We start from the raw sequence: 144,179 nt of genomic DNA, 5'->3' as shown, positions 1-144,179 counted from the left end.
CCCACCTCACTGGCATCAGCCACACAAGGCTGCCCTGCAGTGGCTGGCACTTTACCTCTCAGAGGGTTGGGCCTTTTAGGAACATTTTGAAGAAGGAAAGTTGCAGGCAATTAAAGGAAGCCACCAGCACTGGCAGAGTTGGTGACAGGAGGGCTCATAGAAGCTTCTATGAATGCTAAAAATTTTAGAGGTTTCTATTCAGTTAATAGTTTCTACATATTTAACTGAGGTAGGGATAGAGATAATAGAGCCTTTTTCATTAAGCACTCTGGAAGAGCTCAAGTTCCTCTTGATGGAATGCCCTTGAAATTTGGTCTCTTAAAAATCATCCCTCCAGTCTTGGGTGTGTTGCCCCAGAGCATTAAAAGCCAGTCAGAGACCTGGAATAACACAGGACCAGCTACTTTTCAAAATTTCTTAATTTCCATGTCAGCCTCAGTTATGCTACCAAGAAAATCGTGTAAAATATGTAAAATAATCCTTTGTTTCTGAGGCAAAGGCAGAGGAAATGGAAAAAGATTATTATTAAGACTTTCTTTCAAAGGGGTGTCCCCTGCTAGCTCTCTCAAACCCAGAGAAAATCAAAATGACTGGGGATGAAATGAATATGCATGGTGGTTCTGTGTTGCACTGATAAGAGCCTCTCCAGCTCTGCTGGCAGCACCATCCAGCCTCACTCCCGGCTCCCTGCATCCCTCCTCTTCCCGGAGGCAGCCCCCAGCCAGTGGGAGCTGCCTGCACGGTGAGGAGGAGTGTGAGGAGGAAGAAGCAGAGCAAGCATCACCCTCGCCGGGATTTTGGGTTTTTGGAAGCCCCCAGGCACTGCTCTTGTAGCTGGATGAGAGCAAGCAGCCGTGCTTATCCCTCCGTGGAGACTTTCCCCTCTCAGCCCCACTGTTCGAAGGGAGGGAGGCACAGAGGGACCTGAAGAACAAGGTGATGGTCTCAGCTGCCAACACAATGGCTCTGCAGGCTCGACAGTGTCCCCATACCTAGGGATGGAATTGAGGTGTCTGCACGAGGCACTCGCTCTACCCCTTCAGCTGCAGCAATCTCATTGTCCTAGAAAGTTAATCAACCAAGTATTGCTCTTTTGTACTTAATGTACAACTGCTGATTTTTGCCAGTTATCCTAATTTCTCATTTAACCGTGTCCCTGAGGGCTTGCAAACTGCCAGGGACCTCCCCGTTGGACACACAGTCCTGTGACCAGCAAAGCCTTCAGGTCTCAGCATCACTCAGAGCTGTGCTCGGTGGGGCTGAGGGAGGTGACATGCCATGCTGTGCCCCTCTGTGCCACACTGCTTGTCACCAGCCACATCACCTGCTGAGGTAGAGAGCTGTGCTCTGAGCTAAGCAGGTCCCACAGGCACTGTGCCACTTACAGCTGGGGCTTCTGGGCAAGATCCTTCCCTAAAACACTGTACCCAGCCTCTGTTTTGCATGGCAAAAGCAGCTGAGTTTTCATTGACCTTTCTCTTTTACCCCCAGCATCACAATATCCCCACTCAGGACATCTCTATTTGAGATCAGGGCTCACCAGTGTCCCATTAGATCCATGTTAAGATTACAAGACACTCTGCTGCTACATCATTGGTTCCCATTTCTGTCATACATACTTTATGTCCCTCAGCCTGTTAGCAACAGATAGATGGAGAACAATCAGTTCCAAATAATATGCCCTTGACTTACAGCAGAACTGCTCATTAAAACATTACCTGGTGTTTTGATTCTACTTATTTATGTCCCATATATATTCCCCAGTGGTCAGATTTTCTTTGTAGTGAAAATGCCTCAAGCTTTCTTTCTTTGCTGAACTTCATAATCTTACACTGTTTTCAAAGGCTGTGAATACATGTAACAGGCTCAAGCCTGCACTGCTCTTTGAGGAGCAGTACCTTTACTGTCTCTTTAGCCTGCTGTTGTGCTAAGATGTTGGTTGCTCACATTTAGCTAACTTTTAGAAATCATCATCCAGTTCTCACATAATCATGTCTTAGCTATCACAGCAAATAATAATATCTCCTGGGGACACCATCACAAAGCAACTTGTGGATGTACAAATATGTTAAACATGTCACATTTCACTCATATTACAAATCAAGCTTGTATTTGCGTTGAAGAGATATAAAGTCTGAGAATCACATTATCATGGAATTGCTTGGGTTAGAAGGAACCTTAAGGATATTTTTGTTACAACCCCTCTAACATGGGTAGGGACGTCTTCCACTAGACCAAGTTGCTTCAAGCCCTGTCCAACCTGGCCTTGAACAATTCAGGGTAGGGGGGATATCCTCAGCTTCTCTGGGCAGCCTATGCTAGAGCCTCATCATATTTACTGTAAAGAATTTCCTTGTAACATCTAATCTAAATCTCTCTTGATGTAGTTTACAACTGTTCCCCCTTTTTCTATCACTATCTGCCCATGAAAAGGTCAAAATTCACTGTTGGGTAACTCAAAGTAATAAACTTTGGTGAAAGCTATTAGAAGCACTTGTCTGCAAGTAGATGTAATCAAATAGGTTTAGGAAAAAGCCTTTGATTAACTCTTCCCTCACAAGCTGGTGTCTCTTGGCCCAGCAGGGACATCCTGCCTTGTTCCTCCTATGGACTGTTAATGAGCTGCAATCTCTGAGTTTCCTCATGGAGATGCTTCTGGTGTTATAAAAAGAGCTCTATGTTTAAACTCAGAGTTGATGCAATTTAGCACTACTGCTTTACCTGCCAGCATACAGCATGTTTGTGCAATATCAGGAAGTTTCTTTACCAACAGCAGAGTATGGAGACAACGACGCTGGCCCCGTTGGGCGTTGTGCTCCAAAAGCAATGCCAAGTCATGAATGGCAAGTTTGAAGACCTCACCTTCAGACAGACCATGAATGCTGCACAGCCAGGTAACTCTGGAGCATGGAACTGCTGCAATAGCCTGCAAGCCTACACCTCCCACCTGTGCAGAGACACGGCTTTACTTTCTTTTTTCCTTCATGTCCTCAGATGCTTATTCTTCATGAACATATATGATCTTCACATATTTACCAGCTCAGCCAAGGAAATTCCAGGTTAGAGTACATGTAATTAAATACTGGGGGTTTTTTGGTTTTTTTTTTTGGTTTTTTTTTAATATATCTGAGCCTCAGACTCAGCCACCAGCTCAGACAGAGGTAATTCCAAGTGCCGTGGTACCATTTCTGCAGCCCCATTCCCTGAATGTGTGGCTTTCCTGGGCCACCCAGGTATACCTGTACAAGGCTTTGGTTTGGATTCTCTTATTTACCTTCACAAACACTTTTCTTTGTATTAGTTCTAGAATATGCAAGGCCTGAGGTCAGCCCAGCTGGTATCCTGCAACTCCACCACTGTTGGCTCCAGCAAGAAGACAGCAGGAGACAACAGCTCCTTTTAGCAGCAACCCTAGCACAGACACCTACAATATAATGGTGTTCCAGTACATTGCCCCTTAGCACGTACCACAAGCCCTTGGCATCTTACCAGCTCTCCAAGAGTCCCTCTTTTATTTGTCCACATTCGTTTTCAACTACAAGAACCCAAACAGGATGTTTTACATCAGCTGCATTGAGGGGAGAAGGAAGATTATTTCCCTTCTGCTGGGAAGGATTTCATGAAAGGTTTTAGACACACTCAGCAAGAAAAGTTAGGAAAACTATTTCCCTTGTCTTCTTTGGGGAAGTCAGATCCATGCACGTGCATTTTGTGAGGCCACTTGACCTGTCCAAAAGATGCTGCAGAACAGCCCCCTGCCATTAGCTGCAGGACAGGTACCGCATTTTCCTTAGGCAAAGCCGAGGGGTTCAGAGAGCAATTTTATGCGCAACCACGAATTAGCACAGGAGGACGTAGCGGAAGCAGGGTGAGATTTGCGAAGGCGTGGCAGACTCCCAGCCTGGCGATGGTTTCAAAAGACAGAGACTGAACATCACCACCACCATCCACCGTCCTGGCCGCTGCCCCGCGCTCCCTGCGCATCCCCGGCCGGCGGGGGAAGCGAGCGGCTCCTGTCGCAAAAGGAGACGTTCGGCCCCATCAAGTGGCAGCTGAGCAAATTGCAGGAAAACGCAGCTCAATTGCGTGTACTTTAGCGCTAAATACATATGTGTTTTCCTTCTGCCCTGTCACAGCCAGAGTTATGCGCTTTGGCGAACGAAAAGGCTGCTGGTCACCGGTGACACTCCCGATTTAAATAGTTACACTTGCCCAATGGCAAACATAAGAAATGCTCACTTGCTTTGTAATAATAAGTTTAGTCCATATAAGTATTATTTGGTTTTTTTTTTCCAAGTACCGACTTTTGTAACAGCTGTTCTTCCCTGAAAGTGTCTCCAGGTTTGTGAGGCTGTAGTGTAATATACATGCAATTATGTAGTGTAATTCTTAGGGATGTAGCTATGATTACAGTGTGTGTCTCTGTTCACACAAGTGAGCGCACAACTACCCTATGTCCTGCATAAGTGGGCTACAAATTAAACTGTTTTGGGAAAGGTTGGTTTTAGCACCAATAAAGGCTGCAAATCACCTCATTCCCTGACCCTCACCCCAGCGCAGCCCAAGCAGGGACAGAAGTGCAACACTGCAAAAACAGTTTTCCCACTATTAGATGCTCAGTACAAAATGAATTTTGGATTGTTGGATGTATTTCCCATGACATGAACTATAGGCTTAGAAACCTCCAGTGTGTATTTCAGCACTTGAACATTGTCACAGCAGAAAATGGGTATGAAATGATGCTGTTACTGGCACTGAAGAGTTGTCCTGCGGTTTGTCATCAAGAAATAGTTGAGATACTTGACATCCTGGTTTCTAATGCTGCCTGTACAGGTGGGGAAGAGTAGAGAACAGGCTCTGCTGTGGGCAAGTCTCTGCAGCACCACTCAGCTCAGTTTCAAGTACACTCAAGAAATCTTCATGGGACAGAAGGTCATAAGAAACTCTATGAGACTTGCAGAGGAGGAAGTTTCCAGCAGTTCTTGCTGGAAGGGCTCACAAGCCACAGCTCAAAGTCCTTCTCTTCCCTTCTCTACATGCTGACCCATCAACAATATAATGGCTTCTTGGCATGGTTAGAAGGGGTCTGTCTGGCTGGGAAAGCAGCTCTCTCTCCAGCTAGAGGTCCGTCTTTTAAAGTCAGCCAACCTGGCACCATTTGCTATTACCATCAGCACACTCAAATCTTCCCATTGCTTAGGTATTTTCTTCCTCTAGTACATCTGAAGAGCCTTGAAAACAATTCTGTGATTGAATCTGTTAATTATTTTCTCTCCTCCTCACCTTCTGTTATGTTCATGTAAAGGAATATCAATCTAAACCCTCCTTTCTGTGCAAATGAATGCAGACCCCCTGAAGAAAAGATCAGCTCCTTTGCATCCACCTCAGCATGAGGTATCCCGCAAGAAAACCCTGCACCTCTGCTGCTGAAAACCAAAACCTCACTTTTGATGAGTATTGATCATGACAGTCTTGCTGCTTTTGGATTCAGAGCACAACTTTTCTGATGGATCACACACATGGAAAGCCATCACACAAGCCACCCAGCTAGAACTGTTCCCATTGCCTTGGACCCAGTAGCTTGTGCTGGCAGCTCAGAGATTTAATAGAGGGCAGAGAAATGTCCTGAAAGCAAGGAGGCTCCAGCACCCTGCATTGAAATTCAAAATAATTCCAATAATCTGCTGAAAGGTCACTGAATAGTGAGTAATTCAGCAGGCTGCCCATAGCGTTCCTGGCAGGAGGCCTAGTCATTCTCATAGATAACTTGATAAGTGGGGCCATTTTCCCTGAAAGACAAAGCTTGGGCTAGAAACACAGCCCTCTCATTGGGAGCTGGAATTTTTTGGTTTAATTTCCTGTTAGAGGATTTCTAACACCCCCAAGGCACCCAGATGGATCCCAAAAAGAGAAAATGAGCGGATGCCTGCTCCTAACTGCTGCACCAGTGAATTACCACGCATCTGAAATAGCAGCCAAAAAACAATAGCATTGCTGGGGGAAGCACTTGTCTGGAGGGAGGAAGCAGGGCTCTATTTCTGGGTGCGTTTGGGCAAAGAGGGAAGGGGCTCAGAGAGTGCTGGGGTTCAGAGACTCCCTCCTGCACTGCCACAATGCCTGCCTGCAGCCAGCAGCTCTGCCAAGTGCCCACTGGCTTCTCCTGTGCTGGGATGTGGCTCCAGCAGGTGCCTGATGCTCATGGCATGCCCAGCCAGCCAGGGGGTTTCCAGTGATCCAGGGTCTCACTGTCCTCACTGCTGGAGAGGCTGGCACTGGCGCCAGCACCATTCGAACACCAAATAATTCCTCTTGCAGCACCTGGGGTGACACATCCTCCCTCCAGTGTGGGAAAGTGTCTGCTCTCCAGGGCAGCCAGAGCTGACTGGGTTTGTGTGGGGCATTTGGGGTCAGACTCCCAGCCAGCAACAAGGTCAGTTTTTGGATTCCCAGCCATCCATGAGGTCAGTTTTTGGATGAGGACCAAGTTCAGGTTGAGAAAACAGCTGAGTTTTGTGTTGAGGCAGGAGAAATATGCAACTGCTGCTTTGGTCTAACAAACTCACTGTTCTTCACATTCCCAAGGATCTCATACAAAACCTCTGATCTGCTGTAATAAATAGAGCATGAAAATCAGGTTTGGGCTGCAATTTTATCCATGACATTAGCTCTGCCTTCATTTTTTTCTCCTGCAGGGAGAAGTCCTAATGAAAAAGGCAAAAGTCAATGCTAATAATCTGGGTAGTATTTTCCTTCCTTTCAACAAGCCTGAGTCAGGTGGTTTTCAGCAAGAGGATTAACAGTTCAGAGCTCTCCCATAAGCCCTCACTGCATGCTGGCTAAGCCACCACAGCATTGGCATCCCCTAGTGCAGCACCTTCCAGTCCCCAGCACCAGAAAGGATCCACCTAACTCCTGATCTCACCTCTTCTTGCAGTACAGTGGCTGATAAAAATCATAATAGAATCCATTGATCAGCTTCTTTCCTACCAAAAAGCTCAATTTTCTCAGAAAGGGCACATGTGAGTTATCTACTTTTGATTGTTTTACAAGGTTTCTGGGGCCTGGGAGATCACTGGTGTTACAGGACCAGGTTTGGGTCACTTACCCAGGATTTATGTCTTGCCCCTTTCACATCCTCACCAGTCAAGGCTTTTTATAGCCTTTTATGCACAGGCTGATATTCACCCTGGGCAGCCAGGGTGGGAGGCATTTTGCCAGTGAACTCCTGGTTTTGGTGTGGCAGCCTGGGATCCGAGTCCAGGCTGCCACTGATGTACCCGGTTAGGGAATTCCACAAGGAACAGTCTCTCCTGGAGCCTCAGGCAGGCTTCAGCCACGAGGTACCAATATGCAAGCAGTGCCTGGAGTTCAGGCCATCAGCCCTTACAGTGATTTCAGCTCAAAGTGGTTTCAGCTTGGCTTGCAAGGTACCTTTGGCCGGTGCAAAAAAAATGAGAGTAGAGGTTCCGCAGGGTTCTTTATTGTCTTCTGAGAAGTAGGGTCCAGGGACAGCAGCAATCTGCTGAACTGGATAAAAGTAGGGGTTTTTATAGGGAAAGTATGGCTTTCCTTTCCCTTTTATAGGGAAAGTATGACAGAATGACCAATGGTTTGGGGCTAAGGAAATACGGCCAATTTTGTTACAAGGAGATGAAGCGGGGTCCAAAGCGGGGAGAAGAGTCTCAGCCCAGTCACCGTGACTAAGTAATTCTTATCTAGGGGATAGTTCTGCAAGGAGGCTTTGTGAGGGGCCTTGCTCCCTCCACATTTCGGGGTGCACTGGGAGCATCCCTGACCATAGTCAGCTGCTCAGAAGCAAAGTCGTGATATAGTTTTATCCAGGCCTGTCCAAAGCTGTAAAATCCTGATGGACTCATCCCGCTGAGTGTTTTGCTGTACTCGCTCATCAAAGCAGAGCATGGCAGCGTGGTGTCTCTCTCTTGAAAGGGACTGGCAGCAGCGTGGGTGGAAACACAGTCGTGGCTCCGATCAGATCATCAATCATCCCTTCACGACGTGGCCGTGGTGCCCCTCATTGAGTGAACAACCTGCAGTTGCCAGAAAACCACATGGCCCAAGCAGCTGCTGAGCAGTCAGCCCAGCAAATACTGGGGATAGCGAAGGGAGAAGCAAAGCCTTCAGCCACTATTCCAAATTTAGATAAGAACTACATATAACTTTTTTTTAACATCTCACTTTTTGGTGACTGGCTTGGCTATTATCCCCAGTGTAACTGAACAGGGGGTTTCATCCACCTGCCAAATTCAGCCCCAGTGGGAAGCTGCTCCAAGCTCTGCTGAAGCAGAGGATGGCTTCCTGAAGTGCAAAATGCTGTGGGAATGTTTGTGCAAATCCAGGCAAGTTCATGGCTTTACAGAGATATTTGTTGTAGAGATCAAAGTAATTTTCTAATTCAAGAGAGAATTGTTTCACTAATATTGTAGTGTGTTGAATGAATAGCGCTTGGATAGTAAAACACTCCCTGGCTTGGCAGAAGTTCCCCTGTGGTGCTTATCTAGAGAAAGTCAGATTACTTTCCAGAAATTCATAAGCAGCAGTTCCTTTGCATCATAAAAGTCTCCTGTTGGTCCACTAACATCTTCCAGAGGATTATTTTGGAAGAACTTGCAGGATCAAGGCCTTTGTGTCACTGCACGGTCCATTTGCTAGCTACAGTCCTATTAGTGCTCCTTTCAGCTCCACTTGCTGTGGGAAATCTTGCCTGTTGCTAATGCTACTGACCTCCCAAAAGACTTTGAGGTCCAACAGTGGCAAACAGTTTATAAAAGCAAGATGTTATTGCAATTAGCCAGAGTTGTTACGTGCATCCTGGCAGGTAATGAGTACGTGACGTATGCCTGTACAATAATTCAGCAGTGTAAGAGTGCTGAGAAAGAGCTTGTGTTTTCTAAATGATGTGGGATTTATAGAAGGGAATGAGGCCACAGCTGCTTTTTCAGAGAAGAGCCACGTGAGAGTGAAGCTGAGAGCTGCTAAGGCTGTGGGAAAGGATAGCCCCAGCCAGACATCTCTCCCCACCCCTGTCACCCAAGTGAGGAAGTGGGGGCTGTCCTATTGCCAGCGTTTGGCATGGAGATGACCTTTAGGTGATAAATCCGGCCACCCTGGGGGGGGGCTGGGGTGTCACTGTGGGACGGTGACAGGGGACCCACACCCCAAACACCCTCATGTGTCTGTGCCCAGCCACCACAAAAAGCCAGGTCGTGACGTTGGCTTCTAAAAGCTGCAGGACTGAACCACGGTTGTGAAGTGTCATCAGCTCCTGCTGCCAGCACAGAAGTCCCTGCTGGCTCCTCCTGCACATCTCCTGTCAGCAGCAGGAAACCCTCCTCTCTGGAGCTGTTGTGTCCGGGTTAATCCAAACAGTAAATGTACAGCTTGAGTGTGAATCAACATCATGATTCATCCTTCCTGCAATGGATCCTTTCACTATGATTAAAGAGCTATTCTGTAAGACATGAACTTCACTTAAGACTACATGGTTTATTTGGGTTTGGGAATACAGATGCGGTCCTGTTCAAACTGCCATGCCCGGGAGCCAGTGACAGAATATAAAAATAGCTTATGCTGTCAGCATGGCTTTTTCTTATTTGTATTCTGAGTATCATCACTTTGGCAGGCACAGGAAGCTCTTCTTGTTTGCATTTTATTTTGCCTGCAGAAAATTTACAGTTCAAATGACTTCTCTATGCTTCATCAGACTAATCGGATGACAAATTGGTTGAGCTACAGAGAAGAGACCTCAGACAACAGAAAATTGTAATGGAAGAAAAAATTAAATGCCTGCTTTTGGTAGGAGCAAAGATTTTGCTTTGTACCAATCTCAGTTTTCATTTTTTCCTTCTGTGTTAGCGCAAAGCTTTGTGAAATGGAAATCAGATTATTTAATCTCATTACAAGGATCTACAGGCTTGACCTCATCATTTTCTTCAGTGACACAGACCCTCAGAAATACTGTCCTTCCTTAACCAACAGAAACAGCTACAGCCTCTATTTAATGCTGCACTTCCTGCTGCCACTGAAGCCTTGTGAAGCATTCAGAGCAAGGCTTATTTTGTCCTCGTCTTATTTATCATTTTTGATGCCTTGCTGCTACCCAGAACAAGCAGTTTAACAAATACCCAAGATCTGTCCCTTTTTCAGAAGGGAATGGGGAGATGAGAAGGGTTTTCTCTTCCTTGCTGTGCTGGCTGACCTTGCCTGGAGTGACATAGAGCAAAAGCAATGAAGATACATTGCCCTAGTTTTCAACAAGAGCCTTAACACAGACTTAACGTCAGGTTTGGAGCTCTGAACTGCCCCTGAAAATAAGTTTGCTCTTAAATTTCTATGAAATATTTTTTCCTGTGCAAGGACTCTCTTCTGGGCTGGCGCTCATTTCACAGGCAGAACTGTGGCACCATCTTCTGGATGACTCTTTGGACAATAAATAATAACCCACCTAAAGAGAAGATGTTTCTTTATCATCCTTTACAATGAGAACAGCTTGAATATTCATTGACTATGCACTCCTGATTACAGCAGGCTTTAAATCATTTAATTATGCCATCCATTTTGGCAGCACTAAGAGCTAGTCAAACTCTTGATTGCTGAATTTGGTTTTGAGGGAATTCAGATTTTGCCTCTGAGAGGATATTTCTACCCACAGAGCGATAACAAGAAGTGCCCCACTTACTAATCACAGGGGTATAACTCTTCCTGCTGTGAGGTTATGAGCTCAGGCTCATAACCTGTGGTGAACCAGGAGTGAGTTATTCCACCTCAGATTATCATTCATGAAAACTTTTTAATTTTTGTATCAGGCAAATGGAAGAAAGAGGTGCAAAAGGACTTTTGAAGAGCAGTCTGAGAATGCCTATAAATGTAATGCACAGCCCAAGGCACCTGCCACTGCCTAAGACAGGACTAAGGGAACTTTACAGACTTCTTAGAATCACAGCTTCCCTGAACACGTATTGTAGATCAGTAATTACAGTGAAACCCCTAAGGCATCCAACCACCTAAGGGTGGCCAGCGGCACCTTGGCACTTGGGAGGTTTAGGAAAAAATGCTGAAGCACAGCAGCTCTGCTGCCCCTCAGCATCTAGATATGTGCACCCTCCCAGGGCAACTGTTTTCAGAAACCATTTTTTATTCATGTACGTGTGTCATTTTATTTGGTGGTGACCACCATAAATGTAACAGGTGAGATTACCTGTTGGATGCCAATTATTGACTGTGGGTATCCATATACTTCTTTTTTCCTTTGTTTCTTACAACACTCTGATACTGGTTTTGATTCTTTTTTACTGTAATAAAAATGTCTTTGGATTGTGTTTTGATTGAAGATAAGGAACTGAAGGCTGCAGAAGCTTTTTACCTCCTCTGGTGGTTACACCCTCAGAAACATGAAGAGAGTGGGCTGTAATTTTCCTCCTTTCTGCCTTTCCTCCACATCTCAGAGCCCTCACTGCACCTCCTTGGGTACTCGTTTCACCAGTTATCACCCAGCTTTTGCCTGAAAGGCAAATCCAAATACCCAAACCATATCTGGGGCTCCACAGCTTCAGACGTGGTGAGGTGGCAGTCAGATATTTCTGTCCCTCCTACCTCAGGTGAGCTGCTTTTCCTTGTGATGCTCCAGGGTATATTCACCTGTACTATCATTCCTCGTTCTTAAACCTGGAGTATTAAAGCATCAGCCATTGTTTTTTCTCTGTGCTTGAAACCATGCCCTGTAAAGAGGAAGCACAAACCACACTCCCATCCTGAGGAAGTCAAAGAGCCTGGACTGTGTGAGCTGCTTGGTGCTCTGCCTTTTGATACCTCAGGTGTGTTATCTGTGGTCATTAGAATCACACCGTTTATTTTGAATGAAGGGTAATTGGGTTGTTGTTCCTAGTTCAATACCACGGCATGCAGGATCATTCCAAAGGAATGCCATGACTGCTGCAGCCTGACATTTACGGATGTCAGGCTCACTCATGGATGGAGACCTGCTGCAGCTCCCAGAACCAGCAGCATATTATCACATCAGATGAGATCTTATGTCGCTGCATCTATAAGCAAAAGAGACAACATAGGTTGTCTCCTTCAGTGGCAGCTTGAAGAAGAATATCTGGCTTGAAATATGCAGGGAATCAGAGACCCAGCCCTGCCTCCAGGAAATTCATGGGACTCCTATTGCCACCAGCAATAGTTTCTGGAACTGCTCTCAACACTCTTGCAGCATCCAGTACTCCATGTGTGTTGCAGACAGCAGCCACAGCTGCCCAGCTCACTCTGGTATGATCAGGAGGCCTCTGGCCACCCCTCACTCACTGTGCAGCCCTGCTCCTGTGCAGAAACCAGCTCCTGGAACAGCTCCAAGGTCCTCACTGGTCACTGTGTGCCACTTATCCTGCGCCACTGCTAATCCTATCTGTAGCAGTTTCCCCACTCAGGTGTCCAGTAATTGAAAGTACTGGGAATTTTGACTTGCATGCTGTGTTATAGAAAAATATTATGGCAAGGCATTAAACTCCTGCTGTGAAATACAACACAGAGAGGAGAATGTCAGATATTCCTGCTCCTTCCCTTATGAGGTTATACACAATCAGGATACAGCAAGGCTTGGAAAAACATGGGCAAAGAGTTGCCCCTCTCAAGTGGCAAAATGGGTTTGAACTGTCAGGGAAAATCCTCTGTCTCTCTCTTCCTAGATGTAAACTCAAGCTATAGAGAAGAGCACACTCCTCTGCTCCATTTCTCTCTGTTCAAAATTAAACTCGAGCTATGTAATGGAGCACAGATGTCTTTGCCATTTCTCTCTCCCCAAATTACTCCACCTGCACAAAATAGCTCCAATGAGCTTTTCATGTCATAGCTATAATATGTATTCTAGAAAACATATGCATAGTTTCATTAAAGAACCCATACAATGAAAAATTATAAATATTTTAGCCATTTGCTATCCTTGGTGTTATTTAGATGTATTTCTATGCCTGAATCCAAAGCAAAAGGAGTTCATAGGAATATACAGATGCTTTGCTCTTCTAAGTCTACAAAAACCAGAGGTCCAGATGCTCTGCTGCAGATTGGAGTGGGACCAATGATGTACAAATGATTTGCAATCTCCAAATCTAGTCATGTTTGGATCACCTTCTCTCTTTCAGTGTCTTTACCATGTGTGTGACAGAGTCTGACTGCACAGACATTTAGGAAGAAGCTTTTATCTGTGCAAATTCAAGGGCTCCTGCACAAGTAAATGTATTCTGGTCTGCACAGAAGTCCTTACAGAATCATTTCTTCTCCCTCAGCAACAACACAATTACATATGAAGAAAATCAAATGTCAAATCTGCTAAATATCCAATATGAACCTGGTTTTCTTACCAAAGCTTTCAAATAAAGCATTTTTTTTCCACCATCCCACAGCCTCCAATAAATGGCCAAGAGGGCAAATTACTCTCCAATACAAGTAATAAACCCTGTCTCTACTTCACTCTGAGTTAAATGCAACCAGCTTTGGAAATCATATGCTCATCAGAACCTGGAAAGGTTTGTCTTCATTCTGGAAGAAAAGATGAATTGCCCAGATAGAAGCTTTGGACAGTATGAAGTTGTTTACTCACATCCTCTGAGAGAAGCAGAGACATGCCAAGAAAGAACCTGGGACTTCAAGGTGGTTTGGTGCTGTTGAAAAGCCTGTTCAGTAGAAGGAAATAGTGTATGCGTGGCTAGCACCAGAGCAAGGAATGGAAGATGAAAAACAATGACTGTATTTAGATGAGAGATTAAAAGGGGCTGCTCTGCATGCTCTGGTGCTGACAGATCTCATTATTTAATCATGAGCCTTGAAACACTTAGGGATATTTTAGAGTTGTGGTCACTTGAGGAACAGTTCCAGGGGGTTTTTTGACAAAAGATTTCACCCCAAATATTGTATAAACTATTGATCCCTGTGTATCCTAAATTTGACTGTGACAATTCTAAGATTTATTTTAGCAAAACATTTTTAAGGTACCAGGCCTGTGTTTAGGAAGAACGAAACGGAGCTCCTGAAAAAAAGAAGGCAGACAATCAATAAAAGCTAGTTGCCTCTCCCGGATCATCATTCTGAAGCCGAGGTGAAGGCAAGAACCCAAGAACAGCTTGGAAGGTGCAGACAGTGAAACGCGCTCCGTGCCGGCGCCGCAGCGGCTGCAGAAAGTGACATCTGGCCTGGGATAATCTGCCTTTCCTACAGTGGCTTTATGCGAGGGAAGCACCACTGATCTCGGAGGACTTGTTCCAGATTTAGCTCCGTGTGGGATCAGGAGAGAGGCTGCAGCTGCTCCAGGCTGCCAGCCCAGCAGGACGGAGCAGCCCGGGTGGGTGCTGGAGCATCCCTGGGATGTCCCAGGACAGGGACACACCCGGGCACGGCTTCAGTGCCCCACTGCACTGCCAGGGCTGTGCAGCGAAGGAATTCCTGATCCCCAGGCAGACATGGGGCTTGCCCCAACCTCCAGACACACATCACAACCCCGCAGCAAATCCCACAGGGAATGGGCTGCGAGAAGGGGGCAGGTTGCCTCCCACACCTCCAGCTCTGTTCCAAAATTGTCGTTCCAACATCCACCTCTCCGGAGCTTGCATCACCAATTTAATGCCTTCAGGTGACAGCTTTCTCACCCCAATCCTTTTTTCAGTCTTTAGGGTTGTTTTTTTTTTTTTTTGTTTTTTTTTTGTTTGCTCTTTGCTCTCCCAAACCCATTAAGAATTTCAAAACCAGAGGTGGAGGAAAAGTCCCCTTGTGCCCTCTGGCACAAGGAATGGAGATGGTAACTGCTATGTGTAGCCAGGCATGCCAAAGCATTATGATGGCAACATAGAGTCAGTTTGACTATATAATACCCTCCGTGACAAATTACCCAACAAAACAAACAAAAATTATTAATATTTTTAAAATTTTTAAAATTTTTTCACCTTGAACTTCTTTCTTGAGAACTTAGATTAACATGTAAATATGCATATAATTAGGCCATTACAGGCAAAAATTATCCTGTCACCATGGAAAACAGGCAGATTTCCTTTTTGATATATTTTAGGTGAGGAACTCATACTGGATTCTTTGTGTTGTGCCAGCTAAATAATCTTAGTTTTAGGCCCTTCTTGCTTTGCTCAAAAGGTGCAAAAAGTCTTTGAGAATGAACTGTTGTTTTGTGAATTAGAATTCTATTTCACCTGAATTACAAAAGATGGGAAAAAATAGCTGAAATACAATAGAAGTACAATGTTAAAAAACAAAATTCACCAATTTTAACATGTATTACTGAAATGTTTGTTGCTTATCAATAGTTGTACATTTCTGCTTTTCCCCCATGACCTAAATGTTTTGCTTTTACAAGACAAACATGGACTTCCTCATAACAAAGTGAATTGGTATAAAAGACTTAGATGAACACTACCAGCACCATCAGATCCAGCCTCGGAGAGAAACCATAAGACAGCCTACATTTCAGCAGAGGATCTTAACACTCTCCCAAGAGCCCCTATCTATCAGGAGCCCATTCAGCCAGATTTGGTTTCAGGTTTAAACCAAAACCCCAGCACTAAACTCTCACTGCACAACCACCATTTTACAAGGGTCTCTCTCATATCAGTGGCAGCTGCAGGGGAGTCAGGAGTAAAAGAGCAGAGCAGAAGCACATGGCAAGCTTCCTGTCTGAAAGTACCTACATTTGCCCATTGAAGCCTGGATTTGCCCAGATTTTTTCTGTACTGACAGCTCCCACACTTACATTCCAATCCAGGGAAGTGTAGGGATGCTTACACAGCCTCTTGGACCAGGGACCAAGAGCAGACACGTGGGAATTGCTGTTCCTGGCCAGAGATACTGAGCTTGAGACTTGTACCTTTTCATGGCCATATCACACCACTGAATCAAAGTTGTTATCCAACACATGAACAGCCAGACCCTGCCCTTCCAGTCACACTTGCTGAGCTCCCTGCTTAAGACCAGAACAGCTGGATTTGGTCATTTGTGCACACATGACCCTTTTATGGCTTCCAGTGCTGTGGTGAAACACTGCCAGTGAACTCACTGGTCCTTTTAACTGCTAGGACTCACTCACTAAAGTATGGGGTACAAAAATACATCTGTGTGTGTGTGTGTATACATATATATATGTACACTTCCCCATGCCTGGAAGTGTCCAAGGCCCCTTTGAGCAGCCTGGTCCAGTGGAATGTGTCCCTGCCCATGACAGGGGTGTCAGAACTGGATGTTCTTTAAGGTCACTTGCAAACCAAACCATTCTGCGATTCTCTGTGCATACATGGAGATTCTCTACAGATCTCCAGCCTCTCCAGGAAGTTCTGGTATATAGAGGTCATTGAAATAAACTCTATGGCCTTCATAAAGATCAGACTGCTCTAAAAGTTGCTCCTGCCATGGCAGATTTGGAGAAAAGCAGTGCAGTATCACTACACCACCTTTTGTTGACAACAGCCTGGGGGTAAAAGAACTTTTTTATTTCCTTCTCCAGCCTCCCATTCTTCTATATATGCCTAGCAAATGCTCTCAGACAGCTTGAGCTTGTAATTTCTCCCAGATAAGTTTTTCTCACAGGCTCAAGCCTTTGTTTTCCAGCTCCCAGGATGACTCTGTGAGAGCTGCCATTGCCCCCAGCTCCTTCTGCACCTGAAGACATGTCCTTGAAGGACTTCAAATGCTTATGAAAACTGAATCAGGAAATGTAGTCAAAAGCTAGAATTTGAGGAAGAGAGACAAAATGTGATAACATACAAGCAGGAGAACAGAAAGAAAAGAAAGTCTGCATAATTCCCTTCTGCTACTACATTTTTAAGGTCTCAACACTCAAGATTTTTGCTATTTCTAAGAAAAATTACCTTCAGCAAGAAAAGAAAAAATTATGTCTTCTGGGAGGCACATAGCTATAAAGGTGACCAAACTAGGAAACACTCAGCAGCTCTACCCAGACTTAGGAACAGCTCTGTGCATAACCCACTGCTGCCTTACACAAAGCTCTATCTGCCACTCTTATCTCCCCTCCAAAAACAGGCAATAGTCCTGCTGGGGGACTATCCAGAGCTTTGTCATAACAAGACTTTAGGAGGAGCAAACTCAATATTATCTCCCTCTTCAACACAGCCCTCTCTAGCTCTGCTCAACTGCTGCTATTTGGGATTTTTGTGATGGGCTGCGTCTGCTTTCTTTTTAATTACTGTTTTGCTTATATCTCTGAGTTTTAAATTCCTTTCTGTTATTTTTCCATCCATATTTTTCACTTCATATTTCATGCTGCTTCTTCTGTTTGGTAACACCCTCTCACTGGGGGTTTTGTGTTAGTAGTCCCTGACTCCTCTCTGTCCTGCAGGGTCTCCTGGTGTTTCTCTTTCCAACAAAGTAGTGGGGTCAGAGCTCTTCAAAACAAACCCAACAGTCAGGGACTGATGGGTGGTTGGACAACTCTAAAAGGGTATTTCTAACCAGATGGGAAGGCTAATTTATCCTCATGAAAAATGAGTGTTGTTTGGTAAGTAGGAATAATATACTGGGTGGCTCTCTGTGTTTTACAGCCCTTACAATAATTTTAGAAGTACTGACTAGACTCCCTCAGAAACAAATTGAGAGCAGGATCTTTGCCCTTTTGCACTGTCTCTGGGGCAGGGGAGAGCCTGACCAGAGTTTGACTAATGGTGAGGATCCAGTCTCTGCTCCATTTCTGTGGGCAGCTGTGAAGATTTTGTGAAGTCCTTGGTGGGGATTCAGATTCAGAGCAGCACACCTTGGGCTAGGAAGAGCTGGTTCTGTGCTGGGTGAGCTGCACCCCTCCCTGTGAGTGCCTTTCAAGGCAAAGTGAACCCAAAAGGCTGTTGAAATTACCAGAAAAAAGTGCACTTTTTTTTTTTACTTTTTTTTTTTTTTTGTATTTTAATCTTTCCACCAAGCCTAAAAAAAGCCCTTGGTTTTTAAATTTATTTTGTTTATTAGTTCCAATTTGGTGAAACTCAATTTTAAAAACACACTATCCCGGGAGCAGAGAATGGATTTCAGTGCTCTCAACATTGCTATAAATAGTACGTCAGCAACCAGCATGACTTGTACAACAGCTTTAGCCAGATTGCAAATCTGAAGGAAATTCAGATAATATTTAGCATGAGAAAGGGTTGTTATATTAATTGTTATTGAAAGGAAGGTCCCCACATAGTTTTTAAAATTCTCTATAGTTATAAAAAGTTTATTCTATTACATTAGTTATCTACTGTTTTGAGGTGTTACCAATAACAACTTCAGCACATGCTGACAAATGGTTAGCAAAATTTCCAATTAGATGCAGAGACCGCTTTATTAAAACCTGAAAATTTACAGCACTGCTTATTGCTCAGCCCCAGAGCCTGGGAAAGCACTTGTGAAAACTGTAGTCAGTGTGAAGAAAGCAAAGATAATGTGTGAATTGCCTGCAAGGAGGGCAAGAGTGGGGGCTGATGTTCAGGGATGTTATAAGCACTTTTTTGAGGGCTGTAGATTCTTGCTTTCCCATAATTTACACTCGTGTAGTTCATTTCATGTTTCTGATCCCCAAAAGCAGGATGCAGAGAGCTGCTCATTTCCTAAAACTTTATTGAAATTCTATTGCAGATGACAGGAGCTGATGCTGTGCTTGAAACTCCTCTATCCACCCATCAAGTACTAAATAGGTGCCTTTTAGAAGAACATCCAAGCAGGTCACTGTCTTTAATGCCTTGCACACCCAGGCTTTCACCAGTGGAACTTGCTGAGTGTTTTGATCTGGTCTGGAGCATCCCCCCTTGCTGCTGTGACTTTGCCTGGCCTGCATACCAGATGATGCTTTGCCTCTCAGCCTGGCCTCATCTGCAGCCCTGTGCTTGGGGCACCCACTGGGAAGGATGACGTGCACTTGAATTTTCCCTGGCTGGAGAAGAGCTGAATTTTCCTCTCATGGTTTGTGTGAGAGCTCAGACCAGCAAGTAGCAGTTTTAAGGAGAAGGAGCTGCTGTTCTCTGAAGTGATGGGGCACCAGCTCCTGACTCCAGGCTATGGGTGCATGGGGAGTTGGACGGGTATTTCCTGGAGAGTAATGGTATTTGGGATGTTTCCCTTTGCATTTTTATTAGCTGTCCTACACAGCCAGCTGTGAAAAACACTTTCCAAGTTGCAGGGCTGTGCTGGTGTGAATTTGGGGATTTTGGTGAATTCGTATTTTCCACGTTGTGTTATGGATTTGCACCTACCATGCTGTCAAAGCTGTAATCCAGACCGAAGGAGCTAAGTAAAGGCTCCCCTAGCAAGGAAAGGACAGGTGAGATACTTCTTGGGATAGAGACATGTGTATGCAATATGCTTACCTCATCCCTCCTTAAGGATGTAAGTGGTGTGGATGTGCTTTATCCCAGTTAAGGAGCAAAGTTTGGGTGTGTGGTATTTCCCCTTCAATCCTGGAGCTGACAAGGCGAGCCCTCCCCACCACCTGGCTAGCCATGACCCTCTCATTCCTTACCCCAAAAAGAGAATTTTCTCATGCAAAACAGCAGCAAGGTGGGTTTTGTTGTTGCTCTTGTGCCCTAAATGGGCACTGGGTCAGAGCACAGCATGGGGATATCTCCTTCATGGGGCTGGGACATCTGAGGGTATCATCTCCATGCAGGATGTGGTAAAAGCCCCTTCCTCTCTGCTTAACCCAAAACAGCTCTGATTTCTGCAGCTCTTCCTTGGAGCCAGTGCACTGAGATTTCCCCCTCTTCCTTTAAGGAAAAAAAAAATACCTAGCATTTAAACATTTGCTTTGGTAAAGGATGAAATGGAAAAGTAGGTCAGATTTGAAGGATGCCAGCCCTGACAGTGTCCCTTCTAGAGCTCCAGACCCAGGTTTTTGGGGAGAGACTGAATATAACTGCAGCAGTGCTTCTCACGCTGATTTATGCCCTTCATATTCCTGTGTATAAAATCAGCCTCCAAATGCCCAGGACAAATTATATCCCCATGATTTTAAGGCATTAATTTAGTTGCTAGTGATACACTTATGAAATGAAGTTGCCCCTGTTCAGCTCCTTTGAAACTTAGCTGGGCTTTACCATGAAGCAAGGTAGGGTTTTTTGCTTTTAAATAGTCTAAACTAAATTAGCTGGAACCTAATTACAGAATGCTTTTGATTAAAGCCAGACAATGTGCTGTGGAAGCTAGGATAAAAAATGACAAGACAGGATGGCAGTGAAAGATTAGGAAGGAAAAGAAAAATGACTGATTAGGTTTTAAAATCAAATCAGGATCGCTTTTTATACATGGAACAAAGGTTGCAGCCAAGTCAGGCAAACCTTTTAGACTAAGGAAAACCTGACTTTCAATAATATAAATTTTAATTTTATTTCACAGGCATATAACTGAAATCCAAAAAGAAAAAATTCTGCATCTATTCTTAGAGATCAGGAGAGAAATAGTTGTGTGTGATCTAGAAATCTTACTAAGATAGTTTGACTTACAGATATGATACTTTTGGTCAACATCAGCTGTGCAGCCAAGCAGCTGGCTGCTCTTGCCTTAATCACTGAACCTTTAGAAAGTACTCCATAATTATTTTCATGCCATACTCTGAAAATAACCCTGTTTAAAGAAATTATGCATGTTGCTAGAAAAACAAATGCTGATTCAACGAAGCTCCTTTCAGAAATACTTTTGTACCTTTAGCTTAATAATGAGCAATAGCCTCATTGCTCTGCTGATTTGAATCCTGAAAACTTTTTATTGTCTGGCAACACATTGAGATGTGCAGTTTCTTTCCAAGCTATTTTGCTTTAAAACAAGCACATGTGGGTTTCTGTTTGCAGACTGTTTGCAAACTATTCAGTTTCTGAGGATGGAATATTCTGCAGTCCTGTGGCATTACAAGTTATTTACCTTAGCATACAGTGAGGGGGGATTAAAATCCATGCTTGGCCCTGTCATCTGCATGGAGGAAAAACTGAGAAATGAGATTCCCTGAGAAATTAGGTTTAATAAGGATTATTTATAGCCAGTGATGTACACCTAGGATTAGAAAGTGCAGTGGGGGAGGGAGCTTATGGGTGTTGGAACCTGGCTGGGACCTAAGTCTGGTCTGTTCCATGGATCATCGTATGTGATTCCTGGCCACATGCAAGGCAGTTATTGGCTATCCCAAGGCCTCATATTTTGTTGATATTGTGTTATTAAATTTTAGAGTGAACAAACCAAAAAAAAGTGAAGCCAAGCCATGAAATGACTGGCAAATGACTTTGGGATGGGTGAGTGAACTCTGTGCCAGGAAAAGGTGAAAAGCTCCCTGGTGCCGAATACAGCCCCCGGGGAAAATATTGAAACCAAATCAAAATGACTGGGAGTTTTAAAAACAGTGTAAAGATCCAAGAGATGGCACCAAGCTCTCCTTTCTAGGAGATAATGTATGGCAAACAAATTTGATGGAGACCCCGAGAGGATGAAGTGACCCTCGACAGTGTGGATCTCGAGAAGAGTGACAGGTAGAGTGTGAGACTGAGGCCTGGCTGGAGCTGGGAAATCTGGTGTGCTAAGTGCCATATGGTCCTCCCAGCGTGTGTGCGAGACCTCATTTCCACACCCAACTGCTCACAGAAAAAATTGCACTGGTACTATCACCAGTTGCCTTAAATTTTCTTCAAACTGGGTGACTCCACCATCTGGCCCTTGCTGCTGCAGCTTGGATGACCCATGGGTCATAGGCTTTGTGCTCTGTCACATGCAAGGAAAGATATTTTTCTCCTATTCATCCTTTGTGCACACACCTGTGTGCAGATACACCTGGCTTACATTTAATGTCCAGCCTAGGAGTACAAGAGATTACCCTTACCCTTTCCACATCAGCAGGTGGAAGTAAGATTTAAATCAAAGACATCCCAAGGAAAACCAAAGCCTCACTGCCCTTTTCAGCCCCTCAAGGCCGGCATGGCTCTCACTGCTGCAGTCCTAGACAGGGGCAGGAGCATTACCATCCCTTAAGTTAGTGTCCCTGCCCTACAGTGGCTATGTTTCCATTCCCACAGGGAAAACTAGATCCAGAGCCATATGCTGAGGAGAGGTGCTGGCACAGTTATGCTTCCATGGATCTGCTTCTTTCCAATCCCGTGTGGTCTGCAGTCCACATGTGTGCAGCAAAAAGCCTGAATTCACTTGGTCTGGGGCTTAGACTACACTGTAGGAAATTATTTATGACAACACAGGTTCAGGCAACCTGAGAGAAGTCTAGCACACATCTCTTGGCAAAGCTCTTTGAGAAAAGCTTTCCAAGGTAGAAATGAGAGGTAGTCACAAATTGATGCTTTTCCTACTGACACATAACATCTAACAGATGCAGTTCTAACACTTGCCATTAATCAGGGAAGCTTCCCACCTTCTAGCCAAATGAAAACTCAAGGTATGCACATCCTAAAATAGGAAAGAAATCACTGCCTGTAGCTGGACAAAATGCTAATCCTGAAATTAGGATTCTAGCTTTTAAACTTGCCCTATTAGGACTCGATCCAATTAATTTATTTTTTTTTTATGAGCACTAAAGCTCCACTAGTGTCCTGTGGAAAACCTTGGCCCCCAGCAGTGAAGTAGGACTGGCATGGCTGCTTCCCCCTACAGCACTTCTGGACCCTTTCCAAGGAAAGGAAAGGGCAGGAGCCTCCTGTGTGTGAGATTCTGTGTCTATGAAATACTCTGAGTCTTTCCAGTCTATTTTTCATTCAGCATGGAGATTTGTAGCTGCACCTCTGTTTTTTATTGATTCATGCATGTCAAGCCCAGCCATCCAGGTGTGAGAAGAGTGAATATAATGTAGTGTCCTGGGGTGCAACTTCTTGCTGTGTCACCAGTAATTGCAGACATATCATGTCTGATAACCTGAACACACATTTCAGAGTGTGTATTATTACATAGGATCAAAAAAATGTGGAGCTTTAATGTAATTTTCAGAGCAAGGTTTGTACTAGGACACTCAAGACCTGGGATGGAGGTGCTTTTACTTCTGAGCTGACTGGGATAGTTTTAGAGAAAGCAGCTGTGAAAGCCAGAGACACTCTGCCATATCTAAGAACAAATGCTAATAGCTGTCTGGAAGAGTTAATAATGGCAAGAAGAGGCACTGAGCACAGGCTAAAAACCCAGGTTCCTGCCATGGTTCTGCAAGGATTTCCAGCCAGTGGAGGAGCTGAGGTGGGGATGGCCAAACACTGAGGAGCACCAAGATGAAACATAGCTAGGATGGTGGAGAGGGAATGAAGGAAAAACCCCCAAAACAGCATGAGGGAGCTCCTGCATCTGCTGAAAACCCAAGTATGCTGGCCTAGACAGCATTGGGGGCAAACATCCCAGTTGCAATCAACAAGTAGTAAAGGTTTTAGGAGCATTTGCTTTTGTTTTCCTTTCTTTGACAATTTTTGAAAACTGAAGTTCAAGTCCTACTAAAATCTCAGGCTTATAGTTGGAGGTAAGTTTAATAAAGAGTTAGTGAATTAGGCTTCCAGTTGTCTGTGGTAGTCAATGGAGATGGGAAAGATGTTTTTTTTCCAGAATACACTACTGATAAAATTAAGGAAAAAATATTCTCCATATCTTCCCCAGTCTACTGCTAAGTTATGGCTTTACTAAATGTTTCAGCATTTTTTTGAATCTCTGGGAGGTTTTTGAACTGCTTCAATACATCCACAGCTGTAAGTCTCTTCATGAAAGAAACCTATTAAAGGAAACAGCACATGAGAGTCACAGTAAACAGCAAGTGATGAAACTTCCCACAGCCGAGGGCTTTGTTGGTGGGAATACCAGATACCAGAACTGGAAATCTCTGCAGGAGGGAGAATGGTTACCCTGCTGCTCTTGGGGACTGGACTAATTCACACTCAATGATCCTTGTGGGTCGTTTCCAGCATGGGATATTCAATGATAATTTCTTCTTCAGGCATGAGAACTGAAGGCAGGTGGCTTGCAGTGACCTGGCTCTGCATCTCTGTACCAGTGGGAGAAGTTCTGGCTGAAAGTCAGATGGATGATTGTGCATCCCTGCCTGCTTGTGCATCTTGAGATTGATGAATACTCTGTCCTTCTGTCTCTGTGAGGAGACTCCGCCTCCCACGGCACTGGGCCACCAGCAGGCAGTTCTTAGAATTGCTGAGAAGTGTTTTGTATTTCCTAGAGAACGTCATATAAATAAATAAAAGCACACTCGATACTATTTTGTAAGGAAAATTACCCATTTTCCTTTCCCGTTTTTTTCTCCAAGGTGGAAAGAGAGGGGCACAGAAAAGACAAGAATTTTTAAATGAAAAAAATTAAATGTAATTCTGACCTCAAAGCTGTTTTGGATACTGTTAAAAATATATATATATATTTTTAACATATGGACCCAGTCCCACTGCTACCAGACTTCAGCTGAGTTTGTTCCAGATCCGTGATTTTGACACAAAATCGCCTGCCACAAGTTCCAGTGAAAACTCCATAAATTATCTTCTTCTGACTGTCCCTCCCCCTCTCCCCCATCTTATTAACTCCAAGAGTGCATTTAGATTATAGTTTGGGGTTTTCATAACAGACAGTTTGAACAAAGCTAATTGACTCATTTACCTTTTGCAGATGGCTGATTCCTTACAGGGAATAAAAGCTTCAGGTATTTTTTAGGCACATCTCTGACCTACTTATGGACGAAATCCTATTTGAGCACTGGTGTCCTTCAGGTGGCACAAGCGGTTATCAGGGTGGCAGGGAAGTTGAATATGCAAATATTTGCAGTCTCGGGCTCTCAATCTAGAGGTTGTTGTGCTCTTAAATGGGGTGATGATGGATTTGTGTCCTGAGCCTTTACTGGGGCAGGGATTTGCTCCACGGCAAAATCCTCACGGCGCTGTTTTACTGTGACAAGGAGCTGGAAATGCTGTCAGCGAACTTGGATGGACACAGGGAACCTCCGCTCCTGCCGGACTGTGCCACCCGGGATGGATTAGAATCGTTAAGGCTCTGCTGGGAAACGAGGCCAGGACAACAGCAAGGCAGAAAACGCTGTTCTGCTGTCAAGGAAATGCTCGAAAAGCAGGAGGGAGCGAGGGCTGAGAGCACAGAGCTGCAGCCCTGCGGCCGCGGGGGAGGCGAGCGAGTTCGTCCCGGGAGGGGGAGAAGGGACGGAAGAGCACGGGACAGCGGGAGCCATCCCCTAAAACATGAATAGTGTCTGTGCGCGCGGGGAGGAGGCAGCTTGCTTTCTTGTTTCTTTCTAATTTTATTTTCCCCGATGCCTTCCTTCTCCTTTTCACCAGAAATAAAATTTAAAGAAATAAAAATAAAAATAAAATCAGCAACCAAACCCCACTAATTCCAAGAATGCTAACAGCGCTGTAAGGAGCGCGGGGCGGCTCCGCGGGGCGGTGCGGGGGGAGCGGGCCCCGCCCGGCTGCTCCGCCCGGCCTGCGCGGGGGCAGCGCCGCGCATCCCGGCTGCCGGGCGGGTGGGACAGACGGACGGACGGACGGACGGACGGACGGAGGGAGGCTCCGCCGGGCTCCGCCGCTCGGCTCCGCTCCGCGGGGCTGCGGCGCCATGGAGGCGGTGGACCAGGTACGCGGAGCCCCGGGGGCTGGCTGCGCTGGGCTGCGCCGGGCTTTGCTGGGCTGGGCTGCGCTGCGGGGCGCGCGGAGCGGGCGCGGTGCTGACCCCTCTGTCTCTGCCCGCAGCTCGCCTCCGCGGGCACTTTCCGCGTGGTGAAGGAGCCGCTGGCCTTCCTCAGGGTGCTCGAGTGGGTGAGTCCCGGGCTCTAAGGGGGTTGCGAGGGGGCTGTCGCCAAAGTGCGCGCCCGGCGGAACAGGTGGGAGCTGGGCCGGGCTCAGGGACAGGGACATGGGGCGAGGAGCCGGGGACTCGCGTCCTACAGCGCTGTGGCCGGCGGGGCGGGCTGGGTTTGTGGGTGACCCCCCCCATCCTTGTACTGGCTGTAAACGAATAAAAAAAAAAAAAAAAAAAAACAAAAAACAACAAAAAACCCAAAACAACACCGAGGAAAACAAAATCCTCGTTATGCATTTAGCAAACTTGTCTCTGGGCCGAGCGGGGAAGGAGGCGGATAATTGGTGTGCGGAGCAATGTCACTGTGTGTTGCTCTGATGCTCATTCGTAGTGAAGTCTGCAGGTCAAATGACATCCATCGCCAGTAGGTCTGCGGGAGCAGAGAGCCTCTCTGAACGGAAAGTTCAGAACATGTCATGGAGGATTAATCACATTCCCCTAACGCCGACTGGCTGGGGAATTATGTAAGGCGTGTATTTTGGGGGTCGCATCCCCGTGCGGGTGCGTTTATCCACATGTTGGCACCTGCAACATGCAGGGCGCCTCTGAGGGGATGTTCTGGTGTGCTGAGGGTAGCTGCTTGTCCCAGACTGTCCCTGCTCATCAGAAGCAGCTCCTCTTCCCCACTGGGCACCTTGAAGCATCAGGTCCTGTGGAGCTGGGTGATGGGGATGTGGTGGTGCCATGGCCTGGGACAGGGTGGCCCCACAGTGGGGTCACCTGCATGCGGCAGTGGAAGGACAATGTCTCTTGTGTTCTTTGCCCAGAGCTCTACAAGCCCACCCAGCGCTGCTTCTCCCTCCTCAAGGAGAAGTCAGGACATCCAGGGGATGAGCCCCAGGCCCTGGTCTGGGGGTGCTTCAGCCACTCTGCAGCACTCACTGTGGGCCAGAAGAACAGGGAGCAAAGCTGTTCCCATGGCAAATAACCACTGGGAGCATGGTCTCTTGGCCCTCTGCCTGATGAGACTATGTCTGACAGAGCTTGGGAAGAGAGCCCTTCTGGGAAGGACTCTGGGCTGATGGACATGGGCTGTGCCATTGAGAAAATTGTTCCCGCCCCAGTCAGTGTGTTTGCATCCTTGGGACAGCAAGTGGGAACTCTTCTCTTGGCACTTTCCTGGGTCTGTAACTTCTTCCAACAGCCAGATATAAAAGCTGCCTTTGTCCTGGTTGGAAGCCACAAGTAGAACTCTTCTGGCTGCTGCAAGTGCACGTTGCCTGTGTGTGTACACATACATGCACACACTGGTGTGTGTAAACAGAACTCTTCTGACATGGCCAAAGTGAGCCAGTCCTTGGCAATAAGGCAGAGTAGGAGAAGGGTGCAGAGTGTATTAACATTTAAAATGATGAGAAATTACTTTCTATCCATTTGACATGTATGTGTAAGTAGAATTAAGCACAGTTTATGATATTTCAGAGTGTGGAAGGCCTTATTTTTTAAATATACTTGACAAGCTTTTTTGGATTGATGAAATTTCATCTCTATTCAATTAATCTCATTACTCCTGTGTTCCTTCTCTTCTCACCTCTCTTATAATTTCCAGTCTCAACTAATTGTCCATCTCTCCCTCAGACTCCTTTTATAAGCCTAATCATAATTTTAAACTTTCAGAGAAGACCAAATGCTCCAGTCAATTCTGTGTCCACTTCCATGTCCCCCAGCAGCCTCACAGACCTTGTTGCACGTGATCAGAACAGTCAAATTACACCCCTTAACACCTCCCACTTGAGTCCTAGATTGCATCTGCAAGGAAATAAAGTTCATAGCCCAGCTGGTGATGCAGGATTCTGGGCGTTGGGTGGCTCCCGTGCCTGGGGGGAGGCTCTGTGGTGTTGCAGCACAGATGGCAGAGCTGTGGGAGTTCCTCGGAAAGGCTCGTAGGGTGGAGGTGGTGTAGGCTGAGAATGTCCTCAACTTGCCCATGCAGTCCAGCCTTGAATTTTCACTCTCATTGTTTGGGCAGTTTGGGGTGGCTTATGGTGACTCTGGGGTGAGCTGCTGAAATTCGTGTGTTTGTGGGTGAACACGTTTGCAGTTCTGGAGGTAACTGAAGTGGCTGTGGGTTTCTCAGATGTGAAATTGTAACTGTTGCAGAATTAATCTTTAGGTGTGCAGATTCCAGTTTACTTATACTCTGGCTCAGACATGGACCTCTGTCTTGAGGAGCAGGGACCTTATCTGACCTTCTCAATTTCCTACTTTGATGGTCACCTAATACCCAGAGGGAAGCTGCTGAGATAAGGCTGATTTTTCTGAATATTCATAGCACTGTTATATATTTTCATTTGTATTTCCCATGTTCATTGTAATCTTATTTACAGACAAGAAATAGTGTTTAGAAACCATTAAGAGACAACATTGGCTCAGGCCTGGGAAAGGTTAAGAGAAAGAAAAGAAACCAAGAAATTGACTTGTAGCAATTGTGCAAGAGTTGCATTTTTTGAACTCTACTTTGGCAGTAAAGCACACTGATCACAAATCTGAGCTTGGAAAAATGCACACAGCTGTACTGGGTGAGGCCTGGGTGTTTCCAGCTTTGAGTCAACTCATGGCATATGCTGGGGGCAGGGAAGAGCTGTTTAAAAGCTGTATTTGTTCTTGTTCCTCTTTAGTCCCTTGGCTGTGACTCCACAGATCTTTGCATGAGAAGAATGTTCTTGTGAAGCTTGTTTCTCAGATAATCTACTGTGGCACTGCAACCAGTAGCAATGTCACAAGCACTCTTACAACTTCTTTGGAAAAGTAGCTCTCTTATACATGCACCTGACAATAATGAACAAGGAAAGATGAAAGGGAAGAAATATGTTCATTCGTCTCCCTGGATTAATTTCAGTCCTGTGACTCTCTTGCATGAAGCATGTGTTTAGGCTGCTTTTATTTGGGTCTACAAAAAGTGAGCAAGACAAGCAAGTTTGTCCCTTTTGGTCTCTTTGTTTGCACTTGCTGCCTCTCTGGAGCCATAGAAGATGAAATTAAGAGGAAAAAAAGCAAGGCTCTCCCCATGCAGTGTGATGGGTATAGGAACTACCTGCTGTATTCAGGCTGTTACTGGCAAAAATATTTTTGTAAAAATGAGAACTTTGTATCCCTAGGCTGCAGGGGGTGGGCGTGGGTGGTGGGGTGTGTGGGTGTGTGTGTTTAATTACATTGTGAATTGCCACAAACGACTTTCCTTCTGCTAACCCAAAGCAACCTGATACTTGTCCAGTTTCCTGTAAGGTAACAGGAGTTGCAGTGCAGTCTATAATGCCTTTCCTCCATAAATATTGTCTAATAATGTCTATTCCTCCATAAATAGCAGGGATGCAGAAACTCCACTGTTGTGCCAGTCAGGAGATGCTGTGATTGCCTTGATGGTTATCTATAGGTTGGTGTTTTAAAATACCTTGCAGTGAGCTCCCATCTCTACCAATTTACAGCTCTGTCTGGGCTGCTATGGGCAGGGAGTATTTTTGACACAAAGGCCACACTGTAACTTTGTGTAAGCCAGTGCAGCTTTTATCAGGGCACTTGTGAATCATTTATGTTGCACGTCAAATCTTGTGGACACTATGTTTTTTCTTAATAGGATGACTTGGAAGTGAATGTTAGGATAATCAGTGAACTCAAATGTCTCTGAGTTGTTTTATATATAAGCAAAAAAACCCCCAAACATTGCAGGCCTTACATGACCGGCTTTCATCACTGCTCATGGGCATCTTCATGGGATGTACCAAAGAGTTCCAAAGAATTGCAGGGCATTTGGTCAACAAATCTCTGGGAAAAATTGGATTAAGATGGTTTGAAAGATCTGTGTGTGGTGCATGTGGACCAAGCTAACTTTATTTTGCTTCCTTGCCTTCACACTGTGATCACTTGACTGGTGAGCCTGGAAAAAAGCCAGGCTGTTTCCTGCCTGGCAAGAGTCAAGCTTGCTTTGATGGTGTAGATTCTGAAAGGGCTAGCACCTCTTGCCTTGCACAGAGATGTGTGTTCAGAAGGCAAAGGGAATCTGAATCTTGAAAGACTGATAATAAGTCTCGTCTTTTGTCCTGGTGCTGATTGCTCATCTGGCCATGGATTGTATTTGTTGGATTATATTTGCATGCATATGAATGGACATAAGTAGCTGCGTGCTTTCAAGTGTGCCCTAGAAAAGCCTAGATATCTTGAGATGCTGAAAATAAATGGGAAAGAAATAAGAAGGTAATGCTTGCATGAAGCATGTGTGATTAGTAGTTTGCTCTGTCTAGTGTATTGTCGGCCTGAGATGTTTATAGTTGCTTGAGACTCTTCATCACATTTGCATGTGTTTATTTGGTTTTTGCTTAACCAGAAGGCTGCTGGCTGCTCTGGTATGGGCAGAGACTTAGCTGATGGAGCAGGGTTAGCTTGCTGAAGCTTAATGGCCCTCATGGATGCAAGGTGGAAAAGCTGGGTGTTTGATCTTCTCTACCTACATATTGAAAGAAAAGCCTTAAAAAAGTAATATTTCTTTATTGTCTAGTGATTTTACTTAATGCCAGGATCAGATGCTGCTTTTAATGCTGGACCCATTCATCTTGATGTGTAAGAAGCACATACACATGTTAAAAATGTATTGTCAAGTCTTTTGGTGTCTGCCTGGGCATGTAGGTACTTAGATGTTCATGTAAACTGAGTCCTAGTTGCTACCTCAATGGTCTTGTATGTGTAGTGTCGGGTCAGTAAAACATGTGCCACTAAATAAAAAAATGTAAATCCATTTCTATGGTATTTTAATATTAAAAAGGTAATTACTGTGTAACTAACCCTTCTCTGTAAGCTGTCATTAATTGGATGATTTCTTATAGGCAGCTTAGCATAATGCATGCAAAATACACTGCAGCTCTGGGCAGGCAAAAATTACCACGATGAACCAACAAGATGTGAGCATCCAAGAGACCTGAGCTGTGGGAACAGGCTTCATTTGTCCTTAGCTTTGGGCCTGGAACTTCTGAGCACTTATTGGGGCAATCTGCAGGCAGGGAACTCTGTCAGACAAGTTATTTTTATTAGGAAGAACCCAGGAATTGGATTTTGCCATTAGAATCAGGCTCTGTGGTGTGCAGTAGGAAGGATCTGAAAAGTTTTTGTATCTCACTGAAGCCATATGTCACTCTACCAGTGGGACTGGCATAAAGGCAGCAGAATCACTAGCAGTGCCTACATGGTGTTTTACCCTGTGGTCTTGAACTCTCAACTTCTGTAAATCTCATGATTCCAAAACCTCTGGCTTTGATAAGATACAGTTTTAGATCAAGGTAGCCGAAGAAAGATGGGAGCTGTAAACCCAGAACACAAGTGGAAGAACAGGAAGTCTGTCTTGTGGTCCCATGTTTTATGCAGTCTGCAGAGAGCTGGCTGCTTTGCTGTTCACATCCATGATTATCTGCATGTGTATCTGGTTGGAAACTGAGAACTGTGCTTATCAGCAAGTTGCTGTTAAAATGATACAAATGCTGATACAGGGAGAGAGAAAAGGTCAACAGTGCCTGACCACATTGCAAATAAATGACATCTTTCATCTGGAAAATGCCTACCACTTTCCATTTTAGGACCATGTTGTGATGATGGAAGAGCTGATTTTAAAAGATCGTCTAATAATTCATTTGAATCCTGATGTTTCTCAAGCAGCCCAGAGTGCAACCTGATATAAAATAGTTGTGTAGGGTTAGCACATATAGCTGAGAGGCAGGGCTCCAGGAGCAGGACTTTTTGGAGTTACATGCTGCTGCTGTGGAAGTACCTGGGTGAAACTGGTAAAATCTCATGGTAAGCCATTTCAATGACTGCTCTTATCTGAATGTGGCTGTTTGAAGCATTAAGAATAGAAGATGAGCAAAGAGACTCATTAATGCTAAATTTGATTATATATGCAAACCAGGTTTCTATGAAAAGAAGAACAAAAATGATCTGACTTTCAAACTAGCAATAAGATGTGTGGAGATAGAGGGTTCTGCTATTAGACAAACACAGTTAAAGTCTCCTTGACAATTTTTATGAGGGCGATGTTTCAGTCATCACTCCTGTAAATCAGCATCTGCATAATTGGAGCTCTGGGTAAAAGCCCTGCATGTTGACATCTCTGGATTCAGATGTTGCAGTTGGGAGAGGGCAGGCTTGGAGATGCTTCTGATAAAACCCTTTTTATTATTTGGATGCTTGCGTCCCTGGCTTAACCTGCATTTATGGCAGGTGTAATCCCAAGGGGCAGGAGATGTTTCTTGGTGAAATTCTCCACTCTGCTCCAGGGGAGAGGACCTTGTCCTGAGCAGGGAAAGAGGAGAGGCAGGAAGCAGGTAACACTGGGCTCTGCACAGGGCTGGTGGTGGAAGACAAAGCTGCATCTCTGCAAGCCCAGCTTTTCCCTTGGGCATTGAATAAAAATGCTTCTAAGTATGGGCCTGGGGTGCAGTGTGGAAAACAGCACTTGGCTGTCTGTCTGTCCAGCCCAGTAGCTGCTGGAGGGGTCTTCATGGAATTTACTACTGGTGGGGGGGATCTACAGAGTGCTGTTAGAAACATTATAGAAAGGACCATACAGTGTAGAGATGCTGTGTTGAAGGTGTTTGTTCAAAGTGGCATATGTGCTGCAAAGTGTGACATTGTTGCTAAGGTGACAGCTTGCTTGCTTTTTGGCAAAAGCAAAAGAATACTGAATATAGGCAAACTGAAAGCTTTTGCTTTAATTTGCACACTTATCTTCTGGCCATTGTAGAGATTTTTCAGGTGTGTGTTTGGAAGCAGTGTTTTCCCATTCTGAATACTTCACTCAGTAAAAAAAGCTAATAGTGCTTCCCATTCTGATGGAAAACTTTAAATCGCATGAAATGATGGGGATTCCAATTATTATAATTGTAGCTGTTATTTATGTAATTGGAAAGCTTAGATATATAACATTTGTTTAAGTAAGGAAGTATTCTCTAAGAATATTTTATACAAAAATATTAGGTGTTGTGTCATTAGCAGCCTATGGATGCAGGCACATCCATAACTGCATGTTCCAGATTTTTGGATGGGATATTTGCACACTTTTTCAAGTGCTCAAACCTAAGCTGGAACGGATGGTGTGGGGAGAACTGTGGGTCAGGCTCAGAGGTTGGTTGTGGTGGGAGGAAGCAGAGTCTTGTGTTGGAGAGCTTGGTGTGGTGAAGTATTTTCATCATGCTGCCAGGGGAGAAGGATCAGCAGAGGATTAGACTGGTGTGGCCCCTAAGGAGAGAGGGTTTTCCAGATGAGCAGCCATCTGTGGCATGAAGCAAATGTTATGGACCTCAGTGTTGAGAGCAAAGCAGAAAGGTCTCAAAAGATGAATGTCAGCTTTGGCCCTTAAAGCAGCAGGGTAGGTGCATGACCCAGGATAAAGGCTCAGGAAGGGCTGAAAGTAATGTGCTCATTGCCCTTTATTGTTTTGCCTTTCCTTTTTTCTGATGTTCTAATAGACAGATAAATGTGTTTCTCTGAGCAAGCTGTTCTCTCTGTGCCTTTTCCAGAATGCCTTAACATCTGGGAGAAGGCTGTTTTAGAGGCAGAGCCTGGGGGAGTTGTGAGCTAATACTGTGGGGAGCAGAAAGTGCTGTAGCCTGAGGCTTGGGATAAACATTGTGGGGGGCTGTGAGGGCTCTAGGTCCTGGGGAACTGCTGGTACAGATGTTCCAGCCCAGCTTGGCAGGGCTATTGCAAGGCAGAAGTTAGTGAGGATGTTTTTAGTGATCAGACCATGACACAGGGGGCTTTTGGAGAAGCCTCTTTAATAAGAAGACCCCATCCTAGTCACTGAAATGTGCAGGAGGGAGGTAGTGATAAGGAAGCAGAAGAAAAACTGAAGCAGGAAGATTTCAATGGAAGGTTATCCATTTTCAGAGGAGAGGTGTACAGTCCCAGACCTGCTGTCAGAAATAAATCTGATTTGACACTCTTGCAAAAGTCCCAACCTGTCAGCTTGATCTTTATTCTATAAGAAATACCAAAGCCTGCTGCGAAGAGCCTGACTGAATATTCACTAAAAGTACTCAAAAATCTGAAGTATTGAGGGTGAAATTCTGCCCAGAAGATTTCAACATTAAATGCTACCCAACATCAGCAAGATCATTGATACATCGTGAAGTAATTTGTAGTAACAGCTCTACAGTAGGTCTTTGAATTTCAAAAAGAAATTTATTGTGTTTGTCCTCAGTCTTCTCTTTTCCTGATGGTAATGCTCTGCTTTCCTGTGTAATTTCTCAGTTGATACAAATCCATCTTTAGCTTGAAGTGGTAAGCCCCAGCTCAAATCCTTTGTCACATGCATGTTGGGCGCTTGTATTGGGGCCCTACATTTGACACTGCATTTGACAATCTTTGTATTAGGTGAAAAGTCTCTGTGGCATCCAAAACAGTATTAAAGAAGTAGCAAAATCTTCCTTTCTAGGTTCCCAAAAACCAAGGAGACATCTGGCTTCTTGGTTCAGCCTCCCTGAGGTTGTATGGTCTATGTCTGCCTTCAGCATTCAGCCCAAAATACCCCAGGAAGCCACTGAACAAGCAAACTTGAGCATTACTTGAACTGTTTTCAGAACAATATTCCTGGCTATGTGGAGGTATGCTCAAAGCAAAAGCAAACAGGACAGGGTTTTTTTTGGTTTTGCATCTGTATGCAACTCTAAAACCACATAATTGGGTACCTCTGCTCCTCCCCACACAGAGACCATGTTGCACACAGAACACCACTCCTTTGCATCAGTTTTTTACCCCATTTCAAACAGCCTTTGTATGGAGGGAAGGGGGTCCTGAAGTGTTTGAACATGGCAAGGTCACACCTCCCTGTTGGAACTGTAAGGGGAAATTATGCTCTTGGCTATATCTCATGCCCAAGGGGGTATCAAACCAAGGGGCTTAGGTTTGATACTGGAAATTGGCTTATTACTGCACAATATGTATATAGCAATAATTAATCCTTTGAAGCTGAGCAGTTTCTCTTAGTGGTTTTTAGGGACTGTACTTGAAAGTCAAAGCAAGCGTGGGATTCCCCCACCGCTAAATCCATTAGCTGATAAATCCAGCAGCGCTCTCCTGATTGCCATCTCCAAGGGCAGTCAGTGTGCTGGAATGGAATAAGGACCCGGTTGGAAAGATGTCTGCCAAAAAATTGAACAATGGATGCCTTCCTGTTCAATTTTAACATTTTAATTAAATTCTTTGCTGCTATGCGCCTTTGATCTTGGTGAGCTGATACACATGGTGTGTGCTGTTGTGCTGTAGCTGCGTTTTGTTCTAATCTTTCACGGAGATGCAAGGATGCATTTGAGGATGGATAAAAGTGCAAAAGCTGCTCACTGCCAAGTACTGACTGCATTGCAAGCTGCCTTTTCCAACTGGTGACCTATGGGCATGTGGACAGAGGGATTACTCACAAGTATGGCTCAGTAGAGCTTCTCTCTAAACATATTCACTCCCATTTTTTAATCTTCTGTGAACAGTACTGCAAGAAGAGTTTCCTTGGTGGAATTACTCATTGAGAGGGTTGAGGCCAAGAGTGGAGATTTTATTGCGAAAAGGTTTTAATTTCAAGTGGAATAATTAATAAAATTTGATTCTTCAGTCAGAGAGCAGGAGCAATGCTGTATGTTGTTGGATGGGCACATCCATCGATTAATCCCAGCCAAGTGCCCAGTTTGGGAGCATTTGGCAGGCAGCTGGCTTTCCTTGCAGCCAGACACAGAGCAGCAGGAAAGATATTGGAAAAAGTTTCCTCATGGATTTTAGGCTGGGGCAGGTGATTGAGGATCATGTGGAATGTTTGTCCTTTGTGATTTGGGTTGTACCTAAGATGTCAAGGAAGAAACTGTCATTGCTACATCAAAAGGAGTCATTAGTAGAGTTGCTTTGGGAAAAGAAATTTAATTCTTAATCTCAATTTCCTTTGAAAACTGGCACTTGGGTGAGATCATGAATGGAGGGATATTTGTGACAGAAATTACTATATTTCAACACAAAATATTTCTGTAAAGAGCTATTCTCTACAGAAATGGTTGTATTTTCCTCCTCTGCACACCCCACTGAAATACTCCAGGCTCACTCCTTCTGGAGAAGCCAGTGATAGGACCCTTCTGCCCATTGGAATGGTTGTGGCACCTAATTTCCAGAGCAGGGGCAGAGTGGGGGGCCAACCCAAACTTGCTGAAGGCACAGCAGTGGTGCTCCCAGGGTAGATGTTGCAAGCCCTTAGCACTGGCTCTGAGAAAGAAAAGTCAAGGTTTTTTTGGAGAGATAGCAATTCTTTTGGAAAAAGGCAAGTCTAAAATGCAGAAAATTGTTTTGGTTGGAAATTGTCATCTGACACTTCAGTCCATGAGTGCATGCTGGTGTTGTAATCTATGCATACATTGTGTGCCTAGCCCTTTTTTTGGCCGACTGTGGAGTTTTTCAGAGCTGTGCAGGGCAGCACAGTCCATTCAGCAGACAATCAGCATTCCTAAGCCTCCGTGTTTGCTGTGTTGGCTCCATGGGCTGTGCACGGTCCCTGTCGCTCGTGGCAGGCAGCTCTGCAGAGAGGGCGCCTGTTCCAGCACAAAATCTGTGCCTGTCCAGATTGCCAGGCCCTGGCAGGCAGCAGGAGCTGGCTCCACGGTGGGCTGACATATGCAGGGGATGCTGGCTGTGCCACGGGGTATGAGCCTCCTGCCACTGCTGCTTCCCAGGCAGGGATGATGCCATGGAAATCATGGAAATGAGCTCCTTGCCCATGGCTCTCTGCAGCCCAGCAGTGGTCCCCACTGCAGGGACCTAGTGCTGTCACTGCTTTTTTTCCCCCTTTCTCTTTTTTTTTTCATCCTCTCCACCATGGCTTTCATGGCAGAATGACAGCAACAGGAGAGGGAGAGATGGGGTTCAGGTCTTGTGGCAGAACTGATCCAGCACAGCTTCTGTTGCTGAGAAATCAAATAGAAAAGCTCTTTCTGCTGTAAATCTCACCATGACATAGTTCACTCATTTCTAAAATTGGCTTTCCCTCTTCAAATTTATGTGCTCATTAGTGCTGGCCACCCATGGGTGCAGCATTGTTTGTTCATGCAGCTGGAGGGGCTCTGGTAGAGCTCATAAATGTTCATTGTGCAGCTTAATCCCCCAAAAGTAGTGACTCAGCAGTGATCAGGCATCTCTCATGGGACAAATAGTTCCCAGCTATTCCCAAATTGCACTGAAACCCATGTGTCACTGGGCTGCCAAGAGGCAGGGCTTGAGTACCCCACATCTGTATTGCTTCTGCACAGAGAGATTGCTAAGCATCTCCTGGGAGTTAGGACAAGACTACTTGTTTAAAAGAGAATTTTTTTTTTCCTGGGGATTTTTATGCTCCACCCCATGATGTGCTTTGGGATGCATTCAGCTTTCCCTTCTGAATAGAGCTCCAGATGATGGAAATAAATTATCATAAATTAGAATAGATTGCACTCTTCAGCATCTCTACATCTGTCATTATGTTTCTTTAACAGTTCAGTTTAACATTTATACACACTCTGACAGCAGCTACTGGTGTGTATGCTATAAATATTGGCTTGCAGGAGACATTAATGGAGTTTAGGTAAACGTTTGATGCTGCTGAGATTCTGTTCCATATGGTGGTATGCAGAAAAATGAGATTCAACATGCCACATATAGCGGTCACGTATTCCCTATGGACTGGCCTCCTGGCATTGCAGCAGCTCACCGCCCCACCAAGAAAGTGCAGGTGCCTTCAAAGAGGAAGGTGAGATTCTAACAGTCTACTCTGACTTTTACCACCTCTATCTGTCTGTGATGATTTCAAGATGTAGCACGTAGACATGGGAAGTGCTTTTGAAAAAGAGACATCTCACAGAAGCAGCAGTCAGTCAACAAGGTGTGGGAATGTTCTGCTTTGAACATGTTTAAAGAAAACCCATGGGCCCAGGTGCCATTTTGTTAGACATTAACTCAGTGGTAGGGTGAGAATTTTGTGCATTGGTTGGTCACAGTTCCTGAACCTGTAATTTTTGACTGTACCCCAATGTAGCTATCACCAAAACTACATGGAGGGAGCGTGGCACGAGGATTTGAGGAGTCTGGCTTGCATCCCTCTGACTTACAAGAGGACAATCATGACAAGAGGCAGGAAGAAATATATACTGGTTCCTCTAGTGTTCCTTCTGCAGCTCAATAGAATTTGGGTGTCTTCCATAGGTTTGGGGGTTTTGCTTTGTTGGCTTGGTGGGTTTTTTGTTTGTTTGTTTGGTGGGTTTTTTTTGTTTGTTTTGTTTTGGGGTTTTTTTGTTTTGTTTTGTTTTTTTGGGTATTGTTAGTTTGTTGCTGTTGTTGGTTTTTTTTGGTGTTTTTGGGTTTTTTTGCTAATTGCAACACTGATTAATGCAGCCTGCTGATGTACCTGTGTCCTCTGCAGTTTCTCTGACCTATCCCACTTTCAGACTAGAAGGAAGGTAAGAGGTCTGTGCCAGGCTCAGCACTGCAGAGGGGCAGTTGGGGTGAAGCAGCCCAGCCCCTGTTCCTGATATGGGGCCCTGGGAAACATCTGGCTTGTGCTGGCCCTGGGGCACATCTGCTGCAGAGAGCAGTGCCTGCTGCATTTGCATTTGCCCTGTGTAATGCAATGTAAGTAATGAAGTAACCACAATGTACAAACTGACTCAAAGCAGGGCAATCTGAGGAGAAAGTACTCTTCACACTGTAAATTGCTAAAGGTCTTTATGATGCCAGTGAATTAAAAATCAGAGAAGAAAAACCCTCCAGTGCTGTAAGTTCAAGATGAATCTTTTAAAAGCTGCTGGTGGGGAGGGGAAGAGATAACTTATCTGAATGGAAATGTATTTAAACTCTGTATCTTGTACAGTTCTGGGTTGCTGCAAAGCTGGAGACATTTTTGTATAGACTGAATAGGTTTCTGTGTTGATGTTTCCCCTTTCAATCTTAATTGTTAGTCAGATTTTCAGTCTTTTGCAGGTTATTTCTTTTAAAAGGAGTTGCTTCAGATGTTTTGGTGTTTCAGTCTTATTTATTCACACTGGCAATACAGAGGAGCCTGGTGCACTTCTGCAGCCACCTTCCCCCTGAGTGAGCAGAAACCTCTCTTGCCTTAGAGTTTCCAGGTTTTTTATTGTTCTGACTGCTTGTGTGGTTCTTCTGCCTCAACTTTCCTCTGCTTTTTTGCTCCTATGGAGGAAAAAAAAAAAAAGGTTTGTAAAACCATTAACAAAATCTTCTTGCCCAGAGGAAAACCTTGCCCATGAATTTCCTTTGAACACTTACTTGTGTCTGAGCTTGAGGCTGGCATTTAGGTCTCTTGAATGGTGCTTTAAAGGAACTAAACTGTACTTAAAGAAAGTCAGCATTTACATTGGCCTGATGCTAAAGACATTTTAGCCCAACCAATGAGATTTTATGGTGAGCCTTGGTCCAGCAAGGAGCCCTTCAGCCTTCTCCAATCTGAGAGAGAAGTTGGGCTCTGAGGAGCAATTTCAAAGCATTGAAACTCTTTTATCATTGTTTGTTGTATTTGTTTTTGCATCTTTTGATTGTTTGAGGAGTGGACAATTTAGATCTGCACAGCCTGGGTGCTACTAGTACAGGCGTGGGTTTCTCCATGGTGCCCAAATATAATCGTGTAGAATTTGGGAAGGAATGTGCAGTGAGAGGAAATTCATGTAAACAATCTGCATTGGAACACTTGTCATGAGGATGTCTCTTTGAATTTTGTATTTAATTAACCACACTTTAAAAAATTTATTTCTCATCTACACTGTAAAGATGCTTTTGGCTGGAGAGGAGAGAAAGGAACCCTTATTCTAGATGGATTTTCTGTTTGTTTTCAAATACACATTATGTTCTCATAGGAAAGAAGTTTATGTGCTTCTTTTTCATCAAACCTTTTACTTTTCACATATGGCTGACATTCATAAATTCTAAAGCTGTTTATTTTAAGCTTTCTACCCCCATTGCAAACCTGGAGATGACCCATTCTGTCACCTGTCCCTGGCTGAAAGGCCCTTTGGGGTAGGACGGGAGAAAAGTCACACATTCTGCATTCCAATCAGTGCTGGATCTCAGAGTTTAAAAATATCACAAGTGAAAAACATGGGTGTGAGTCATACAGAAAGCACCCTTCGTTTCTCAGGAAGTAAAAATATCAGAAAAACACATTCTTCAGATGTTTCCTCCTGTTGAGAGGTAGCCACATGTAAGATTTTTGTTTGAAGTGTTGAATCATAAACATTGGTTCCCTGCTGTCCCACTGACCAGTGGGTACAGGAGACGCCTATTAAACATTAACAGCTCATACTGTGCCAGAGCTACATCAGTCACGAGGGTCTGGGTGAGCTTTAACATGAAGAGCAAAATGTGGAGAAGGCTGCTATGTCTTTTCTTGAGTCACTATACTCCAGTGCTCAATCCCAGTCTGCAGTAAATACCCCACTTCTACAAAGCTCTGTGCTCACTTTGCACCTAAACACTCATCCACATCTATCACATGTGGTGTCATATTCCAGGGCAGCATATCTGCATGCTTTTGGGGGAGTGACTTCTTTCTTTTTATTCATTACCTTTGCCCCTCAGGAGCAGCAAGACCATGGTTAAGTATCAGCTTGCTTTAGTGGTATGTGTGAAGCAAGCGTGTTTTAAAATGCATATGCATTTCCCTCTGTTTTTACAAGATTAATATTTGAAAGGTTATTTAATATAAAACTGCCTAAAGTTGTTTAAATCTGAGGCATGCTGGAGAGATCAGAGAACTCTTATCAGCTGTTGATGAATTAGAAATGAGAAAATCCTTTTCAATTTAAGTGGCTTTTCTTGGAACTTTTTGCATGTTTAATATCTTCATTCATCCTTCTCATAATTGTTCCAATTTCAGCACTTTCTGAGTATCGATGCAGATGTGCACAATGCACACTGTTCAGTCCCTCATCCCTTTCAGCCAAGCTTTACATCCCTGAGGACCATCAGGAAACTCCTCCAAACCATTTGTCTAACATTTTCCTCCTATGGATGCAAAGATTGAGTCCTTAATGGATAATGTCCTTCTTGTGTTTGAAAAACCTTCTTGTGCTGCTGTCTGAGCGATTGGAGAGATCATGAGTGCTCTTCAGTGTAGACACTTTACCATTATCTTCCAAGAATCTTAAAAAAGCTTGAACTGGAAATAACATTTGCATAATTATTTTGTAAGAATGCTACCATGAGTCTCTTCAAGGGGAATGATGAGTATTGCTTTTTTTTTCTTCATAACTCGTGGAGGAGGTCAGCCTCTCTCCAGTCCCCCTTGATAACAAGTTGCTGTGGGTGCTTGGCAGGGCAATGTGTGTCCTGGTCACACCAGATGGATCTAATTTATGTTGCCATTCATAGTCGTGATAGGCAGCAAATGGAGTGGAGCCTGAGGCAGCATTTTGCTGCCTGAAGTTGATGCCTGATGAATTACGGAGATAAATAAGGCGAGAGTCTACCTTTGCTTTTCCCTTTGAGTGTGCAGCAAGTGCTATGTGGCCCACGTTTGAGAAGACAAAGTGAAATGAGCTTTCAAATATTTCCTTGAAGTTGTCTTAATTATTTCATTATAATGGTAAGGAACAAAGCAGAAAAATCAATATGCCTAATTATTACATCTAAATGCAAGAGAAATTAGTCAGTGAACTCTCCCTTCTCTGGGGAGGATTAATCTTCTGATGCTCTATTTCAAATGTCTTTCAGAAAAATGAAAGGCTTATCACCTAGGAAACACACGGTCCTAATCGCCCAGGTCTGGCTCTTGGATTTATAGATGGTGAGAGGACTCTTGGTTGATCTTCGGAAGCACAAAATTAGATTGTTTTGCTTTGATTTAACTGTTGTAGTTGAGGTTTGCAGCTAGGTGATTTGAACGACAAGCGCAATTGGGGCATGTCCCTCATGTCACCCTTGGCTGGCTCTGGGTAAGCCCCAGGGACCCACTCAGCACCAGGCAGTGCCATGTGGAGGGGATGGGTTGGATCCCAATGTGATGCTGTCGGTGGGACACTGCTAATTAGCTCAGGTTCTCAGTAATGGGTGTTGTACTGATGAATCTATGACACTCACAAAGCTGTCTCGTTGCCTTTTTAATCATTATGTGAGGCTCCAAAAGAACCAGCAGTTGGCTGTGGCCTGGTGGTGCCCTGCCACAAGATGATTACAGGTGATTCTGGCAGGACCCGATTCTTCACCCTTGAATTAGTCACTGGATTGAAATGTCAGTGTTTCCTGTGTGCTAGGTTTGGTATGGCAATAAATTCTGGTCTCCTTGCTGTTATCTTGCACCAAACCAATAGCATCTTATGATACTTTCTGCTAGGTTGATTTTAAGAATCAAGCTGTGACACATGTGATTTCAGATGAAGTGTTACATTAATAAATGAATCCTCAGCCTCTGCCCTCCGTAAGTTCTGACTTTCTTTAGATTTTGTCATTTGTAGTCATGTGTTGTGGTGGTGGAAATGCAAGTCTGGAAGTACTAAGATGTGCTTCCTTAAAATAATTTCAGATTTTGCATAGGCAGATCATGCCCAGGAATAGAAGGCTTGAGTTTATTCCTTGCCTGTAAACCCAGCTTAGTGTAAAGAAGACTCAGTAGCTGAGATATAAAGTCTAAATAAAAGAAAAAAGGGCCGTTTCTTTGCATAACGCTGGGGAAATCAGCCTGACAGTTCACAAACTGAGATGACAACTTGCTGTAGGGAAAACTTCAGTCCATCATTATTTTGCATTTTTGGGTTGCTTTACTCATGGCAGTTTATTAATTAGTTTTTATTTTGCACTCTTTCTTAAAAGAAAATTATTCCAACTCATTATATACGACCCTTGTACCTTTCTTTCTTCCCAAATGACTCTGCATCATGGTCAGTTCCCATCTTCCCTGGCTGTTGATTAACTGGGTGATGCTGACTGGAGGGCATGGGATGGGCCACTGATGCACCACCTGATTATGTGGTCATGGAAACCCCCGGAGGTAAGACCTCTGTTATCAAAATAAATTGGGATTTTCTGCCAACTAATGGTTGGCGAAGCTTGCACTAATGCTAGATTCTGATGGATGATGTGCTATGGAAGCCAATTAGCCTTTGCTGATAAGCTAGACTTTGATTAAGCTCTTCCAAGCTTTCTCATCACAAGAAACATGTACTACTCATTGAACATGCAAATGTATTTGCAGTGTGTAATTGCAAAATTTTCTAAAGGAGCGACCTATTTTAAATAGGGCTTTTGTTTCACTCTTATTCCTTCGTTGCCCTCACCAACTCAGTCACACAGGCTAATTCAGCAAACATAATTTACTGGTTTTAGGAGTTAAAATATCCTGTTGTTGAATGTTTTATGCTTCAAATATCGATTATAATGAAGACCTCTGTGGTGGGTAGCCCTCTGCAGCCTCTCCAAAAGACTTCCCCTTTGCAGTGAGCCTTTGGGATGCAGAGGGCTGGCAATGCTGGGACCTGCAGCCCCAGCCAATTTAAAAGTGATCTTGTCCCAGTAATGCTGAGAACTCTTTCTGTAGCCATAGGCAGGCATAACTTAGGCTGGTGAATGTGCAGCTCATTGCACTTGATGGGAATTCAGTTATTGATCCAATTAGCTCCTGACCTGTTTACAGGGTGATTGTTATAATTAAAATTGATTATGGCTGTGTATTGTGACTTTAATCTTTGATGCTGGGTATTTGGATATTATGGCCTGCCTCTTGTAGCTGGTAATGGATTGTGAAGAGCATCAAGGAGTTAATGTATTTTCACACTCCTCAGGGATACATTTTCTGTGTTGGATTCTCATTTGTGGTGCTGTTAACTGAATGACAGTATCATGTTCCTTACCCATGCATACATATTTTGAAAGCTTTAGTCACTTTGTCTAAGAGATTGTGTGAGCTCCTGTACCTGCCTCTATCCATACCATGGTGCTTTAGGAAAAACCTAGGAAATGGACATTTTGTTTCCAGGTGTAATTCCTAGTTGTAGTCCTCAGCTACAAAGGCATTCCTTACAGCTACCTGCATATACCTCCTAGTTGTGGTGCCTTTAGTTTATTGCATGCCTTAGAGCATGGAAATCAGAGTTGTATTCTGTTGTACACTGGTGGGATCAAAGTTTGGCATAGTTACTATTTTCTGATAGAAATGCCTTCACAAATTCTTCAATCAGAGCAGTAGAAACACAGAGAAATGGGCAGTGCAATGCCCTGTCTGCACTTTCCCTGTTTACATCTCATCTCCTGTGGTGTGGCTGTCGGGTCAGAGGGGAGGAGTGGAAGGAACAGAGCAGGTTGCAGGTGCACCATCTGCTATGATTTCCCCTCCAAACCCTCAATGCTGCACTGACAGCTGAGGTAGGGGTAATGGTCTGTCAGGGCATGTCCCTCCCATCACAGACTCTCTGAGATGTATGGTTTTTAGGGTGGAGAAAACAAAGGATTTGGCTGCTGCAGAAACCTGTGGTTGAGACTCTGATCCTGCAGGAATAATCTGTATGACACAGGTTTTGCCCCTTTTGCAGATTATGATTGATGACTTCACCTTATGATGCCTTAGCACTGGGGCTGGTGGGTTCAAAAAATGCTGGATACAAGGAGCATGGTCACTCTTCCCTTCGTTCCCCCAGTCTCTGTCCTCTTGCTAAACCAGCTTTCTCTGCTCCTCTCATGGATATTCCCAGGATTTCAGCTAACAACCACAGAGCACAATTCCCACTCTAAAATAGTGTGTCTATGCTCTTCCAAATCAGCAGTTTTTAGATATCCCACTGGACATTTGGCCTAAAATAGTCTGAACACTTCTACTGCTCTATGTTCATCACCAGCTTTCGTGACAGCTCTGGTGAAGCCACAGTCTGAACACATACCATTGCAGCCTTTACTAAAATTAAATTCCGCCTTTGGTAGGAGTGTTGCAAGGGAAGATTTCAGGACTGATATATGAGTGTAAATATCTGAATTATAAACTAAATTCTGCAGCATTTTGGCTTAAGGAGAACTTTTATGAAATCTTGAGAATTGTCATTCTTTCCCATTCTATCAATAGTAACTGCAAGCTTGAGCATATGCTGCAAAAGGCATTGAGGTAAAGTATTCACTTAGAGAGAGAACACAAGTGCCTTTTTCATCTGAGGCAAATTAGCAGAAAAGGAGACAACTTCCAGCAAACTGTGGCTTCCGATCTACAAGCTGATAAAATCTGCATATTAGTCATAAGTTATTTTTCCAGATTTCTGGTTCGTTCTGTTTTCTGAATTAAAGATGCTGAAATTACCTTTCAGTCCTTTCAGTCTCTGTTTCATAACTAGTATACTTGGTGGGGAGGGGAGAAAACAAAATTATCACCATCACCACCATTATTATAGCTCATATCTGGTAGGTTGTGAGTTGGCTGGGGTTTCTGGGAAGAAAAGGAAGAATGCAATCTTTGTTGTGAGCATGTTCTGCAAAAATTGGATTTTTCTCAAAGAGGTGTTATTTTATGATGAACCCCCCCCATCTGTTGGATTATTAAATCCAAACCCTTCCAGTTATTAAAACTAAACCCTTCATTGCATGGGTTTGGGGTTCAGCATCCCAGCACATCCTGTATTAACACACTGGACGTGTTGAATCTGAGGTAGGTGTGCATATTGTGTGCAAGTGTGAAAGCACAGAGCCATTCTGAATCTTTGCAGTAGTGGATGTGTGTCTGTCCAGGGCTTGCTGCATACTGAATTAATTGCAGTGAGAATTCATAGTACTTCACTGATTTCACTTGCCTATCAAGGGGTTTAAGTGCCATGAGCTTTTCCCAATTGCAGGAGACATCCCTAGCTGGGAGAAGGGGTGACATCCCTTGCCTCATTATGTGGCAGTGAAATCAAGGGCCTGGGGGAGGAAATGCTTCCACATCAGAAAAGATGTCTCTTTTTTGTGTAGCAGTCATCAGAGAATCAGCTTTTCTGCCAGAAGTAGCAGAAGGACCTTGGCTACGGCATGGGCATTGCTGCTTAGATTAATTCATAAGAGTATTTTGGCTGCAAAGCTTGGCTTTTTACAACTTTGTAGCATTACAGTGACTGAGGACATCTCTTGAGCTTCACTTCAGTCACAGAAGGTGCTTTGTGCACTGTTTTGTCATGTGCTAGTTTGTGTAAGAGTTGCTGATCCTGAGTTTCTGCCACATCATGACCTCTGGACAAGTATTGCTGTTCTCAGTGTTGCCCATTGAGCAGCTGGCACAATCAGAGCAAGTGCCATAAAATGAGTTGTCTCTCATGGTTTTTGATACTCCTCTAGTTTGGTGCTGCTTTTGGTTAGTGTATGCAGTTTTGTGATTGGCTTTTACTATGTTTTGTATCCTAACTTTAAATTGTATTCACTTCCCTAGCGTGAAGGGATGCACAAGGGGGAGGGTGCACCAGAGGTTATCAGAGAACATGCACAGGATTTGCTGACTGGAAATATTGATCTACAAGCAGAAGACAGCAAAGGCCAGTTTGATATGTACAGCCCATGATTCCACTTTATTTGGGTTGGTTTGTGGCAGAATTCTGTTCCACTCTTTTATGCATTATTTTTCCAGTCAAGAAATCATCTGCACTTGTGCTTTCCCCCATCTTTCTTTTTCCACACCTCTCTTGTCCCATTTTCACTGCCTTCAGCCTGATCGTTGCCTAGAGATGTATGTGCCTTGGTCCATCACTCGTGCAGAGGACTTTTTTCATTGAAATAAGTCTTCCCAGAAGGGCTAACATAGCATTCATATTTTATTCTTCCAATTCGCTCTGATGGATGTAAGAGTGGAAGTGAATCTGCACATTTAGATACAGAAAAGACTGTTTTTATCTCTAATGAAAAACTAAAATGCCATTAAAGCAGAATGTTTTCAGTAATTTTCTGTATATGTGTGCTTAAAGGCCATGAGAGAAGTGGACCTTATCGATTTGATGGCACTCATTATCCTAGAGCTATTTTTTCACAGGGTCCTCCTACTATAGTTCTAGACTATTTTTCTCTTAAAATTTGCTCTGACATGTTTGTGTTTTGGAGGAATTTCCTTCCACAAGATGAAACACCATCCTGTCATCTAACTTATTTCTTTATCTTTTTACTTGTGGCAAATTCATAGAAGTTAAATGCTGAATTCATGGTGGGCTTGGAGGAATGCATGATTACATTAACCTTTATGCACTGTTGTATACAGAAAATGTCCTGTGTTTATTTTTTGTTCAGGCAAACTAATTGATTAAGTCATGCAAAATTTTACATCCCCAGTGACACGTCATTAATAAAGACAAGGTTTTCTAACATCTATATCATTGTGGGTTTTCTTAATTATTGTAATTATTATTTTCAGTATGACCCTGTCAGACCCTCATGTTGGTTTTGTCTGTTGGTAGGTGGAGGAAGTAACGATGTTCTGCAGGGTTAAAACATTCTCTAACACAGTTGGGGTATAAATCGTGACTTGTTGCACAGAGTAGAGAGGAAATGGGTGATTTCCATGCTCCCAAGATTCTGCTCTTCTGAAAGACCAGTATATGTAAAACATCTTGCTGCTGAAGGAAGATTTCAGGAAAAAAAACAGATGTAAAAACATGTTCTCTAAAAGCACCTATGCTGGAGGAGTTGGCCTAAGCAAGCAGGCTTAGCCAGCACCTCAGTGTCTGCACCCACAAAATCTGGGTGGAAATCTTGCTGGGCCAGGCACCAATTCTCTCGGAGTCATTCCTGCGAGGTGGCATCACCATGGGTTGTCATCACCCATCTCCCTGACTCTGCTGCAAATCTGCCATTGGCAGTGGATAGAAGCTGATTTTTCTCATGTTACTGTGGTAAGAGATTTACAGTCATGGTTCTGGATGCATCCAAGGCAGAGAATGAGGGATGAGTGTGTGTGCCCAGCATGGAGCAGGGCTGGCACCCATCACCTGAGCAGGATACAAGCTGCTTTTTGGAGCAGTTGCAGCTGAGATACTGCTGTAATGTGCTGGAATATTTTGATCTCTGGAAGAGATTTGGTTGCCATTCAGTTGGATTTCCTACAAAAATAACCCCAAAGCATTTTGGATGACGGCAGAAATTTAAGGCATGGTTCACAGGGAAGGATCTCCTCTGGAACTGACCAAAGGAGGTGAGACACCCTGATTTGGTGGTAATTTTGGCATGTGTCCTCCTGGCATCTCCTGGAGGCAGGGAGGCTTCTGCTTGGGTGCTGGGATACAGGAAAGCCTGCAGGAAACCTTTCCTGTAGGATAGGGAATTACTGTGCCCATTTAAAAAAATAATCCATATAGTCTTCATTTCAATTTATCTTACCTCTCACATGCTTACAACTTCTCTACCTGAAATGTGCAATGGATAACCATTCTGCAGGGACCCGTAGGTTAAATAAAGCCCAAACAAGGTATTTCCATGGACACAATAATTCTTATTTTCTAAAATCAGAGACTGTGATTGGACTCTGTGTCCCCCAGGAACTTGTTTAGAGCAGATATACTCTCTAAAGATATAATGACCAGAAGCATTTTGTTCTTGTTTCACAATTACTTTTTTTTTTTTTTTAAAGTGAATACTTGTAAAACATGGGCAAAATGTAAAGCTGAAAGGAAGAGAAGCCAGGAATACTAAAAAGAGAGAGAGAGAGAGAGCGCTTGCTTGAAAGTGTTGGCCAAGCAGCTGTTCGTGCCTCCTATTTAGCATGAATGGAAGACATAGCCCTGATTAAAAATGGTAGGTAGCAGCTGCACAGGCTGGGCTAAGGATTACCAGATGGTTAACTCTGATTGACTTGTCTCCATGGAGCTCAGTGGGGAGGGAGGAATGGAATATCTGAAATGTGATGAACATGCTAGGTACACAATTTTTTTATAATGAATGTGCCAGATTTGTTTACATGCTGCTTGAATAAAATATGGCTGCTAGTTTGACTTAAGACAGACATCTTTAGTACATGCTATGTTGCAAAACCTTGCTCTTTTGATTGTAGGTGTGATGATTCTCCCTCATCTCTCCCCCCCCCACACCCCGGTGCTGTGATACAGCATAAAATAATTGGTTGACAGAATGTTGATTCTGCAGCACGGAGAGGATTTGCACAGATGGGAGTCAAAATATGTCTCCCTGCCTTATGCTAATGCCACCACAAAGGTTAGGGAGAAGTTCAGAACTGAATGTGGAATCCTTGTGCTGCTTTAGCTGTTGCAAAGTGTTTAAAGTCGGTACCTGGAGGAAGAAGATCTGGATCCAAATGCTCTGTGTGTCTGTTCCCTCTGTTTTACAGCAAAAGGGTACCAGCACTTGCTACATATTCATCATATTATGGTGCTGTGTGGCTGCTTTTCCTTGACATATGCCCATGGTGGCCAAAGTGGGATTTTCTTCCTACCCTGGAAAGGGCTAGAAATCACAGATATCTCAAAAAACACTGTGGCAAGAGGATGATGCATCAACCTGATTCCCAGCAGCATATTCTTAAGGGGCTTGGCTACATTTCTCACAAATGCCAAATGTCCCTTGTTTAAACAACATGTTCTGCAGAGGCTGTAGCTATGTGCAGGGTGGTGAATTCCTCACAAAACCTGCTTTTGGGGTGGTGGGAATTGGTCAGTCGAGGGCCAGAATGGCTCACCCATGTCTTCTGGACAGTCCCTGGGAAGTAGCAGCCCCATGACTTGGTTTCCCTTCCCCTCCATTTGATCTCAATTCCTTTTGTTTGGGCAGCAGCTCTCACAGTGTGTTTTTGGAGAAGTCCTGGGGCTGTGGCACCCTCAATGCCATGGGTTTCATGGGCAAACAGTCCCTCACACTTCAGACTTTACTTTCATGTGACTGCCCTGAATTACATGGGAGATGAAAAATTGCAGTCAACTAACAATAGAGGCGAGGAATTTGGAAAGTAATACTTTGGCATGTATTCAGGAAAAAGAAATAGTAATAACAGTGAATAATTTAGAAATGCCAAAATAAATACCATGTTTGAGGGAATGTGTCACCTCCAGCTGTGGGGAGTGGGAGACACTAATCGTGTGTTTCTTTATCCTCTGTGTTGAACATTTTTACTTTGTGTTTGCATTACTTTTTAAAAGCAAAGTACAAATATGTCAAAAAGACAGAGCTGTCAATTGTGCCAGCTCATTTCCTCACATTTGAGTATGAATGGAATTGTGATGCCGATTTTTTCCTCGTAAATGCTTTTTACCTAGAAAACATAACTTCTGAACCTGTGACACTTAGTACTCTATTACTGGTCTCACCTGAATGCTGTCACTGTATACAAACACAAATAAAATGCTAGTTCAAGCTACTGATATTGATAAGCAAATGTGAGGGTTTTTATGTGGTTTATTTTTTTTTTTATTATGGAAACATCAGAGCCTCCTTCCTTCCCAAAATACAAAACCAAACCAAGATGCCATCTGATTTTTTTGAAAGTGGCAGAGTCTTAAAAGCAATAATTTAAAGTCTCATTATACTCAAACAATAGTGCCAAAGCAGGGAGGTTGGGTTGGGGATGGTGGCTGCAGACTCTCCCTCGTTGTGGGATAAAATGTTTGGCTATGGGATTCATGAGTATAAGGAACATCCATTCATTCCTAGTGTAAGGAACATCCTGGCTCCAGAGGCACTACAGCATTTCCTACATGTTTCAAGTGCAGGAGGAAAAGCCTATAAGGAAAACAAACCCATTTTTTCCAGGCTGTGAGCATGAAGACTGTCAAATTTGTGATGGGTTTTGTAAGGGCCTTTGTTCTCCCTTTGGGAATTGAGCCATTTGGATGCTGGAATGTGGTGGACACCCACACCTGGCTCTCTCGAGATAGCAGGATGGTTGTCAGGTGTCCTTGTATTTCCTTTCTCCTGCATGCTACTAGAAGTCTGATTTCTGGGGAAGACTGATCTTCAGCATGGTCTACTTCTCAGTGCACAACAAACTGAACTAATCTTAAGTGTCATGGGACAGGTAATAGATGAAGGTGATAAATCTGTTAGCAGCCATACTGAAAAGGCTGATATATTCTACATTTGTGGAGCTTAAGCACTATTTGTGAAAATACATATTTATGGCTGGCCCACACCTTGTAAAAACAGCAAAAGAGTTGGCCAAGGAGAACTGTCTTGCCTGGTGTTGGATTTTAAATTTCCTGGTAGCAGGGAAAGGTACCAAAAAGTGCTGGTGTGATGAGAAACTGTTGTACAAGAGGGAGACAAAAGGTTTTTCAGGTGCAATGGGCACACTTAAAAATAACTCTGCTATTTAGATGCATGAAGGAGAGAACAGCTGTTTGAGCTAATGAGCCAGCTTGGTGTGGCTGCAGGCACCCTGCAGAGAACTGCAGCCTTTGGGAGCACAAAGCTCCTCTGCCAGCATGGAGGGGAGAAGAGAAGCAAAGGCAGTTTTGTGAGAAAATAAAGGAATTGATGAGAGGTGCTGGTGCTGTGCTTTCTCAGCAGCATGAGTCTTCAGTGACCCTTGTATTGCTTCCAGCCCTCTGAGAGCCAGGAGGACACAGGGGATGGGATGGGATGGGATGGGATGGGATGGGATGGGATGGGATGGGATGGGATGGGATGGGATGGGATGGGATGGGATGGGATGGGATGGGATGGGTTGTGGCCCTGGTTGCCACAGCTGGACATTTCCTTGTTTGGCCACCACCATGATCTCAGGGGGCTGTCTCAGAGTGTGGAGCATGGGAGGAGAAAAATCTGCCCTCGCACATGAGGGTAATTTCTGCCTCAGTGATGCTTGGCAAAGCCACGTGTGAAACAGTCTTCACATCTCACTGAAAAAAGGCAAGACTGCCAAAATTTTGTCTGTTTTGAGTCAGGAAGGAATGTTTAAATCTTGAAAGTCTGTTTGCCTTGGAAAAGATACCAACACCCTAAAACTCAGATCTGGTCAACTGAAGTACTTTGATTTTGATGTGTTACACTGTCTTTTTCATGTGTGTATAAATTTTGTAACACAGTATTTTTCAAGCAAAACTGTTCATTTTGAAAACTCAGAGCAAGGATTTTGACAATGTAATAAATTTCGGTAGAGAACATGTCATCCTTCCTGTCTACAATTATGTGGGACAAATCAAAGCTTTAAGGGAAAAACACACATGCGCAATAATAGCTCTTTGGGATTTTACTTTCCAGCTGCATCATTTAATATGTTTTTTCCATTTTAATAGAAAATGAAAGGGCTAGTATAGACCTGTGTATTTTGAGAATCAATGGCAATTCCTCTTGGGGCTCAGCCAGCTGGTCTCTTATTGGTGGGAGGGGAAAGATGGACCTTCTGCTGTCCCAACAGCATTTGGAGGAATTCTCAGGATCATCTCCCACCACTAACCCTGCTGACAGGAGCCTTCAGAATGATGTGGCTGATGGCACCACTGTCACAGTCCCAGTGGGACACGCGGCTTTATCTGCTGAATAGTGAAGAAATGTAGAGGCATTTGAATGCTCCGCAGCCTTGGCTCTGTGCAGGCTCCTCATTGCAGTAGGAAAGGTAATGAAGGGGCACAAATCAGACTGGCAGCTTGCGGGAGGATTCACAAGGTGATCTTGGAAGAAATGGCAGGTCTTGGAGAATACAGGTTTGCACAGAGCCTCCTCATGGGTGCTGCTGTTTTCCTCCAGAAGCAGCAGGCACCTGTGTATCAGCTGTAGGGCAGAGGGACAGGAGGGAATGCACCCTACCAGAGGTGTGTTCCAAAATCTCCCTTGAGGGGGAGTCATGCCCATGTGCAGCACTGTGTTCAGTACTAGTGTTGTAGCTACTATTAATGAGAGAACATTCCTGGCCATCAGAAGGTGGTCAAAGTGTGTGGGGAGGAGGGCCAGAGTTGCAAATGTTTCTGAAGATGCCCTTGAAGATAAGTGTTGGTGGCCATGGGTTTTTGTGTTATTTACTGCTGCATGTTGTAAATATCAATAAATGTAAAGAGAAGTGTTAAACTATATAGCTGGCACAGTGCTGTGTTATGGTGGTACAAGGATGCTTGATGAAGTCTCTGCAACAAAATATCTTCTTTTTATTGAGCTACACATCAATAACTGCTTGGTGGCAAACAAAAAGTATATGACTGATGCTTACAACTCCATGGAACAGAGTAAATGGAACAGATGCAAGTGGGTTTTCATTCTAGTGTTGTGTGCTGAGCTTCAGACTTCAGAAGAAACAGTGCTGTACAAACCTTTTTGCATTCTGTATTTTGTATTTTGCCATTTTACTCTCAGTAAAAACCTGTCGTCTCCATGCCATTCTATCACAGATAACTCATTGCTTGACGTTTTCCCTGCAATATTTCTAAGGAAACATTTTGTCCCCAGTAGCATAAACACAGTGAACTAGGATTTATGTGTTGTAAATCAAGGTCTGGTACTGTCTATTGACAATAACATTTTGCCTTGAATAACAGCTCGATGTCCACATATCAGGTGACTACAGCACCCTGCCCTCTGCACCACGGGTTTTGTGTTGGAATGAGTGTGATGAATTAACTGTTCAGAAGTCAGCCTCTATGTGTGTAGTTGTTTTATGGGTGCTTGTGTGACTCCTAATACTCATGCAATGTAAATCAAATTTCTTTTGCTGGCTGAGTGGTACCTTGAATGTAGACAGTAACAGAATTTGTCTTCTTTCAAACTGCCTTGTTTATTAGCATAAATTGACTGTTAAAATGAATTGTTTGCATGGATATAGAAAAATGTGACAATTTATCAATTTAAGACAAATAGACATTGATTTTGTGTAAATCTAATCCCTGTTTTGTGATTATAAAGCAATACAGAGTTGGCTGAAAAGAAATTGCATCTTTGATGTGTGTGTTTGCCATGGCCATATTAAGTAAAATCTTGACATTGCCCTGCTGCGATATAGGATACATCTATATATAGACTGAGTGGCTGACATCCCTGCCCATGGAAAGGGGGTGGGGGGTGGTTGGAACCAGAAGATCTTTAAAGTGCCTTTCAACTCAAGCCATTCTGTCATACATTATGTATTTTTTACATATATGTAGGGAGAAAATGGATATATTTACTCATACATGTGCATGCACACATAGAGAAATCAAGTCGAGAGAACCTGTATAGGAATGACTTTGAAGTATCTGGCTTTGAAGTGTCACCTCTGAGTTTGACATCTGAATCAAGCCTTAATGTCACAAGATTTCACTCTGTTGCTGGTGTGTGGATGTGCCAATAGTAGGCTGCATTAGATGAGTCTGGATTAAATCTCATCAGTGCTGTACAGGTCATGAGCAATATGGGTTGGCCTTGTTTGCCCTCCATACCCCTCTATTCACATTTCTTTTTGCCTGGATGCTTTCTTGCATCCTTAAGATTAAGCTATGAATGGGAATCAACAAGACCTTTCCTGACCTGGCTATAGAGTGAACCCTGTATTTGAGATCATGCATCATGGATACATGCAGACATGCCAGCATTGCTGTCATGATGTGTGTGATCCCTGAAGTTCTTTATTTAAAGTTTGGGCAGAAGGTTTTACATGCATCTGTGCCTTGCATCCCTGCATTCTGTGTGCAAAAGTAGCATTACCTCTAGGACTGTTTCTGCAACATGAAGTGGTGCTGGACTCTAATACTGCTCCTGGGGCTGTGTGCAGCCACAGGTACTCAGGGCTTTTGCAAATGTGGAGAGATGCCTCAGCAGCTTGCTCAGGGTCCAGGTACATTGTCTCTTCATGTGGTACAAAAATCTCATCACAGGAGATTAGAATGTTTAGTTCTTCATTGTGTGGTTGAACCAGTTAAGCTGCACTTGGTTTATCCACGTGCCCAGATACCTTGATGTATTCATCCCACCCTACAGCATGCACACATTCTGCTGAGAATTAGATTTATGATGTTAAATTTCTGGGAAAAAAAATCCAAGTAAACAAAGTTGAGCAATTGATCTGGATTAATGGGGACCAACTCTATTAGCCTAATACAACACTAATCTGATTCCAAACTGTTAACATATTAAAGCTGCTTAATTATATGTTTGTTTGACACGATGTGGTAATCCTGTATGATTTAGGGTATATTGTCATAGCCCTTGACTTGCAGTGCCTTGTCATTGATAAAAACACAATTAAATCCCTTCAGTGTGAGTTAGGCACTAACTTCACTTTACCCTTTGCTGTATTGAAATGTGGCTTGTTGTAAGGGCTGCCAAGCATCCTCCCTTGCTTTATAGAAACCACCTCTGTTTCATGCATGAAAGCAAGGGGCAGGAAAGGCTGGTGTTTGATATGCAAGGAATGGGTGTCTCAGATGGGAATTTAACCCAGGGCTCCTGAGGAGGAGGTCTGGAATTACTTCTAGATTAAACCAGTAGGTTAAGGGATAAGAGCATATAGCACTTTGATGTATTTGGACAGTTTTCTGGTGTTGTGCAGTATTTTCTGTCTGGTCTGGATGCAGCAATGTTCCAAAAAGTGAAAGGTTTCCTCACATCTGCTCACTGTGAAGAGTGGGATAACGAGATACAAAATCAAGGCAGAGCACAAGCCCTCTTTGCTTGTTTGAGCCAGGCACTGTCAAAGGAGATGCCTTCCTGGGAAAAATGGCTCAGCCCTTTTTGAGGCTCCCTGTGCAGAGGACCTGATCCTGAGCTTGTGCAGAAGCTGCTTCCCTGGTCCATGGTGGGAGCAGGATCAAACCTGGGACATTTTTGCCTCACTCACTGTGCATTTCTGTGGTGTTTTACATTTTTCACAGCAGAATCCTTGTGTAGAATACAGCATCTGTGTGACTCTGCTGAGAACCAGAGAGAGGGGAGAGATTTGTGACTCCTGGTGATAAATCAACTGAACACATCAAGGTCACTTACTATCAGAGATCTCACTGGAACAGTTCAGCTCATATGCCTGTCCTAAAACCACAAGTAGCACCTCTGCTTTTCAGGCTGTGAAAATCTCCACTGTCCCAGATTACAAGGGTTTTTTTGACCTCTTGTACAATACTCGTGAGATTTTTCATTGCTATTAGGCAATACTGGTCTGCAGATTTTGCATAACATCATTGAAATTAATACAGATTGGAAGCATTTTTACTTACAGCTTTATTTGAATTGAAAGTTTTCAGATTTTTAAATGCAGTTTAAAATCTTGAAGCATTTCTTGCAGCTTTGGTATGAAGATTTTAACTAAAACTTGATATGGACTTTGCTGGCTATACAAAGTGAAAATATTACTGATATGGATGCCATGTAAAGTGATGTCTTGAAAGCAGAGTAAAACATTTCTGGTTTTGTGTCTGTCTCTTGAGTTCAGCATCTACAAGGCCTAACCTAAAAAAACCAAAAACCAAATCAAAACAAAACAAAACCAAAAGAAAACAAAACAAAAAAACAAACCAAACCAAACAAACAAAAAAACCCACACCAAAACTAAATCACCAAAACATAAAAAACCCCCCAGTAAACAGATTCCAGGGATTACTTTATATGAAGATAAGGCCAACATCCTCTTTGACCCTGATGGCTAGTGTGTGCTGTGACGGTGCCTTCCGTTGACATTATAGTGACAATCTGAAAGAACATGATGACATGAGGACCTGCCAGATGGATGCTATGAGTACTGAGGTGTTTGACAAGGCTCTGACATTTGGGATGGATAATCAGAGGAGTAGAGAAGAAGAACAGAAAGTCCTGATTTTCAGATTATTCTGAATGTATCAAAGCCACTAAATCTTTTCACTCAGCAGGGCTTTGCTTGCTTCAACCGAAGGACCTGGGGCTTATCAACCAGTACGGAAGGTCTCTTCCCAGTTCGAGACATTTGCAAGCATGGCAGCTCAAATCAGAATAAATAGAGAGTTTTGAGTCCCCCCGGGAGTGCCTTTCATATGCTGAGGCAGTGTCCAGATGCTGCAAGAATATTTCCTCGTTGATCATCTTCAAAGTGTGGCAATGTCTGTAGGCACCGAGTATAGTGGCAGCATTCCCAATGCTGGTGCTGGGTGCTGGTTTTGTGTATCCCTGCTCCATGTATGACATTTCACTGAGAGCCTGGGATAGATTATCTCCTGTCATCACGTTTGGTTTTTTTTCCAAAGTTCTGTAACTGATGCAGAAGTATTAATAACTCGTGCTTTCTCTCTAGTTCTTGCATTGATTGTTAAATGTCATGCATGTACATAAAGATATGAGACTGGAAAGATGATATTCCCCATCTGAGTAGATTTTCTTTCCATTGTTCACACTTTTTGGGCAGCACGATTTGCTTGGACATCAGGATAACTAACGGTGCTTTTTACAGTTGTCACTTACCTTTTTCCAATATACTCTTTAATTTTCATGTCTTATACCTCGTTTTGCACATCTGGGAGCTAATTGTTATTCAGCTGGAATTGTGGGTTTGACCCAAACGGTTTTCCTTCTGGAAATCTAGACCATAAGTGCTCAGTGGGTTGTTTTTTGATAGTAAAGCAAATGTTGGAATAGTAGGTTTTCCTATGGGCTGGGGCAGGCTTAGCTGTCCTTGTTCAGAGACAGCACATGGCACCCTCAAGCCCCTACATCCTTCATGGGAACAGGACTTAGACATCACAGTTAGGTTGGGTTCTCTTTTCCTGTTAGGTGGCAGGAGTGGAGCTGTCAGAGTAAACGCAGGGGGGTTAACCAGAGACACCTGAACGGGAGCAAAGACGAACAGTATGCGGTTTTGGAGGGTAAAGTGCCGGTCTTTTCTGCATATAAGCGTTATACGTGTGACAGCCGTGCCCCTGAGTGATAAACAGGCTGCTAGAGCCGCATTTTGGGATCAGATCTGCGTTGATCAAGAAGTTGGTGACACCTGGTGGCGGGCGCTGGCCAAACCCGGCTCCGCCTGACCCAGATTCTGGCACTGCCCTTTGCACGTGCTGCTGCGGAATTAACGCTGTTTTCTGACAAGGGCAAAGTGCTCCACCTAAGAGTTGCTGTTTTCCGAGGTTTTGCAGGGGTAAAACCCGTTTGAGGTGCTTGTGTACAGCAGCAGGATCATCCCGACTCTGTGGCTGTCTGCACAGGCAGGATCATGTCCCTGACACCTCTATGCGTTTGCCTTGCTGCTTGAATTTAGCAGATTCCCCAGTCTCACATCACCTGGAGTGTGTTATCTGTAAAGGATGAGAGATTTGGGGAAGAACAGACTGTAACAGAGGTCAAGTACAACTGGCTTCTTATCTGGAATACTTTGGAGAAAGTAAATGCCATTTCTATGTATCAGTATTCTTAAGTTTCATATCACTGGTGAATATGCATGATATGGTGGATTATCTTACACAGGGAACCAATTAAAAATAATAGCATGCTTGCATTAATCCATACCTGCTGTACTTGCCAGAATCTAACTTGGGAGAAAACCTTTGCCTTAGGGGGATTTTGGACGCCTTTCATTGTAAGGGCCCTTCCTGCACCCAGATGGAGCCTGCCAGGATGGTGTACATATGGAGCAGTGTTTGGGATGTGCAGCCACCACTGTTCAGGTTCACCCCTGCAGAGGTAAAGAGGGACTCAGCTGGGCTGCAGTCAGGATCCTCGTACATCTCAAAGAGTAAAATGCACAGTCCCAAAACTCTGTAAAATGAAAACCAATTAAAAGATCCTTGAAGATTTCTTTAAAGTGACTTTTCATCATTTACAGTCACATCTCCAGAAGTGTAGTGACATTATATCAGAGAAACAACATTAAAGGGTTCTAGTGAAGGTAATGTTGCTGCTATCCTTCCCCAGTGATGGCTTTATTGCAAGAGATGAACTATAAAACATATTTCTTGGATGGCCTAAGATCTCAGTGTTTTAAAATTAGAGAAACAGAGACTTTTCCAAAATCCTGTTAGTTCAGTTGTACTAAGGTGTCTTTTCAGACACACTTTAATATTTTGGAAAACTTTCATGCTCAGTTTAATTAGTTTCCTCCAATTGAATTTGGATTTTGCTTGTTGACTAAGTGATTATTCCCCAAACTGCCTGAGGCATCAAGTCAATCTCGACAGAAATGCTGAAGTAAACATTATTATTTGGTAACTGTGACTGTTCAGAGCTGCACCACTGGTGCCAAACTGTTACTCGCTATGACAGCTCATTATCTCCCTGTTTCCCAGTCCTTTACATATCTTTTTGTTTATTCTGGTGGGCTGAATATAGATGTGTGTCCATTTTTGTGTGTATTGCTGTTTTCTGTACAGCAGTGAAACCATATTTATTAAGTGTACAACATCTTGTGTAGTTATAGTGATGCTGAGGCCAGTGGGGAGCCATGTCCTGGTATAAGCTTATTTTGTGAAGTCCAGAGTATTATTTATGTATGTATCTATATAACATAACATAACATAACATAACATAACATAACATAACATAACATAACATACATAACATAATGTATATGCTTTTTAAATTTTTTTACATATATACACATCTATAGTAGTGTGTGATCAGCTCAGCCTGGGCATGGATGAAGATGACCACTGGTTCCAGTCAAGGTTAAGTCTGTGTATACCTGACCAGAGTCAATAAAGAGCATTCCTGGTCTAAACACTTACAGATGTCTTTCTGAGCTCATCTGGCTTCTGGACAGTAACATTTTCCCCTACATGTGACTTTTTAAATAACACACTGGCCAAGTGTGTCTGCTGTAATCCATATGTTATTGTTGGAGTTTCTGTAAATTTTTTGGAACTGTTCTGAATCTGTATTAAAAATTTCTTTTTAATGCTTCATCTCAATAAAGGTGAAAATACTAAGCACTGAAACTTGTTATCATTGCAACTTGTTGCTATACTCAGATGAAATAGGAAGATCTAAAAGCCCATGTTTAATTGGTAGTTTGGAATTTTAGTTTGGAAGATGGCCTTTCAGGCACATGTCAGGAAGATGGAGTAAAGGGAGAACTGTTATTTCCTTCTCTGGTTTGTGTTTCACTGTGCATTGCTGCAGCTGGGTCACTTTGGCAATCGATCTTATTTTGAATGGGAGTTTTCTGATTTTGCTCAGGTAGTTGTATTCGTGTTGGATCCCACAAAATCTTGACAAGAGCAAACCAAAAAGTCTTAGTTCTTTTTTTTTTTTTTTACACATTAGGGAGAACAGTGATGTGATCATAATTGCAGAGACTTTTCCAGGTCGTGTAATTATGCCATGTGGATGGAGGACTCCAAATACAGGATGTATTTTTCATAAAACATCTCTCATCTTGAACAGCTCTTGAAGCATCACCAGGTTGATAATAGTCAGTATTTTAATTACTTAAAAGATATTTATAAGGAAAAATGTTGCCTTATCTAGGCAACCAACTGCCTTGCCACCCTCATGAGAAACAGGGATAGAGTCCTGGAGGGCTGCAGGTCTCCCTGCAGGGGTGGTTTAGAAACAACTTCACAAAGCCACTGGTTGTGGCAGGTGCTGCAAAATGCCACTGCAAGGGGAGGATGTCCTGCTCTCAGGGCATCCAAATATCTCTCCCCTGAGCAAACTCTTGATGCAACATGTTGCACTTGTCTACCAAGCCTTGATCAAAGGGATTCTGCCCTTGCAAGCCACTGGACTGAGAAGCTCCACTGACATGATCTGCCTGGATCTCAAGCCCTTACGGTGATGCCTTTTGAAGCAGTAATGTGATTTTATTTAGTCAGGTAGGAACCATTATTTGTCTCAAAGCCCCAAGATAACAAATGCACAGCTTAGTCTGCTACAGATGTGTGTGATGGTGAATCAGGGTCTTGGAAAGCTTCCAATCAGCTTTGGTGCTGGTGGTCATGCATTTCAAAAGATTGTGACAGAACCCTGTTTTCCCTGCATACCTTGGTGGAGTGAAAACGCCAGGGAAAGTTCAAGGGGATGTATGCAGGTTGTTGGGAAACTTATCTACCTCTCCTTAATTCTGTTTTGTTTATGTTTATTTGCAATACATTCCACCAGTGAAAGAAACAGTGAATAATTTTATGAAAATACTGACAATTATTCTAGACCAGAATATTTTTTCCTAAATCTAGTTTTCTCAGAAGTGCTGACATTTTTCTTCAGTGAGCTGGAGTCATTATATTCTGTATGTACCTATTGTCATAAAAATGCTGACAAAAGAATTTGCCAAAATAGCATTTGTTTGCATAAATTTAGCACATAAAAGCCTACTTGTGATGAAGTTGAATACAAGGAAAAGCTATTTGCTATGAGGAGCACTGGCCCCCCTTTGCTGTGCCATCAGTTACAGCTCCAGCATCAAAGACAACCAAAGATATTCCTGTGCGTGGATTAATGCATATTTATGCGTACTGTATGGCCAGAGTGGTATTTAATAATATTTTAAGTAGTGTGGAAGGGGCCTGTATTGCTGCAGTGAGACACTGAGATACTGAGGTGCCAATAACTTCTCCTCTGGGATACTCTTCCCTGCTGGGATCCAACTCCTGTGCTTGGTACCAGCTGTGGAGTCATAAGGATTTTAGAAACCCAAGATTTTGCATGGTTTTGTCCTATAGTATCCAATGTGGCAAATGGCTCAGTCCCCATTCCTTTGCCTGTTCATCTGCTGCCACTGTTTATTTGCCCATCCCCAATGCACATGCTGTCCATGGTGTAAGAATATGGAAGAGGAAAAACAACCAGTAAAAATACCCCAAACCCAAAAGAAACTGACCAGACAAAACAAAAACCAGAAAAGAAATACGGGGAAGTTTAGAAGTTCAGCCTTATATTGAATGTGCACAGCTCTCAGACTCATTTCAGTCTTCTTGCTCCTGTCACAAGAGGACCTGTGCATAGGGATAATTCAATATAAAGAGAATTTATATTTATCTGGAGAATTTCAACCACCCTTGTAATTAAAGTCATGTACAAGGGGATCAATGCAGATGTTCAGAGGTGAGTGAGGAGGCAGCCAGATCTTTAGCAGCGAAGACTGATGGAAAATGAGCAGCTGTGGGTAAAAAGCAGGATCATGTCCAGCCATTCCTCAACACGTGTATGTATTTGGAGTGATCATTCTTGAAGCCTGGCCCAGAGGGGACTGTCTTCATGGATGGAGAGTACAAAAAGAACAAGCGTGTCTTTCCCTGATGCAGCCCAGATCCAGTGCTGTTTTCTCAGAGAAATGCTGTAACAGACTGAGCTCAGCTGCTGGAATGGCTGCTGCTGCTGTGAGACAGGGATAGGTTAGAGAAAGTCAAACTCTTCTAAATTGGATCTGCCCCAGCATAGCTTACAGCTTTGAGGGTGCTGATGTCCTGGGCAGAACATGCAGGCAATGCCTTTTCCTGAGAGGTGCTCCTCTTGGAAACACCCGAGAAGAACCAAGTGTGCAGGCAGCATAGATGGAAGTTGGAGGATAGCTCCAGAGTGGAATTGACACCAGGAATGTTTGCTGAGAGCTCTTTAATGAACTTCACTGTCTGTCCTTCATGGGCTCTACAGTGACTGCAGCTTTGTAACTCAGGAGACTTCCTGTGCTTTTAATAGACTTTCTTTCTGTGCTCCTTGGTGTTCCAAGCTATTCTATTACCCAGTTGTCTTCAGTGCCAGGGGAACAATGCAAAATCAGCTGCCATCAAGAGGTGAACAGTGACATTTCTGGGTGTAGCAAATTATCCCACACCAAGCTATCTGTGTGTGCCAAAAGCACCTCATGCTGTGCACATTGTGACAGTCAGAAAAGTCAGAAGTGAATTTAAGAATCTACTTAAGAAGCCCTATCTGGAATCCATCACAAAGAAAGCATCATTCTGGCATTCCTCATTTGGTGTTCCTTTTCCCAGCAGGTAACAGGGGGGGTGCAGGCAGGGATGGTGCAGCATGCCCATGCTCTGGCAGGTAGCGTGACACCATCTGCATCCCAACTGCTGCAGATTTGCTTTGCATAACTCTCTACCACTGTTTCATCTTCCTGGGCTTTTCATGGTAAGTGCCTCTCTGCACTGTCAGCTTTTCATGGCCCGACTGGCAAAGCAGTACCTGGGGAGATGCTCCCTGAAGTCAGGCTGGTGCTGCAGAAGTCCTGCATGTAATCCCACACTCACACCTTGGGAAACTTGACCCTGCCTATTCTATATCAGTTCAGGTTAATAGAATTATAATTGAAAATATTTGTTCGTTACCTATGTTTCGACATCGTTCTGTATAGTTTCGTTTCAGTCCTCATAGTTATTAAAAGCATTTTAGTCTGTTTTCTCAGTGAGTGCACAAATGATGGTCCCCTAATACGTTTTCTATGTTTGTTTAAGCAAATGTGACAAGTTCCCTGGCTTTACAGGTGGATTGCTTTCTTTCCTGGAGTGTGTCAAATGAGACTCCTTCTCACTGCTGATGATCAGAAAATCCTATTCCTCTCCCAGGTGCTACACTCCTTACCTTGCCTGTGAAATCCTGCTGTTGCTGTCTGGCACCTGGGGGCTGATGTGGGCTGAGGAGGTGTTAAGCTGAGCAGCCACCCTAGAGGTGAGGTGTGGCTTTGTGACACACTTCAGTCTTCAATTCATATGCCACCCAGATAGATACACAAAATAATATGCTAGATAATAAATTCTGATCTATGAAAGTAGAACAAAATTGCAGACTGATAAATGGGCAAGCCAATACACCGATTGTAAAGGATTTGTTTGCTCGGCATCACAAGTGACCTGTTCTTCCCCTTGGATCAAGCTCGAATCTCCTTCCCTTAGTTTCAGGTGAAGTTTCTTGCTTGTATTTTCTGGAGGTTACAGCACCTACCTTTTTCCATATGAAGAAGGAAATGCCCTGGGCAGGAAAAAAAGCCAAGTCCTCCTGCACCATCTCAGACAAGAGCGTAGCACTTGTACCTGTTTCAGAGTTCTTCCTGCATTTTGCATATTGAACATTCCTGGCTTCTCACTCTCTTCTCCCTTCTCATTAAATGTCACCTAGCACAGGTCATTTCTGAAAGGGAAGGAGAGCACTGAGGTGGAACCTTGGGCAGACCCTTTTTGCCCTGTGGAAGATGCCCTTGGGTGAGTGCTTAGTACTGTGCCATGATTCTCATATTTCTCTCCAGGTTCCAGCACATTGCTGAGGTAGTGCAGAGCAGCATGAAGCATGTGTGTGACATTTATGAGATGAGACAAATTCCTCTTGACCTGGAGTGATACATTTCACAGACACGGGGGAGTGTTTCCTTGATTAGGTAGATTTAATTCTCTTGTATGGATTTGCTCTGTCAGGGCATTTCTTCCAGCCTTCCTTGGATAAGGAGGATGTGTTCATGACGCTGGACTGCCACTGAGAAATCTGGGCTCATTTCTTGTGTGGGTCACAGACTTTGTGGGATGCTGGCAAGCAGTTCCTTCTTGTGCCTTGGCTGTGAATGAGAAGATCTATTGTTCTTCTATCAGGAACTCAAGGCTGTTCCTTTTAATAATGCACCAGCTTCAATGCTATGATGTAAATAAGGCTTTCTTTTGCATATTTCTGTGCAGTAGTTTGATGCCTTAAGGATCCTATAAATGAAACAACACACACCTTCAAGATAATATTAGTATAAGACGTAATATAAAGGTTGATCTTTATTGGAGGCCTCCAGGGGCAGATGTGGAAAATGTCCACAAAAGCCCATCCACACAGGGTGAATACAGTTTCTATAAATTTAGCAAATTAGCATAATTGACAAGAATTCCCAATTAGAAGCACAGGCGATGAGGTAATTCCCCCTTCTGGTTCAACTCTTTTCTGGAGTACCATCCCCCCTTCCCCCCCTCCCCCTTGGTAATGGCTGTACTTTGTTCATGAAAAAGTAAAAAGTGTTTCAAAGAGTTGTCCTCAACCTTGGTAGCTAGGGAGAGCCAAGATAGGATAAGGGCCCTTGGAATGAGTTTTGTCTTTCTGCCTGGGGAAAGAGCATGAAAAACTACTGGAAAAACTAGCCTGTAATACAATAATAGGCCACAAATATATATGTAAAGAATACAGAGAATATATAAAAGAAAAAGGCAAAAATCAGCATGGCATGAGTTTGATCCATCACTTCCAATTATCTCCAGATTTTTCATTCTTTTTTTTTTTTTTATGAGCAGCATTATCCTGTCTCACATTTTCATTCTCCTTTGCCTAACAGTGATGAAGAAGAGATAAATGTGGTGATAAGTACTTTCAGGGTGAGCTGGGGTGAAGAGTTTATCTGTTGCAAGTCTCCTCTCTCATAATCCTGGAAGGTTAGTTGGAGCACTAAAAGGACTCTTCTTGAATGATATTGGAGACAGTGTTCAGCTCATAAATATTTGTGTTTCATCACCATATCAATGAAAATCTGGAAGGCTATTATACTCTCTTGGTTCTGTCCTCACTGACTGTAAAATTTTAATTTGGTTTTACTTCTGGTGCTTGTTAACCCAAATGTAATGTTGAGTTACAGGGGAGAAGAAATCCCTTCCAAAATTTTGGAAATGATTGTTTAAATAGAGGCACGTTTTTTGTGATTAATTTTTTCACGACAAACTGTTTGCTGCTCTTTGCAGGGGAAAAGCCTCCCACTGCCTTTATCCATATCTTAATTCAGCCAATGTATTTACAAGGATTGAGCTTTAAAATCAAAGCACCATCAGGACTCAGCTGTAACTTTGCCTGCAATGACAAGATTGCTAAATAACTGTTGTGTTATTTGTACACTTACATGAGCTCTATGGAAGTGGCAGCCTTTGATCTTTTTTTTTTTTTTAAATTCCACCTGCTCCAAAACATGCCTCAGATGACACAACTTCATGTAGGAAGCTCAGGCCAGCCCCATCTCCACAAACCCCAAACTGGGAACAGTTAATGAGGAACCTGGGGAGAACAAGGTGGATCTGCACAAGAGGCAACTGATGAGCAAAAAAGGCTGTGGAGGAGTCTGTTGCTCACCACAGGGTCAGCATGATCTAATTTTGCAGTGCTGTGGTTATTTCAGAAATCATGTGTCTTATTGATAAGGGTCCATTTTCTCCATCACCTCCCAGCACTTAACACACGTAAAATTGTGGACAGAGTCTGACTTCCATTTGATTTCAATGCAATTTGTTTTAGTCATAAATCAGTGTTGATTCTCTGAAAGCTGAGTGAAAGCAATCATTTTGACACCCTTAGTACACCTAAGTACCCTTAGACACCACTGTCTACAGAGCCTTGTTTAAAGCCTGTGTATGTCTGAAATCATGCACTGCAGAATATTACTGAATTTTGTCTCTGACAGTCCCTGTATGGAGAAGACATAAATCTTTAGTAAGAAACAATGGAAAAAATTTTGATAAAATAGTATACTAGTACTGAGTGACTGGCTGAATTAAACATATAAACTTGCAGGGCTTTTTTTCCTTGTTTCTCATTCTTTCATCCTCTGGCCACTGACAGTGGCAGAACAGGAGCCTTGGTGTCACCTATTGTGTGTTGGTTTGGCACAGCCTGTTTTTTGGTAGCAGGGGTGGGCCACAGGAGTGGCTTCTGTGAGAAGCACCTGGAAGCTTCCACCATGTCCGACAGAGCCAATCTCTGATGGCTCTGAAGATGAACATGCTGCTGGCCCAATTAGAGAGGCTGGTAACACTTCTGTGATGACTTTTAAGAAGAAAATCACAGCATCACAGGGGCAGTTTTTTATCCAGGAGTGGTGAAGCGCGGCTGCAGGGGCCGTCCCTGGCGCAGCACACAGCAATGGCTGCCCAGGCCGGCGCCATGGCGGTGTGGCCTGCAGCGAGCCTCACCCGCCTGGCCGCCCCTGGCCAGAGCGACGAGCGACTCCCCGACACACAAACAAGACAAGATCGACTTCTCGGCGCTGTGGGATCTTGCAATGAGTGGAACTTGCTGACAGCGGTGCTTACAAGCAGCAGTTTTCTTCTAGTCAGAGAAGAGGAGGAAGCGAGGACGTGTGAGGGAAAACAACGTGGCGGCACCAAGGTCAGTGGATAAAAAGGAAGGGGAGGAGGTGCTTCAAGTATTGGAGCTGAGATTCCTCTGCAGGCCGTGGTGAGGACGATAGTGAAACAAACTGTGCCCTTGGAATGCATGGAGTCCATGGGGAATGCAGAGATCCACTGGCAGCCCGCGGGAAAAGTGCTCGTGCTGGAGCGGGTGGGTGCCAGAGAAGGCTGTGATCCAGGGGGAGACCGAATGGAGAGAGAGGGCCCTGCTTCCAGAGAGAGAGAGACTGGGACCTTGCTTCCAAACTGGAGCAGCCTGTCCTCCCAGGACTGCACCCCATGGATGAGTTTTGGGAAGACTGCCCATGGGAGGGACCCCACGGCATAGCAGGAAAAAGACTCCTCTCCTTGGGCGAACAGAAAAACATCTCCAGTGACAAACTGACCAAAACTGCCTGTGCTGTCTGTGGGAAGGAAGGAGGGGCTGGGGGAAAAAAAGGTGTTTTAAAGGCTTTATTTCTCATTATCCTCCTCTGACTCTGTTAATAATAAATTTATGTTATGTCCTTAAATTTGAATCTGTTTTGCCCTTAGAGTGTTTTTCCCCAGTCCTTTTCTCAACTCATGAGCACTTTGTTATTTTTTTTCCCTCTCCTCTGCCTAGCTGAGAGCAAGAAAGGGTGAGCAAACAGCTTTCCTGGGTGCCTGGCATTTGGCCAGTGTCAAACCACAACATTCTGGAAGTGACCTGGCTCATAGAAACATCTCTAACCCGAGCCCAAAATTGTCCAGTATGAACAGCAAGATGTGACCTCCAAACTAGGTATTAAAATCACAGTTCAGGTAAGAGCCAGCAGTGTGTTTACAAGCATAATTATTAGTCTTAACTGAGACTGGCAGGCTGGAAATGTAAAGGTCTTTCCTGAATTAAAATCTCTTCAGGCAATGGTAGAACTTTGCAGAACTCTAAAAAACCTATTGTCTCTTGTGAAAGCAATCTCTTTGATCTCAGTCTCAATTTTAGGTTTCTCTACAAAATTAAACGAAACTATGCAAATATTTAAAAAGAGAATAAATTGGTTAGATTACGAATAAAGCAACTTCTTTTTCTTTCATGCAGAATGTGCTGTTTTTTAAAGCTTGTATTCCTGAACTTAAAAATATTTTCACAATGAAAGAAAATATGTTTATTAACTATCGGGGATTTGCAGATACAAGGTGATTGGCAGCTAAAATGTTAACTGATGAGGCAATTCCTTAAAAATACTTGGAAGCCATAAGAGAAGAAGTTGCAGATGCGAAGCAGAGGGGTGATCAAGGGAGTGACCTGGGGCACATGGGGAACAATCCATTATCTGCCCAAAGGGCCAGATCCTCTGCATCAGAGACCCTGAGCTGGACCCCTTTCTTCCCTACCATGGGAGGCAACACTGCCTGCATCCACGAGTTCTGGGAGAGACAGCTTTTATGAGCATGGGAAACATCACATGAAATGGCACCTGCACGTCTCCTCCACAGGATCCTCCTGGATGGCCAGCTATGCCAAAATATCACATCAGCGTGTATTAGTGGGTGGCAGCCCTGCCCATGGCAGAGGGCTTGGAACTGGATGATCCTTAAGGTCCCTGCCAACCCAAACCAGTCTGTGATTCATTCTGTTATTCCATAAATGTCATTTTTAATATGATAATATGTATAGTCAAATGCACACAGAGAGATTTGTCCTTTAAATTGTTTGAAGACTCTTGTTTGCCACTACTGATTCATGCCAGCTTTGCTCTTATTTTAAATCCATCCAGGCCTTGGTATTCTTTGGCTCTGATGGTTCATACTCCTTAGATAGCAATTTATATATTTCATTTATAATCTCATGACAGGTCTTGTGTTTTGCAGTAACAAAAAGGCTGTTTTACACTTAAAATGATTAAATTGTCAGCTTCTGAGCACACACTGAAGAATTGTCTATGTTAATTTTCTGTTTATGGTTTTCATGAGAATTTGCATGTGCAAATCAGATACTTTGTTGCACAACCACATCTGAGTTGTTGTATATGCATCCCGGCAGGTTTGGCAGGTATGTTTGGGCTAAAGAGTTACTAAAATATGTTAAAAACCTGGAGGGTGGATGAAACCAGGTTCAGATTTGGTCATTGACATTAAAAAGAAGTTGATTTTGTAATGCTGCTTAAACCTTCTTTGGCTTAATTTCATTTTATGCAGGGGTGTTAATATTTTGTGTTTTCCTTGGTAGGGAACTAGTCCTTTTATGTGCTTTATATTGTTTCTGAACTATTATTCATATATATATATATATACATATACACTGTTCATTACTTTCAGTTTTCATAAGCTTTTTTTTTTTTCCTGAGTGATTTGTACTTCAGAGTCAGCATCTATGAAAGTATTAAGTATTGTTTCTTTCAGGCTGGTCATGAGACTTTGCAACAGACCTCAGAGATGAAGTGTAAATTCAATGAGCCCAACAGAGTGCTCCAACACCAGTGTACATGACAGCCACAGCCACAGTCAGAGGATGATCATGTAGCTAGAGAAAAATGTATCTCTAATATTAGTATACTACTATAATTTGTTAGTAACTATTTGGAGAATAGGAAGAGTATCCATCTTAGTTATCTGTCCAGTTGTATTTAAAGATAATAACTGCATGCTAAACTGTTAAGTAGACAGAGTGAAGATATTTTATCTGCAAATCTAAATGTTCCTCAGGTTTTACACAATCTCAGAGTTGCTCTGCACAGCCTCTTGGTGAAAATAGCCAGTGTCTAGGGAAGGACCAAGGAGCAATGATTGATGGGCTGAAAAAGAACCCAGTCAGATGGGCTGAAAAATAACCTGGGGAGCACTTGGGATTTGTGAGCATGAGCACAATCACCAAACCCAGCATGCCTGGGATCAGTGCAGGTGAGCTCACATCAAAACAAGTGAAAATTTAGCAGGCCATCATTAATTACAGCTACAGAATCACACACAGACATTGTTTTTAAGGGAGGGAGAGAGAAGTTCTGACAAGGTGGCTGGTGCAGGTGTGAGCTGAGTAGGTGATGTGCTCAGGTAAGCCAGACCTGCCTGGTCCTTCCTGTTGATTTCTCTACAATTCCTGTGCAGATCTGTGGGGCAGGACTGAAAACATACACAATGTAAGTCAGTGAGAAAGGGAATCAAGAGATTTTAGGCTTACTAAATTGTAGTGTGTAGTCTGATTTTTCTGTGTAGCCATTGGGAAGAGCTGGGCTGTTCCTTAAGGTAAGTTAAGGGATGAGGTTGATGCTGAGAAAATATCTGGAGCCATCTGATTCCATGTAAGCATCCTTTTGGAAGGTGCCAGAGCAGCTTCACAAATTCCCTGGAATGGGACTCCGCAGGAAGGGGAGTTTTGAGGAAGGGGATTGGTGAGGACTGGGTGCTTCACAGACTGGAATTAAGTTTTCTGCAAAGTGGCCAGATTGTGAGTGGAGCTACAGCACACTGGGAGAGCTGAGTGATGGACAGGTGAGGCAATCTTTCCTGCCTTGCTCCATGCTGGTTAGACTCTGGGAAACGATCACATTTTGGGCTTCATCCTAAAAGAAGGAGATAGTTGGGAAAACACAGTCAAGAAAGGGATATTAAAAATGAACTGAGAGTAGAGGGTGTGTGGAGAAAAGTTGTGGGGTTTGGGCTATTTACTGTGAGGGGGAAAAAAAGTGGTAACTGGAAGGAGGTAAGATCATGTTTGAGTTCTCCTGGACTGCTGCAGAGGAGAGGAAGGGAATGGGCAGTTCTTTTATCTGTGCTGGTTGGGAGGAGAAGACATGCTATTAGGGGATATACAATTTTAAGAAGCAGATGGAGAAGCACTGGGGTAGATTTGCCCCAGGAAGTTGTGGAGTTGCAGTCACTGTGAGTCAGAAGTTAGATAAACATCTGCCAGAAAAGATAGAGCTGCCTGGCCTCTGCTCTGAGGGTCCTTTCAACCCTCTTTGCAATGATGACTTTGAAATCAAATTCCGCACAAAAATAAGACAATGGCTTGCCTTTCCTCTACAAAGAAGAAGATGCAGGTTGTGCCCAGAAGGAAGAGATGTGGAATAAAGTGGTTGTGGCAAGGGACAAAATGTGACTGAGACCTGAAACCAGTATTATTTCCTTCCTTCTCTTCAAATATTAATATACTTCTTTTCATGCTATTAAGATAGCCAACATTATTCTAAGCTGTTGCCTAACCCATTAATGCACTGTGCTCTGAGTTATATTTTGCAGGTATTTTCCTTCCCCTCCTGGGAGATTTTGTTATGAAGTACCCTCATTCACAGCAAAGCTGGGATATGATGCAGTGTGGTACTTCATGAACAAGTTCTGGAAGGAGCAGTGACTTTCTGGGGCAAAGACTCCTTTGATTCCTTACTCAACTGTAAACAGACCTGCAGGATCACTGATCTTGATGATAAAAATGAAAAGCACACTGTGTGCACTGGCAAAATAATAAGAAAAGGATTTATGAGTGGCTTGGAGTGGGATTCTTGGGGCCATAATCCTCATCCAAGGGAGCTCTCAGTACCAGGGATACTGGAAAAGTTTCTTGAAGTTAGCAAGTGTATACCATCCAAAAACCTTTGCATGTAACATCACAAGAGTGTCAATTTTGGGAATTACAGTCCCCCCCACCACTCCTGAGCCAAATGCAGTGAGCTGAGGTCCAGGAGATACAATGGTGAGTGTTGGAGGTACATTTCTTTTCTGGAATGTAAATTCTGTGGTTCATGGGGTAGATGTGCATTCAAACAGTTCTGTTTTCCTACCTACAGGGGTTTTCTCAGCCTCTGGTCATCTGTTCAGAAAAGAAGGTTTCACCTGCATGGAAGCACTTTGTGTCTCTTGAGATGCTTGGCAGCAAGCCTGGGCAGCAGAGAGTCAGTGTGGTCCATAATTTCTGGTTTCTGTGATCAAGGCTTCCTGATGAATAAGGCCTTTTCATCCACATCAGTGATGGGAAGAGCACAGGCTTTGTTTCCCCCACCCTGCTGTGGGGGACCTGTGTTATTTGTATTGTCCTGTGCACCCTGGAATGCAGAGAGCCAGGCCAGGCCCAGGCAGAGGTGCTGCTGCCCTAGCAAGAGGCTGTCATGCACCTCCAGGTCTTCAGTCTTAGTAAAGACGGAGCAGGGAACTGCAGGCTCTCGGTTGGCTCATTAATGCTGTGCTTGTCACTCTGAGTGGAAATATATTTGATGGTTTTTGTGTATTAACCGACTTTTGGTGCTGGACAGGACTGTAGAGAATTCAGAAGCTGCCCAAAAGTCGTGATTTTTTTCCCTTGTCTCAGATGTGCTGAGGGTAAAGAAGCTCTGCCCTCTAGTGCTATTTGCCAGATCTGGTAAAGCTGAACACATCAATGAGCCAGGGAACACAGAGCATCCCTTGGAGCACACTGACCTGTGCTGCTCCAGGCTGCTCTGGGCATCCCTGTGAGCAGTTGGAACCAGAACAGGAGGGTTTTAGCCCCATGCCATGTATTGGCATACCTGCTGCACAGCATCCCCATGTTCATCTCTGTGTTCTCCATCAAACAACCCCACTTAGACTGATATTTGCTTTCCTATTATGTTTGGCGTGCCTTTGGGAGACATGCAGAAGAGCTAAATGATTTCAGCAGCTTTGCTCTTTCAGCCCTATAAATAATGAATTCATCAGGGTGAGAAAACACATGCCCAGACACAAACACATGCAGAGCCTGCAGAGGAAAGGGAATAGACAGAAGCTTGAGATCCAAATGCAGAGCCCTGTGGCAGTAAACTGGGAATTGCTTTTTGGAGTGAGAAAGTGTCAGGAGGTGAGTGTGGAGTTAATTGCCTCAAGAAGAGACTAAAAGAAATTAGGAGTGCAAGTGAGTGCTAGCTGAGGTTGGAAGTGATAAGTTGCTACCTGCCTGGCTTTTGGAGAAGACCATTAGTTTGAAGGATATGTTTGTTTTATCATCTCTTAAGTCCTGTCTTCAAGCATCAGATGAAATAATTTGGTTTTGACTGGCACTCTGCAACATGACAAAGGGTACAAATACATTGTGAACCTGCTGCACAGTCTCAGCTTGATGGGGAAGGATAGTGGGGTTTCAAAGAATCTAAATTTCTGCAAGTTTTGTAAAAGTAAACTAAAAAATAAATGGAACTTCCCAAGTCTCACACTGCCCCTGCTAAAAGTACTTGCAGAGATGGTGTATGTGCAACTAGACACCAGAGAATCTGTGGGAATCCTTAAAATCAGAGGGGTTTGGGAAAGCTGCAAGTAAGCAGACCTCAGAGACAGCAATCTGCAATTAGAGCTAAGTGGAAAGCATAAGGCATGTCAGCAGAAAAGTTATATGAGATGTAGAAAGCAAGGACAAATAGAACAATGGTTTGTGTATTAACACTTGGCTACAATAAATCTCTAAGCTGCAGAAAAGTATATCCAGCAAGATATTAAGAAGGTCTAATCTTAATAATGGAGCTCTGTGCATTGTATTTTAAGGCTTACAAGTAGGTATTGTATTCACAATAAGCAAGCATTTTTTTAACCAAAGGTACATGTGGTTGGATAGAACTACTGTCAATATGCTTTTGCTTTTTGTGATTGGCCAAAAAACTTTCAAAGTGTGTTGTAACCTCATGTCCTGCAGCTGTTGCTGAGGATGTGAACTGCTGGCATCTTCCTGCTGTCCCAGCTGTGTAATGAGACTGATGTTTGGGAGGAAAAAATAATAATAAAACAGCTTGAGACATGTTCCACAGCAATCCCATCCCGTTTGTGATTCTGTGCTTAAACCCCTGGCTGGCATTAGAATCCACCCATCCCTCCTCCTCTGCTGGGCCAGTTGTGAACTTCTGGGGTTTTTCAAGGGCTCTTTCCTTGCTGATGATTTGAATGCCCTTTCCAGGAGAGATAATGTGCAGTGGGAGGTGTGAGCCTAGCTGGTGTGGGGAGCCCAGCAGCCCAAAAAACAGGTGTCTGCCAACCTGGGCTTCATCAGGAAGGTAAATGAGATGCAGGAGTTTCACCTGGGGAACCTTGGCAATGAGTTTCACCTGGGGAACCTTGGCAATGTTCTTCTGGCTGGAGATTTTCGTGTTAACTCTGTTAAATTCTTTTCTGGAAAAATTGCAAAGAAAAATGCGCTGGTTTGTAGTTAGTCCTTCAAACATGAATGCTCCTGGACAGCCAGGGTTGCACATGGGCAGCTCTAGAATTTAACAAATGCTGGGACTTCAGTTCTCTTGTCCATTTTTTTGATTTGCACTGATAAGAACCAGGGCATTTTCATAAAATTTGGTCCTCTGCCTATAGCCATATCTAAAAGATTTTACAGGTCAGCTGCCAAGATAAGTTATCTTTTGTGGAATTGAAAATTTGTTTGGAGAAGTCTGGACAATTCTATTTGAAGGCACTTTACTGCTCAGCAGGTGATGAGGAGGGGGAAAAATTGTGCACAGAGCCAGAAGATAGTGAATTTCTGATCTTAACTGGTGCTTGGAGTTCTTACTTTGGTATCAAAACCACAACTACTTGACTATTGCATAAATAACCATCCAGTACGCGTGAACTGGTTTATTTTTTTCCCCTTGCCACTCAGGCCATCTCTGACAACTTTTATGACCTCTCTTGACCTGCTGGATTTTCCTCCTTGATCTCTGAAACAAGTGACATCTACAAGACTGTGCTGTCTGAGCTCCTTCCTTCTCCCCACAGATTGTGAACATCATTAACTTGTCTTACCCACTTTGACTGGGGGTAACAGTGGGTTTTGTGAACCCAGCTGGCTGGGCTGAACAGAGGCCTCTTGGTGCCTTCAGAGGCTCACCCTAGAGCTGACAAATTAAACTGGGGGCGAAGGGAAAGAAAGAGGCATTAGTAATTCCTGAGTTCAGGAGAAGTTCAGCCAGAGCTTCCCCCAGTAGCTGTCTGTTTCCTTCTCATCCCCCTCTATATATTTAGTTGTAATGATGAAAGTTCAAACATGAATGCAATTACAAGATAATTTTGCATCATTCCTAGGAGTCCTACAATTATTACAGGCTGACATAATATAAGTAGAAACATAATAGCAAAGAGAGAGGAGTGAGCAAAAAAAGAAATTTAGAGAGTTTTGGAAGGAAACAGAGCTAATGAACTGGAGCTCATCTAGATGGCAACAGCAGGAATTACTTTTGCTAACAAGAGGTGATGCACATCTGGAAAGTAAAAGTGAATTAAAAAGTTGCCTGATTAGTGATATGGGGGTGGAAGAGGCTAGGAGTAGACTGAAAGAGCTAAGGTATCATGGATTTGCTTGTTCTTCATTTTATTCAGAGTGACTGATAACTGGGTATCTATGTAATCCCTAGTTGTCTTTATTTTTAAAATAGTATTTGAGTTGAGCAGTTTTGTTCCTGTTGCTGCAACAGAGTGGCCACAGAAGGAGAACAAAGGTGGCAGCAGAGGGTTTTCCCCAATCTAGAGACCAGTACCAGGATGTACTAGGCTTTTGGGCTTCTGGTGTGCCCACCCTGACCCCATGACCTTCTGGAAGATAGTCCACAGCATCAAACCAGAGGCATGTGCATTTTATGGGCTCATTTATCCTCTGCCTTGTACTGTCAAACCCAGAGCACAAAGTCCCTTGGGGTGGATGCAGCCTTTTTTCTTTTATTTTTTTCTTGTCCTTTTTTTAAATTTTTTTTTGTGAATCTAGTTTAGCAGGCTTACAGAGCCAGGAGCTGTATAATTAGTGGGAGCAGGTCCCCGTGTTTGCATCGGGCAGTTGTCAGCAAGGCTGTTCCAGTCTGAGCTCACCAGGCTCTGCCCTCGCACTGTGCCAGACGGAGCCGTCGGTGAAAATGGGCACAGGTGGGCTGCCTAGTGAGATGGAGAATAATTAGGAAAGCATTAGTTTTAGGTTGAAATAAATGGATTGTCCAGCTGTAGCTGCTGTAGAGAGGGAGCTGAATGTTAATTAGATGCCACCAGTAATTATGGTGATTATGTATCTTTTGAGTGACTGTTGGGAATACTTCAATTCCACAGGATAATGTGAATGACGTTTCTAATCGGTTTAAGGAAGGGGGAAGGCACTTTTTTGATATTTTTGTTTTTTTAAATAATGACAGTTGCATGGCAATGTCAAAAAAAAATGGAATGACAAAACTACTGGAGGATGCAAAAAAAAAAAAGCAAATTGTTTGATGTAACTGCTCAGAAAAAATGATTGTTCATTGAAGTAAGAGCAAATGCTTTGTGCTTGCTGAAAGAAATACATCCTACTTCTCTACAGGGAAAAATTAGACTCTGGCAGAGATGGGACTTAAACCTGTTTCTCCATCTCATGGTGCATTTTCTTAACTGTGAGACAAGCAGACCTCTTGAAAATAACTCTGAATTTATTTTGCTGGCTTTCATGCCTGTTTGATGCTTCTCTCTCCTTCTTGCACAGATAAAGGTGATGCCAGTAAAATTAACTGAAACAGTGATTTTGTAAGAGACTATTACTTATATTACTTGCCAAGGGCCGATTTTAATATTTAGATCAGAAAAACTAATTTTACAGGCTTGTCCATGCATGCGGCCTCTCTGAAACAGTTGCTCCATACATATTTATGTAGGCATTGTGATAAATCAAGTGCCCACATGCGAATCTGTTCAGCAATATCTGTTGTGCTCTATATTCAATTTTTCTTTCAGTTTTTTCTTTCAGTTGTAGATCAAGCCTCTCACTTATACTCACTAGTTAAAACGTGAACACATTAACACGCCACCCACTGTGTCTGATAACCCAACTAACACCTGTGATCTCAGACAGCCTCAGCTCAAATTCACTCTTAACATTATTTGTCAAGATTATTTGCAGGCTAGATTTACATAAATTGCCAACAAGCATGTACTCAACACCCAGACTTTTGTAGAATATTTTACTGGAAATGGTTGGTGTGGGAGAATGTTGTCTTCCATGTAAACCAAATGCTGCTTCTGAGGGGGGTTCTCATTTCAAGAAATAACAAATACTTGAATCTTACACACACAAAATGTGCAAAAGCCAAGGACAGTAAGCTGCTTTGCACAGAAAACCTCTGCTGATTGGACAAGGACAGTCTTCTGCGATCCACAGGGAACGTCAACCTAAAGCACTTGTGTGGCTGCCTAACATGAAACTTAAAAAATGCACCATTCGCCTTCATTCACAGGGGAAATACAGTACCTCAGTCCCTGACCTTCCTGAAGGTGAAATTTGGAAGAGCCTTGCTGATGATGATTCAGGTAAGACATTGCCTGGTGTTTGCATTGGCCATGTTACTTTCTGTTAGGGGCATGACTGATTTTTCTGGGCATTGGGACAATGTGAGATGACACGTGTGTCTCAGACAGAGCTGAAGATGTCCCCAGCACAGCATCCTACCCTTGCACTTTTGGGAACATCAGTTGGAGAGGTGTTGCATTTCACCACATGGCCCAACCCTTGCTTTCCTTCAGCTTTGCTCTCCATTTGGAAGTGCTACAGTGGTCCCTGGTTGTGTTACGAGGGACCACCTACTTCTTTGGGTGTGACTTGAAGTCCAGACATTACAACGTTCAGTGCGAGTGTCCTGCAGCATGAGATGGGCACATACAGACATCTCCTCTCCCCTGTACCCTGGCACAGGGGCAGGTCTGTGGCATGGTGTGCCCTTCTTAGAAGCAGCTGTGCTTTGTTCCCATAATGGACAGAGTTATGTAGGGGGGAAGGATTTGCACATCCCATGGAGCTGGAGCAGTGAGTGGGTTGATTGCTGGAGCAGCAGGGTGCCCCATATCTGGGAACAAGCCTTGGGCTAACAGCTGTCTGAAAGCTTTTGGTGGGTTGAATGCATCTGGGAGCATATGATTTGCCAAGGGGAAGGCTCCTGTCTCCACTGCAAACACAACAGCCTGTGCTTTCCTTAATTACTTCCATCTAGGAAAGTAGATGGCTTCCTTGATTGAGCTATGTCTAATGAAAAGTAGGTAGCAAGGTGAATGCTTTGCTCTTGCATCTAAAATCCACTCATAATTAGAACTTATGGAAGCAGTAATGTACTTCCTTTTCATTTTTCCCTGACAAATAAGTCAATTGAAATACATTTTCCTCCTTTTATCCACAGTACTTTAATTTGGGGAATACAGAGACCCTGCACACATTTTCTTGCATGCCTGGGCCACTGTGCAAATGGGAAAATTGGGCTGGCCTTGATTTACCCTCTGCTTACACAGCCTTTGCTCTCCTCTTCCAGGTTCATCCTGAAGGATCTACTGCTGTTTTAAAACACACTGTCACTTCACAAGGAGCATAGGGCAGTCTGGGACTCTTGTTCCTTTTCTTTGAGGATGAAGAGTTGACAATTTTAAATGGACACACCACAAGCAGTATAGTCAAGAGGAGATGGAGGAAGATTGAGAGCTCTGGCAAATTTCGAAGAATCAGACCCCAAGGATGTTGATCTTGATATTAAGGCCTGTGTTTATAAGAGTGATTGCTTTGCCATGTTCTCCTTGAGAATCTGGCTGAGCATCCAAAGAGGGGACATACGTTGTCGTCTCCACTGTGGCAGGCTGGCTCATGCCACCAGATCTGTTTTGTTGCTATAAGCTCCTCTGTGTGCTGTGCCATCACAGGCACTTGTAGGAACAATAGGAGATTTTGCTGCTTCTGTGCCTGGCAGCCTCAGTTTTCCTTGTTAATCCTTTACTCTCCTCCTGTACTTGGACAGAGGAATAGTTCTCAGTCATGCTAGTAGGTTTGCTTCAGCCCTGATGTGTTGGTGCTTCCCTCCTCTGTTCTAACCATGCCTGGCACAGCTGAGGCTGTGGGCTCTGCTTGCTGGCAGGGAGGTGGCAGCTCATTGACCGTGTCACCACTCTGGTGACTGTAGACATGACACAGTTTCTCTGTGTCTTTGCAGCTTTCTGAGTAAGGAGGTCTGTCAGCCTGAGGGTTCATTTGCACAAACATCATCGTGAGAAATATAACACTGTGTTGGGCCATGTTTATTTTAAATCTCAGGGCTGCTGAGAGCTCTGTCAGCCAAGGCAGTCCCCCAACCCTTGGGAACACCAGGGGTCTCCAGGCTGGAGGGGGTTGGAGCTCTCCTGGTTTACCAGGGAGCACCATAGTACTGTTTGGCAGCCCAAGCAATGGCAAAAATTATTCTATCTTTTCTTAAACAGTGAAGCAAGTTTAGTATTAGTGGGAGAACAGAGTAACATACCTCAGGAAAGGGCTGTCTTCCCAAAGGGCTCTCACAGCACAGACAAGGGATTTTTAACCATGGGGTCCCTCTGGATTTCTGTCTCAGGCTTGCACGGGAAACAGTAGTTTCCTATGTGGCTGCAAAGCATTGTGCTGGAGCTGGTCTGTCCTTGCTGTGGGGTGGGAGAAAAGGTGAACAATTTTCTTTTTTATACATTTTTATACTGGTGCTCTGTTTCTCTCACTCCTGTGTTGATGGACACTGCTGTTGTCCATCCCAAGGATGGCTCCAGGAGCAGGCTGAGTGAAGGTTGGGATGCTGTACACCCTGTCTCTGGCTATAGCAGATGGGGTGATGGTTCTCCCAGGAGGAAAAACACCTCAGATGAACCAGTCTCCCATGATTTCTACATGGACCTGGTGTTGCAGTGAGTGAGCTGATGTGTTCTGTGCTCTTGTTTGTGTGTGTCAGCCCCTGCAAAGGGAGGGCCTCCTCCAGGCAAGAGAAATGACTCTGGACCTGGTCCAGGTGCATGCAGAGCCCTGCCACTGGGTCCCTCCTGGCATGGCCACCTTCCTCTGGGACACCACTTTGGGAATTGTGTCGTTTCCCATCTTTTCCTTGCCAGATATCAGCAGTTTCTGTGCGTGCCCACCAGAGAGCAACCCCAGCACAGGGTTGTTGTCTCCAGAGAGACAGATTATAGGGCTGAGTATGAGGTCAAATCCATCTTCCTTCACCCCTTCCAGCCCTATCATCTCATCCCAAACCTGAGCTGAACAGTGAGTTTAGGTGCTCTATGTCCTGGGCAAGAGGAGTATCCCACAAGGAAGGAAGGACATGCTGGAGAAGAGAGCAGGAGATCCTGGCTGTGCCATCTCCAGGAAAGGACCATGCCATGAATCAGCAAGGGACATCAATCCAGGATGTACAGGAAACAAGTAAGGCTTCAGACAGAGCTTAACTAATTGGATGGCTGAAAATCTGAAATTTTTGCAGTTTCCTGTTTCATAGACAAATTATACTCATCTTGGAGAGGCACAGAATAATTTAGTCTGGAAAAGACCTTTAAGCCAAACAGACATCTCAGTGGGTGTCTTTGATGTTTGAACAGGTAGCTGGGTGTCTTGGTGGGGTTTATTGTGTGAGACTCTGTCCCAGTGTTTGAGGAAGGAGCAAACCCATATTTTTCATGTATCCTCAGACTGTGAGTGTCACCTCAACCTCAGGGCTGGCAAGAAATCCCAGGGTAGGCAGTCACAGCTGGGCTTGGAGGTGAGGTTCAACTATGCAACATCAAATATCTTAATTGAGCTGCCTGGGTCAGGAGGGAGAGATGGGCAGGACTGGCCTTTCCCGGGATAGATGCAGTGCAAGGGACTGAATCTTCTGCTGGAAGGACCTGTCCCTCCCCTATGGGCTTCCTGTGAGGCACAGGAGCAGCATTCACAGGCCAGTGGTGGGTGCCAAGGTCTGTGGCACTGCTGAGCTGCAGCCCCAGTGCCTGCAGAAATGGGCTTTGGAAGAAAGCTGAGGGAAGAAACAACTCCTTGCTATTTTTATCCTTGCACCAGCCCCCGGGGATTTCGATTGACAGGATTAGTTATGAAGCCAATATTATGAGTTTAACTATGAGTGAAATAACACAACTTCTGTGGGAAGCAGAGTAAAAGAGGCAATTATACAGTAGTTTAATAACAGCGCGCTGCTGGCTGGGTAGCTGAAAACTTACAGTTGACAGTAATTAGATTTTTCCATTCTTCCTGTTAAATAGCTATAAAAATTACAACAGAAAATAATCTGATTCTCTTTTATTTCGTGCTGTTTTCATCATCCAGTCCATATCCATTTGGCCTTCTGAGTGTTCTATATATGATTTTAGTAGCTGGCATTTAAGACGTGCAGAAATGGGACAGTGTTAAAAAAATGCAGAAAGCACTAGGAATGAGGGAATGGCAGTAACCTGAACATGAGGAATCCAAGGGATGCTTGAATGGACAGTGAGCTGACTAGCTCTGAATAACAGTTGGACTTCTAACCCACAGGAGTTATTCCAAATCATTTAAAATTACAGTAAAAGAAAAGAGATGTTAGGAATTAAATCCCCATTTGCCTGTTACTGTAATGTGCCAGGTGTAGATAAGCAGGAGGGATGGAGGAAGGTGCTATGGCACTTCAGTCTGTTCTGGTTGCTGTCCTCATCTCCTGCTGGGATGGGAGTCCATACTGTGATGTGATTCTGGGCTTCACTCCCACCTTGGGCTCCTTGCTGGGATGGCAGTGTGAATAGTGGGGGTGTTTGTTGGCTGGAAAAGAGCTGGACAAGGACTAAAATCTGTGAGGTCCCTCAGATCCACAGGGCTTTTTCTCTTCCCAGTCTTTGCTGCTCTTCCACAGCCCTGCAGTGCTGGGATTTGTTCCCTCCTGTCCCTGTTGTTCACATGCCAAGTGATGTTTCCTTGTCTGCTGCCCTCCTTTCAAGCACTGTTTGGGGTTTTTTTTCCCTCTGTGTCTAGACAGTAGTAAGTTTTCTCTTATGGCATAAAAACCTGAATTACTTTAGAAATATACAGTTAGACTTGCAGGGTGAAACTTAATGACCCAACAAATGTGTGGCATTTGGCTGCTTATGATCATAGCCTGAAAGTGCAGCACAACACAAAGGGAAGAACTCTCAGGTTTGGTTCCACTATTGAAAGCTCAGGATGGGATGTTTGCTTGGAGATTAAAAGTATTCTTCCTTTTGTTCTCCTTTACCTTGTAATGTAGAAGATACCATGATAAATGGTATCCTGGTTGTGATGTTGTGCAGGGAATTTAATGTGAGGTGGTGTTTTGCAGCTCTGGTGCCTGGTGGGATCCCTGACACACAATAAATACATTCTGTGGCAGCTCACCCAACCTCACAGCACAGCATGTCTCTGATTTTATTGCTTTTACTCTGTCATGGCAGGAGCATCACAGTTCAACTTCACACACATGTTTCAGTTTTAAGGCTCTGTGGAGGTACCCAAAACTGATAGCAGAGCAAAGGCCACCTCCAGGTTTACCTCCACCCCATTTGGTTCCACTGGTCAAAGAAATGTGTTGTGCTTTTGGCAGATGCAAATGCTCCAGATGGTACTGGGAAAAGTGCAAATGAAAGATTTAATTTCAGCCCTTCCTCACTTTAAAAAAACCCTGCTCATCTCTCTGGTAGAGCCTTTCTTTTTAGGGGCTTTTAAAAATGTATCCCCTCTATTTTTTTTCTACCCCTACCTCTGAGCCTGTGACTTTCAGCTCATCCCTGTGTCACTGGGAGTTGTTCTGCTGGTTGTTGCACTCTGCCATCCAAAGTGGGTACCTTCCAGCATGTTTTTCTGGTGCTAGTCTTTAAAAAGTGGATATAATCCATTAATCACAGTGTCTGACTTTCTGTGTTGGAGAGTGTTGCCAGGTTTGAGCCAAATGGACAAGGTAGTGAGTAGAGCGAGGGGTCTTGACACCTGGACATGCTCTGGTGAACTTCATACTTTTAGTGTGTGCTGAAACAAATATTCCCTTGTGTTCTGGGCTCCTACTGGCCCCTGTGTGAGGGACAGGGGCAGCTTAAAACAGCTGGTGTGCTCTTGGGCTGTGTCTGCTGCCCCCATAGACATTGTTCTTCTGCAAAACTCTGGTGGAAGAGCAAAAGACTGGAAGGAGTCACCTTCTGGGGCTGGTCAGACCCGTGGGCCACTACCTGGACCTAATTTTGGCTTGTGGGAATGAGGGAGAGGAGAGCTGTCATCTCCCCCTTCAGTTCCATCTGGAATGGCATGTGTGCTCCCAGGCGTGTGCTGTGCTGATGCTCAGAGAGTGCCCGAGTCACCGCCCTGTATTAGCTTATTCCAGCACATTTCCTTGTTATAAAACTAGATCCATTTTGCAAATTGCTATTGCACTAGTAATTGAATTGAAGGGGTATTTTTGTTAGTTTTCTCTCCCCCCCCCCCCTTTATTTTTTTTCACTGGAGTAAATCAGGAATAAGTCAACAGAATCAAGCCCTTAGTGCTTTCAGCAACATGTTCATTTAAATTGGATGCAAGAGAGTGTCTGTGTTTACATTTGGCCTGCCAAGAATCTCTGTTTCAGAAACTGGCTTACATAATATGTCAAAATTGGTTTACTCATTAGCATTGCAAACTGCGTGAAACAAGCCGCAGATTGATAAACTCGCAGCAATATTTGCATCCGGATCTGAGTGGCACAGGGGGAGGGGAAGTTCATTAGGAAACATTCCATTTCCACAAGAAAAACAAATGGTTTCCAGTTACAGATCTCAGACTTCGTTAATTTTCTGTCTTCCCGAATTTAGCTAAAGATTGAGAGGGAAATGTGAAAATCTCTGTTGGCAAACAGGCAGCTTATCTTAATATTCCCTGTACTGGTGGGTTGTTCACAGCAGCAGCTCCAGGTAGGCTGATTACCCTCCCTGCTGGGGCTCCAGCCCCTCTGCCAGGCTCCAGCCTTCTTGGACACCACTGCTGCCTTAATTGATGCTTTCTCTACAGCACAGGTGGGATGGACACTTTAATATTATCAATTAACTTTTCCAAATGTGGAGTGGCCACCGATGCAGTAGCATGATCCAAAGGGCCTTTGGTGGTGCTGCCTGGTCCTGGCTTTACCTGGGCAGGACAAGGGTGCAGTCCAGCCTTGGGCAGAGCTGAGGACCCTGATGTGGGAAAGCTCCAGCTCAGGTGCTCCATGACTAAACTGATGAAACTCCATCTCCACTGTGCAGTGTGTGATTTTAGGGGTGTCTCTAAATCTGCACTCACAGACACAGAAGCAGGCATGAGCAGGGGTTTGGGGTAATGTGAAGAATAAAACAATGGAGCAATGAGAGGGTCTGAGGGTAGTTAGTGCCTTTGGGCTTCTGCTGTGTGAGTGTTGGATGTTCCATGGTGGGTTGAGGGATGGTGGGAAGAGACAGTAAACAGGGATGGGGAATCAGATATTAGGAAAAGTTTCTTCATTGAAAGGGTAGCCAAATATTGGAAAAGGCTGCCCAGAGAGGTGGTGGAACCTCTGTCCCTGGAAGTGTTCAAACAATATGTGTGTGCTGCTTAGGGATGTGGTTTAGTGGTGGACTTGGCAGTGCCGCTGGAAGTTGGACTTGGTGATCTTACAGGTCTTTTCCAACTTTTGTAATTCTGAGCTGTCCTCATGCAGATACCTCCCCTGAGTCCTGTTGTATCCGAGGATAAATCTCTCCCCAGGCTGCTGCCTGTCCTGTTGCTGGTGTCACTGCATCCCTTTCAGCAACACTGGCCATGAACCTTGCACAAAGTTGATGCAAATCTGTTAGATGTATACTGCTTTTCAGTAGTACCTAAAGTAATTTGGAGCTTATATCCCAGGAAGTTTTTTAGTTTGCTTTGAAATTCTCAACTCAAAAATCAGAAGTAAAAAGCTCTGTTACAGCACAGAAACATGGCATAGCAATGCTGATGTTGGCAGCAGCTCTTCTTGTGCTTGGTGATGCTGAGTGCCCCATCCAGTATTTCAGATGAATTTATGAAAAGGAATGTAATAAAGCTGGAGAACTGACCAAGCTGCAGTGCTGCAGGGTCTGCTGCAGCCTGACAAGTGTTTTGTCTTTTTACCAAACACCAGCACATTCACTATCAGCAGTGTTAGAACTGATCCACAGCATTCATGTTGTGTTACTAGTTAGGAAAAAACAGCAGACCTTGGTTTCTGTATCCTGTGGAGTCCATGTTACAGTGACATTTGGAGGAGGGGTGTGAGAAGACAGGTCCGCATCTGCTGCAATCCACTGTGCTCTGGCTAAAGCTGCATCCCTACATCCCACACAAGTTTCCAGGTGCACACATATTTTAGAGGGCTGAGACATGGCAGCTCTCAGCTCAGCAAAACTCTTTCAATGTATGTTTTTCAAAGTTTTCAGAAGATTTTAGTGAGTTTAAGTAAGCAGTTGTTAGCTGTGGGAAGGGAAAATAAATTTTCTCACTGGAAAAAGAAATGAGAGGTGTTTGCATTTCACTTACTCTCACACCTTGCAGCAGGAGGCTGGTCACCATGAGATACAGCGCATTTGAGTGCCAGCTGGAGAACTGAAGGCAGTGAACAAGGCCAGGAGCAGTGAGATGCATCAGCTGGGGAGCTGAGGCAAGCTGAGCATCCTCCTGCCATCTTCCACCAATGTGCACCCACAGGCTGGAGAAGAGCTCCCAGGGCTGCGGGAGAGCCAGCATCACTCTTTGTGATGGTGCAGTGGGTGGTAAGTTTTGTGTGGTCCTTGGTCACCTTTGACCACGTGGATCATGAACATAACTGCAGAGTGCAGCTCCTGCCTGCATTTGTAAGGCATCAAAGGGCTGCTCACAGTGTAGGGGCAGGCAAATTCTGCCCAGCTCTGCAGACCAGAATCACTGTGGTGTTTAATCTTTGTGGCTGGGGCTCAGGCAGTGTGCAGGTAGCTGGAAAATGTTTTTGTGTATGTTAAAACGCACCATGCAGCAGAGCAGTGCTTCAGCCTGAAAAACTCTCTGAACATCACAACACCTCCTCATTACAGCATCCACCAGCATCAGGCTGTATCTGCTGGAAACACAGGGCCTCATCGACAGCAGTGACATCTGTCAGCCTGGCTGTGCAGCTTCTGCTTGTGGGAAAGGAGCCTGGAGTACTATGCTCAAAAGGGTTGTCAGAGCTCTGTGTCTGGATTGTGCTAGAAGCACCAGCCCCCAACAGATAAACTATATTATCAGATGAATTCAGCCTCCTTGTCTTTGTCTTCAGGATTTTCCTTATGAATTCCAGTACTTGTTGTAAATCCCAAGCCACTGGGGGAAAGCAACTGTGCTCTGATTTTGCAGTGCAGAGAACTGTTGTCACCCCACAGGCGTATCCATATACCACCATGTAACTTCTGTCTCCTAATAAAAGGGAAATTTGCCTTATGTCACATGTATTTGTAAATGTTTGATGCTGTGGCTAGACAACAGGGTAAAACAGTGATCAGCTCAGCACTGATCAATAAACAGCACAGTATGGTTTAGACTTGGTTACACCGAGTGGTTTTTGGGCACAGGAAAGTGCAGAGCAGACACCTTTCCAAGAGGGATCCATGGATCCTTTCCTGCTCTTAGCGTGCTGATGTCCTGAACGCAGGGCAGAGATGTGGAACTGGTGAAACCCCTCTTGTGAGGAAGTTTGCTGTGACAAGGTGTGGGGTTTGTGTCTGTGTGTAGCTGCTGGGGGGAGCAAAGGTGGCACCTTCCCAAAGAAGTGGTGTTTGGCTGCCACTGATGTGTCCGGCTCACAGACAGGTGCCTGAGCTCATCCCCTGACACGTCCTTCTCCTCCCAACATACATGCAGCACAGCAAAGTTTTTTTTTTGGGTGGATTAATAGCATAAAATTTTTCCCTCTTGGTGCAAGACAGCCATGGATTTCCCACTGGTTTTCTGTTAGGCAAAAAGGGACAAAATCTCAAATTCCTAGATGCTTTGGAGGTCTGGTCCTGTGCAAGCACAGGGTGAGCTCAGCACACATGAAGGTATGGGAGACTTGAGAAGTCTTTCCCCTTTCTGGATGGGCTCCTTGCTGCAGCTGCAGGGCAGCTGTCTAAGGTGCAGTGAAAGGTATCTCAAAATGTAAGAGTCCAAACAGCCCCCAAACCCCACAATAAGGAAGCACTGCTCCAATGACACTCTAGAGAATCTTCAAGCTTTTTGCAACTTCAGCCCAAAATTGTGAGCTGATTCTTTTCTATGGAGCAGACACGAGGGCCAAAGCAATGCTGCATCAGCAGTGGGTGGGAAGGGGCTGCATCTCCCAGCCCACAGTGGTGGCACCTGCACCACAGCAAAGCAATCAGCCCCTCGCAGAGGGGAAACGGTTTCTCCACTTAGGCTGTGTGTAGTCAGTGTCTAATAATATGAGCATTTTGCCATCCCTCTGCAAACAAGTCTGAGGCTGCTGCCTGATTGGTATATCATCTCACTTTCTCTCAGCATTGATTTTCTTGCTCTCCTTATTTGCTTCATAAAAAGCGAGGCAAGGAGCTGATGCTCGCTTGCTCCCTCTCCCTCCCTCTCTCTGTCTCTGTCTCTGTCTCTCTCTCTCCTGTGAGAAGCTTTTGGGAGCCTTTATTTTTAGTATGAGACAAACCTTGCTTTATTTCAGGAGACGCAAGTTGGATTATAAATCCTTTTGTAAATGTGTATGGTGATATTTGCTCCGGTAAGTTATATGCATCTCTATTTATTTGTGTAGCTGTACTGGCTGGGGGAGAAGTGGGGCTTTTCAGGAATCGTGAAGCCCACAAAATTGTGTTTAGGCTTGGTTTCTTTGTAGTCTCATGCTGAGCCAAACTGTTCTGTGGTTTTTAGGTATGCTGAAATATTTTCAGTTTGTATTTGGCTTTGCAGAGAGGGATGCCTGCTTTCAAAACTTGTTTTGCACTTCATTTTACTGCAGAAACATGGACAGTGATGATTAAATGGAAAATGAATCTTATTTATTGTGTTCTTTCTGGCATTTTAAATCAAAGGTGCCTCCAAAATAATGCTGCAATATTTGATAGGAAAAAAAATCAGTAAGAGCTATTTAATATTGATCAAGCTGAAGTATGAAATCTGACTGCCTATTACCTTAGATCAATCTAAAGTATGACAGCTTGACAGCAACATGCTCCTCATCAAAATATGTTACTGAAATAAAAAAAATCTTTAATTAAGAAATTAGCTTACTTTTCAGAGCGTACCATCATTAGTACAGTTCAATAGACTGTTGCTCCGACTTTCTGCTCCCTGCCTTTGCTTTTACAGCTCAACAGCCTCATTCCTCAGTCCTTCTGGTTAACTTGGAGACCTCCTTGTTACCTGTGAATAACAGTGAGATGCAGTTATTTTTCTCTTCCCATCACAGCTCCTGGTGAGCTTTCCAGGCAGCACAAATCAGGGACTATATTAGTAGGCTGAGGAAAACAGGATGTATACCTTTAATACTTTCAGACTATCTAATACTTGAGTTTGCAGCATTATATTGATTAATTTATTGACACTTTAATTTTCTCGTACTTGAACCGTATCCATGTGCTCCAGAAGTCTTTAAGAACTCCAGCTGTGGCACAAGTTGGAGCTGCTATGAGAACATGTTTGAGTATGTATCTGCTCAGAAAATCAACAGATTAAACCTGGAATAGTCTGCTACTCTCATGATACCAGGGTATGCTAATAGATATGTGAAGTGTACTTTAATAAGATGTTAGAATGCTGTAACTGAGTTTATTAAACCCACAGGAGAAGGTAAGGATGTTGCATAAGCCCAGGATAAACTCTTCTAAAATCTGAGAGAAATTTCAGATTGGCAATAATTGCTTAGTCATTTTAAGATGCTTTTGGACAGTTTTAATTGTCTATCCCCCCTCCATTTTTTTTAAGTAATTGTTCATGTGCCCTCCCACCTGCTTTAAGAGCAGCTGATGGGAATATTTGGTGGTGTGCCCCTCAGCAGTGGCTCACGGGCTCTGCTGGGTCTGTGCCCTGGCTGGGCTGAGCTGATGCTGGTGCACCGCATCCCATAGGCAACCAGGGCATTCCAAGGCAAGCCCATGTGGTTTGTTCCTGAAAATGTAGTTAACAGGCACTCATTTCAGAGGTTTTCTGGTGTTTTTGTGATTGCTGTTTCATAGGGACCATATATATTTAGAGCAGCTGCATAGCTTAAATGCGTGTGCTTGGCACAGAAAACATGGTACGTAAAATGTGCCGTGTGCCACCATGCTAGAGAACAAGTACATAACAATAATTGTCTTTTTCACAGTCCTTTAGCTCCTCAGGTGTGGAGGGTATGGGTGCCTGTGCAATGCACATCTCACACTTTCTAAGCATAATGCTGCATACCTGAGGGCAGCATTGGACATTTCTAACTTTGCTCAGCTCTGGTATCTGGCTCAGTGCAGTCCTTGAGGTGAGCAGGGCAATAGTCAGAGAACATGTTTGGGTGACCCAGGAGGGGAAGGGGCTGAAAAATACAGCTCCTTCTCCTACCCTGCAAAGCTAAAGGCTTGGTTTTTCTGTGCCACATAACTCATCGTAGCAGGGGTGCCAGACTGCCCTGAAGCCAGGTTGTGGTTTATTAAGGAAGGCAGTTGGTCTCATCCTAATAGCTTTGAAGCAGGAAAAGTGGCTTGAAATGGCTGATTTGACTGCAGGCAGGGGCAAGTCTCATCCCTGTCCCTTAGGGCAGGTTGCCAGCAGCCAAGGGACTTAAGGCACAAAGTAAAAATGTGGTTAAGTATATTGCTGCAAGATTTTCTCTTGGCAGAGGAGCTTTTGGGTGAGCAGAAATGATCCTGTCAGCCCTACATCTCTACAGGGTATGGCTGACACAAACTCAGGGGGACAGGTGAGCTTGCCCTGCTCATCATGTCATACATACAGAAGTCTTCAGTGTTCATGGGGTTTTGTCTCTGTCTTTTTGCCCATCCTCGTGTTGCAATGTGTGGTGATCCTTCATCTCCAGCTGCTGGGTGGTAGCAGGTCTGGGGACAGCTGCTCCCCAGCCCAGCACCACCAACCACCACTCAGCTCTCAGACCTTGCAGCAGCCTCCATCACCTCCTAGGAGTGTGATACCCACTCTGCAAGATGTCTTCAGGCCGATGTGCAAACTAGGCTTGGTGCAATTGCAGGGAGAGGTTCACAGCATGGTGTTTTGCAAGCCTAGGGACTGAAAATTTGAGATTTGTGACAGTGGAGGAGGCATCACTGTCCCCTGCTAGGAGGTGCATCAGGGTTTGAAAGAGGTTTGAAACATTATTGTAGTGGTGTTTGGATTCCAGGAGCTTCATTTCCTTTGAGACCTGTCTTCCTGACTGCTCCTCTAGCTGCTCAAACAATTCCTAGAGAAATTCCATAAACTCTTTAAAAAATTGATTTCTTAAATATCTGGCTCCTTCTAAATGTCCAATCCTCTTTTTTTTTAGCCAAGTCCTTGGAGGATGTAATGAGTACTTTCCTCACCTCTGTTGATCCTGTTCAGATCAATAGAAACTCTACAGGGGGAAAGGTATTTGTATTGATACTGGGTAGCAGCTGCCTGTCAGTGCTGGTGATGGCAGGTGGCACTTTATTCTTCAGGTTACTCTTTATTAAGAGTTCCTATAGAATTATATTACCATTTCCTCCCAGGGAGATTTTCTGTGAACATAGGATGGTAGATGACAACCTAACATGGAGTTTGGTTTTTCCTGATTTTGCTTATTGGCTGTCTTTCCCTCAGTAAGCTGAACACAAGTAGTTTCAAACATTGTGAATTTGACTCATTGGTGCATGGTGGGCTGGAGACTCAGCCCAGCTGGTCTGAGCAGAACTGGGGTCTCCGGGTCCCTCCTGAGCTTGAGGTACCACTGCAGGATGCAAGCATTTGGAAGCTGTGCCATGGATTGGGAGCAGGGAAGGGCCACGTTTCCATCAGTGCATCTCTGCTCCTTCATCCAGAGCCAGTGCAGGCAGCCTGATGTGAGATGAGGAGATGAAGCTGCTGCCTGCCAGCACCGCAGCTGCGTGTCCACACACAGGAGGCAGGTGTCCTGGAGAGCCCAGGGGACACGGAGCTGTGCCTGTGGTGGCACAGTGCCAGCCCTGAAGAAGCTGGAAGGGCCCATGGGTGTGTCTGGGCTGCAGGCCAGGTTGGGGCTGGGGACACACCACCCCTGTAGAACCGTGGAACTTGCTCAACCTTTATTTCCTTCAGTGTCCAGTGCAGATGGAGGGTGGAGGGTCTGACTCTGCCTGTCCTTAGTTTGCAGCTGTGACCAAAGGGTTACAAAGAGCCTTGCACCTGCAGTGAAACTCTTTGGAGACTGAGCTCTGGGGCCAGAGACGTGACAGTTACTGTGAAACTCTTCAGTAGTCCTCTCCTGTCATGTGCCACCTCTTATTTTGGAGAGGGAAAAGAAAAAAAAGGGCAAGGAAAGAAAAGATTATGAGAAAGATGTGCTAAGCCCGTCTATAGAAACCGAGGAAGAGACAGGTGATCAGCATGGGGTATCTGCAGTGCTGTGCCTTCCCTGTCCTCTTTACCAAAGTGCTGTGTGTGTGTCAGGGCTGTCTGTCCGTGCACAGGCTGGGTGGGTGGGAGAGCCCTGTGCCACCTGAGGGGCTGTGCAGTGGCTCATCTGTCACCAAAACTCCCCAGCGCCCGGGAAAAGCAAATATGCTGCAGCAGGCTGTAAAGCTGTAAACATATGGGCACTAACAACAGATTAAGTGAGTGATTTAGTCTAAGGGGCCTGGTAGATTACCATAAAATGTATCTTAATTAGAAAAGCAATCAAAGTTGCACAGAGTCAATGAGGATGAAACGTCTCTGTTGGCAGCAGTGAGAGTTCTGTCCCCCACAGCAGGGGATGTGGACGGCGATGGATGCAGCTCATGCTCACTTTGGGGGGTTTCCTGGGGTTTGCCCAATTCAGCCCTGAGTGCAGGCTGCCTTCATGCTGAATTATCTGTTCTTTGACCTATGAGACCCTCCTGTGAGCTGCTCAGAATGAGTACAGTGGTGGACTCAGGTTTCTTTAAAAGCATTAACAAACCAGAAGCTGCTGAAGGCAAAGGAGGAGAGCATTTGCACATTTTCCTTAAAACTCTGTACCAATACCCAAAGATACATCTAAGTGTTTGCTGGGTATAGTACAGCTAGTCCCAGATAAAGGATTGGGGCTTCTAAGTGGCACCATAACACAAATAATTAATAAGTCTATCTCCCTCACTGTGTCCTTATCTTTTCAGTGAGCACGGCCATAATTAGCTTTCACCTGATTCTAAGTTTATAGCATGTTCAATTGCTTTTTCCATTCTATTTGTTTTTTCTCTGCTTCCTATTTTAGTGGTCCTGGCTTTATTCCATAGGCCAGAGTCTATAGATTAAAAAAAAATGCTAGATATTAATCTCCAGCAGTGCAGATGTAAAGATTGCAACAGCCAAAAACATATTGATGCATTATTGGTTTTGTACAAGAGTCTGTTTCTTTTCCGGGGTCTGGGAGGATTTGAAGTACGGCTGGGAAGCGGCACAGAAGATTTGCAGCAGTTGCTGGCAGCTGAGACAAAGGGAAGGATGACTGGTTGTCTGAGAATTAAATATTTTGAACTATGAAGGAAATGGAGAACATTCAGGCAAGATTTTTGAAACATTTTTTCTCTTTGTGTTTGGAAGCAGGTATGGGTACAGATTTCAGGGAACGTGAATTAAGGGGTGTGAATACAAAAGGAGACAGGCAAGAGGTGTGGAGCAGCACAGGAACAGGAGGACGTAGGGGAACAGGACAACTTAACCTGTCCAAATGAAGTGTTTCAGAGCTAGTGAGATAAGGACAATGCTAACATTTCCTAAATATGTTGTGTTTAGGTGTTGCTTTTTATGATTTAAGTGTGGGAAGGAGAGCAATACCATCTCTGGGGACAGAGTATGAGAGGAGTGGCGGAAAAGAAGAGGAGAGGGAGGTTTTAATTTTAAAAATGTTTCTTGCTCAAAATGTTCTCTCTAAATTCCCAGAGCTCAGCAAAGCAAATGTTCATTTATAGCCCATCATCTTAATTATTAAAAAATAAATTATTTTTACCATGTGGGCTGATATTTACCCAGGAGCAAATTCTTATTCCAGCCTTTTGCACAGAGGTGGGTGTTGAGGTCAAAGCCAGCTCCGGTGGATTTTTCCATCCAAAACTGGTTTGAGATGAAGCGGTGGGTGCCAAGACAGAGCCAGGGCAGGCGTTTGGGACAGCAGGTGACAGGCAGTAGATGACACCAGATAGTTACACGGGAGCCTAGGGAGCTGAGAGGAAGCTACTAATGGCCTCTGATGAGCACTGACGTGATAATAATGAGGTTAATGCCCTTCCATTCACCCAGAAACATCTTCAGGAATGTATAATCCCTGCTAGTCAATGGGCAATCATTAGGTCATAAATAATACAGCGTGATTGAAGGACAAGAGCCTTTCCTGTAATAATCATTTTCCATCAGTTCTGACCCGGGGAGGGTTGGGTTGCAGCCCCCTCACTGTGCCACACTGCAGGCACCCAGCTGTCAGAGCATTTTCTGGTCAGAGGAGTGCTCCAGCCTCTCAGTTCCGCTGTGTGCATCTGTCACCAGCGCAGGAAAATTCTCCTCAGGAGCCCAGGTCCACGGAGTAGTGCTGGGAAAGGAGCTGAAGCTAATGGGAAGAACAAAAGCACAAATTAGGCGAGGAAGCAGTTCCAGGAGCCATCAGGGAATGTTGCCAAGGGACAGCGGTGCCTGGTGGTGATGCTGGGACAGCTGGGAGTGGGGCTGGGCTCCCTGGCTGGGAGAAGAGCCTTGTCCCAGCCCCAGCCCGGGCCAGATGCTGTGCACGCTGTGTACAAGGCTGCTTTTGCACGCTGGGTTTGTGGTCCCTGCCATCCAGTGCTGCAGTGTGATGTAGCCTTGGTTGTGGATGAGTCCCTGTGCCTGTATCGGCCAGCTGGGGTTTGAAGACATTAAATTTCAGGGGCACTTTCCCTTCACAAAGTGCTTCTCATGTGTGCATGTCACTCAGCCATAATGTAAATCCCTGTGATTATTAGAGGGAGAAAATCCTACTCAGTAATAACTTGGATCGTGCTCTGTATGCATTTTTATTACATTATGGGCCACTTTATGCCCAGATGCTTTGGAACCCACCAAGCAAAAGAGGAAATGAGCAGCCGTAGTTTTTATTTTTTATTTTATAATTAAATGTTTACACTTGTTGCACAATAAATCCCACATAATCAGGCTGTAAAGTCTGCATAAAACCTGTTGTTTTCTGGAGGGAGCAGAAACAGAGTTAAGTTTATGCATTAACCTGTGTTTGCTGGGTTGTTGCACGTTACCTGTTAGTAAAATGAGAATTGACTTGACCTATTAGAAAAGGTGGCTTTCTTGTGGCTTTCCATGGTTTTGCCTATGATGGTCACATGTGTTTGGTGCCAAAGCAGCTCATGAGACAAGAGGAAGGGGACACAGACTGGGGGTGGCTGCTCTCCAGAACTCTGGGCACTTGTGATGCTCTGTGTGCTGTCACAATGTGGATCCTGGTTGAGACTGCCATGGTTGTTTTTTGGTTGTTTTTTTTTTTTTTTTGGCTGGATGTCGAGGACTAGAAAAGCTCTCAGGCCCAAAAAGGAGCACATCTCTGCTGCAGTGACATATGTCACAGCATGAGTCATTCAGGGATTATATGCACAAATCTAAACATGTCTGTCCAACTTGTGCTCCCCCGTCCTTAAATGCTGAGGGCACAAAGGGAAAGCTTTGTGCAGAGGAAGAGCCATAACTTCCAGGCTGTTCTACAGCCAGAGGGGAAAAGGGCTGCAGGTTGCAGGTATGCCTGTTATACATCCCAAATGAAGCCATGTACACCCAGTAATTACCCCAGGTACTCCTAAGCCTGTTTGCAGCACCTATCAGTGTCTTTTGTTTCACGGAAGTCATGTCACCAATGTGTTGATGTCTATGTGCTGAAAGCAATTTATACAATAACTTTAAAAAACCCTCAGGTCCTTGTAAATGCTTACCTCAAACCTTTGACTAATGGTTAGAGGTGCTGGGAGTGCTTGGCAGCTCTGCCCAGCTTGTGTAAGCACCTTTGTACTCCACCAGCTTTTCACTGACTCCAAGAAGAGGTGCTCTCTGTGTGTCTCTATTTCTGCCTGTTAACTCTTCCATGCATGCTGCCAACCTTGGCATTAGCTTTCAACTTCATGGCTGACCCATTAAATACTAGATGAAACAGCTTGCATTACATTTTGAACTTAATAAATAGGAAAGGCATTACACTGATTCTGTCTGGCCATCTGGAGGAACAGTGTTCTTTACCCCAACGAATGGCTATCTAATCCTCTCATATACAGTTGGGCTTTATTCTATTAAAATATAATGAGAAAAACTACCATACCATTATTTGGTGGAGCTAAATGGGATTTTTAGAATAATCAATGGAAGATGAATGGAAAAGATAAAGGTTTTCTTCAAAGCAAAAGAGAGAAAATTGTCTCCTTGGGATTAAAGTATTGTATAACCAAGTTATTATAAAATGATCTTTACTCACTAAAAATACTCCAATTTAATTTCCATAAATCTTTCCATTAAGAATCAAATCAAGTTGTTGGTTTTTTGGTGGTTTTTTTGGTTTGTTTTTGGGTTTTTATATATTTTTTTTCATTAAAAATGTGCTACGCATTAAATGAAATGTTGTGCTTTAAACAGAGCATGCTGTGGGGTTCCTGCCTGCTCTGGGGTCAGGTCTTTCCATCCAGCTGGTGTCATCAAGGGCTGCTCTTTGTGGGTGCTCTAAAATGCCAGACAGAGGTTTATTGCTGTAGATGGCCTCATGAGAACTCCACAGCCCTGTGGGGAAATCATGGAGCTGTTTGGTCTCCTCCAGGTAGATGACAGTGGCATATGTGGTTCTTCATGCCAAACTTTGAGTTGCTCCCTCATCTGTGGGGTTTTCACACACAGACCAGGGCTGGGCTGGCACAGGAGCCTTCTTAGCAATGCTGCTTTTTATTTATAAGGTGGGGTCACTAAATTCCAGCAGTCAGTGAACTGTGGCTTTTAGGGTTTGTTTCTCAGCAGGAGCAGAATATATTTCAGCTTTCTCCCTGTATAGCTGGTGAAGGAAAATTACTCCAGCTAGTTGTCATCCCCCCAGAGCTGCATCGGCTGTGGTGCTATCCACCTCCAATTCATCAACCAGTCAAGTTGATATAATTAGGAATCCCAAAGTCAATAATCCGATAATCTGCAGTGCACAAAGTCTTGTATGTAGGAGAAGTGATTCCAGGAAGTCTGCAGCTCAGATCCGTGCAGGAAAAATGCCAGATTTTTAAAAAGAAACAGGCAGAGACCCAGAGGAGAGAGAGCTTCCCAATCCTTCACTGGTGACAGATTTTAGGCCATCGGTTCTGCAGCAAATGCTTCCCGTACAGTCATTTAGTGCCTTCAAACCTTCCCTTTACAGCCTTAATAATAATGTTCAATTACTGGTTCTGCCCTATAAATAAATAATCTCAGTTTAACAAGACACTCTGCAGGGTGAGCGATGCTGGCTGCGGAGGAGCAGCTCCAGAGCCCTCAATGTGCTCCCTCCTCACTCCACACATGCTCTTGGCCACGGTGGGAAATGTAAGGCAATGCAACATTTAGCAAAGGTTTTGCAGTCTCTCTGTTACGGTGGTATGGAGGAAGGGAGGTCTCAGATCCAGAAATTATGCTAGAAAAACAGGTCTGCTTTTAAAACACTCTGAACATGTAAAATGACTGATAATAGCGCAGGCGTTTTGCATATTTCAGGTTGATGTTTCAAAGTGTCAGGAGTTTCCCTCGGCTTTCCAGTGTTAGGGCAGGAGTAGGGGACTGGGGGACCTCTTTGGGAAAGCATCCAGCAGGTTCATTCCCATTTTCCTTCCTTGGTGCCAAGAGAAAGCATTGGAGACTAAACCACAGAGTGAACTGCATCCCCCACAGCCTGTTTTTGGCCACCACATCTCCAGGCAAGACTAACATTTTCTTTTTAAGATCTTGCCCTCCTGGAGGACCCACCAAGGAGTCCTCAGGCAGAGCAGGTCCCCTCCTTTTCAGCAGGATAGTTTTGGTGTGCATGCCCAGCATGGCTTCATCCTGTCAGCCAGCAAGTTGCCACAGGCTGCTGCACAGGGCAGACGTGGATCCCAGAAAAAGCAAGCAGTTTATATAGAAGTTTCATCAATTTTAAATGACACTGTTGTCTTCCTACCAGGATGTTTCAGATGTAGCATGCACCACACAAGCCTTTTAACTTGCCTAGTCAGGAGCTGTTCTGCCTTCTCCTGATGTGCAGAGTGAGCCTGTTGCTCAGCAGGCATTGAAGGGAATTGTCACAAAGCCAAACAGGGAGAAGCAATAGGAAATCATCCTGTTTTTCCCTTCCACGTTGGGATGAGTGATGTCCAGGGTCACATGCTGAGGCACTACCAACTGTGCAATCCACAGCTGGGACTTGGGCTCCCTCAGGGCATCACACGCCCCGAGCCCCTGGCCACTGGGCTGGGAAATGAAGGAACCAGCCTTGAGCCTGGATAAATGACAGCACCTGAATACCAAATTACAGAATTCACTGCCATTGCAGTGAGCTGGCATCAGAAGAAGAGAGGTGGTCCCATAAATCATATGATGAACCTTTCCTTACCCTGTGCTGGTGTGAGAAGTGGTGTTGTGCTTTGCTGAGTATTACATTGCTATTTTTTCTCAAAGTGCTAAGGAGCCAACTGGTCTTTAAAACATGCTTGTCTGATTTGTCAGTACCATGATAAATATAATTTCTGTTGGTTAAATTATACTGTGGGATTATACTTCTTTACAAAAATATACCTGTAGTCCAAGCCAAGGCTGGAAGTCAGAGAGGGAATATCACCATAACAGGATCTAAGAATGGTGTTAATCACTTTACAGAAACTCATTACCTTATCAGTTGTGTTGGAGACCATAAGGAAGAAGGATGATCTTCCAGCCAGACTACACTAGACATGTGAGATGTGCATTGCTCCAGTCTGTGCTGAGAAGAACAAATAATGCTCCTTCTCTCCCTCCCTTCAGTCTGTGGCCTCATCAGTGGGTTGGTAACTGCTTCCACAGCACACACTGAACTCATGGGATGCTTGGTGTGTTATCTCACATGGAATGTGGACCACTGGTCCAGGCTGGGAACAGACATTTTCCATTTCCCTGCAAGGGTCCAGGCACACACCTGAAGGCACCAGCCTCCCCACTGTATAACAGTGGCAAGGCAATATCTGCAGCTGCAGGAGGGATGGGGGGCAAGGAGAAAGCAGGGTTTGCCCTGCTCCCACTCCTGTGGGCAGGAGTAACCTGGCACAGCCAGAGCACCACTTTTCTCCCATTCCTGCTCCAGGGAAGCCAGGCACAGGACTGGCTGTCAGGCCTGAGCCTTGGCAGGCAGTAGCCATGGGATAACCAGAGGTGACTGCACGTGGGGAGATTTATCTCATGTGAAGGGAAGAAGCAGGATGCATGCACACTTACAGATAGACCTAGTGCTGAGTGTGGATTTATAAGCAAAGAGTAAATAGGAACATGGGGAAACACTTTCCCTTTCTCCATAAACTTTTCAATTTCAGAGCAGCCAGATTCAATAAAATTATCTCACAGATGGAGGTTTTATTTGGTCTGGTCCATAAAGCTCCCATTATGGGGTTTACAACTGCCATTTACACAAATCCTGCTATAATAAAATACAGTGGTGTTTACAGTATTCGTGAAACGGCCACAGAATTACTGTGTTCACAAAAAACCAGCTAGTAATTCTTGGCTTATTGCTCTGGCCAGTCCTCTGACAACATAAAGCAGAACCACTTGGAGTGTAGGGAAGTGGAATTGCAGAGGAAGAATTATGCTGCTACTTGGCCACGATACCTCAAGGAAATAGCATTGATTTACATCCCTCACTCCGCTCCCTTGATGGAAACTGTAAATATGCTTCCTAATGGTGCTTTGTGTCCTCAGCATGCAGCTGTGGGGACTGGCTGGGCATTACTGGCAGCTGGGTGATCCCAGCCATCAGCAGCATCTGATCCAGCCCCAGCAGGGAGCCAGGCTTGAGCTGGCTGAGGTACTGCTGGAGCTTGGTAGAAAAGTCTGCAGCATGGCCCTTTTCCTTTTCCCACCTGCCTTGTGGGTGCTGCCTGGTGCTTGGAGGAGAGTATGTGCTGGGTAAGGGTGGGAGCTGGTGGCTGTGCCTGGAGGGGTTTGCTGAAAAGCTTCTGCTTAAGAGCTGGTTGTGAAGATAAAGGGTGAGTAAAATCTGAACTGTCTTCAGGACCAAGGCTCCAGGTGCTTGAGTCTGCTGTTGGAGATGCTCTCAAAAGGGGAGAGGAAAAACTGGGAATTCTGGAGGAGATATTTCCTGGGAAGGAATAGCCTGAGCTGTGGTTTTGGGCATGGCTTTGTGCCCTTGGTCAAAAAACATGATGACAACCATTATGCTGATTTCTAATGCATGATTAAAGGAGATGCATTTCTATTGCACCTTTTTCTTCTGTTTGTGCCCTTGCTGAGAGTGGTAGCTGAGAGATGATGGCTCTCCCTTTATGGCAGGTCTCACACCACAGGCTTTCAAGTTCCCTCTTTATATATCACTGTTAATCTTCGTGCCTATGTACCTGCAAAACATTTACGTTTGCAACTCTGTTAATTAGGCCAGAAAGCAGGTCAGCATTCTCTCCTGTTCTCCTTAATATATTATTTTCTGACCTCACCTCACAAATTAATGATTAATGCTGATTTTCAGCGCTGTGCTGCATGTAAGGGCAGAAAGCAGAAACAAGGAAACACCTCATTTAGGATGAAGGAACACTATTTAAATTGTACTGAAAACATTTATTTTGTAGCACGTATTTAACAAGTCAATTCATAGTGAAGTTCAACTTTCCTTTTTGCAGTGAGCTCAGCAAGAAGAATTGATTCAATCAAAGTTTTTAATAACTTTTTTTGTCATTAGGTACCTAAATACCTTTGCAAATCTATCCTCCGCATACGGTACGCCCTTATAACACTGGAAGTGAGCGTCAGGGTGGAAACTTGCATCATTCTCCTGTTCTTCCCTGTGTTCCATCATGCTCAGCACATCACTCTGCACCCAGGGAGGGTCTCCCTGCCCCAGTGCTCACCCCTATAATCTGTCATTCTCTGGGGAAAAGGTGCACATGTAAAGCTGAATTCCAAGGAAGCTGGTGAAACTTGGGGCTTTGTTTATGCTGTAAACTGGGAGAACTAAGATTAATGGCATTTGCAAAGCCTTGTGAAGCAAGAAAGGACCTAGTTTTTCTATTTATTGTATTTTCAGCCTGTTATTTTGCCATTACATCTGCTTGCTGCATAATTTTTCAGTGTCCAAAAACATGGTTTCTTTCCCACATGTGTACACTCTTCATCTTCTCCAGGTTGCTGATTTTAGCTGATTTAATTGCAGCTGGAATTGGGGCATTTGCTTGCCATTTCCCTTATTTGCCCTTCTGTAGATCTCACAGTAACTCTGTTAAAGCTAATGGGGTTACTTCAGAGTCATAGTGCTATAATCAACAAAATCTAACCTGTCTTTCATTTAAATTACAACTGCATAAATAAACTGTCCCCAATTCTACTTAGGGTCTTCCAAGGAAGCCTGTGTCAGTGATGTTTGAAGATATTGCTTCCAACTTGCTTCCAACTGCTTTCTTTGAACCCTTGATATAAAAGCTGATGTGTCTCTGCCCTGCATACTCCCTCCTTCATGATTTCTCTCCTGGAAGATTAAGATGTGGTATAGGTTTGCATCAGAACCACCCAAGCTATTTTTTTTCCTTTCCAGTTTGCCTGACTTCAGCCAAAGTCTGGAATACCTTTCTGCTTTGCAGTCAGTTTACCTCACCTCTATGTCCACTTTGGATTATGGTAGTTATTTAGGAAAAGTAATTTTAAAAAGCACTGTATTTTTTTTCCCCAAGTCATACATGAAATGGGAGAGGGGCAGCTCAGTTCTGTGTTGTGCCCCATAATGGTGTGAACTGTCTGGATCTGCTATTGCTACTTCTGGTTGCATCTTTTAAATACTTCTGCCAGTGTTTTGTTTGGGTTAAGGATTACTCATTATATTCAGTCAATATCCAGTCTCACCTGTCAGTGGGGTGACTTAAACAACTGCTTGGGTTGTGAATCCCAAATGGGGCTCAAGACAGAAGGGAAGAGCTGAGATGCCTGGCATGGACAAATGGTGATGTGTCTGTCAGCGTGGCAACAGAGTTTCATGTGTCATGGTTCTTTGCTTTTGGGAAGGGTGCAGGAATAATGTATAGTTTGTTTAAATGCTTTAAATGCTCTAAATGCAAGGAGTGATGGATAACCTGACCCGAGGGGGCCGGTGCTGCTGCTAGAGCTACTGCATGGATCTGCTTGTGGTGATCGCTGAAACGAAATAAAATAAAAATGTTGTTTGTTTTTGACAGCTTTTTGCAATCTTTGCATTTGCAACATGCGGCGGGTACTCTGGAGAGCTGCGCCTCAGTGTGGACTGTGCAAACAAGTCAGAGAGTGACCTCAGCATTGACATAGCCTTTGCCTACCCCTTCAGGTAACCCCGGCTGGCTCGCGGCGGTTCGGCACTCGGGGCTGGGGCTGGCCCGGCTTCACGGAGCTTCCCTTCATTTATGGCAGATTGCACTGAAGCACCGGTCTGGGGCTCCACAATTTTCCTCTGGTGTGCAGGAGGAATGAATTTGGCTAGACTTGGTGAGGATGGGGCCATGGCAACTGTTGGGAGTGGCAGCTCAGCGGAGGAGAAGACAGATTCCAGAGGCCAGGAAAGCTTGGGGAGTGGAAAATGGCAGGCAAGGGGAAATGAAGCAACACATTGTCAGGAAAATAAATCCACAAACACCAGAGGTTTATGTCCAAAAAGGAGACAGAAGAGTCTTTTTACTTTATTCAAATAAAGGGAGAGCCCATGGGGCATTACTCTGGCATTTCTCTCAGATTTTTGGAGGACACAGCCTCCTTTTTATCCTATTTTCCCGGCTGCGTTTCCCTCTCTCTTTCCCCATGGCCGAGGTACTTGAGCGGTACAGACTTCCCAGAATGCCTGATACCTAAGATTCCCTTCTAGTGTATAACCCTCCCTTTTAATTTTTAATTCTAATAGAATTCATGGGTTTTCTCCATTGCTTTTTTTCATCTTTCAATATCCAATTTCGTTTTTCAGCAAAGCTAGAGTTTGTTTGTAAAGGCAAATATCTTTTTCCATTCATCAATCAGTGGAATCCATCCCATTGTTTCTTTTATCTCTCAGGGCAAGTCTTATCTACCAGCAGACCCACAGCTCGTTTGTAAAGACAAATCCCTTATTCCTCTCAACATCATCCCAAGATGAAAAACTGTAGTGTTGCCATTAACTTCAGCTGGAAATGAGAGAGGTTTCCCATCCACTGCAATAACAAGGATCTGAAGCAGCTACTCTAAGGGAGAGGGAAGCAAAAAGCCAGAATGAATTTGAATCATAATTTGGAAATGCTTTTTGAAAATGTTATTAATTGGCTGTTTGCATCTCTTGGTGTCTGAATGCTTTAAACTTAATGATTTAGGAAAACAGGTTTTATATGTTTTTTATGTTTTTTTTAAGTACATCTGAAAACTGTAGTGTAGTTATACATACATATATATGTAATGTTCATGCCATTTAAGATCCTGCTTCAAAAGAGCATCTACAGTCTTCTGCTTTTAGATATGTCAACTCCACTGCAGAAGCTGCTCACTTTTGTATAAGTGATTTCTTCAAGGAATTGAGATGATTAAGAAAAGAATGCATAATTCAATCTCAAGTCTAGTACACTGTGACTCTAAAATTATTTTTCTTCCCTGGGAAATCACATGCTGTTTTGCTTATGATTGCTGTGCACCGACCAGACTTGAAAGCATCTATTTCTTTAACATGTTCTAAGATACAGCAAATTCCAAACAGTGGGAGCTGAATTTGATTCCTAGAAATGTTGTTCTTGCTTGACATATGTTTATTATTCCAAAAAGTCACATTTCCTGGTATTACAAATGTTTAATTTTTGTCTTGAACATGTCCACATTTTCTTTCATTTCTGCTTAGTATGTATAGGAGAGATCCTGAAAATTTAGTTATGTGAGTTTGTAATTTGATTCACTTCCAAATAGGTCATTTCTCTAACTGTCATTACAAATACACCCTGTAGTGAAGTGCTTTTAGTTTGCATGATTATAAAATAGTATTTTATTTTAAAAGTGAATAGAACAGAGAGAAGTAGCCATCAAATATCTCCTGGTGTTTCACCAGTCACATTGACCATTATTTCTAGAAGGAAATGGCCAGATCTGCAATTTCCCACAGTTTTACTTATTAGAAAACTGGTAGCAATTGATGGATAGTATAACATTCCAGCATGTTGCAGAGATGGTGCAAAATAGGGTTTATTTGCAGGAGGGATCCAGCTGAGGCTGTGGCTGGCCCTTGAACTCAGCATGCACAGATGGGATGTGTGGCATGTACAGTGGGGTGGTAGGCTATGTGGCACAAACACACCTGAAATGTGCAGGTGAGAAGGGAGATGACACTTAGCTGCTGTTACAGGAGAAGCATGAATATACTCAGATTTTGTGTAATTTGGGATTTTGTTTGCAAACCTGAGACATATACAAAAAGTGTCCAGAGATGCACAGATTGCATGAGGCAGCAGATGTGTGCCTGGAAAATCTGCTACCTTTGGAACTTGGTGTCATCTCAGTGTTTTATCTAAATATTCTTGTGACTTTCCTGTGACTATTCATGTGTTTGCTATTTTTGCTTTTCTCCTGTGTTCCTTCCACAGAATGGAGATGGGATGCTCTAAAAACAGAAGTGAGATTAGCTGGGAAAGGTAGCATCTCAGAGCAGTGAATATGCTTGGAGAAAGCAGCTCAGAAAAGTTGAGGCTCTCTAATCAAGACTGTGCTCTGAGGCTGAGGCTCCCTGCATGGGCTTGTAGGCATTGTTAGGTAGGATGAATTTCCCGCCAGTTGTCTTGCATTCAGGTCCATCTTCCCATGGCATTTTCCTTTCAAATGCCTTCACAGTCCTGATTATTGGCTGTCAGCTGGGGGAGGTGTAGGTGGAAGGAGAGAAGCTTCTGAGATCTGACACCCTGCTGCTGTTGGGGCTGTCAGCAGTGACACTGAAGCAGTCAAAATACCTGAGCACTGCTTTTTATGAGCTGCACCTTCCAGCATGACTTGAAACAAAGAAAGTCGTGCTACCAGCTGCTTTCATTTCTGTTGCTGTGGATTTGAAGCTTTATTTTCTTCTCCCAAAAGATGAACTGTTAGACCTTGGCCAGTAGGTGACAAGTGTCAAGAGCTTTAAGCAGGTAAACAAAGTAGTAAGGCTGAACAGGACAGCTTGGCAAAGCCAGAAGGCTTAGATGTTTTGGAAATGAGAATGAAGGAGCCTGAAAACATTCCTATTAAAGCAAGATCAGAATGGGGAGGGAGTTTTCTAGACTGAAAGGATGGGCATTGCACTTGTGACCACATGCTTCTGGGGCCAATCACCTGAGTTAAAGAAAAGGAGGTTACAGGAGGGCAGAAGCAGTGCTGGTGGGCTGTGGGGGTGATTCATGTGGCCCCAGGCCAGTGCTGAATCCACTGAGCCAGCACTGCACTCCACAGCAGGTAGCTCCAGACTCTCCCAAAACAAAGAAGCATCTTCACATCTGCTTATTGAGATTTTTTTCTAAGCCCCAATCTACAAATTGCAAATGTCTCCAGCAAGAAATAAAAATCAGTCCAAGAGAAATAATTAGTGCAGTTAATTAGACAGGGAGTTTTGAAATATACCTTTAAACTAATTTTTTTTTAATGTTGCGGCTATATGAAAGTTGTTCTTGGTTCCTGTGTTGTCTTACTGCTGTTTTAACTCTGGTAGCAGGAAATTGTAGAGCACCAAAAGGAAAACCCAAATAAACCTGTTTCACAAGGTGGCTGCTTCTCATTTCTGCTGGAATCACTTTCTTAGTTAGTTCTGGATTAATTTGGCCTTTGAAAAGGGGGAAGTGAAGAAAAGCATAAAAGTGTACTAACCACTAGCCACTACCAGAGTGATCTGGTGCTTTTGCAGGGCTGGGAGAAAAGCCCATGTGGTGGTGCCTGTTCAGGGTGGCTGTGTCAGGAGTGTGAGGAGGCTGAGCCATTCCCATCTGAGCTTCTGCTCTGAGCTCATGCTGCTGGGGAGCAGGAACCACTGAAGAGTGTCCCCAGTATTGACATAATTGACCCCAAATCTGGAACAGGAGATTAGATAGACGCTTTTCCATCCGCAATTACACTGATTCATTTAAGCTTCCTGCAACCCATGTCCATGACCCTGTAGTCACCCTGTAATGTGGAAATTAACCTGAAGTCTAAACCCTAATATCCTCCAACAGTGTTTCCTGGAGTTCTGCCACACTCTTCTACAGATCCTGCCAGACTCTTCCATGCCTAATCTGATATTTATAAAGATGTTTCAAATATCCACCTAAGGTTTTTTTTCATTTTGGCCTGATTCTAGTTTTATCACAAAACATTTCTACCTTCCTCATGAAATCAGCCCATCTTCTGATTACCTGTATATGCCTTTTGAAAGTTTTATAAGTTCAAATATGGAATCAATTTCTCTGGCCCTACAGAGAAGGGCAGAGCAGTTTTTCTCTAGCAGTAAGATCTGTGCTTGATACAGAGTCTATTGCAAATTTGGCACACATTAGAATGTTTATGAACTTGACCCTCACCCAGACAATGATCCTTTGAGAGATGGAAAAATTATTCAGCATCTTGGGATTATTTGTTACTCTCACAGTCCATCACCCTTTCAGATTGGATTTGTCACTTATCCAAGTGCCCTGAAGCAATATGTTTTGTCTGTAATATGAGTCCTAGTGAAGGTCCTATTTGTTTATTATTTTCTGTGATCCCATCAACATTTTTATCATGGGCTTTGCTTTTCCTTGGGTTTACTTTGCTAGTAAATGATTGAATAGTACACCTACTGTGTACATATATGTTACTGGTATTCACTATTTTAAGATGCTTTTTCATCAGTCCTCCTAAAAGCAAGTATTTTTGTTTGCTTAACTTACCAAGTCTGTGCTGAAGAGTTTTTGCTACATAATTATTCGTATCACAATTTTGATGTTTTACTTGCAACTGGCAGAGTTGCACTGGAACACTTGGGCTTGTTCAACTACTGATTCAAATGAACCTTTGCATCTCAGAAGTGCTCTTGTGATGATGTGCTGGGAGAGGTACTCTGTGCTGGTGCCATCAGCTGCTCTCTGTGGCTATGCCCTGTCCTGGCCAAGGGAGGAATGCAGTGCTAGACCCTGGCTGTGGGTGATGCTGATGGGGTCTGTGGCTCATGGGAGTCCCAGGGGTCTGCAGGGCAATGGGAAAGGGGAACCATTTCAATACAAGCCCCTAAGTCCTGAGGCAGACTCTGGACTAAAATCTCTTTGCCTGTTGCTTTTGGAGGTGCTTTAACCCAAGCCTACATATGCAGTATATTCCTAAGTTATATGCTGTGTGGGAATTAATTTGGAGTATCTCTTGCCTTTTCTTAGGGTATTCATCCTGAAAGCTGCTTGGAAAACATTTGCCTGGAAGATAACATAGTTAAATTTTAAACAGTCTAATCTAAGCCAGTGGTTAGGTGAAGTGTGTGCAGAAGTGTTAGGAGCACTGAGCCACAGCTATGAGAAGGACAGAACAGGATCTCCTGATGGTGCTAACCTGAGACCCTAATGAAAATATGTCTTTGCACGTCTTCGTATCACAGCAGTGAGCAAAACAAATGTTTTCTGTTTTATTCTAAAATCACTTATTAGTATCTTTTCAGTGTGCCAGTAAAGCTGTCTCTTCAAGTGATTCTTCCTTCTGACAGAAATGGAAATTGTGTTTTATGGGAGCTTTTCATTCACTTTAAGCATCTCATTTGAATAAAGACATTCCCATTGAGCACCCTTGAAAGTGTTCATGCGATGGGTACTCTAGTCTTCCATTTGAAATATGACAGCCAGATTTAAATTGCCTACTTAGAAGCTACAAATGATAATTAAGGAGAAAACATCTAACTTTTTGAGCTTTACATCTATCTTTCTTTGGAAAAGGCCTCTGCTAATGTTAGCACATTTCTGTACCAGTGTGTACTATCCTTCTATTTTTTTGTCATCCATTTGTGGTAAATCTTGCTTCAGAATTCAGTGTAAAACATTCTGGCTGAAGGATTATAAATGTCTGTGATGGCTGGGAGACTGAGAACTGCTGATAAATAGAAATTCTTTCAACTAAGTAGTTGCTTGCAGTGCTGACTTTCAGGCAACTATGGTGGGCTCTGCTCCCAGACTTCTTGGGAGGTTGGAGATAGGAAGGAATAAAGTCACAGAGTTAGCTAAACTCCTTAAGGTTTGTGTTTCATTCTGGATGTCTTCATCTTACAGAAGATGCCCCTTCTGCAAAACCAGACTGTGGCCTCATAAACCTCCTGTGCATAGACAGGAGCAAAAGCAAGCCAGCAGGATTTGTGCACTGGCTTCAGGTGTAACCTGTGCCAAAATGTAAATGCCCCAGTTACCAGGCAGAGCTCCTGGGAAGGTGAGAGGTGCTGCTTAAACTTTGCATGACCCATTCCAGCTTAATGAAGGGATAGATCTCCACCATGGAACTTAGAACAAAACTTGGTGCTTTTGAGCAGCAGATTTTGCACAAGCAGGAGTTGCAGGGGCGACTGGATGGAGTTCAGAAGACCACAAGCTGTGTCACAGTGGTCCCTTTTGGATCTGCAATAGGCTGCTGTGTGAAAGCTGCATTAGTTTAGTCCCTTTTCTTGCCAAACTGTGACTGCCTCATCTAGCACTAGAGCTCTGGAGTTAACAGCTGAACTGATGAGGAAAATTTTCAATAATACATCAGTTAAGCTGGAGATTTTCACCAATATCCCTGTTATATAAACTGGCTCTTTAGGATGGGCACTGAGGGCTCAGTCATGGCTTTAATTATTTTCCACAACTGTTTCAAACTCTGATCTCAGCAGTGCTTTTTATACCTTATTTTGACCTCTTAATGAGCAATTTGCCTAACCAGGACTTCTATGTTTTAACTACTGCTAGTGGAAAGGGGAAATTCTGTGAATGAGGAAAATAATGTTGCATCCTGCTGGGTAAAATTCAGGAAATCCTTCAGGTTACAAATATCTCTGATTGTGACAGCTTCACAAAGTATCTTCATATTTAATGTGACTTACTTAATGATGCAAACTAAAACATTAAGATATGTATTTTAACTAGGACATAGGCCTTTTTTCTCAGTTGTGATTTTTACATTCTGGTAATTTATAGGGCTATCTAGAAAGTCGCAGCTCAGTTTTTCAAAATCTTGTACCTTTTTTTCCCCAGATGGAAAGCCAGTTAAAAGATTTTATGCCATTGTGATATGACTGCAAGGACTTTGTGAGCTATTTAAAGTATGGCCCCAACACTTCCCTGGCAGTAAAGGCATCAGAGACCTTGGTCAGGTCTCTGTACTGAAACAAGTCTGGAAGCAACCTGAACATGGAGCTTGCAAAGCCAAACTGAGTACTGATCAATGAGCTGTTGGTTTAGTTAGAGCTGGTTGCTCTTAAATTGCCTTCTGGCCTGGGGAAAAGGTGATCCAGGTCTGCAGAATAAGTACTTTTCTTTTCAGCTTTGAATGAACATAGTTTGTAATGGGAAAGAATATTTCACTTTTTTAACTGGCTCTAGTGATTAGAGAGTGCATCCCATAGTTCAGAGCCCTGATGTGATTTTTGCTTGCTTGTGCATGGCTACAGACTACTGAAGTAATTGAAAATTGTAAATCAGTGTTCTCCAATGTCCACAAGTGTTCAAGGACCACACTGACTCTGAAATTCTGTCTTCAGACAAAGACAACAGTAGAATGGGAAAAAATGGACTTTTTTTACTTGGACAGCTGTGGTCTGCAGTAACAACTGTCCATGATTACAATGTACAATGTAACTCCTGTTGTCAGAGTTTGATGGAATTATAGCTGGTTTGATTAAGACAGATAAAAAATTAAAGATGACTTTGTGACTCCTCTAGCTGTGACAGCCTCCTCCTGACCCCAGTCACAGTCTTCAAAACCCACTTTGTAGAAATCTTCAAGATTGATAAAGAATGGTCATTACTGCCAGTTTGCCCTTTTGGAACTGTGGATAAAGACAAGTGCACTTTTCTCACAAGTGAGGGACCAGAGATGCTTCCAGTCACCCTTTGTTCCTGTGTGAGATCTATAGGAAACCACCAGAAAGCTGATAAAACCACACCTTCAGCTTCTCTTTGAGGCTGACCCTCAAATGCATGTGGTCCTCATCACAATGGTGTTATTGAAACAAGAGACCACCCACCACCCCCTCAGCTCCATGGCTGGTCTGAATGGCTTGGTTTCTGGGTCAAACCGATTTGTAAACAGCCAAGGAGGAGTAGCCCAAGGGTGGCAAAGTCCCTGTTCCTTCCTGCTGCTGGTGTGTTGGGCTGTCAGCAGGGACTCGGTGCTTGAGGAGGTCAGAGGAGGAGGATTTGTAAAACCATGGAGTCTCCAGTTAATTGCAAGGAGAATTGTTAACCAAGGACAAGCTGGTGGGTCCAGGCAGTATTTTTGTGATGGGGCAGCAGCTCTGCAGACAAGATGACTTGTCCAGCTGTTGAGGTCTTCTCAGTTGTTGCTGTCATCAGTGTTCTGCTTCTGCTCTGTAGTTTTTAATCCCTTAAAACTGGAAACAAACACATCCTTGAGTGCTGAACTGGGGCCATAGAGGAGGCTTATCTTGCTCCACAGCTCTTCAGACTGGTCAGGTCTTGTCTTCTTGTCCATGTACAAACATTGCAAGAACACAGAGCTCATGGACACACAGCTGGACGGGGAAGGAACGTGGTAGCAACTTGTGGAGACAGTGTCTACTGCAGATAAGGGAGAACACTTTCTTAAGACTTTGTTGATTGTAGAGCTTTTCTTTTAGCACTCAAAAATTGGATTTTTCATGAATTTGGATGGTCCAGTTGATCTAGACTGGCTGATTTTTCTTCTCAGAGGGTATATTTTATGATTTACACTGTTTTAGTGCCAGAAAAAGTCTTCATTAATTCTTTAGGCCAAATTTGTTCTTAAAGTGGAAGTTGATTTTGGATTTGTTAATATATGCAGCTTTTTCACTATTTGAATTTTTAATATATATTAATGAATAGTCTCTGCCAGTATTGTGCAGTGATGGTGTTTTATCTGTGCCTGCCACAAAGGCTTTTCCTGAAAGTCAGACTTTAGGCAACTTCCCTTGCAAACTTATTTTTGCACATTTTCATGCTGTCAGTATGGAAGCAATCAAAGCAGCCACCCTTTGGCTTTGCTTTATTTGGCATTTGATCCCATCCCCTGGATGGCACATGGTGACCCAGCTGGGGAACAATCAAACACATGCCCTTCCCCTTTTCCCTTCTCCCAAATGTATATTTGCTATGCAGGGGCCCTGAACATTTCCCCAGTACTATAAAGGAATGGGTGGGATTCATGGGATGTCTTTGGTTTCCTCTCACACCTGGATTCTACGTTAATTTATTTACCAGGAGAGAAATGCAATATTTTTCATCCAGTAGATTCTGGAGATGATGTGCATCCAACCCCAGGCAGCACAGCCCCACTCAGTGCCTGTCCTCTCTGGATTCACACCTCCTGGGCTATTCAAGGTGTGAAGGTGCTGGCAATTTGTCTGCAGGTCCATCAGCAAACCCACAAGTCTGCTTGGCTCCTGCCTGGTGCACTGCCCAGCCTGTGCTGGAGCCCAGCAGCTCCCTGAGGGAAGGACTTGTCATATCCTTCCAAATGTACATACTGTGACTGGGAGTTTCATTGGAGTCATCCCATAAAACTCTACAGAGAACTTAATTTGATTGCTTTAAGTACACTAGGACAATATATTTGAGAAAATTATAGTTAAATACAAAGTAATATTGAAATACAGCACAAAGGAGTAAATGTTTCTGCATCTTCTGTAATTGCTCTTGTATTTGTAATGGTCTGGGGGCTGAAATTGCTGGTTTCAGGGTCTGTAGATCTGGATGAAAACGTATGTGAACATTTTCACATACACAGTATGTGTATGTCACAGGGTGCTTGTCACAGGTGAAGCATTTGTGCTTTCAGGTGGTTCTGGCTGAACACCAGGTGATGCCCAAGAATTTGGAATACTTTTACATGGAGTTCATACCCCATTTGGTGGTGGAAGGGAAGGTGAACTGGAGGCGGTGGTGGAGCAGCAGCAGAATGTGTTGGGCTGCAGGAACAGTGGATCAGCCATCCCATATTGCTCTATCCAGAAATACTGCCCAGGGATTTGATATATCCACTTCTCAGAAATTGTCTTATTATATTCAATGACTTTTTTAGGTCTTTTCTTTATGGTTTCTACTGCTCGTGTTTGATCTGTAGCTGTTCAGATTTCTGTAGATCTTTCTCCAAATGGAAGCTTTTGTTTGGTTCTGTCAGGAGCTTCTTAGTTTGGAAGCTGTTTCCTGTGTCTGTCCAGAAGAGAGGGCAGCAGGAGGGACATGAAAGCTATGGGTTCAGCCAGGATTCTCATGATGGAACCAGGTAACATTGGGTAGTTATTTATGTGGTGATGTAAATGTATGCAGTGGCATTTCCAGGTCCTATAATTTACCTTGTTCCATGAACATGATGACTTTTATTACAAATAATTAAGAGTTACCTTCCTTCAGAGATAGTAGCAAAGTTTCCCGGAGACTAGAAAGTAGTTTGTCCCAAGAAACTAGCTCAGTGAAAGGAAATTGCAGTATACTGCCACCGGTCTGTACCACAAAGAATATAAGTGCCCAATGTGGTAAGGTATCTGGGCTGTAAAGACTGGTGGAGTATGTCTTTGAGCACTGTGCTCTGCTTGCAAAACATGTGTTCCCGAGAAGAGCTGTGAAATTATCTTGGGAGATAAATCTGGGTCTTGGATAAAGGCTTGGAAGTGGGGTTGGGATCACCCACTCAGCTTTCTAAGCACTCACAGCAGCATGTGTTCTATAAAAGAGATTTTTTTGTTGGCTTTTTGGTACTACGATGGAGTAGTAGGGTTTGCATTCCTGCTACGTGCACAGTCTGGGGAGGTTCATTCCCACGGCTGCCACGAGTCTGGATGTTTCTTCCTCCAGGAGTGTTGTGCAGGCTGTTTCCCAAGAACTTTGTGCACACAGTCACTGGGAGTGGGTCCTGCAGGGGGGATCTCCAGTCAGGGGTCTGGCACTGGTGCCTTCTCCCCACCACCAGGGTTGTCCCTGTTCCAAAGCCTTCAGACCCGGTCCTAAAAAGAGTTGTGTAGCTTCTCTTCCTGGAGGCCTGAGCACCTTGGGGGGGGTCTCAGACTCACTGTCTGAACAGGAGGAATGAAATGAGGGGGAGAGGGATGGAGCAGATGGACCCATGTGGTGCCCAGCTCTGGGTGAGCTTCATCCTGGTGAACCTGCTCTGAGCTGTCTGCACTGGGGGAATTGCCCCTGTCCCAGTGCAGCACACAGTGTGGTGTGCTGGGACAGCAGCTGTGCCTGGCAGCTTGTCCCGATAAACCAGTACTGCAGGAAAATAATACTGGTCAAACATCTGCAGCACACCTATGTGCTAGTGAGGGCTGGGAACATGGCAAGCTAACAAATTGAAGGTATTAAGAGGGAAATATTTTACATTATTTTGACTGGACATAAACCAGAAAAGAGTGCAGGTTGCTACAGCTTTTCTGGTTAGCTTCCCAGAGGCACCTTCTGGGGTTTTCTTTAGTCATGCTGCTCTGGACATGGATTTGAATGGTATAAGTCACTAAAATCAGCTGTGACAAAGGGGAGATCTTTAGGATGTTCAGATGCCCAGGATAGGAGCTAGGAATAAATATTTCCAAGATGATATATGTATTTGTGTGAAATTACTGGTAGTGTTGAATAATTCTAGAGTGATGTGGGCTTTGGAATTCATTTTTTTTGGTAATAAATGAAGAGATTTTACTGAGCGGACCTAAGTTCAAAGTGAAATATTTTCAAATACTCTTTGATCACCCAACTCTATCCTTTCTTCCTCTAGAAAGAAAAGAAACTAAAGACCAGGCTTGGATTGCTGAGTCAGATGGTGAATTTTAATTTTGCTTTCTGTCTCCAGAGAAAAAGGAACCAATTTTGTAGGGGCAGGTATGTGGTGGAAAGGAATGTGCTCCTGCTCTGTACAGGAGGAGGATTCTGAAGGTACCTTTGAGTGTTGGGGAGTCTGGAAGGGTGTTGTATTTTGGGGCAGCTGGTAGAGTGAGATATGGGAAACTGCTGAGATAATTAGGAAGGATGGATAAGCATCTTAGTTTTGAAAGGCTGTGGTATGTGCAGGCAGCACTGAGATGTGCATCATGGCAGATGGGCAATGAATAGGTAAGGGATGGGAATACCTGAGTAGTTTGGGGTGAGGAACAGTCTTGTCATTGTTACCAAAAGAGTTGAAACCTCTGATTTTACCAGAATAGCACAGGTCCAAAAGGGCCAGGGAGCAGTCACCTCCATGGTAGCTGCCATCCTGCCAGGGGGCAAACCCCATCTCATCCCCACAGTTGTCCAGGGCTTGAATAACATCTCAGCTATTTGACTCTGAAGGGCTGGAGAGAAACTCAGCCTTAATGGCTCCAAGGTGTTCAAATGTGGTATTAACAGGCTGTCTGCCTAAGACTAAATTCAGCAGCTCCTGGATGCCTGGGTGCAAAGATTCAGATCCTATGAGAATTCCTGGGTAATGGTTTTGATGCTGCAGGGTCCCCTCATTCAGAAGTTTGTCCTTGCAAAGCAGATCTGGGGGGAGGAGGAGGATGACAAAACTGCAGAGCTCACTCCATCCATCCTTCTGAGGACTGGAAGGAGGCCTGTTCCTTCCTGTGTGAGCAGCCTTGCAGATAACCAGGATTTAACACCAAACATCCAGGAATGCCCAGCACTGGGGATGTGCTCTTTACAGTGAGAAGAACAGGCTGGGGAGAGTATTGGAAGAGTCGGTGGACCCCAGTTTCCTTAAAGAAAAGACTTCTCATTTGCAGACAGATTTCTGCTTTGACCTGACTATTAGAGATGATTTTCAAAGTGTTTTTCTTAATGTAGGTAATATCTCTAGAGAAGTTTTACAGGAATGATGAGCTCTGTTTTGTGAGGAAAGGCTCCCATTTATTTGTATTCTTCCACTAAACCTACAAAAAAAATCCATATTTGGTGCCTCAACAAGGTAGGGGACTAGCTGGCTGGAGGTACCAGTGTCAAAGCACGCCAGCACAGTCCTCTGAAATGAGGGAACTCCAGTGTTTTCAGGGATAACTAAAAGAGATGTCTTCACTCTGTATCCCAGAGAAAGGAAGATGTAAACACTTGTCGCATTTTTGTGCCTCAACAGAGCAGTTTGACTTGCTGAGGGGCTCTGTGCAGGTCAGCATTTCACTACTGTATTTTGAAATTTCATTTTCCCCTCACTTTGGAGATTATCAGCCAAGATAAACATTTCCCAAGAAACCCCTCCACAAGCACTACTGCATGAACTCATTTCTAGCAATGTATTTCTCTCAGGGATTTGCAGACAGAAAAGACAATTGACAGTTTGACTACCAGAAACAAACTGGGGGGAAATACAACCCAATGAAAAGATAATGGATCTCAGGGTTTTTGCAAGCATGTGTGTGGGTGTCGCAGATTTTGTTCCAGCATGTTGTAGACAGGTTGGAGGGTGGATTACAAGATGCTATTTTCAGAAAATAGGACAACCTGCCAAACAGAGCGCTTTATTTTGCCTGTTTTTCACTAGATCCTAGTAAAGGAAATACTAACCCCCATTGAGAATTTTTGGAGGCACAACTTTATCTGTTATTTATTAATCCACACACTGTTCAAAGCCCAAGAGAGGAAATCTATGCTGTTTCATCAATAACATTTGAGCACATTCTTGTGTTAATTGTGTGTCCTGTTGGCTTCAAGTCTAAGCCCTGTGTGCATTGTTGAAGGGGGTGAATTAAATAAGATTAGATCACTCACCCTTCTGCTTGGGCTCTTCTATGTCTGCTGGTGAAGTGAGACAGGTCTTTGGGGCAGTGGGCTTTGACCATTTTCATGCTCAAGGATCATCAGGGGAACTGAGCTAATCAAAAAAATGGTGGGCTATGATTAAAAGAAAGCTGTGGCTTGAATATTGTTCTGAGGCAGTTGAGGAAGAAAAAGCAACTTCACATTCACATGGAGAGAGCAAAACTTTTGCTCCCTCATGTACATGTCATAGCTGTAGCTTTGTTCAATGTGTCTGGCTTCATGTATTGTTTTCAGAGCAAGGGTAATTAACATCTGAAAATGTAACTGCTCTTCACTATTGTGGAACAAAGTAAAAATCCCCTTTTTCACTGTAAAACATTCTTGCCCTCTTTTGATCTTGTCAAGCTAGACAATACAGCTGTCTTGTCATCATATTTCCCACGGCAATGGAAAGTTTGCCAAGTTGTGGAAAAAACCTCAGAAGCCCTTAATTACTGTGACTTCATCAGTGAAACTTGACTTCCTTTGGTGGACTTACTTCAGACTGAAGTGAATTTGAGGGAATTTGGGTATGGATGCCTTGGCCATGGCAGTTGCTGTTAACAAAGGGGATGGTGGTGGCAAAGATGGGCAGCAAGGATGACCTTACTGCAGTTCTGCTGAGTGTGGGATGCAAGGTCACATTCCAAAGTCAGGTTCCCATTCCAAATTATTTCTGAATTAATAGCAATACTCAGTGCAGTACAGGGTAAAAAAAACCCTGGAGGAACTTACAGGGGGAAAGGTTTCCTTAATTAAGTAAATTAATTATTGTTGTGTTCCTTATTTGCATTGCCCATCAGTCAGTGAAAATCCTTCCTGTTAATACAGCCTAACAAATGTTAATGAAGTGCAAAGAGTGTGACTGCAAAGGGTCACTCTTGGGGCTTCTGATTTTGTTTAGCAAATGGAGAGTCAAAGGTTGAATGGACAGGTGGTGCTGGAAATTGGAAAAGCAGCAGAAGGAAGACACTGGCCAAGGGTGACTTGAAGGAGAAGGTGGGGTGTAAACAAAGAGAGATAGAAGATGTAAGTAAGAGACAGAACAGGTAGAATTACATCAAATGTGGGAGGTGAAGGCAATTAATGTTTTGTGAGTCATCACCAAACCATCCTGCCCCCAGAAAGGCTGACTCAGCAATGTCAGTGGGAAAAAGAAAAATCAGTTTTCTCTTGGAGATGGCATTCCAGATCAAAAAGGCTTCGATTAGTGAAACTGGATTTTCTGTCTGCCTTAAAGAAACTTTTCAGATGTATCATGTAAAGTCAGCATCTACCCTAACCACCACGGGGCTTGGCTCCCTCACTTCTCTCCCCTGTCACAGCTTCTCTTCCCAGGTCTGAATCATGGTCTATTTTGGGGCCCTTTGCACAAAAGAGATCTTGGTTGTTTTGACAGAGGTGAGGTAGCCACAAGAGGCACCAATTACTGCACATCCTCTTCGACACGTAGGAAATCTAAAAAGAAAAGCAAGTGAATAAAAATAACTTGTTGGAAGAAGGTTTCTGTGATCTTGTATCCCTGACAGGTACCTGGCCCCAAAAGCACTGCTGGGAAGGTACAAGTGTGGTGCTAATACATGAATATTTTTTTCTGGCTTATGATTCAGAACTAAGGTGCAGTCAGGAAGACAGAGAATAGAAAAGGAAAATGGTCTCAGATGCTCTACCATATTTTGTAAAGTCTGGTGGTTATTGATGATGAGACTGGGCTGAGATAGTGGACAGCCACATCAATACACAGCTGTACAGAAGAAAGCAGAGAAAGCTTCCTTTTTAGACCATGCAAATCATGCATTTCAAATCTTTCCATTGTCATGGTAATGGTTAAAACAATACCACTTTCTCTCCAGACTGCAAAATTGGCATGACAGGCACTAGGAAATCTTACTTCTCCTTTTATCCCCCAATTTTAGAAAAGAACAATAAGCCCTGATGAAAAGTGTGTGTGCAGTGATGCCAGGAAGCAGTGAAGTCAGGGAACCGACCATCAGCATTAGGATCTCTCTCGTGTTCAGATTTCATCAGGCTTTGCTGGCTTTATGCAGGAAAGGTGATTCAGCCACTGCTCATCTCTGCAATTTGGGGAGACTTGGTTTGTGTTTTCGTCCCACCACCACTACAATGACAGGGAATAAAATCTCTGAGGCAAATAACTGGCGTTATTCATCAACCACTGATGAAAAGGTCCTGCCTACGTTTGGGTACATTTAATCAGGACCATCAAAAGCAAAAAGTCATCCAATCCTCCAATGTCCATTAATCTGTCTTCTGTGATTTCTGCTGTGGGTACTTTGTTTTCCTCTGGGGGATTAACTTTTTATTTAGCCAAATGTAGTTATGGCTACTGCTGCCATTGGCTCACTGTTGCACGCATTAATTGCCCTTGAGAAGAGGAATGTCTCCCAGAAGGCCTAATCCTTTCCTCAGCACCAGATCATCAGTTCTTTAATTGCTGCTGGCTTTGTCCCCTCCACTCACCCTATGCAGGGCAGAACAATGGTATTCCTCATAGGGCTCCATGTCCCCACTGATGTGAATGCAACAGGACCTGCCAAAATGGCCCCTCCATGTATCCTCTTTCATTTTCTGAATCAGAAATTTAAATTATTACAGAAAAAAAGGCTCTCACAGGAGCTTCCAGACAGAGCTATAAATATATTAGCTCAGTCGCTGATAAACAGTGTGTGAGTATAAGTATAAAGTTAGGGCTCAGGTTGCTTAAACCAGGGCATGCAGACTTTTTCTTTGATCCAAGTTGTGCATTTCTGCTGCAGCTTGATTTTAAAAGCCTTTAATGTAGAAGCGCTATGTGGCTTGCAGCCCTGTGGGCTAACAGCCACAGGTAGCTCTACACTAGACAATTTTATGCAAGGAATTTGTGAACGTCCAAACATGGGTGTCCCATGGGCTTAGTACTGAGGATAAGACCTGTTTTCTGCTGCCTGGATTGTAAGAATTCGAGAATCAAAGTGTTTCTCATGTTATCCTTTTTCAGTTGTTGCCATGGCAAAACCCCGGAGAGGATGGGGAGGGTTGTACCAAACCACTGGAACATAAACTTTTCTCTGGGATTGATTAAAAGATGTGTTCATGTGCTCAGTCTCACCTTGACACTCAGGGTTCTGAGGAGCGCAGCCCACAGCTGCCAATTATTCACATGGATCAATGTGCATCAGGAATGAGACAGAGCAAATGCATTCATCTTTATTCAGAAAACAGCTTCCATTTTCTGTACTTCACCTGCTGCTCTGCGGGATGTTTTCCAGGTTGCATCAAGTGAATTTTGAGGCTCCCACTTGTGAAGGCAAGCGCCGGGAAACGCTGGCCTTGATAGGAGACTTCTCCTCTTCGGCAGAATTCTTCGTCACCATCGCGGTCTTCGCCTTCCTCTACTCGCTGGCTGCCACCGTGGTTTATATCTTCTTCCAGAACAAGTACCGTGAAAACAACAGAGGGCCTTTAATTGTAAGTGTTTGCAGCTTTTGCAGCATTTTCAGGAGTAGGTCTTCACCTCTTTCTTTTTCGATTGTTGAGGTGTTGGCATGATCCTGGAGATCCAGGTGTCCTACTGCCCAAAGCATCTCTGCATTCACCTGCTTTTTTATCTTAATGGTGATTTAATATTTTAACACCAAAGGTAATAGAGGCTGTATGCCGGAGGAGTTTAGTCCTAAATTTGTGAATTTGTGAAATTCTGTGCTTCTCTCCCACTGCCCACAGTGATGATGATCACACAAATAATGAACACGTAGCTGTGTTGTAGCAGGACTGGGTTCTCAGCCCTATGTCTGTGATGGCAGAGCTTCATTGGTGGGGAAAAAAGGGAAGAGGAGATCTTAGGCATTGTCCTAGCAGACAGATGAAAACAAGCCCCTGATCAAAGCCTAGCGAGGAAGATTGCTTATTGCTAATTACTGCAGGGTTAAGCCAAATTATTTTGCTTTGGAGATTTATGTGGCTGTTTTCCTAGCATGACACTGAGCTCCTAGCATGTTTGTGTTTCCACACTGGTTTATGGGCCTTCCAGTTATCGTTTGCACCCATCAAGCTGTGGCTGTTTGTGCCTTTATTTTTCTTTTTATTGATTCCTGAAGGCTTGTGACAAAAAGCAAGTGCTGCTGTGCATATATTTTCTCATAAACTGAGACTGTAAAGTCTGTGAGAGCTGTTTTGGTCCAGGTGTCTGTTGCCTGTCAGTGCATTGTGGTCCATGGCTCACTCCATGGTCTTGCTGGGCTTCCAAGCACTGGGTGCTGACCCTCACCTGTAGAGCTGCAGCACAGTCTCCCTTCCATGGACAGCCCACTCCCTCATGACTGCAAGGAGAAGGTTACTAAGGGAGAGAAAATACTTCTCTGAAGTCTTGGTGTGAAGGTGGGGGGAGTTTATCAAGGACCCATGTAAGGAAAAAGTTATCTGGATTTCAGAAAATTCTAAAGTTTATGACTGACAGAAACCAGATTTTTTTCTTCAAATTTTGCTGAGTCTTAAGTAGCTAAAAGCCACCAGTAAAGAGTATCAGAAATACGTAAGAGGAAAAAAAAATCACCAGTGCAGAAAAGATGGCTCTATTAAGGGAAGTAACTACAATAACAGCCAGCAAAAGATTAAGCTGTAGGAAGGTAAATTTAACATCTTGGGGGTTTGAGGGAAAGATTTTCCTGCTCTAGGGAGATATGAACTGTTTTTTTGAGTTTGCATAATTCAAAACCTATGAAGTTTTACCAAAAAAGTTCTCCTTCCATATCAAAGGAAATTAATCCTCTTCATTTGGGGGTTCTTGGGTCTCATGGTTTGACACTGGCCAAATGTCAGGCACCCACGAGAGTCATTTGCTTATCATCTTCTGCTACAGTAGGGCAGAGGACAGGGGGAAAAAAAGAATTGACAAAGGGTTCATGAGCTGAGATAAGGACTGGGAGAAAAACACTCTAAGGGCAAAATGGGTTCAAATTTAAAGATATAAAGTACATTTATTATTAACAGAGTCAGAGGAGGATAATAACTAAAATAAGAAGTTAAATAAGCCCTTAAAACATCTTTTTTTTTCCTGCAACCCCTCTCTCCTTCCCACTGGCAGCACAGGGAGACAGGGGTGGGAACTTTAGTGAGTTTGTCACTGGAGATCTTTCTCTCTTTTCTCAAGGAGAGGAGTCTTTTTTTTCTGCTATGCTGTAGGGTCCCTCCCATGGGCAAACAGTTTTCCCAAAATTCATCCATGGGGTGCACTCGCCAAAGGATAGCTGCTCTAGTTTGGGAGCATGGTGAAGAAATGTAAGGAAATCATCACAGAGGAGACAAAGAACGGGCAAAATATATGGGTCCCTGCAGAAAGAGTAAATAAAGTGTCTTGCTTCTTCTTGATATCAAGTAAAATCTCATTTCAAACTGTCTCATCAAAGGATTTGTTACAGAATTCTTCCATCCTAATTTTCATGCGGAAAATAATTCTTGCTTTAGATCAACTACATTATCCTCTGTATCAATAGAAAAAGGAAAGAAAAACAATCGTACTAATATGTCATGTTATGATGTGGCCACTTGCCTTTTTGTCCAGGACTCTCCTGAAGCAGCTGCTGTGGTGGTGTCTGTCACAGGATGCATGGTACAATTCTCTACAGCATTAACATCACATTGACTTAATTTGTTCTGTGTAATGGATTGTAATTGAATCTACAGGTTAAATATAACCACTGTCTGTTACCAAGGCCTCTGTTTGCAATTTACCAGTATTTAAACCAGGGCTATATGACCTTATTTTTTCAGAATATAAAGATGCTTTGGAGTTTGTTCTACAGCAAAAGCAGCTCCTGCTGGTGAGTGGTTCTGGGAATGGCTAAGGGTTATGGTCAGGTTATGCCTGACAGGAAGAGAGTCCCATCTTCCCCAGCCAAATACTCCTGCAATTTCTGTGCATTGCAAGCTCTGTTGTATTTGGTATTTTTAGAAAAAAAACAAAAACCTTTTTACATCCTTGCTGGTGTCCCTGGACACTGTCCAGTGCAATGATTGCAGGACCACAGCCTGGCTGAGAACAGGTGTGAGTCCCTCTGTGCAGTGGAGGATAGGGAAAATGCAGAGCCCAAGCCAGAGAACAAGCAGGCAGCTGTAGCCAGGAGGAATTCAGTGGTCAAGGAAAAAGAAAACTTGGAGTGAAAATCAGCTTCTTGGGGCTGCAGTGCTCACCTCAGGGATGTCACGTGCTCTGTGAAGGAGGCAGGCAATGTATCCTCCAGCTCCAGGCAGATGCTGCTCTGAACAGACATGCATCAGATCAGATGTGTGAGTATGTCTCATCCCTGAGATTGCTCCTTCCAAAGAAAAGTGCTGCAGAAATCTGTGGTGCAGCACGTGTTGGTGCAGGAGGCAGGACAGCCCTTGTTCTGTTTCATCACCAGGCAGGATCATTGCATTGGGCACCTTACCCAGACCACCAGCTTTTTCTCTCTTAGTGAGGAGTTTGAAGATGATAGTTTGATCCATACTTTCTTCTGCTGCAATGCCTGATGGCAATTTCATAGTTAAAACCATTCCTCTTTTAAGCCCTGTACTTCATCTTGGCTTCATATTTTCTCAGTCTGGGATGACATCTGCCTTTAAGCAGCACCCTCTCAGAGCTGCCTTTTCTTCTGACAAATTTTCAGGATTTGAAAAATGAGTATGACAGGAGAAGTCGAGAGAGGAAAAACCTCCTTTCACTTGAAATTTTATAATATTTTTTCAAAAAGCCCCTGCACAGGCAGTCAGAACACCATCAATGCATTACCAAATTGCAGAAGCCTGACTGGGTGCTGAAGATATGATTATAAGGAATTTAATGACCATTAGGTAACAAGAAACTGGCAGGGAAAATTTCAGTCACAAATGTTTCAAGTTTACTTTGTTTATACAGATACAGGGAAATGAAATGCATCTCAGTGAAACATCACTTTAACTGTGGAAAAATATTTTAGCGTTCAGTGTGGAATGAGGCATGATAGCAAGGAAATATTTCCAGTGGGAGAAGCAGTTAACTCCTTCCCTGTCTGTTTGGATGGCAGTGGTGTGTTTATTAACTATGCAGTAAACCATTTCTGTTGCCTGTCAGGTTTTGGGGATAGAAGTTTTGCTTTTGGTCACACAGGGCTCTGGTTGTGTTGCTTACCCATTCTCACAGGGCTGGCAGCAGTGAATCCTTGCATTATGCACCTTCTGCTTCCCGTGTTGGCTCCCTGAGGGATCATCTGAGGGGGTTCATACAGAGAGATGAACCTAAGACAGGACCTTGGATTCCCAGTTTCTGAAGGAACAAAGAGCAGGTTACCAGGGATTCAGTACCTCATAGAAACATGCTGTGTGCTCCTCAGCTCTGCAAACCACACCTGGGATTTTCATTCCACATGGTGCACGTGTGCAGTAAGGAGCTGGGGTCTCACCTTGGTGGGTACAACGAGGGCAAAGCAGCTTCTCAAGTGACTGACTAGTGCTCAAGAGCCAGAAACTTAAAAGAAATTAATTGGAGGTAGTGACAAAAGTTTTAAAGCCACCAGTTTGCAGTACATCCCCATGTCTCAGACCAAGCCAACCGAAGCTGGTTTCCACTTGTTTAACACCACATCCCTGGGGAGGCACTGCTGGTTTGTGGTGAGACCAGAGATGAGCTGCACCCTGGGACTGCCAGCCCAGGCACCTGTGTGGATGCTCTGCTTCAGATAAATATATACATTTGGAGCTTCTTGCAAGCAGAGAGTAACCAACCCAGCTGTGCTGAAATTTTAGGTGATCAGGGATAGGATGCTTCTATATGTCTCTCAGAAAAGAAAGAACAGTCACAGTCAATGTGTATCAGACCCCATCACTCAGATTTCTTACTTTTCCCATGGTTTCTTTACCCCATATGTGTTCCATTTCAAATCCACATGCTGACAACCCTATGTGCCTTCAGGTTTGTCTCTGGCAAGTTAGAGCTTGGCCATGAGAAGCCACATGGATTTATGTATAAATGTAAATCACTTTATTAATATTCCAGTCAATTAATATAAAAGCATAAAATTATTCAGCCAAGAAAGGTGACTGACATAGCCCTGAAAAGAGATACTTCATTTTTATAGTGATTACTTGATAATCTCATTCTTATGGTGCATAAAGATGCTTATATCTTAAGAAGATGAGATCTTTCCTTTGCATCTGGAGTCCCATGAATAATCACATTATGCAGAAAGGCATTTGGTTCCTTACACATGTTGCAGATCGAGTGAGTTAAGTACAGCCCAGTCTGCACTTTGGACAGTTCTTTAATTAAACATGTTGTACTTCCTCATCAGTGTCCAGTTATCTAGAAAATAGACAGGAAAAGAATAAAGAGCCTTCAATAAAAACAAAGACTGAATCCTTTACAGCTGAAAAATGTAATTAGGAAGAACCTGAATATTTCTTTGCATTTCAAAGGGCTGTTTCAGCCTGCTCTTGTCATCTTCTTTTAAAGCACAAGCCAGGATGACCTTGCTGTACATGCTGGTGCCTCCCAAAAGGCTCTGCACTTCCCTGCCAGAAGCAAGCATGCAAGGCCTTACACTATTACAAGAAGCATGTAATTCTTTCAAAGCTTCATTCGGCAGAAAATCTGGGGTGGGACCTCGTTCAAACCAAAAAAGAGCTAAAATGCCACTGTAGGAAGGCATTTGCTGCCTGCAGCAATCTGCTGTTGGCTGCTTTCCCAGCTGGGACCAGGGCTGTGGCTCTTGCTGGGGTACTTCTTGAATTTTTAGGATGGTTGTGACTGTGAAAGCAGATCCTCTGAGTGGTTTGCCTCTGCTGGGTAAAGAATTCTCCCTCTGCTGCTGCGTGGCTGGCCATGAAACCTGTTGGCAGTGCTAGACAGGCTCTGACTAGGAGGGTTTATGGGCCTCAGCATTTGAGGAGTCGCTCCCTTGGGGGCTGTAAATACATGAGAGGGTTTTCAGAAAGGAAAGGGTTTGTAGCATTAGCCCTGCACAGAAGACAGTTACAAGGCAGCAGCTGCAGCTGTGTGAGAGAGGAGAGATGCCAGGAGTGTTCTGGCCAGGCCAGAGGTGAGGTTTTTCCTGTTTCCAGCCATGACAGCCCAAGACCATCCTGCCAGACTTGGCTGGGAGGGAGAGCAGGGCACAGAGTGCACGCAGGGACATGTGTGTCACAGCCTTCAGGGGCTGATGTAGCCACTGACCAGCTTGGAGCAGATGAAACACGTCCCCTTTCTGAGTGAGAGAGCAGCTTCTAGAGAGGCCCTTGGTTGGGTGAGGTTGTGTCAGACACTGAGAAATCCAAAACTCTGCTCAGGAGACTTTAGTGACTGTAAGTGACTGCCCCTTTCAAAGATGAGCATTTTGCAAAAGCCAGTAAGTAGCTTGATAGCAATGAGAACTATTTCAATTATTATGAGAAGGCATTCACAGTTCTATTCTAAAATGTGTAATATATAAAATTGTTCCAAGTAGGCATTTTTGGCAAACTCAGTAATAACAAGTTTCAACTTGAAAAAGGCATCAAGATTATTTTTTTTTTTGCGCATACTTCAGGATCTTAAAAAGTCCCTCCTTGTATATTCAGAGTATTTTAAATTTTGGGTTTTGCCTTTCTTTATATGTTCCTATTTTCCTTCCTTCCCAAAGGCATCTGTAGGCAGCACAAAGTATCTCAGCTGAGATCTGAGAGAGAAACTTGCCAATTAGGAGCGTAGTGTAATCGTACAACAATATACACTGAAGAGATCTGTAGACACCACTTTCAGAGGGCAACTACAAAAAATTACTTTGTTCCAAAGGAAAAAAAGACTCACCCATGCTATAGGGATATTAAACACTGAAGTGCAAGATTTGTTTTATTATGCAGGCACTCTGGCCTTAATTACCAAGGAGAAATTCTCCAGATAGACATTAAGCCACAGAACAACTTAGCTTGAAATTCACTTTTATTTTCAGCATGTCGTTCTCTTGTAACTCTGTTCCACCCAGAGCTGTGAAAATGTTCAGCCAGAAATGCAAACCCACTTGCAAACAAGAGAGGTTCAAGTTCCAGCCAAAGCTGAAGGTTCGCAAAGATTCAAAACAAATAGGAAGTTGCAAGATTCTAGTCATAGAAACATACATTTTACTCCTTGCATTGTACAGAGGAGGCAGAAAAAGTAATCTGAGAACCTGAGTCAGGCCATGTAGCCTTGATGAAAACACCTACTGAAAAAATCCCAGTGTTCCATTAGCATTTCTGTCCTGTCTCTGTGGACAGCTGGTGGACAGGCTGCTTGGTTTTCTCTTTGAGTCCCACTGTGCCATCTTCCACTTCTGCTTTGGTTTGTTTCTTGCGCCCAGCCAGACTTCACAGTTTTTGGGAGTTCCTCTATACAAGAGCTGATTGTGGCACCCCAGGAGCAAGAACCCTTTCCCCAAAGCGCTGACCTTCTCTGAAACAGGGGAGTTTGTATCAGAGAGGGCAGGGTTTTAGACTTTGTGAACACGCTGGCACAGGGGAGCAGAGGAAGTCAGGAGAAGGCTGGAGCATGGGGTTGATGGGCAAGACAAGACCTGAGAAATAACATTAAATACTTACGGCCTTTAGGGCCATCCCCTCAACTGCACAGTGCCATGGGATGTTCTAGAAGGACTTACAGCCCGGGACATGGGCTATACCAGCAGTCAGACTGAGAGGCTCATGCAGATGCAGTAATTTGTGCAAGGAGCCTCCTCAACGTGGGGTCAGGACCTGTAAGCTCAACAGCAGGTCTGTACCCCTGCTGCTGTCACCTGCTTCAAAAACTTTGCTCTCTTTTAAAATGTCTCTCTTTTTAGCAAGTTTGATCTCCTGTGTTGGATTAGTTTTGGTCAGTTGGTCTCTGTTTGCGTCAAATTTCTACCTGCCGTTATGCATTTCTTTAATTGGCACTGCCAGTGCACTGATTACAGAGCTGGGTTTAGTTTGCTCCAAGTGTGGTGGCGTTGGGAGAGGGTTGTTTGTCATTTGGAAAATACGTTCCCCAAAACTCTGCTGTGTCCCCATCTCTCGTGTCAGTGTGAAATGGCATGGGGGCTTGGCATCTGGGTTGATAGCATGTCTAACCCCACAGCAAATAAAGAGCATCTCCCATCATCATCCACAGCTCAGCAGACATCTCATGTTTCTACCAGCTGGAACTTTTAGGAAATGTTTGCAATTGAACTGTTGCCTCTAGGAATCTGTTTCTCATTCACTGCTAAGGCATATGAGATACAATAATTTCTTTTGCTGGAAATCTCGCTGAGCAGAAAAATTACTCTGGGCTATATGCCTCTGCCTACATGGAGTCTTTTTGGGTGTTAAGGGTGTTGTCAGCTCCTGGGCTTCACGCTGTCCAAGAAAACCCATTTGGACAACATGAAGGAGGCCAGAGGAACCCAGAGCTCAGTGGCAGACGTTGGCCTGCAGAAAACAAATTGTTAAAAGAGAAGCATGTATCCTTTGGGAAAGCATCCAAGCACAGTTAATTTAATCCCATCTGTGTCAGTGGAGACATCCTTTGTTCATGGCTGGCGTTCCCGACTGGTGCCTCTTCCAACATGACGGAGGCTCGCGCCCTCCACCCCTGTGGTGCCACCGAGAGCTCCTGCCCGAAATGTCAGGTGTGCTCATAGGTGAGAATGGTGCTTCCTAGGGATTGCTTATTTCTTTGAGAAGCAATCTGAAACACTGGGTTCTTAATGAGTGTTTTCCCTTCCTTCCATGCACACCTTTATTTTGCAAGGGGGAAGGGGAAGCAGCCCCATGGGAGGTGGAATATCAAGACGCAGCGATGCAGTTAGTGGTATGTTAGACTTTGGCACCTCTGCCATCTGTTGTGGGTTGACAGATGGGGCGAAATATGACAGCAGAAAGGCTCTTCTGTTTTAGCAAGACACAGGAAAGCTTGAAAAATCACACCTCCTCCCTCCTTTCCCCCCAAACCCACACAACAACAGTGTCACTTGGCCACTTGTTCTGGCTAAGACAGGGAGAAGTTTATGCCTATGCATGCTCCCGAGAATGTTTCAAGGGGAAAGTGAGCAGAGTGGATCAGAGCAGAGCTGCTGGAACCTGGAGGGACTGCCCCACCTTCTCTTTTCATGTGGATGGGAATTAGGAACCAGTGCTTTACCAGGCCAGGTAGAAGTCTCCGCTTGTCAAGTCTTGCTGTTTACTTGCTCACTCATGGTGATTAGTGGCTGCATGGCTTATGCAGCAGGGACATTTGGCCTTACCTGTGGCTGGTGAGAAACTCCTCATCTGATACCTGAGGATTAGCCAGTTTCAGGTTTTCCCTAAGATGGAAACAGTTCCTACTGGAAACCCATTCTGCTTGTAAGAGTACCCATGGCAAGACCCAGCCCTCGGGAGGACCCAGCTTCTTTACAGGCAGCTGTATTTTGTAATTCATCCCAATGCATCAGCATGGTGCTGTGAACAGCCACATTTTCAAGGCAGCTCAGCATCCTGGGTACCAGCCATGTGTTAGTGGGAGTCTTGCCTCAAGGCCAGAGATGCAGATGTCAGCCAAGGTGTTCTTACCCCCTAATACATGTAAAGAACCTCTGAAAATTAGCTCTGTGGGTGATGGTAGTAACACAGCCTTTCACTAAGTAACAAGCTCTTGGTGTTTCTCTCCTCTGACACAAGCTTACAGTTTTCTGGTGATTTTTAATATTTTTTTTTTCCTTTCCAGTAGACACACCAGTGTAATGCTTCTAACTAATTTGTCTTTTAGGATTTCATTGTGACAGTGGTCTTCTCATTCTTGTGGCTAGTGAGCTCATCTGCTTGGGCTAAAGGACTGTCAGATGTAAAGGTTGCAACTGACCCTGATGAAGTGCTGCTGCTGATGTCTGCCTGCAAACAGCAGTCCAACAAATGCTTGCCTGTTCGCAGCCCTGTTATGTCAAGCCTCAACACTTCGGTTGTAAGTGACTTTGATTGCTGCTGTTCACCCTTACCTTGCAGTGTATTTTCATCTTTTACCCGTGTATTGATCTAAATTGACTGGTGTAAACCAGTTATCTGACATGATTTAGTTGGAAGTACAGTCTTGCTGCAGGGAAAGGCAGGCTGTGACTCACAGCAGCTCTGCCATGGAGCAGCAGCAGGTTGAGTGTGCAGGGTGGGGATGGGGAAAAGGCAAGGTGTCTGTCCAAGTGCATTGGTTGCCCCTCTGCTTTTAACTTGCTCACTGCAACTCTTTTGCAAAGGGGTCTGTGAGCTCCTTTGGGAAGGAAAGATTTGTGCCTTACAGATTCCTCTAAAAATCCTCAAAAAAAACAACATGAATTTGGATTTCAGCATGTTAAAAAAAAAAAAAAGAAAAGAAACAAATACAAAGAGTCCCTCTAGGCCACCTGATCAATTAAGATCTCTCTTTTTAATTAGCTCCTTTCAATTTTATCTTTCTACAATTTCTTTAAACTAGATTATGTTTTCAAACAAAAAAAAAAAAATTGGTCTAAAAACTCAACCTTTTTTTGGAAGCAAAAAGCAAAGCAGACACCTTGTGGGCTACAGCTAAGGGAGGCAAATTTGGGAATTTGCTCCAAAGATGAAGAAGTTTTCCAGAGGGTTTTGGGAGAATCATAGAATCATTTAGGTTGGAAAGGAGCTCTAAGATTATTGAGTCTAACCACTAAACAGTCCAAGCACTGCCAAGTCCAGCACTAAACCATGTCCCCAAGTGTCACATCTATGCTTACCTCATAGATGGTGACCCCATCACTTCCCTGGGCAGCCTGTTCAAGTGCTTGACAATAGTTTCAGTGAAGACATTTTTTTCTGATTACCAATCTGAGCCTCCTCTTGCACATCTCGAGGCCATTTCCTCTTGGGAAGGAGGGGTTGGGAGCAGCTTTGCCTTCAGCATTGTCCATAACATTAGGTTGAGCTATGAGACCGTGGCTGCTGGTGACGAGTTCATTTTCTTCCCACCCAGGTCTTTGGCTACTTGAACTTTATCCTCTGGGCAGGCAACATTTGGTTTGTGTTTAAGGAGACGGGCTGGCATTCCTCAGGCCAGCGGCACCCTGCGGACACCATGGAGAAGCAGCCCAGTGGCTACAACCAAGGTGGTTACAACCAAGACAGCTATGGGCCAGCTGGTGGCTACAACCAGCCAGGCTCCTATGGCCAGGTGGGTGAATATGGCCAGCCCCAGAGCTATGGGCAGAGTGGGCCAACCTCCTTCTCTAATCAAATTTAGGGTTCACGCAGTGCAAGCTCTTGCATCCCTCACAAGTAGAGAGTTTAACAGGTCTCGAGCTTCAGTGGCGCCAGATTTCTAAGGGTTCTACATAAATTAATACTACAACACAGTGTTTAATGTGCATTGAAGGTCTAATCCCACCTCCTTTGGCAGATGGGAGGTGGCCAGTGGGCTGGAGTTGGCCTTTCTTTCCCTGATTAGCCAGACACAGGGGATGTGCTCCTCGCCGGTGACCTGGAGTTGCTGTTGTAGTACGTACTGTAGAGATAATTTATGGTAGTTTTGTATGTGTTAAGATGGTAGAAGCTTTTTGTAGCCTCAAGTCTGTAGTATTTAATATGCATAATATAATTGAATTTCCTTCTGCATTTTGGTGAAAAACGGAAGTGTTTTACTATGATTTCTACAGATTATTCTGTATATCCATGCATGTAACATTGCTCCTAAATTTTCAAAACTGCCTGTTTGTGACTCTTCGGAGCATTTGTTTTGGTTATACCTTTTTGTTTCAGAAGAATTTACTATTATTTCAGTTAACTGAGTCATCCATCTGTAATTTAGTGCATGGATAAGCAGTTTCATACTATCAAATGTCTGGACTGTGTAAATGGAACTTCTCAACTTCTGCCACTACATTTTGTTAAATGTCTGTTTAAAAGAAGTATGCATCTTTTATATATTTTGCAGAGTTGAATATATGGCTTACCCAAGTTCTGAATGCTTTGTAACTAAACTGTTTTTCCTTGAAATGGCATTCAGTAGTGTATATGGTACCTGACCAATGTTTATTCCATTTAATTCAGCTAAGTATTCCTTCTATAAATCACTCTTTCTATGGATGTTTTGTGAACCTTTTAACGTGAGCTGTGGAGAATAAGGACCAAGTAACTGTGTTATATGTTTACAGAGGTATTTATTTAACTAAGATAACAGAGGTGCAGATATCAGTATACAAAATCATGTGAAAATGCCCTGTTGCTTGATACAGCAACATGAAAACCGCACGTATTTTTGTGACCTTACAAAGCATAAATATTCCATTATGCCCTCTTGTGAGAAGAAAACCTTTCTGTCCATGCTGTTTCAAGATTGTTAGATATCCCTCTGTTAGATTGCTGCTCTGAGCGCTAGCTTGGTGCTAATGGAGAATGTAACTGGATTGACCAAATAACCCAGGCTCAGAGGAGCTCATCCTAAAAGAGCCAGAGCCAGATTTGTAGCCTGTTTGGATTCCTCCCTGGGAAATTCAACCCTCCCTTACTAGAGCATATGGGATGCATTGACACAAACAAAAGCCTAAAGCACAATGTACTAATCAAAACTGATCATCTGCATTTCTAAATCAAAGTGTATCAGTATATAATCTTATTGTATGAGCTGTAATGTTGAAAGCATCTTAGCTTAAAACAGCTTAGTCTCTTCTATGATTGTTGTAACCAATTTATGGCTACTCAGTGGATGAATCTATATTGTGATATCTATTTGACCCTAATAAAGTTATTGCATACAATGCATGTTTTCAGAGTATGTTAATATTGAAATGTCACTCCCAAATAACGAAGATAGCTATAAAGAAAAATAACTATTCCTACGCCTGACCTTATTGGTCATATTTTTACTGTTTCCCAACACTTTTATGGGAATTATTTTAATGTACAGTGGAGTACAACACTTCTGCAGCCACCTGTCATTAAAGGTCAGTATCATAAATTTTTTAAAAAAATTAAAATATGCAGTTTAATACCTGCCTGCCTCTTTACCTCTGTTTCCACTGTCAGTAGGACAAGCCCAGTACTGTGCTAACCCTCCCAGTTCTGAGGATTGCTGGAAAGCTATGTGTGAGTTGTGGAGAAAACAAACTAGACTATCTAAAGTTCTCCTATTCCAAATGAAGGCAAAATACAATTTTCTGGTTTAATGAAAAATGTTATTTTGGCTCTTGGTTAATTTGTTTGGGGTTTTTTTGTTTGGGTAATTTTTAGGGGTTGTTTGGGTTTTGTTTGTTTATTGGGGAGGGCTGATTTTTTTGGCTGGTTGGTTTTCTTCTTTTAAGTTTGGAAAAAAGCTAGACATCAGGAAGTCAGGAGAAAGTGAAATCTGTGTGTGTGGCAAGAGGTGTGATGGGATGTGTGCTCTTCTTACCCTCTCCCACACAGTCCTGCTTCTAGTCTTTTGTTTATTATTGTTGTTCTTTTAAATTCCCTTTCTATTAGCTGGTGAGGAATATCCCAAACTAAGCTCCCATATCTAAGATTCTCCACTAGAAATAGTTTTTGTGTCAACTAGCTTTCTCTTCATGAACTTTTCCACCCAAATCAGCAGGGTCCCATTCCTAAACTTTTCTATCCAATGCTGAGGAATGGAAATGAGTTTTGCTTTGGTTTATTCCTGCATTTTAAACCTGATGATTAAGTTCTTAGCTGACCATGTGAGCACAGGACTGCAGCTTTCTGGAGTTTGCACCCCTGGAGAAAGGCCAGTTCCAAATAAAATGCTGGGAACAGAGTTAAGCTTATGTCATATTTTGGGTACTATTTGTGCAACTCCAGGTCTAAGGTTTTCTAATGAAGGGCAGAACTGGTGGAAGAGTTAAGAAGTCATGTAAGAGGCACATATTTTCGTGGGAGACTTGCCCTTGATTTACCCAGCTGGCCAGATATTCACAGGTACCTCAGGTCCTTGCTGCTGTACAGAGCAGTTGAGTTGGTTGCTACCCTTTGGGGACTGTAATCTTCCCTCTGAATGAGGAGGGAAGAAAAATCTCTTCATCCATAGCTTCTCAAATTTATAAAGCATGGTAGCAGCAAAAGTGAAAACAAAAATGATGCATGCGTTTGGCTGTGTTATATAAGAAAATGTATTTGAATGTTTCCTCCATCTTCCTCTGGATTTGAGTCTTACCACATCCTTTTGCAGTTGTGGAGCAATTGAAAGTTTAATTCAGCTGGGGATGGTGACTACATAGCCAAGGGTTGAGCAACTGAAGAAAAAGACTGTATTTGATGTTACCTGGATTTAAGATAAATATCGAAGTAAACTTGAGCATCCTTTATGAAACTGCTGCTGGCAGCCTCGTTGCTTCCCTACTTCATCATTAGTGAGTATCTCTGCCAGTTAGTTAAATAACTAGGTCAGCCTGGGAGAGAAAAAACATGTTCCTTGAATCTTCTGTGCTGTCCCTCCTGTTTTCCCATGTGTTTCTCCTTATAGCCCATTTCTCAGCTACCCAAGGTAGCAGCATGTTTGCATTATCAAGTGTGAAGCTATGGGGGAGAGGCAGGTATATCTGGTGAGTGTGTGGAGAGGGGGGAGCACAGGAATTTCTCTCCAGGTGCCTCAGAGGCCAAGGAAGGGGAACATTCAGCTGCTGGTTTGGGGTTTCCCCCTTTTCTCTTGGCTGTGGAGGGGATGCATTTCACAAAGCTGGGGCATCAATACCCTCCATGGGAAGGTGCTGAAGAGGGCAGGGAAGGTAATTCAGGGTACCACTGGATCTGCAGCCTGCTTCACTTCCTGCCCAGCACATCAAGGAGATAAGGGTGAGTTCAGATGCAAACACAGCCCAGAGGGCTCTGCCCTGGCTAGGTGGGGTTTGTGTGTGATATCTTTCCTGATGACCAGATCTCCTTTGGTGTGGCCATTGAGCTGCATGTAGCAGAGCCTCAGTGATGGCTAAGACTTGAAGAAAGTGTTCTTGTTGCATGAATTTGTGTTGCAATTGCCTGACCTGGTTAGGTTAATTATTTCCAATCTTTATATACTCTCAAATTGAAAGAGCAATCCAGGATGTAGCCCTGAATCAATCTTGGCTGAAACTGTGATACGTTGATGAAAGAGGCAGCAGCATCAACATGCATTGCACCTCCCTATGGTCTGCTCCTGACAGTATCTCCAGTTTCACAGTTAATATGACAGACAGATTAAGAACTACTGAGTAAAAACTGCCACTTATTATTTAATCATTTTCTGAAAAAGTTCTTCTTATGTCATGCCATTTCATGTTACAAGCATTTAGTCCTTTGTCCACTAGTTTTAAGATAGATTTGAGTCAAAATTCCTTATGTATTTGAATGGATGGTCTACTTAGCTTGTGCTCTCCCTAACTTAAATATTCTTTTTTAGGATTTCTTTTTATTCCTTACTTCTGCTAAACCCAAGAATTTTTCCTTTTGGCATTCTCTAACATCAGCAATAATTTTTATTTTACTATTAATATCTGGTGCTGATTATCCCATCATTTGTCAATGCCAGCTATCCTTCTTATGAAGGCCTTAGCATTTTGATACGGAATTTTAATAATTCAGGAGGCATCCTGTTTTTTGTATTTAGTTTCTATTCTTGCATTTCTATCGTTGTGTCCCCTGTTATTGAGATTTTAGGTTTTTAAGAATAAAGCTACCTTTCTGAAGTCTAAATGTCCCATAAAAAAACATTTCTTAGAGGGAAAATTACTTGGCAATAGTATTTTCAAGATTAAAGATCGTCTGGTTCCATCCCACCTTGCATGGACAGGGATATTTTCCACTAGACCAGGTTGCTCAAAGCCCTGTCCAGCCTGGACTTGGACACTTGCAGGAACGGGACAGCCACAGCTTCTCTGGGTGAAGAGTTCAAGCTATTTCCTGCCTGGGTGCAAGTTAGCAGCTCTTCTCCTGCAGCTGTGTAAGTGGATCTCCTGTTCCAGGTATTCCCTTGTGCCGTGTCCCTCGGATCCTGCCCCGCCCAGGGTCATCTCTAAGGGAGTCAGGGCTCTGTCACACACACATTTCACAACATCAGCCTTCTCGAAAAGCAAAAGTCATTTCCTTACAAAAGGAGGGGAAAACTCCGGGAGAATTCCAAAAGTGAAGCAGAGGCTATGGCTTTTTGCAGTGGCAATTATTTTAGGTGAACTGCCTGTATAGATTTTGAAGTTTGAAGTGGCAGGTTGCGTATTTTGGGCAGACAGGATTGTTAACGTGTGAAACATGCTAAAAATTGACCAATAAAGACACCTGGATATTTCAAACATAAATAGTGTGTACCAAAATAGCTACAGAGCAGATGGCCTGGCTCCACACACACCTTGCTGACCAGAATACTCGAGCAACACACACAGCCAAAATCTCACTGTCTTCAAAGCTGATCATATGCAAAGGCAAGGGTTATCCTCATGCTACCCTTTATCTGTCAGGCACAAACGCTCCTGCTAATTAGTGTATCCTAGAGGGATAATGAACCCAGGTTTGTTTGAACTTGCTACTACCCCAGCAGAGCAAATCACCTGTTCTAGAGCTCAGGCTCTCAGAAGTCGGTGAGATTAAAACAACTGTGAGCTGAAATCTGATCTACGGTGGAAAGATCCCAAAACACAGAGGGCTGGGTTTGCCAGCCCACTCGCAGTACTGCCTGCTACTGATAAACAGGCAACGGAGTCTGTTTCTCACTCTCATTTTTTACCTTGGACGCTAAGACCAAACATCCCCATTCCACATATTAACCAGGATGTAATGCTTTTCATGTCTCCTTGTATGATTCAAGAGATGTGAAAGGGAATTATCACTTCAACACGATAGCAAGAATTTATTTTTTTTTTTTGTTTTTAGCTCATGGCTGATTACTAAGCCTGAATTCTTGTTTAATTTTAGTGTGTTAATTGATGGAATAATGAGCATTGATTATATGTGTTTTGGCTTCGTCATTGCAATTACAGGCTCTGTTTTATTCATGAGTCAGTCCTAAAGAATGCACTAGAGATCTAAGACAGCTTAAACCTCTCAGAAAAAGGCTCTGAATTGTTTGAGTAATGACACTCTTAGATGGAAAATTAAAGGTTTTCTTTTCCCATGCTTTTTAAGATAATTAAAATCCAGGAACAGTAAGGTGGTGAACATCCTTATTCATTAGCCTTCAGTAATTTAGCTTCTACTAAATGAGGAAAACATTTTAATTCTCTAGGCCATCTGTTGCAGTCTCCTTTGTGTGTCCCGTTACATAAAGTCTCATCATGGATAGTTTTAACATCAGCATTGTATCCTTTCACCAGGAAGGATGACCTGGATGAGGTAGTTGAAGTCACTGCCTATTAACAGACCACCCTGGATTTAAAGTGGCTGCTTGGTCTTTTAAGTTTAAGTTATCTTGTCTAGACACCTCTAGGCAATGGATCTGCAGAGAGGAGCCCGTGCATGGAGATAGGCAGTGTGACAAGCTGTGTTTTCTAATAGCAATATCCATGCCAATAAATAACAAAGTTCATTGGAGCCCTTCCAGCTCCAGTAATGTGCGACTGCTCCTGCCATATGGCTCCGTGCTGCTTTTGGAAGCAGGCACTCTCTGTTCAGCTGGGAACCACAGCAGAGGCTCCGTGCTGGATGCTGCTTTTGGAAGTGGTTTGGAGGCACAGCAGCTCTCTTTGCACTGTGACAGGGAAATAGAATAAATATTAGAGTAGGGGTGTGCTCACCTAGGATAAATGCTGGATCAGGAACTAGGAAATGCTTGGATTCTGACTCTGGCTGTAGGAATAACTCACTTTATAGCTTGGAGCAAGTTACATTATCCCACACCGGGAAAGTTTCTCATTAAAATTATAATTTGTATAGATGAATGGCTGCAGTGTTGAAGTTATTCCTGATGCAATTACATCCCCACAGTTCTAAGAGGATCCAGGTTCCATTATGAGTTTGGCTTGTTTCTGTCAAATTCCCCTGTAAAATACAAGCCCCACTATTTGCCAGCCCAGCAGTGCCTTCCAGGGGCTGCTGTAGACCAGTGTATTTAACTGGCTCCAGGGTTCCCAGGCAGTGTTTGCATTATTGATACGCATGGCTACAAGCAGGCTGCTTCCATGGGGCAGAGCTTCAATCCACCTGCTTGCTATTGCTCAGTTGCTTGGAGATCACAAACACCCTGGCCTCGAGATGTGTGGCTGCAGAACAAGTGTTCCCAGTACGAAGCAGTACTCGGTCAGTCAGGCAGCTCCTGCTTCCACCAAAAAAGGCCCCACAGCTGCTGCAGGCATGCCCAAGGGGTAAGTCATGCTTTGTTATGGCATCTGGGTGATCTGCCATTTGTCTTGAAACTCATTATCTGGGTGTGTTTGTCTCTATCACCTACACTGTAATTAGTTTCTATCAATTCAGCACAAGGTAAGCAGGTTTTGGGTTTTGATTGAAAGCAGGGAGGTGCTTCTCATGAATGTGAGTCCTGCTGTAAATAAAAGCTATGTGCCTGCTCCAGACTGAGAGCATTGGTGAGGAGGGGATGGCAGTCCCCTCTCTCCTTTCCAGGGAATGGGTATAAAACTGAAAAACCTCTGGGACATCTTTCATGTCCATGAAGAAATTGCATGAAGTGTGTTGCAAGGTCCCTCACTTAAAATTAATAATCAGTTTTAGTAACAACTCCAGGCTACTCACTTAGGTGAGGGATTAGAAGATGTGTGAAGCTCTTGTGCTGCTTGTAGAGGCCATTTTCCTTTTCACTGTGAAGGAAAGACACTCTCCCTTGGGGAGCCCTGAGTTCCTGGGTGATTAAATAAAACAGAAATGAGCAAGTTCATTAATGGAGAAATTAAGTACCCAACACAATTTACCAAGTGATAATTGTGCCTCTCTGCTTTCTCACCACCAGCATACCCATAGCCAAGCAGCTGGCATCAGTAAAAGGTAAGGGGACCCCTTCATTGCCCCTCAGGGGTTCAGGTCTTTCACAGCCCCCACACAGAAAGTTCTGGCCATGTCACAGGGCTTGCAGAAGCTGTGCAGATCCTCAGCTGATGCAAGTCAAGAGGGTCTCATGGGTCTCTGTGCCATGTGCTCCTATGTTGTCACATCTCTTGTGCTTGCCTTTTCATAAAAAATCACAACATAAATCATCTGTGTAACCTCTGCTAAGAGAGGCTGGTGAGCATGCAGAGTCATGCACGAGTGGGGGGAATGGAATGACTCCAGCCCAAATCCCAAGTATGCCATAATGCTGGAGTGCAGCACTGATGCACAGACACGGATGTTCCTGCGCAGCCAGGCTTCCACATGGGCCATGTTTTCCCTGATACAGGTCTCTGGGAGTTCAAGTGCATCCAGGAGATGGTCACCATGCCTGTCCCCATGGTATGGCAGGCTCCTACTGGATGCCCAGGGTCAGGGTAGACCAGTTGGGTCTCAAGCCCCATGCTGTGTCACAGCCCTAGCTCCAAGGGAAAGCTTCCTTCAGGCTGTGATTGCATGGGATATGAGGCATGTTGCTGGCCCACTCCAAATAAAATCTGGGCCAGATCCTCTGTGGGTATAAACAGTTTCAGTCTCATTAACTTTAACGAAACTACACAGATTTCCACCTACCCAGGATGGTTCTAACAATTTCTTTCAATTGTATCTCAAAAGCCTTTTTTTTTAATAAACTTTTCCTCCCTTCAGCTCTAAGAAAAGGCTCAGACCTTGAAAAGGCTTTTGCTACTGCAGCTTTGGTGTATAACAGCTATGCTGACCCTGAGAGCAAGCTCAGCAAAGCTGAAACCAAGAGCTTACTGCAGTCCCAGTTTTGGCATTTCATACAGGTGAGGGGGTCTGCTGAGTGGGTGGCACTGGGACAGCCCTGGCTGGGCACTTTGGGTACAGGAATGGCAGCTCAGGCTCTGTCCTGCAGCAATCAGGACAAGCATCAGTCCACAGGGTAATCCCAAGTGAGACTTTAGGGACTTGATACAAACATTTTCTGTGACTTGGTTGCTTTATGTTGAGTGTGTGTAACACAGGGCTGAAGGAGGGGGACAGCAATAAACCTCAGCTGATGCCTGGTTGAATTTGTTTAAAGAAAACAAGACAACTAAAGAAAAAATCCCCACAACCAAATTAAAACCCTTGGATGATGACAAGAGGCTGGATTTATGAAGAGAAGAAACCCATGGCATTTCATGAGGCATTTGGTGATTTGCCAGAGAGCTGAGCCAGCACTGAAAGCCAGCCTTGTGCCACAGAGCTGTGTTCACTGGTGGGGTTCCTGGGACAGAGGGGCAGGAAGCCCTCACCCACCTGGCTGGGTATGGTGAAAAACCACCATAGCAGCACTTGTGGCTGTAGACTTCCTCTAGGGTTTTTATTCCCCTCCCTAAATTAAAAAAAAAAATAAAAAAATCAAGTGTTAGGAAAAGCTATATAGGACTAATAGAGCTCAAATAAGTAAATGAGAGAGGCAATACCTTTACTTCCAAAAATAACAGAATCACATGACTGGTTGGGGAGGGGAAATTGGCACCAAAATGGAAACTAGGCACTTTATTGAAAAACAATTGAAAATATCACTGGAAGGAATTAAGCTGGGGACCCTAAGATGGTTTGGAAATTATTAAGCTAAAAAACTACCCTGGAACTCTAGCAAGGTTTATTCACAAGGAAATATAAATAATAGATATGTTACAGAATTTTAATAATCCATTCCAAAAGGAATGCCCAAGAAGAGCAGTACTGAAGTTATGCCTGTAAAATCAACAGTTTCTGAGACCTTCACAATATGTATTTGTATATATTTGAATATTAAATTTAAGAGGCTTGGTAGGTTGGTTATTTCCTCCTCCCAGTTTTATCAAGACATTTTTTACCTAGCAGTCACCAACTAAATCATCATCATTGTCAGATTTTCAGTCATGATTAGGTGTCTTTTAAAAGATATATTCTGGATTCTGATGGAAACTTTGAGGACTGGTTGTTCTCCTTTCTGATTGCAATAATATTTCTGTTTGAATTTCTTTGGATACCTTTTGAAAAACTAATATGAATGTGGATATAGGAACCTGAATTGGAAAATAAAAAATACATTAATATTTACATAGGTATATGGGGTTTTTCTGTAATGACTTAATAAAAAAGGAATTTCATGCTATTTTTTTTCATTTAAAATCCTCTGCAGGGTCAAGAAAACAAACCAAAATACCAGGAAATAATTTCTTCCTTGGATGAGGAGTCAGAAAACAAAATTAATTTTGAAGATTTCATGATCTTGTTACTCAGTCTCACTCTAATGTCTGACCTACTGCAGGAGATCAAAAATGTGAAAACCACAAAATGATCTGTGGTTTTAAAGAAGAGATGGCCTGGCACCATATGAGAAAAGCATGAGTGAGCTACACACAGAGATACCACTGTGTGCCTGGATTCCCTGTGCTGCTCCCCTGTAAATGGAATAAAGTCGTGTCCAAACCTGGCTGGACTTACTCCTCTCTTGAAACCCTCCATGAAGTCGGTGCTCAGGGATTTGTGTCCAATACATTTGTGCTTTGGGAGAGGGAGTGACTGGCTCCAGCTGGGTCCAAGGCCAGTTAAACCCCAGCCCAGTTTAATGTCAGGGAAAGGCAGTCCATGCTCTCTCAGACCTCTCCATCCTCTCCCTACGATGGTGGGGGAGGTGATGGAGAGGCAGCTGCCCAGATGTGCAGCCCCATCCCTTGAGGCAGGGCTGCCCAGCTTCCCAGGCACCCCAGGTGCTTCAGCCCTGAGCAGGGCGTTACCAGTGATGCGCTTCACAGTGGGCAGTGACCACAACAATCTCTTGCTGTCTTAGGTAAAGGTTGATTTTAGTCTGTGTGGTTTCCACCCCACTATTAACCCTGCTGAAGGGAGCATTTGTTTACTTTTATTTCCTCCTCCCACTGCTCTCTTTGTTTAGAGAGCACAATGGAAGGAATTTCAAGTCCAACAGGGCATCTTTGGCAGTGCTGTGCTTGTATGACCAGGGGCATGACCCAAACATGCCAGCCAGCTGAATCTGCTGTTCCATGAAATTGTAAAAAGCAAAAAAACCAGATAAGAGGTGGTCCAGACCTAGGGATGGTGGGAAAAAAGGGTGGTAAATAAATGGTTTGTATTGGAACTGAGTGATATTAAAGTATTAAATGCTCATCATCCTAATATTTGATTTGATTCATACCTACAAAGTCCTGGCTCAGAGCCAATATTTATCCCACTGTGACATCCCTATGGAACACAAAAAACAGTCACACCCCAGGAACAGAACAGCCTCTGTAAGGATATAGTAAGACTCTACCAAGATGATCAAGCCAGCAAACTGTTGGAGCCTTTTAAATTTTTTCTTCTTCCTTGGCTGGAGAGGAGAAGATAATAATAATTTAGCTTTGGTGCATGAATTTTTAACAGGAAGGGATCAAACCCTCTTGTGCTAAAAGGGGGAAATTAATCCCAGCTGAGTAATGAGATTTAACTCTTTGACATAAAAAAGGCTCTTAGTGTTTTCAGGAGCTAAGACTATGTTTTGTAATGGATGAGGATGAAAGGAAAGACTACAGTAGAAGACCAGCAGCCAATTGTTTGGAGAAGGAAGGTCTCTGTGCAGTGTGGGATGGAGCTGAAGGAAGAAATGCATATGGATATGGTGGATTTTGAAATGAAGCTCAGCAGGTAAGGTGCTGGGTTTGGATCTCAACCAGGACATGGCCTCGACTCGAGGTTAAACATTCACAACTGGTGCTGCTACAAATAAAATCTCTTATTAGCAAACCCCCTTCTGTGATGGTGGGTTGCAGGAACAGCAGCATCCAGCCTGTGGCAAGAAGTGACCAGGCCAGCACACAGTGTTTCTGTCTGTCTGTCTGTCTGCTCAGGGACTCATGCCTCCAGCACAGGGCAGTGTGACTGGAGTCCCAGTGCTGGGAGGATGACTGTTCCCATGGGGTGCCCATCGAGCCTCCCAGGGGTGGGATCACCCACCTTGGTGTCACAGTTTAACACTGATACTGCATCCCTGGTGTTACTCAGTCTCTTTCCCTGTCCCCTTGGTTTTTTGGCCAGGTAGATTTGTGAAATAAAATATCAGCTGATGCTCATTTTCTGGGGTAGGAGGATGGACTGAACGTGAGTCTCTAGACAGGTTTCCCATTATTCAGGCAAAGAAAACACAGCACAGCTCTGAAAAGTTTGTTTGGAAGCCCCTGGTGATGCTGGAAGCATAAATTTCCTAATACCCCTCTATCAAAAAAAAAAAAAAAAGATTGAAAGGAGAAAATATTGTGAAGTCAATTAAGAAATAGTTCTTTGAAATTGCTAAGGCTCTAACAGAGTTTGTTATTGCTGAAATGTTTCCAAATCTTGCATGACTTGAATTAATTACTTTAGAGCCTTTTATCAGATCAATTCACTCTCTCATCTCATCATGTGCAAACCCTTTTTATCCCAATTTGATGTCTTGTGAGCAACATCCTGAGTCCCTAGCTTGGATTAAAAGCCCCTTGTGCTAAGCACAGTGAAAATTCAAAGTAAGAAGCAATTCCTGAACAACTCAATAGAAAAGATATTCAAATGGTAGGGAAGGAATCAGAGGCACAGAAAAACCAAGTGCCTTGTGAGCACATGTAGCAGAGCTGGAGCCTACACGGGGCTCCTCACACAGAAGCCAAGACACTGTGATGGTTTCTGCAAGAGTTTCTGAACAAAGTGAATGGGATGTGCAAGGCTTGATCTGCATCAGTCCTTGAAAGTCCCACCTGATGCTCAAAAGCAGAAGGACATACTTGGAAGAACCCCAGAATCTTCTTTTGGTTACGAGTAGGCAGAAGTTTGCACCTTGATTGTGGAAATTGCTCTTTTATTAACTCAGACTATTTGTGGCTGCCCTGAGCGCTCTCAGCATTTGGCTTTGAAGCTGTTCTGGTGCAGACAGCATGTCTGGCTGCATCCTCGGGGAGCTGGCTGTAAGCTTGCTTAAAAGGCTACAGTTGTGCTTTGTTTTGTTCCTAGCTTTCTCCTGCTGGAAGCAAAGAGAGTTCATCATTGATTTTTCAGAGCAGAGCCCAGCGAGTGCTAAGGAGTCGAGCAGCAGCTGAGTTGATGAAATCTGCAGGTTCCTCTGCCTCAGCAAGTGGGAACATCCTGTCAGTGTCTGGCACCCTCAGAAGTGAAAAGTGGCTTGAAGAATAGGCAGTGAAGCACACCTCTGTGTGCTTGGGGTTGTGGTGGGATTTGTGCCCTGAGAGTGTTCAGGTATGAACCTTGGAAGGTTCTAGAGACTTTGGATCTAAGCTTTAAGTTCTGTTCTGAAAAGTCTGAATCATCTCTGCAGTTATATGAGCTTTCAGATGACTGGCAGAGGGGAAATGAGGATCAGGGAGAATTTCAGCCTCAGATCTTCAGCTTCCATTTCCAAATATCAGCTCAGGAAGGCAGGTTCCTTCTCATACTTTAATTAGAACACCTACAGCTTCTCCCCATGTCTTCTTACTTTGTATCTGGCCTTAACTGTTTGGCCTGCTGAATTTAGAAAGTTTTTAAAATCTGGCTTTAGTCTAATCTCTGAGGGGCTCTCACAGATTGCAGGGGAACCCTCCCATCCCAGTGCACTGACTTTGAGGAGGTGAGTCAGGGCAAGACTTTGCATGTTGATATTTCTCCTGGGAGCCCAGGGCCACCCACACTGCATGTACAATTTTTCCTAAGTCTTTCAGGGAAGAGAAGTACATTTTTCAGCTGTCGTGCTGTTATTGTACCTTCAGTAAGACCTCATATCTGGGGTACTGGAGTCTGGATGCTGAGGGAACCCTGCAGTCTGAGACATGTTTTCCTTGTCTCTTCCTCCCTCAGAGGAAGTGTTGTGTTACTTTTCCATGTAAGTTTAAACTTGTCCTGGGTACATACACTTTTGAAAGTACCTGTGTGATGCACACCCCACCTCAGTGCTGCCGTGTGTTGTGGCCCATGGAAGCTTCTCAGCAGCTACATCCCACTCCAGTGATTGTTGTAGAATATCTCTTTGCAGAGAGAGGTAGAGTTTTGCATTGTAGTCTGCAAAGAAAGTGATTTAATTGTGGCTACATGGTAGGAAAACCTTCTCCAGGTGTGTTGGAAAGATGCTCTGTGGTGCAACCCCTTAGGAGCTCACATGAGGAAAAGCTTTGTCCCAGAATTATGTTCTCTGCAAAGTGCAGTAATTTGTGAGACTCAAAGGACTACTCTGAAATGTCTCTTGAAAAAATAAAATCTTTTTGTTTCAAGCTCAGTCAGGGAACACAGGTGTAGAAGAGATAGTGGTTTATGGCTTTTTGAATTGACAGCTTTTAATCCTGCATTGACTTTTACTACAGTGTGGTGTGTTTACAAGGTTTCCAGTGAAGCTGTCTTCTCACTTTGCTCACCTGCTATTCCCTCCCCCACCATATAATGGTTTATATCCCTAGAACTGAATCCTCATCCAGCAAAGGTAAACTGCAAATAATGTTCAGCAGCCTCTGGGCCAAAATGCAAATTTAAGTTTATAAAAAATGAGTGTGTGACTGTTTCTCAAAGATGCACAGAGTCTGAAACAGGACCTGGAGTCCTGAAGGCCTCTGGGCAGGGAGGGACCCCGATGCCCCAGGTGTCTCTCACTCCATAGCAGCATGAGCTGCAGCCCCTTGCAGGGATAGGTGGCAGCCTCACATTTCTGACATACATAGCGCAAACCCTGGAACCAAGGGACCAATTTCCAGCTGTGATTTCCTCTTCCTTTTATTCCCCTTGCCATGATCCTGCTTTCTTGGCTGCTATCTGCTGGATCTTGATGTGTAGAGAAACACAAACCATGGCACATGCTCCTGGGAAGCTGATGCTGGAATCAGTGAGAGGGCAGGACCTCTCAGGTGGAGGGAGGCAGCTCCTCAAGTGGGCATCTACCCCTCCCCAGTAAAGCCAGCAACCCAAACAGATGCAGCAGCTCATCAGTGGGAAAAAAGCCTCTGATTGTCCTGAGATGATCAATAAATGATGTACAGGATACCAGGGGCTCTTCCACTCCTGCAACCTCTCACACACAGAAGCTGGTTGGCCTCTGGGCACTCATGCATCACTGGAGCAAAGGAGAACAAGTATCATGGGAGCTGATTTTGGTGAGTCTCATCTGCTGCATTTGATCACTGGGAGCCTTGTTAAGCGTTAGTCAATGTTACAAACTGAAAAATGAGCTCTCTAGAAAGGCAGCTTTGACTGGATAAACTGGCACATGCCAGTTGCTTGAGTTTGGAAATTAAGCTGGCCAGTCCAAATATTCTTAAAGTGGGGACAAGCGGAAAAATCTACAACCCAACCCTGAGACCCTTCCTCCTCCAATGGTTGTCCAGAGAACCTTCCCACTATTTCTTTGATTTGTTTTCCCAGGAGTGTGAGATTTGTTTACTATGACATCTTTACTTTGGCACCTGGGACAGTTGGAGGAAGTCCATGAAGAGATGCTGACCCATTTCCTGCATTTGCTGGTGAACTTTTCTTGATCCAGTTCTTCTGCTTCCATCCCCACATAAGGCTCTTTTGAGGTTTGTTTGAACAAAATCTGCATTAGCAGACACATTCAGGTTAAGCATTATATCACAGCTTTTTTCTCTGAAGCTGGCAGGGGTGAAAACCACACTAGGGGTAGAATATCCATAGGTAAATATCGCTTTTGTCCTGGGACACTGTAGCTG

At 43.9% G+C, this 144,179-nt stretch overlaps 2 protein-coding genes across 2 annotated transcripts; both read left to right on the top strand.

Annotated features, from left to right (window-relative positions):
* Positions 1-25,377: 25,377 nt before the first annotated feature.
* SYNPR (synaptoporin) lies at positions 25,378-128,755 on the top strand. Its single transcript, XM_062500767.1, has 7 exons — positions 25,378-25,478; positions 25,525-25,584; positions 25,701-25,766; positions 100,864-100,988; positions 117,819-118,017; positions 127,280-127,471; positions 128,489-128,755. The coding sequence occupies exons 2-7, from the start codon at positions 25,567-25,569 to the stop codon at positions 128,753-128,755; spliced, it is 867 nt and encodes a 288-aa protein (XP_062356751.1). The 5' UTR covers positions 25,378-25,478; positions 25,525-25,566.
* A 6,809-nt stretch (positions 128,756-135,564) lies between these two features.
* SNTN (sentan, cilia apical structure protein) lies at positions 135,565-138,805 on the top strand. The gene is made up of 4 exons (XM_062500984.1): positions 135,565-135,770; positions 136,373-136,407; positions 137,158-137,297; positions 138,647-138,805. The coding sequence occupies exons 1-4, from the start codon at positions 135,565-135,567 to the stop codon at positions 138,803-138,805; spliced, it is 540 nt and encodes a 179-aa protein (XP_062356968.1).
* The last annotated feature ends 5,374 nt before the right edge of the window (positions 138,806-144,179 follow it).

The sequence above is a fragment of the Cinclus cinclus genome, chromosome 12 (genome assembly GCF_963662255.1).
Source record: "Cinclus cinclus chromosome 12, bCinCin1.1, whole genome shotgun sequence".
NCBI lineage: Eukaryota > Metazoa > Chordata > Aves > Passeriformes > Cinclidae > Cinclus > Cinclus cinclus.
Note: the sequence above shows the minus strand (reverse complement) of the source record. Positions and strands in the feature narration are given on the sequence as shown.

Coding starts and splice junctions, on each gene's coding strand:
- SYNPR (XM_062500767.1), top strand. Junction 25,767..100,863: donor TCCTCAGGGTGCTCGAGTGG/GTGAGTCCCGGG, acceptor TGTTTTTGACAG/CTTTTTGCAATCTTTGCATT. Junction 100,989..117,818: donor GCCTTTGCCTACCCCTTCAG/GTAACCCCGGCT, acceptor GATGTTTTCCAG/GTTGCATCAAGTGAATTTTG.
- SNTN (XM_062500984.1), top strand. CDS start 135,565: ATGGCTACAAGCAGGCTGCTTCCATGGGGCAGAGCTTCAATCCACCTG. Junction 135,771..136,372: donor GCTGCAGGCATGCCCAAGGG/GTAAGTCATGCT, acceptor TCTCACCACCAG/CATACCCATAGCCAAGCAGC. Junction 137,298..138,646: donor AGTTTTGGCATTTCATACAG/GTGAGGGGGTCT, acceptor AATCCTCTGCAG/GGTCAAGAAAACAAACCAAA.